This window comes from Schistocerca cancellata, chromosome 3 (genome assembly GCF_023864275.1).
Source record: "Schistocerca cancellata isolate TAMUIC-IGC-003103 chromosome 3, iqSchCanc2.1, whole genome shotgun sequence".
In the NCBI taxonomy this organism is placed as follows: Eukaryota; Metazoa; Arthropoda; class Insecta; order Orthoptera; family Acrididae; genus Schistocerca; species Schistocerca cancellata.
Window position 1 is genome coordinate 870,421,564 of NC_064628.1, and position 144,179 is coordinate 870,565,742.

The following is a 144,179-nucleotide window of genomic DNA, read 5'->3' on the forward strand; positions in this document are numbered from 1 at the left end:
GTTGTAGAGCTATTGGAAATTAATGAAGAACTGGGTAAGTCAAACCTTTTTGTGCACAGAAATATAGTATGCGTCAGTGATGTGGAAGGAGATTTTATGATTCCAGTTAGTCTTGATAATTTTAGCAAGAACGAAGTAAGTCTGTCAAATGGTTGACTAACAGATAATTTGGATGTTTTGGAAAAATATGACTTTGATAGGTCAAGTGAGGACCTCTGCTGCAAGGAAACCATCAATGAATCTGCATTCCTTGTCAAACTGAGACATTTACAGGGAAATGATAGAAAAGCAATGGAAGCTTTATTAGTTTTGTTTGTGGATTTGTTTAATCTGATTGGTCCATTAACAAGCAACACTACCCACACAACACTGAATACCAGCAGGAAATAATGGTCCAGTGTACAAGAACCCATATCAAGTTCCACAATGTATGCAACCGATAGTGGAATAATTTATCAACCAGCAGCTAGCTAACAGCATTACTGAGTATAGACATAGCTGTTGGGGAGGCACCCTTAATTTTGGTCCAAAAAAGTCACTAGATGGCACTAAAAATTACACATTTTGCTGTGACTATTGATACCTCAATGCACAAATGATCACCGATGCATAGCTGATATCAAACATAACAGAGACTCTCGAAAATTTGGATCTGTCTAACTATTTATCCACAATGGATTTAAACAATGGAGATCACCAAATAGAGCACCATAGGATCAACCAAAGACAGCTTTTTCCATCCCAGGGTTTTTTTCCAATATCATTGAATGCCATTTGGACTCTAGAATACTTCTACCACCTTTCATAGATTATTGGATGGTGTACTTAGGGGACTGAACCAAAACAATGTTTGACCTATCTGGCTGACATAATAGTGTTTTCAAAGGACATGGATGAGCATGAACGATGGTTGGAAGAGGTACTCAAGACTGAGAACAACACAACTAATGCTAAGCATTGATACGGATCCAGTTTTGATATTCCCCAATTTTGAAAAAGAATTTATTCTGTTTTTTTTTTTATGCAAGCAATACAATACTGGAGGTTTTCCTACAACAGATTACAGATGGAAAAGAGTATCCCATAGTGTACACATCCCAACAGTTGAACAAAGCATAGCAAAATTATACCATGACTGAGAAGGCGGTGGTAGCAGTAATCTACAGTATGATGGACTTCTGCTATTATTTACATAGGCAGAAGTTTAGGTCATGATGGATCACACTGCTCTCAAATGGTAATTAGGACTTAAGGACCCTTACAGCAGGTTAACAACGTGGGAACTCTGTTTTAGTGAATTTCATTACGAGGTAATACAGACGCCAGGAAGAAGGCATGCTAACAATGACAGTTTGAATAGAAAAACTGCAATTCTACAAATGCTGTGCAGAAGCGTTGCTGAATGGTGAAAGGCTCAAGTTGCTGATGCTAACAATCAACAATTCAAGTTGCTACCTCAGTTTGTGACACATAATGGCTTGCCATGCAGAACAACAAAGTGTGGATTACAAGTGGTAGTACCTGTAGCTTTCTGTAATGAAGTCTTGGCACAAGCACATGATTGTATGTTGTCAGGCCATGGTGGGGGAAGAGAATTGATAGATGAATTGCCAAAAAAATTTGGTTGAGGACTAGAACATGAGATGTCTAGTAATTTGTCAGGAACAGTATACCCAGGGTGCAACGAGCTGATCTTAGCCAACAACTGATTCTGTGGTGTCTACTGGAAGCATCTAAATCTTTTGAAATGCTTGGAGTGGACATTTTAGGTTCATTGAAAAGACCATCAGGAAATATACAGGGTGTTACAAAAAGGTACGGCCAAACTTTCAGGAAACATTCCTCACACACAAATAAAGAAAAGATGTTATGTGGACATGTGTCCGGAAATGCTTAATTTCCATGTTAGAGCTCATTTTAGTTTCATCAGTATGTACTGCACTTCCTCGATTCACCACCAGTTGGCCCAATTGAAGGAAGGTAATGTTGACTTCGGTGCTTGTGTTGACATGCGACTCATTGCTCTACAGTACTAGCATCAAGCATATCAGTACGTAGCATCAACAGGTTAGTGCTCATCACGAACGTGGTTTTGCAGTCAGCACAATGTTTACAAATGCGGAGTTGGCAGATGCCCATTTGATGTATGGATTAGCACGGGGCAATAGCCGTGGTGCGGTACGTTTGTATCGAGACAGATTTCCAGAACAAAGGTGTCCCGACAGGAAGACGTTCGAAGCAATTGATCGGCGTCTTAGGGAGCACGGAACATTCCAGGCTATGACTCGCGACTGGGGAAGACCTAGAACGGCGAGGACACCTGCAATGGACAAGGCAATTCTTTGTGCAGTTGACAATAACCCTAATGTCAGCGTCAGAGAAGTTGCTGCTGTACAAGGTAACGTTGACCACGTCACTGTATGGAGAGTGCTACGGGAGAACCAGTTGTTTCTGTACCATGTACAGCGTGTGCAGGCACTATCAGCAGCTGATTGGCCTCCACGGGTACACTTCTGTGAATGGTTCATCCAGCAATGTGGCAATCCTCATTTCAGTGCAAATGTTCTCTTTACGGATGAGGCTTCATTCCAACGTGATCAAATTGTAAATTTTCACAATCAATTTGTGTGGGCTGACGAGAATCCGCATGCAATTGTGCAATCATGTCATCAACACATATTTTCTGTGAACGTTTGGGCAGGCATTGTTGGTGATGTCTTGATTGGGCCCCATGTTCTTCCACCTACACTCAATGGAGCATGTTATCATGATTTCATACGGGATACTCTACCTGTGCTGCTAGAACATGTGCCTTTACAAGTACGACGCAACATGTGGTTCATGCACGATGGAGCTCCTGCACATTTCAGTCAAAGTGTTCGTACGCTTCTCAACAACAGATTTGGTGACCGATGGATTGGTAGAGGTGGACCAATTCTATGGCCTCCACACTCTCCTGACCTCAACCCTCTTGACTTTCATTTATGGGGCCATTTGAAAGCTCTTGTCTACGCAACCCCGGTGCCAAATGTAGAGACTCTTCGTGCTCGTATTGTGGACGGCTGTGATACAATACGCCATTCTCCAGGGCTGCATCAGTGCATCAGGGATTCCATGCGATGGAGGGTGGATGCATGTATCCTCGCTAATGGAGGAGATTTTGAACATTTCCTGTAACAAAGTGTTTGAAGTCATGCTGGTACATTCTGTTACTGTGTGTTTCCATTCCATGATTAATGTGATTTGAATAGAAGTAATAAAATGAGCTCTAACATGGAAAGTAAGCGTTTCTGGACACATGTCCACATAACATATTTTCTTTATTTGTGTGTGAGGAATGTTTCCTGAAAGTTTGGCCGTACCTTTTTGTAACACCCTGTATATTGACTATAATTTACTTCTCAAGTTACACAGTAATGGTTGCAATTCCTGACCAAAAAGCAAGTACAGTTGCTCAAGTATTAGTAAATAACTGGTTGCTTACATTTGCCATTCCAGACACTTTAATTACAGCCAGGGTACAAGTTTCATGTCTGATCTTAAGAAGCAACTGTGTCGGGTGCTTCAAATTCTCAAACTACAAACATCCCCCACCCCTACCCCCGCTGCCACTCTCAAGCCAATGGGAGAACACGGAGTTCATCGCACAATTTCAAAGATGCTGAGCAACTACATTAGCAATAATCATGAAAACTGTAATGTATATCTAAATTTTGTAAATGCTATGTACAATTCTGCAGTCCATACGGCTACTGGTCTTTCACCACATAAGGTAATATATGGGTGAAAAATATCTTCATCTTTCAGAGTGATTCAACTGAAGCTTGGATCCAACTTTGAATCAGTACAAAAGTTTGCCACAAAATTATGAGACATTTGGCAACAAGTGAACTGTGCAAATACAGCCCTAGAATGACAAGTTCAGATAGGACAACACGTAAGGAAGTTACCACCTTACGAGGCTGGCCAATGAGCGTTAGTAACGAACCCATACACACCAAAAGGCAAAACAAAAACGTTCCTGACCCAATACCATGGACAAAGAAATGGTGGAAATGCCATCACCTGTCAGTGTTAAAATACAGGTACCAACGAAGACTTTGATTATTCATGTGAGACGTATTAAGTCATGTAAGAGTGCTGTTGATGCATTACCACAGATACCAGCAGCATCTGCAGTACAAAATGTGAAGCCTTTTGGAACAAAGAAGAAACAGACAACTGCAAGCCCACTCCTGTGTGGCAGCGAGTACTTCAGTCGGACCTGGGTCGAGACTCTCGAGTGCACATCTTCGACATCCATGAGAGCACTTTGGAGACTGATACGCAGAGCTGGAGGCCACCACATTCTGCAGCTGAGCGTGATGTAGCAGCCACCACCTACAGCATCGCTGTTCTGGCAACACTGCAAGATGATTGCAAGTTGGCCTTCCGCTGCTGACAAGGTGCTATTCAGCCGGCTCGGCTGTGGGGTGGGGTTTTGGAGGACTAGTCTGTATTACTGCCTAATAAATGTTTTATTGGCAACAATATTTTCTTGGCAGTCTCGAGTGTGACTAGGATCCCACCACCGCATACTGCTCAGCTCTCTCCTGTCGACTGCAGGAATCTGGACCAAACCCCAATAACATTTTTTTCCCATATGAGGTCTTTTCGAGGCCTATGAATATCTTTGTTTCCTCAATTCTTGTACGCAATTCTAATCTTTTAAATTTAAGAATTTTATGTTATACTACATTAATAGGTTCCTTTTAGGATTTTAACCCTTTTATATCTGAATTTTTTCTGGAGGAAGGAAAATTTTTCTTTATGTGGTAATGCTCCTAGGTGATTTCATCATGATTTCAGATGCAAGATTTATACAGAAATATGTACCTGTTTTCAAAGCATACTTTGTACACTTGGCTTCATTTCATGGATTAAAATAACTAATTACAAAATATTCTCCACTGCAATTAACAGTAAAATGATAATTCAATAATTACCTTGCAAAATAACAATAACAGTACTCAGTTATACAGTGGAATATACTGAACCAACCACATCCATGTATTCTGGTTATCACACTCTGCTGTGCATTGCTACACTGATATTTTCATAGTGATGCCCAACAGCTACACATGATGAAAAGGTTGAACATTCACAAATGTATACATCAGGTTACCACTGGGAAAAATGCCTCTGTTGGGGCTAAGACACAGTAAAAGTTAATCCACACAATTGTAGCCAGGGGATCTGAAAACTAAAATAGCCTAAAATACAAGTTTACGTCAAAATAAGCTGTTTAGTTGATATAAAATAAATAAGTTTGTGTTTGATTAGTCATGAAATGCCTAAGTACAATTTATTTGCAACTACTAACTCAGGAAAAGAACTAGTTTTAACCCAAAGGTCCACAGTGTAGTTATTAGTCTATATGGCTAACTGTTGCTTCCCACCACACAGGCGAAACCCACTAGTACCAAAGCTCTAGCGTGCGCGCGCGCGCACACACACACACACACACACACACACACACACCACACACACACACACACACACACACAGGTAGTACGAAGGAATAATTATGACAACATGAGAACTCATTTCACATGTTGATATTCAAGCAAGGAAGTTAAATGTGTGGGGGATAAAAAAAACACTAATTACCAGCATTTCAAGGAAACACCCCTACAGCCATACTGTTAAAATCTGACTGGATGCTTAAAGCTGCATTGATTAATCAAATAACCTTACAATAACTAGAAGAAAAATACCTGAAAAAACTACTTATGAGACTGGGACTGGCAGTATAACAAAATTATGTTAACTCCATAGTTATATTGGCACCACATTGACAGTAACACCTATAGATAGTAAATTTTTGCATGAAAGATAATGTGAAATCAGCAATTTTGGAACATAGCCCAAAATTGGCATCTTTTACAAAACGACATGTAAGTTGGCAGTGTGAAGTACTAATGATAAAGTGTGTTCTGTATGTGAGAGCATTAGTTTACTAATATTCGTAACTGAATTTTCTTTTTTTTAAAAACAAAGGCTTAAGTATGCATATAATGTTAAAATGACACTTCATTTTCTGCATAAAGAACTATGGCTGTAGATGTGATGTCAAATTAAAATTCACTACTTACAATGAACTCCACTCAAGCAACAGTTTTAATTACCAGATTCCACAATTACTTCTATTCCATGTTAAACAAGTTTGAAGATAGTTTCATTATCAATGGAAAAAGTATTTTTTATGGACGAAACCAGCAAGCGTTTGGGGATATTAAAGAACAAATACTTCAGCCATATGTGGAGGAAATGCTGAAATACACTGGATTGCACCTTCAAACTAGGCTAAGTCTTATGACCACAGATCCAAGCAAGTGTGTGTTCACAGTCCTAGATTCTCCATTCAACCATAATAATGATTAACTCTGTTTCCAGAATGAAATTTTCACTCTGCAGTGGAGTGCACACTGTTATGAAACTTTCTGGCAGATTAAAACCGTGTGCCAGACTGAGACTCGATCTTGGGACCTTCACCTTTCTAAGTCAAAGTGCCCTACCAACTGAGCAACCCAAACATGACTCTCACAGCTTTACTTCTGCCAGTACCTTGTCTCCTACTTTCCAAACTTCACAGAAGCCCTCCTATGTAACGTGCAAGATTAGCACTTCTGGAAAAAAGGATACTGTGGAGGCATGGATTAGCAACAGCCTGGGGGATGCTTCCAGAATGAAATTTTCACTCTGCAGTGGAGTGTGCACTGATATGATACTTCTCAGTAGAGAACTTGCCCGCAAAAAAAAAAAAAAAAAAAAAAAAAAAAAAAAAAAAAAAAAAAAAAAAAAAAAAAAAAAATAGTCTCTAGATCCGAGATGCAGTCTTAATCAACCAGGAAGTTTCATAACATCTGTAAATACTGACGTGGCAAAGAGGGTCTTTTATGTTCCTGGAATGAAAGAAAACAAAAATATGGAACATCCTGTACTTTACAAAAGACCTGTCATAAACTAACATCAATAATGACAAAAAATAACACAAAAGTTGGCAGGAAATAATAGAAAAATGGCAAAAAATATAATCGAAACTGACAAAAACAAACCTGTCTCCCATGGTAACATATAGGTCATAATCATCATCATCATCATCATTTAAGACTGATTATGCCTTTCAGCGTTCAGTCTGGAGCATAGCCCCCCTTATACAGTTCCTCCATGATCCCCTATTCAGTGCTAACATTGGTGCCTCTTCTGATGTTAAACCTATTACTTCAAAATCATTCTTAACCGAATCCAGGTACCTTCTCCTCAGTCTGCCCCGACTCCTCCTACCCTCTACTGCTGAATCCATGAGTCTCTTGGGTAACCTTGCTTCTCCCATGCGTGTAACATGACCCCACCATCTAAGCCTGTTCGCCCTGACTGCTACATCTATAGAGTTCATTCCCAGTTTTTCTTTGATTTCCTCCTTGTGGACACCCTCCTGCCATTGTTCCCATCTACTAGTATCTGCAATCATCCTAGCTACTTTCATATCCGTAACCTCAATCTTGTTGATAAGGTAACCTGAATCCACCCAGCTTTCGCTCCCATACAACAAAGTTGGTCGAAAGATTGAACGGTGTACAGATAACTTAAGTCTTGGTACTGACTTCCTTCTTGCAGAAGAGAGTAGATCGTAGCTGAGCGCTCACTGCATTAGCTTTGCTACACCTCGCTTCCAGTTCTTTCACTATGTTGCCATCCTGTGAGAATATGCATCCTAAGTACTTGAAACCGTCCACCTGTTCTAACTTTGTTCCTCCTATTTGGCACTCAATCCGTTTATATTTCCTTCCCACTGACATTATTTTCGTTTTGGAGATGCTAATCTTCATACCATAGTCCTTACATTTCTGATCTAGCTCTGAAATATTACTTTGAAAACTTTCAATCGAATCTGCCATCACAACTAAGTCATCCGCATATGCAAGACTGCTTATTTTGTGTTCACATATCTTAATCTCACCCAGCCAGCCCATTGTTTTCAACATATGATCCATAAATAATATGAACAACAGTGGAGACAGGTTGCAGCCTTGTCTTACCCCTGAAACTACTCTGAACCATGAACTCAATTTACTGTCAACTCTAACTGCTGCCTGACTATCCATGTAAAGACCTTTAATTGCTTGCAAAAGTTTGCCTCCTATTCCATAATCTTGTAGAACAGACAATAACTTCCTCCTAGGAACCCGGTCATATGCCTTTTCTAGATCTATAAAGCATAGATACAATTCCCTGTTCCACTCATAACACTTCTCCATTATTTGCCGTAAGCTGAAGATCTGGTCCTGACAACCTCTAAGAGGCCTAAACCCACACTGATTTTCATCTAATTGGTCCTCAACTAATACTCGCACTTTCCTTTCAACAATACCTGAGAAGATTTTACCCACAACGCTGATTAAAGAGATACCTCTGTAGTTGTTACAATCTTTTCTGTTTCCATGTTTAAAGATTGGTGTGATTACTGCTTTTGTCCAGTCTGATGGAACCTGTCCCGACTCCCAGGCCATTTCAATTATCCTGTGTAGCCATTTAAGACCTGACATTCCACTGTATTTAATGAGTTCCGACTTAATTTCATCCACCCCAGCCGCTTTATTGCACTGCAATCTATTGACCATTTTTTCCACTTCCTCAAATGTGATCCTATTTCCATCATCATTCCTATACCATTCTGCCTCGGAATCTGAAACATTACTGACTGCATTTTCACCTACATTGAGCAACTCTTCAAAATATTCCCTCCATCTGCCCAAGGCATCCACAGGATTCACCAGCAGTTTTCCTGACCTGTCCAAAATACTTGTCATTTCCTTCTTACTTCCCTTTCGAAGACTGCTAATTACACTCCAGAATGGTTTTCCAGCAGCTTGACCCATAGTCTCCAACCTGTTTTCAAAGTCTTCCCACGATTTCTTCTTGGATGCTGCAATTATCTGTTTGGCTTTGTTTCTTTCTTCTTCGTCCGCCCGTCATGGAGTATGCAGCCGCACCCCTGGCTGGTCTGGCGAAGAGCCAGACAGACAGACTCTACAGAACCGAAAGAAGACTACTTCGCAGCATCACCAAACTCCCCCCCCCCCCCCCCCCCCCAGACACCGAGCAACGACGTGTATGACATCACAAACATAGAACCGTTACAAACTCAACTAACGAAACTACGCGCCAACTACGGCAAACACATACTGACGAAACGACCAGACATGGAAGACTTGCTGACCTCTCAAATCCGGGAAAGGAGGCGCCCTAAGTTCAAATACATCCAACCAGCATGAACAGTGGCACAAAATACGACATCCCATTTCCCCGACCTCGCTCCCACCATGACCCCACTCGTAAGCGGCACCCACTGTCCCCCCCCACCTCGACGCCAGGATGTAGGCAACGGCCCTACACACACACACACACACACACACACACACACACACACACACACACACATACGCACACACACCACAACGAAACGATCACATACACAAACAAGCAATAGCAATAAAACGAAAACCTGAATAGACACACTCCCCTCCTCAATATATGTCTTCTTCTTAATTATATGACTCTCATAGTTATATGACCCTCTTAAATTTACAAGTTTTTTTTCTTAAATTTATATGTTTCTTTCTAACCATATGTATTTCTTCAACTAATATGCTTTTGCTAAACTTACTATGTTTTTGTTGAACTTATATTTTTTCTATCATTATGTTTTTGTTAAACTCATAATTTTTTTTTCTTCTTATACCCTAATTTATTCATTTATCTAAATTTATATGTTTCTTTCTAATCTATATGTTTTCCTACAACTTATATGTCTTTGCTAAACTTATTATGTTTTTGTTTAACTTACATATTTTTTTCTTTATCATTATGTTTTTGTTAAACTTATATATATTTTTTTCTTATACCCTAATTTATTCATTTATCTCTTTTTAAACACTTAACTATATGTCTCCTAAAAGAACTTTATAAATATCTCCTGAATATCAAAATAGTACAAACCATGTATTGTTCATAAATAATAATGTAAAATCCATATTATACCAGAATAATAATGCTTGGCACAATTGCAAGCAAATGTAACTCTAAAAAGCAAAAATTGTATTAAACACCATCGGCCGAAAAAGAGCAAATAGCAAGCTCTAAAAACGCCCGCCCTCCCCATAAGGGAGGGAATGAAATGTTCTCTGTCTACGTGGGTTCTGGTATGGAGGGGGGGGAAAAAAAAAAAAAAAAAAAACTTCAACATAACTTTCTCTGTCTACGTGGGTTCTGGTATGTAGCCATTTTTGATACGCCTTCTTTTTCCTTTTACAGGCTGCCTTGACTGTATCATTCCACCAAGCTGTTTGCTTCATCCTACTTTTACACACTACTGTTCCAAGACATTCTTTAGCCACTTCTAGTACTGTACCTTGTCCATTCCTTTTCCAATGACTGTAATTGACTACATTCAACTAACTGGTACCTTTCTGAGATCGCTGTTATGTACTTGTGCCTGATTTCCTTATCCTGAAGTTTCTCCACTCTTATCCTCCTACATATGGACCTGACCTCCTGCACTTTCGGCCTCACAATCCCAATTTCCCTGCAGATTAAATAATGATCAGTGTCATCAAACAATCACCTGAATACACGTGTGTCCCTCACAGCCTTCCTGAATTCCTGATCTGTTATTATATAGTCAATGACAGATCTGGTTCCCCTGCCTTCCCAAGTATACCGGTGAATGTTCTTATGTTTAAAAAAGGAGTTTGTGATTACTAAGCCCATACTGGCACAGAAATCCAAGAGTTGTTTCCCGTTCCTGTTGGCCTCCATATCCTCTCCAAATTTACCCATAACCTTTTCATACCCTTCTGTTCGATTTCCAATCCTGGCATTAAAATCATCCACGAGCAGAACACTGTCCTTGTCCTTTACTCTAACAACTACATCACTGAGTGCCTCATAAAAACTATCCATCTTATCTTGATCTGTCCCTTCACAATGCGAATATACTGACACAATCCTACCGTAATTTTCTTGCTAGACACTGTCAAATCTATCCACATCAGTCGTTCGTTTACATACCTTATTGCAACTACGCTGGGTTCCATTTCTTTCCTGATGTAAAGCCCTACACCCCATTGTGCTATACCTGCTTTGACTCCTGACAGGTAGACCTTGTATTCTCCCACTTCCTCTTCTTTCTCACCCCTTACCCGAATGTCACTAACAGCTAAAACGTCCAGCCCCATCGTACTTGTAGCCTCTGCCAGCTCCACCTTCTTCCCAGAGTAGCCCCCATTGATATTAGTAGCTCCCCATCTCATTACCCTTTGTTTGCCAAGTCATATCTTAGGAGTCCCTGGTTTGTCAGTTAGAGGTGGGACTCCGTCACCTCCAAAGGTCCGAGGCATTTTGCTCTGATTGTTGCCAGCATAACATATAGGTTGCTTTAATAATTTTATGTTACTTAATTTATCATTTAGATGGAAACTGGTAGTGAATAAAGTTCTGTTCTTAGATTTAAATGTTTACGAACTGTGGGGCACCAACTACACAAATCTAATGTATCTCATGCAATACTGTCCCACTCCTTCAAAAACTGCGTTACTACAGTAATGTAAAATAAAATGCACTACATGAAGCAGGCAAAAAGGAAAACAAACGCCTCAAAAATGAGATAGACAGGAAGTGCAAAAAGGCTAAGCAGGGATGGCTAGAGGACAAATGTAAAACGATGTAGAGGCTTATCTCACCAGGGGTAAGATAGATACTGCCTACAGGAAAATTAAAGAGATCTTTGGAGAAAAGAGAACCACTTGTATGAATATCAAGAGCTCAGATGGAAACCCAGTTCTAAGCAATGAAGGGAAAGCAGAAAGGTGGAAGGAGTATATAGAGGGTCTATACAAGGGCGATGTACTTGAGGACAATATTATGGAAATGGAAGAGGATATAGATTAAGATAAATGGGAGATATGATACTGTGTGAAGAGTTTGACAGAGCACTGAAAGACCTGAGTCGAAACAAGGCCCCGGGAGTAGACAATATTCCATTAGAACTACTGACAGCCTTGGGAGAGTCAGTCCTAACAAAACTCTACCATCTGGTGAGCAAGATATACGAGACAGGTGAAATACCCTCAGACCTCAAGAAGAATAGAATAATTCCAATTCCAAAGAAAGCAAGTGTTGACAGATGTGAAAATTACCGAACTATCAGTTTAATACGTCACAGCTGCAAAATACTAATGTGAATTCTTTACAGACGAATGGAAAAACTAGTAGAACCTGACCTCGGGTAAGACCAATTTGGATTCCGTAGAAATATTGGAACACATGAGGCAATACTGACCTTACGACTTATCTTAGAAGAAAGATTAAGGAAAGGCAAACCTACATTTCTAGCATTTGTAGACTTAGAGAAAGCTACTCTCTTTCAAATTCTAAAGGTGGCAGGGCTAAAATACAGGGAGCAAAAGGCTATTTACAATTTGTACAGAAACCAGATGGCAGTCATAAGAGTCGAGGGGTATGAAAGGAAAGCAGTGGTTGGGAAGGGAGTGAGACAGGGTTGTAGCTCCCCCCGATGTTATTCAATCTGTATATTGAGCAAGAAACAAAAGAAAAATTCAGAATAGGTATTAAAATCCATGGAGAAGAAATAAAAACTTTGAGGTTCGCCGATGACATTGTAATTTTATCAGAGACAGCAAAGGACTTGGAAGAGCAGTTGAACGGAATGGGCAGTGTCTTGAAAGGAGGATATAAGATGAACATCAACAAAAACGCAACGAGGATAATGGAATGTAGTCGAATTAAGCCAGGTGATGCTGAGGGAATTAGATTAGGAAATGAAACACTTAAAGTAGTAAAGGAGTTTTGCTATTTGGGGAGCAAAATAACTGATGATGGTCGAAGTAGAGAAGATATAAAATGTAGACTGGCAATGGCAAGGAAAGCGTTTCTGAAGAAGAGAAATTTGTTAACATCGAGTATAGATTTAAGTGTCAGGAAGTCGTTTCTGAAAGTATTTGTATGGAGTGTAGCCATGTATGGAAGTGAAACATGGACGATAAATAGTTAGGACAAGAAGAGAGTAGAAGCTTTCAAAATGTGGTGCTACAGAAGAATGCTGAAGATTAGATGGGTAGATCACATAACTAATGATGAAGTATTGAATAGAATTGGGGAGAAGAGGAGTTTGTTGCACAACTTGACCAGAAGAAGGGATCGGTTGGTAGGACATGTTCTGAGGCATCAATGGATCACAAATTTAGCATTGGAGGGCAGCGTGGAGGGTAAAAATCGCAGAGGGAGACCAAGAGACAAATACACTAAGCAGATTCAGAAGGATGTAGGGTGCAGTAAGTACTGGGAGATGAAGAAGCTTGCACAGGATAGGGTAGCATGGAGAGCTGCATCAAACCAGTCTCAGGACTGAAGACCACAACAACAACAACATGATATCTTTAAAAAGCACGATCACCAGTTTGGGCATCCTAAAAGCTGTTGAAGAAGCTGTCGATTCAGCTGGCTTAAACTGGGAACGTTTGGTGTCAGTGACAACAGACTGAGCACCTACAATGAAAGGGGAACAAATGGGATTTGTTGGATTACTAAGAAAAAAGCTACAGCGTGCAGAAGAATCATTGTACAGCATCCACTGCATTTTGCACCAAGAAGTACTCTGTGCAAAAGCAGCAAAACTGGGGCACGTCATCAAGTCAGTATTCGGGCAGTTAATTATTTGAGGTCCCACTGGCTTACACATAGACAGTTTCACACATATTTAGCTGAAATTGGGGAAGAGTAAGGTGACATACCATACCACAGTGAAGGCCGCTGGCTTAGCCGCGGTAATGTACTCAAAAGATTTTTTGAGCTGAGAATACCAATAAATCAGTTTTTTAAGGACAAAGGAAGGTACGATCCCAAGTTAGAAGATCCAGAGTGGGTTGCCGACCTTGCATTTTTAGTGGATGTTACCAGACACATGAATGCATTGAACACAAGTTTGCAAGGAGAAAAATCAGCTAATTTGTGAAATGTGTTCCAGACATTAAACGTATTGTAAACTACACCTGTGATAATTAAATAAAACGTACTGTGTATAGGTAATAGGTAGTCTTTCAAACCATGATTTCTTTTAAACACTCCTACTAACCTTATTCCTTCATTGAATAAAGCAAGCTAGGAAACAAAATGCATTGCAGAGGAAGGAGCGGAGAGATGGTATGGTGGGGAGAGGAGAAAAATGGGTGGTCATTTTGCCCGTGTGTGCAGGCAGAACACCTGTTAACTGCACATGAGCAAGTGCCCGCCCCTGGTTTAAATTAATATACATAGTGTTGCTACAAGAAAAGCAAACATTAATAAGCTTTAAGAGACTCTAAGCTTTCACACATAATGTTGATCGTTATTTATGCGAGTTACTCTTTAAGATACATCACACAAATGTGCCAGTGAAATTTTTAATAACAACATAAGATCATCTTGGCTTGAAATTCTTCTAATGGTCGACCTCAAAGAGTTGATTTTTAAATTAGAATCAAATGCTCTGTGATTTAAGAAATTCATCATACACTCTCGCACATAGTTCATCTTGCATGAAAGGAAATTTACTTTGAAAGTAACACTTTTCAAACCATCATTCCCAATATTGTACCACGACCTGTTAGAAATGGGTTCGTTTCAGTAGTTGCTAGATAGCAGTAGATAACAGGTGTCACCATGCCTGCGCAGCTACGATGATGCAGGAAGCCCATATGTTCGTACATGTAAAACATTAAAAGATCTTACATTATGTCACAAAAGAAACAAGACATCAGAGGACACTCCAAGAGCACCGGAACAATACTAAAATGCATGATTCATCTTAAAGTGCACACTCATATGTCCAGGTTCGGTTGTAAATTTTCTTGGAGTACCAGTACTGTATTATCTCATGTTTGGTTATTTATTATGGCATAATGCCATACACTCTAGAAGATGAAAACATGCTCTTGAAATGCAGTGAACAGTTTAAACTAGCCAATAGTGTGGAGTTAAATGCTTCGTTTCAAAAAAATGGACTGCCCTTCGGGAAAGGTTAATCAAAGCCAAATTTCTTTAGCAAACCGACAAAAATAACTTCATTATTCTGCAAGGCGATTAATGCTTGACTGTCAGAAAGGTGGAAATAAAATAAAATCTGAAACTAATAACTTATTTTAGTCTTCCGTAATTATGTGTATTTTCATTCACTTGATAGCTTCCGGCTACAGAAATCCGTCTTGTTTTCATTTAACGTGAGAGCAATAAACGAACAGGAAACAGCAAAATCACTAAACATAAACATGGGTCACGTGGAGACTATCCACCTCCCCACTACAACTCAGACTGCTCCGTGCTGTGCAGTTTGAGGCGTCTTGTCATGGTCCACGTGGTTCCCTCTGTCGGAGGTTCAAGTCCTCCCTCAGGCATAAGTGTGTGTGTTGTCCTTAGCGTAAGTTAGTTTAAGTTAAATTAAGTAGTGCATAAACTTAGGGACCGATGACCTCAACAGTTTGGTCCCATAAGACCTTACCACAAATTCCCAAAATTTACTGTTTTGTGTATCAGTCCCAGATCTACGATATTTTCGAAGCAGGGCAATGCTACATAGTGGCGCCCCCTCCCCCCTCTCCCTCCAGCGTTTGAGTTAGGATGCCAAAAATTAAACTGACTTTTCAAAAAATGTTCATTTTGTAGCACACATCTTTCTGAAGGGTCTCATACATAAAACATATGTCTACGAGGAAATGTAAGCCATGTTATTTGGTCTTAAGTGTTCCAAAGTGCAGTGCTACACCTCTTCATACAGCATTCTTCTATCGTACGTCGCTGTATTTCACTCAGTGGAATTCAAATGTCTTTATTTTGTAATGGATGCCATCAAACTATACTTAGGGCAGTGGAAATTAAAATGTCCCATGGTGCCTCTCCTGTTCCCAGTCGGCCACATAAAACCAGTAAAGACAAGAGACAAATGGTCATGGCGCAGTGGTTAGCACACTGGACTCGTATTTGGAAGGACAACCGTTCAATCCTGTGTCCAGTTATCTTGATTTAGGTTTTCCGCGATTTCCCTAAATCGCTTCAGGCAAATGCTGGGATGGTTCCTTTGAAAGGGCACAGCCGACTTCATTGCCTAATCCGATGACCTTGTTGTTAGGTCTCTTCCACCAAATCAACCAACAAGAGACAAACAAGACAGTGCTCGTTTCTTCAATCTGTAAGTCCTAGCATTTCTTTCTTTCTAAACTATGGCTTATCATGACGTGCTTCCCTTTCTGCGAAAGAATCTACTACCTCATCAAAGCTCGTCAAACGTTTTGCTATATGAAAAAACAAAATGTCGTTGCCTAATACTGAAAGAGCTGTTAATACAATTAGTACCCCAGACTGGTGTGGTTTCTCGAGCTGATTACCTGTATTTTGTCAGTGTCTGCTAGATAAAACAAAATAGGCCTGTCCAATATTGCAGCTATTGTAATTCACAGCAAATAAACGAGGCTGTTTTGGAACAAATGGTCATATAATTCACGAAGTACCAAAATCAAATGCCAAAGTCTACTACAAGCAAAAAGCTTTATGTTAGGAAACAGTTTCACATTTCATTCATAGGCACCAGCTTCTCATACACGAGATCGAAAAGTAGTGGTATGAAATTTTTGTATAAATTTGGAACTGTCATATTCTTCCATAATTTGTGTGATATCCCATTTCTTCTCCTTCCTCGTTCTAACAATCAATCTTGTTGTCAGTAATTCTGTAACTATTCCTGCCAGTGTCAAAATTTATTCTCCGGTTAACTTCACTAACCCTGCCACAATCACCGGATTAGTTATCCCGCACTTATTCTCCGGTTAAGCTGCGCTTTCCTAGCTGTGGGAATTTCATGCAGCGTGCTGCATAAAACATGTGCGAGACCCCGCTGCTCACTCGCACAATGCAAACGTACGAGACCGTTTTCCTCAGTTGCAGACAACGCAGCGGGCTCCACCTGCGAGAAACACTTGTGTACTTAGGGAGGAGTCTGTCCCGCACGTCGCAGCAATTTACTTGGCTGGAGGAGCGGGGGTAGTCGAACTGGGCACCAGCGAGATGACAGCTTTACTGTTTCTCTCGCGTGCACAGGCAACAACAGACAATTTTTAACAGGGTAATTATAGAAACAATCACCAGAAATGACAGCTGACCGCTTCTCTGCCTCAGAGAACGTGTAACTTACCGAACTGGTCTCTAAAAAGCAAATTTTGTGGAATATGGCTGACGCTGAGTGGAAAAATCAAATGAAAAAAAAACCTTAATTTGGTCAGGATCGGAAAAAAAAATGAATAAAACTATTCGCAAGTGGGACTCCACACACCATTAGGTGGCTTGTGGAGTATGGTGTAGATGTCTTTTATTATGTCCAATGTAATACATTTTGCCACTCGGTTACAGGAATTACTTTTCAGTTTGTCTTCAAGTAAGGAAAGAAAATAATGAAACTGGTTGAGTGTGAAATTGTGTCATAAACTTCTCTGCATTGTCAAGCAAATTATTTTGTAACTAAAATTTTATATGCTCCTTCTTCACGATGCAAGAACATTCGCCTCACTACATTGCGCTTCCTGAGTAATCTTTCCAATAACATACTGTCCTCCTCCTCTTCCCTGTACTTTCGTAGTGTCAAAATTAACAGTTTTTAGCTCTAGCAGTGCACTGCATGTTTAGCCTTCACTGTCTCCGCTGCTACTGTCGCGGTGCACTGCCCTGGGCCTAGCAGAAGGCACCTTGCAGTGTGCAGAAAATAGCGTTGCACCAACGAACCTGCTCTCATCTAGGAGAAACTGTAGCACCCACCGACTTCCAACAAACTGTAAAAATTATTTTAAACCTTTCCGAAACTTTTTCTCGCTTTCACCCGCCCACACAAAAATTGTAATGGGAAAAAGTTTGTCGCTTACAACATTTTGGACATTGATTTGGTAAAAGTTCTGCGTCAAATGTTACATTTGAATTTATTACTTCACTATTACCGACTCTATTGGCAAGAACTTCTGCAGACATTATCGACACATACTACTGAAGGCAACTATACAGTTATGTTGTTGTACGACACTTAGATTAGGAGATACGGCATGATAAATATCGAGTAGTGTGAAAAATCAACTTTTCTTAAATCTTAAACATTTATCTATTTCAATAGCACAAAATTTTCATTGAGCTGAAAAAGAAAAAGGTGTCAGGAGGTAGTTCTTATATCACTCTGTCAGGTGCAGTTGCCAAATTCTAAAAAAAGAAAAAGGAGTTCTATTTTTTAGGTTCTGACGCACAATGCGCCTAGGAAAACGTTTCACGCAGCACCCTGCAACACGCATCGCATGGCAGAAGACAGAAGCGTATTCCGCAGAATTCTGTGACAAATTCCCGCAGCTAGGAAAACGTAGCTTTAGGCGTTATTGCGTCTTAATACAACGCGTTTTCGCGCTACTCCCACAATAGAACTTATGCGCCTGCTAGACGGGGACTGTTCTACTGGTCCTTAATAGTGTAGCGGTCTGGCCAAAAACTTCGTCAAAATTTCATTTTCTTGGATACACCGAGAAGATAACATGTAATCTTTCTCACCTGTTAGTTGTTTATTTCCACTCCGGTAGTCTGGATCACTAGTAATTATGCTGACCATTCGCAAACCTAGTCAACCACATATATGAAGAGCGATTGGCATTCACCCATTCGGCTTTATTCCGGTCAGCTCATATAGCCCTGTCCCCTTTTGTTTGCAGGAAAGTTTATTGCTAGATGCGACTAGGATTCTCCTGGCAGAGACATCATGTACAGTACGCATGCATTCAAAAATCAACTTACGACGCATTCAGAAATAAACTTAGAATGTGTTCAAACACCAAGAGGGATGTGTTTCAAAATCACATGAATAATCAATAGATCAACGTGCACTTTTGTGTAAAAAGGTTTTTTCCCCAAGAATAAATTGCCACCTGCACATTTGTCCCTGCCACATAGATCTAGGCCTGTTGTGCATGTGTGAACCTGGCAGCTTGGGCGTGCCAGTAAAATTTTTCAAGGTAGCATCTGGCTGCATGCTGCTACTGCTTATACAGCTAACAGCCACACTTGTGTAGTCAGAAGTGGAAGAAGGTACTATGCATACGCGTCTCAACTGCGCACGCACACGAGTTCGCTCGCAACTGCTCGAACAAATCTAATGTAAACAATTGCGACGTGTCACGCTTATCAGATCCAATTTGTTGTTCTGAAGCAATGCATAGTCTTCCTAAAGCCATTGAGACATTTTGCTGTTGGCAGACACGTGTATGAACACTGTGTTTTGTCCTTGTATATGGCGTATTTCCTTTGCAACTTAAGTTTTATTTTCGTTTTTTTTTTTTTTCTCCTCTCGCTCATGTTTTACTGCTGCAGTATTATTCTGCAGTACCAGGATACAGTAATATCCTTTGTTAGGATATTGGTTCTTACCAGTCAAAATTACAAAAATATAACTGAAAACTAAAACAATGAAAAATTTCTGGAATTGTAAAAGATTCTCGGGTTTTTCCCGGATCTCCCAGGTCGTATACACCCTGTTAAAGAATTTCCTGAACTATTTTCAGAAGGAATGGGAAAAGCTAATAACTTTATAGCGCATGTTACATTGAAAGACAATGCACGGCCTAAGTTTTTCCGGGCCTGCTCCGTTCCAAATTGCTCTAGGAGACAAAGTAGCCAGTGAATTGAAAGATAATGGGGTAATTGGTCCCATTCAAGCAAGTCAATGGGCAAGTTCCCCCTTTTTGTTGCCCAAGCCTTCTGGTTGCATTCCCATTTGTGTTGACTTCAAGTCTACAGTCAACCCATAGACAGTAGTTGACACTTATCCGTTACCTAACCCTGAGGAACTCATGGACAGACTTGGTGCAGGTAGTTACTTTTCTAAGGTAGATGTGCTTGCAAATTCCATTGGATGAGGAATCACAGAAAGTGCTTGTTGTAAGTACAAACTTAGGATTTGCCCTTCGGCAGTGCTTCCACACCCACCATTTTTCAACATTACTTGGAACAGCTGACTGCAAAAGTGCCATTTTACTCAAACCACCTTGATGATATTGTCGTCTCAGGTCTTACACTAGAGGAACACATTGCCAATTTGCATACTCTTTTTTTTTGAATGTTGTCACAAGTAGCACTCACGTGTTGTCTCGAACAAGTGTGACTTTTTTTCAAACTGAACTACAGTACTTAGGTCATGTGATAAACAAGGTGTGCACCCCCTCCAATCTCATTTGCTTGCAATCCGTGATCTGCCTGTTTCTCGCAATGTGTCAGAACTGCAGTAAATACTAGGCAAGATGACATATTATATTTGGTTCATACCAAAGGCCACTCAGATCGATGCTCCATTGCACCACTTGTGCAGCAAAAATGTACCTATTGTGTGGACTGAAGACTGTCAAGACACTCTTCAGGAACTCAAAAATGTTTTGCTTAGTGACATATGTTTAGGGCATTTTGACCCTGCCAAGCCAGTAGTTTTGCAAGTCAACATTTCCTCCTACGGAATCAGTGCTGTGTTTTTGCACAGAATTGGTGCCCAAGACAGACTCACTGCTTTTGCCTCAAAGTCATTAACCCTCTAACGGTAAGGTTGGGGTTGGATCCAACCCCAGCGAGTCTGATTTGTTTACAACTCCCCATTCACTTTTCTGGGATCACTGTGGTTCCAGCTACCCTACCAGCCAGTCGTCCCAAGAACACCGAGGAGGCCACGTCAGTCTGGTAAGTGACCTGCAGCTACCCTCTCTATCCGAAACCTACATTACCCGCACTCGGGTTGGATCCGACCGCACCTTACTGTTTATGTCACACTTATTAGTTTCCTTTGTGGGAAGGATTCAACCCCATATTGATGTTTATATTACATCTAAGTTTTGCTTTCTCTTCTAGTATCTTACTAAAATGGCACATCAACTCCTTAGAACACCTGAGGAGATATACAACGAGTTTCTCCAACAGGAGGCTGAGTCAGAGGATGGCGACAATATCATTGTAGAAAACTGTTCAGAAACTGAGGATGATGTGTTATCTAATACTGATGACGAGGATGATGTATTTCATTGTGCGGCAGGAGCAGTCGAGTTTGATAATTCTCAGTCAGATGTAGATGATGAGAGAAATTTTGAGCTAGGCAAAGACTTATTAGCGACAATATGGACCAACAAGCCCATCCATTCAAAATTTTCTAGGGGACCAGCGTCAAATATTATTACTCATCTCCCTGGTCCACGTGGGGAAGCAAGGGGGGGTCACTAGTGAATTGGAAATTTTTTCTATTTATAGATTCGAAATTATAGAAAAAAATTGTTTTGTACACAAATCTTGAAATCGAGAAATCTAGGCAAAAGTACAGTACGGTCCAGTGGTTTCATTCACCAACAGAGAGCGTTGAAATAAAAGGGTTGATGGGCCTTCTCTTCATGAGTGGTGTCCTAAGACATTCTATGCTCAGTGTAGATGAGATGTTCTTAGCAACCTATGGACCTCCGGTATTCCGTTGCACTATGTGGAAGAAAAGGTTTGCATTTCTTCTAGAAAACCTCCGCTTCGATGATAAAGCCACCAGAGGCCAGAAAAATCAACGACAAATTTGCGGCAGAAGTGTGGGACATGTTTGAATCTAACAGTGAAAAAAAATTACAGTCCATCTGAATATGTCACAGTAGATGAGACTCTACTGAGTTTTCATGGTGCCTGTCCATTCAAAACGTATATCCCATCGAAACCCAACAAATATGGGTTGAAAATAATGTCACTATGTGACGCAAGGACATTCTATTTTTTGCGTGGCATTCCATACACTGGCAAGGACAACAGATTAAAGAGGAGACCTGGAGATTTGCCTTTACCTGCCCAGTATGTTTTGCACCTTATGGAAACTATCAGGGGTTCTAATAGAAACATTACAGCGAACAATTGGTTCTCCTCACTGGAGGTGACTGACACCCTCCTCCAAAAGAAACTCACATTTGTAGGTACATTGAGGAGGAACAAACCGCAAATACCACCAGCAATGCTGCTTTCCGTTCCAGTAGGCTCTTCAACATTTATGTATCAGGACGACAAAAGTTTGGTGTCATTTGTTGTTGTTGTGGTCTTCAGTCCTGAGACTGGTTTGATGCAGCTCTCCATGCTACTCTATCCTGTGCAAGCTTCTTCATCTCCCAGTACCTACTGCAACCTACATCCTTCTGAATCTGCTTAGTGTATTCATCTCTTGGTCACCCCCTACGATTTTTACCCTCCACGCTGCCCTCCAATACTAAATTGGTGATGCCTTGATGCCTCAGAACATGTCCTACCAACCAATCCCTTCTTCTGGTCAAGTTGTGCCACAAACTTCTCTTCACCCCAATCCTATTCAATACTTCCTCATTAGTTATGTGATCTACCCATCTAATCTTCAGCATTCTTCTGTAGCACCACATTTCGAAAGCTTCTATTCTCTTCTTGTCCAAACTATTTACCGTCCATGTTTCACTTCCATACATGGCTACACTCCATACAAATACTTTCAGAAATGACTTCCTGACACTTAAATCTATACTCGATGTTAACAAATTTCTCTTCTTCAAAAACGCTTTCTTGCCATTTCCAGTCTACATTTTATATCCTCTCTACTTCGACCATCATCAGTTATTTTGCTCCCCAAATAGCAAAACTCCTTTACTACTTTAAGTGTCTCATTTCCTAATCTAATACCCTCAACATCACCCGATTTAATTCGACTACATTCCGTTATCCTCGTTTTGCTTTTGTTGATGTTCATCTTATATCCTCCTTTCAAGACACTGTCCATTCCGTTCAACTGCTCTTCCAAGTCCTTTGCTGTCTCTGACAGAATTACAATGTCATCGGCGAACCTCAAAGTTTTTATTTCTTCTCCATGGATTTTAATACCTACTCCGAATTTTTCTTTTGTTTCCTTTACTGCTTGCTCAATATACAGATTGAATAACATCGGGGAGAGGCTACAACCCTGTCTCACTCCCTTCCCAACCACTGCTTCCCTTTCATGCCCCTTGATTATTATAACTGCCATCTGGTTTCTGTACAAATTGTAAATAGCCTTTCGCTCCCTGTATTTTACCCCTGCCACCTTCAGAATTTGAAAGAGATTATTCCAGTCAACATTGTCAAAAGCTTTCTCTAAGTCTACAAATGCTAGAAACGTAGGTTTGCCTTTCCTTAATCTTTCTTCTGAGATAAGTCGTAAGGTCAGTATTGCCCCACGTGTTCCAGTATTTCTACGGAATCCAAACTGATCTTCCCCGAGGTCGGCTTCTACTAGTTTTTCCATTCGTCTGCAAAGAATTCGTGTTAGTATTTTGCAGCTGTGGCTTATTAAACTGATTGTTCGGTAATTTTCACATCTGTCAACACCTGCTTTCTTTGGGATTGGAATTATTATATTCTCCTTGAAGTCTGAGGGTATTTCGCCTGTTTCATACATCTTGCTCACCAGATGGTAGAGTTTTGTCAGGACTGGCTCTCCCAAGGCCGTCAGTAGTTACAATGGAATGTTGTCTACTCCGGGGGCCTTGTTTCGACTCAGGTCTTTCAGTGCTCTGTCAAACTCTTCACGCAGTATCATATCTCCCATTTCATCTTCATCTACATCCTCTTTCATTTCCATAATATTGTCCTCAAGTACATCGCCCTTGTATAGACCCTCTATATACTCCTTCCACCTTTCTGCTTTCCCTTCTTTGCTTAGAACTGGGTTTCCATCTGAGCTCTTGATGTTCATGCAAGTGGTTCTCTTATCTCCAAAGGTCTCTTTAATTTTCCTGTAGGCAGTATCTATCTTACCCCTAGTGAGATAAGCCTCTACATCCTTACATTTGTCCTCTAGCCATCCCTGCTTAGCCATTTTGCACTTCCTGTCTATCTCATTTTTGAGACGTTTGTATTCCTCTTTGCCTGCTTCATTTACTGCATTTTTATATTTTCTCCTTTCATCAATTAAGTTCAGTATTTCTTCTGTTACCCAAGGATTTTCACTAGCCCTCGTCTTTTTACCGACTTGATCCTCTGCTGCCTTCACTACTTCATCCCTCAGAGCTACCCATTCTTCTTCTACTGTATTTCTTTCCCCCATTCCTGTCATTGATCCCTTATGCTCTCCCTGAAACTCTGTACAACCTCTGGTTCTTTCAGTTTATCCAGGTCCCATCTCCTTAAATTCCCACCTTTTTGCAGTTTCTTCAGTTTTAATCTACAGGTCATAACCAATAGATTGTGGTCAGAGTCCACATCTGCCCCTGGAAATGTCTTACAATTTAAAACCTGGTTCCTAAATCTCTGTCTATCTCTTGGTGTCATTTACCCCAAAGAAAAATAAAAAAGTTTTACTGATATCGTCTATGCAGTTCTCTGGAGAGATAAATGAAAAATCAAATAAGCCTGAAATTGTAGAGTTCTACAATTTAACTAAAGGAGGGGTCAATGTATTAGATATGCTTTGCCACAGCAGGACCACAAAAAGAAAATCGAGATGGCCCATGCGGCACTTTTATGCTATTTTAGACATCGCTGCTATAAATAGTTTTAACATTTACAAAAGCAATCGCTGAATGGACAGCTTTTCAAATGACACGAGAATATCATTTCTCAAAAATCTTGCACTCTCTTTGACAAAACCTCTTATGGAAAAGAGGTTGAATAACACACATCTTCACCGTGAGCTCCGTTCGTCTACTGGAAAACTTTTAGAAAAAGAACCAATCGAATTAGACAAGCCTATCCAAGCACAGCCACTAAAGAAAATAAGATAGGAAGGGGAATGCTGTTTGTAGTAAGTGTAATCGTTCCATATGTGGGGAGCATAAAGTTATTATGCCCTGGCTGTAAAGAAACTGAGATGTGATAAATTGTGCCGAACATGTATTTTCAGGGCTGTATGTGATCGTTTCCAGGATAACATTACACATTTATTATTTGTTCCTATTACATTATGCGTACAAAGACATTTATTATAGAAATATGGAAATGTCGTGTGGCTAGGGCCTCCCGTCGGGTAGACCGTTCGCCTGGTGCAGGTCTTTCGATTTGACACCACTTCGGCGACCTGCGCGTCGATGGGGATGAAATGATGATGATTAGGACAACACAACACCCAGTCCCTGAGCGGAGAAAATCTCCGACCCAGCCGGGAATCGAACCCGGGCCCTTAGGATTGACAGTCTGTCACGCTGACCACTCAGCTACCGGGGCGGACATTTATTATAGAGAACTTTATATTTCGAAACTGCTGCTGACATATTTTCTACAATTAGTAAGAGATGTTTCTCATTTAGATCCTATCTTTAGAATTCTTAAAGCACTCAAGTTCCTAGTTGTTGACTGAATTTATTGATTTTTACTATATTTTCAATAATTTTATAGAGAATATTTCTATTAAGGTATTTTTTTGTAAACAAGTTGCTATTTTTTTCCAAAGTACTTTATATTCTTACTTATTGATTATAAAAATAAAAAAACTTGTTATAACAAATATTATGTGTGTTTAATTGATAATAAAACTTTTTCCCATTATTCATTTTTTATTTTACCCCGAAAAATCGATATTTGGAGGGTGGGGTCTGATCCAACCCCACCTTACCGTTTATGTCAGGAAACTTCACCTTACTGTTTGAGCGTCAATTCAAACTCAATGCAATTATTCTGAAATAGAAAAAGAAGCTCTCGCTACTATGTATGGTGTGACCAAATTACATCACTATTTGTGTGGCCGCAAGTTCTTTTTAGTGACATATCACAAGCCTTTGTAGTTCCTGCTTCATCTGTTGACGCCGGTTTCTACATGCACTGCTCAAAAATTGCAACATCGCGCTTTGTTGTTTTCACAGTATCAGTATGAAATTGTTTACAGATCTTTCGCAAAACATGCCAATGTAGACACCCTGTCTCATCTTCCGATTGGCCTAGTCTCTTGATTTTGATATATCTGTCGCACCTTGTTGCCATGTCGATGCGCAGGACTCTGAATTGCTGGAATCTTGTCCCATGCACTACAGAAAAATTGCAGACCACAGAAGCAGACCCAGAACTCAAGATTTTGTTGCATTACAGTTGCATGTATTGGCCTCGTTCATTGAACAGTATCCAGAACTCAGATGTGCACCAATATTTTGCATGTCGATGTAACCTTTCGTTTCAATAGGGTGTGATTCTAGTTCAAAATGATACTTGACAAATGCTTATGCTTATTCCCAAAGTGTTGCAATTGCTCCACCAAAGACATTGGGGAATTTTTCACACTAAACAGTTAGCACAACGGCAATGTGCTTGGCAGGGCACGAATGCCCTTATTGAACAGATGACATCACAGTGTCATGCATGCATGGACAACCTATCAGCTCCTCCACAGACATTCACAGCCTGGCCTAAGACCCAATCCCCATGGCAATGAGTGCACATAGACTTTACACAACCATTATGGAACACTCGTTGGCTCATAGTGTAGATTCTTTTAGCAAGTTCCCATTTGCGGTGCCTATGGCTTCTACCAAATCACGTAGAACCATTCAAGCATTCGCCTCCATATTTTCCATAGAAGGTTTGCCAGCAGTACTTGTCTCGAACAACAGACCTCAGTTCACTTCACAACAAAATGGCATTCATCACCTAACAAGTGCTTCATTTCACCCCCAGTCCAACGGAGAAGCAGAATCTTTCATGCGCACTTTTAAACAGCAGATGGCCAAGCTTCACACAACCCACACATGGGAACAGGCACTGCAACTCTTCCTCATCTCCAGTGCTTCCATCCACGAGACGGACCATCACCGGCAGAGCTTCTGCATGGCTGCCGCCATAGGACGCTGCTTCACTTGTTCCACCCACCACAGCATCTGGTGCCACCGATGGCCTCCAAGTATCTCTTTGCGCAACACGATCTTGTTCTTTCTAGGATTTATGGCAACCATAGGAGCTGGGGTTGATGATGATGATGTTTGGTTTGTGGGGCGCTCAACTGCGTGGTTATCAGCGCCCGTACAATTACCCAATCTTTGCTCAGTCCAATTTCGCCACTTTCCTGGATGATGATGAAGACAACACAAACACCCAGTCATCTCGAGGCAGGTGAAAATCCCTGACCCCGCCGGGAATCGAACCCGGGACCCCGTGCTCGGGAAGCGAGAACGCTACCGCGAGACCACGAGCGGCGGACATAGGAGCTGGGAAAGAGGTGTGCTCCATAGACACATTGGCTCTTTTATGGACTTGATTGTAGGTCCCGATGGTTTGCATCGCTGCCACCAAAACCAAATTGGTGTGTATAATTTGCCCTGTGATTCTGCTGCTTTTGTTCCCTCAAGATTCACAGGATCGCGGGACCACATAGCCTTCGCAGCCACCAGAGCACCCCACAAGGAGCAGACGGATGATGTGTCCTCACCCCCAACGTCCCCACTCGTGGGCCCAATGGCCATGGACCCGTCATCAGCCCAGGACATGCCTTCAGGCCTGGACGTGTGCCCAGGCAGCAGTTTCCCCCAAGCCAGATAGCGGGGTAAGGTCGGGAGTACACCTCCCCCCCTAGTCAAGGATTCCGGCTCGTCTCTACATCCAGCATCCTGCCTCCCTCCTCGTTGTCATTCGCAACCTATCCTCCCTACATGACAATGGTGTGCTGGCGTAAGCTGTTGCCAGCACTACAGTTGGCAAAGGTGACTGTGTGAAGATCAATTAGTAGGTGCACGCCTATCACAAGGGGCCAGACACACACACACACACAGTTTATTCGCAAAGTGGGTTTAGTTTGTCACAGGCTACAACAGTACATAGCCACCAGATTAGTGACTATAGCGGAACTAGTTTACATCAGTCAAAACTGTGCTTTACATCAGTCTGCAAGATGACTATTACTAATGAGCTTGTAGCACAACACATGGACTCTATTCGAGTTGAGTAAAGTTTCCAGTTCATGTAAATAAAGAACCTTATTAATGCATGTGTGCTATAAAAAGTGGATACCTGCCACCCATAACAACATCCTCTCCCTTACTTCCTTTTGGTACAAGACTCTCTGCCTTTAATGTTGTATGGCAGCTCTGTTTTAGTCACATTTCCTGATAATATTAAATAGCCATCTATCAGAAAAATGTTGGAAGTTATTGCCATTGTGACATTATCAGTGTTTATGTCATTTCGTATATAAATTGACATTGCTCAAATTAAAATACACGATTCTGCAGTACAAGCAAATTACTTCCTTTGGTTTCATTAATATAGCTAGAGCACTACTGTTTTGACAGTTCTTGACATACAAGAGTGCATAGAATTACGAAAATAAAAAATACACTAAAAACCAATTAGAAGTGCTAGCTTTGGTACACAGACTTATTTTGATTGGGGTATGGTAGTCCAGAAACGAGGATCCAAACACAAATGAATTTAAGATGATAATATGTGAGATCACTGTTAAAAGGGTCCACATTAATGTGTCTTTTCCCTTAGAATTGTTAACTGCTTCATTTTCTAGTATTCTGAGCACATTATATCGCCTTTTACGTATACTACCAATAAAATTATCCAGAATGACTGTGTAACACAATTATTCTGATGATCACTATAAACTATCGTCAATTAATTCAATCTACAATGACCAAAGAAAAAAGAATCAGTTTATCAACTTCCTCGATTCAAGAATATATTGCAACAATGAAGGCATGGCAGTCATAGATAGAAACACATTAGAAAAATTGTAAGTAACTAACATGGTGTGTGAAATAACTCCCTACTTTACTTGGGTAGCAAAGTAAATATGGTTACAAACATGTGAATGCTGATCTTTCTAACTATTGAAACGCCTCAGCTGTATCCAACTACACAAGAGAACTAATGACATTAACAAGCTCTAAATGTGACATTATTCATTCTTTTTCCCATAATCATCAATAGTTACACCAGAATGACGTTACCTCTAGATCAAAGTGCAATTTTTGGTAACTATTATACCAACAGGGACATTGATATCTGATGCGTAGCCACTTTTATTTTGACACATCAAGTGATACAGGAAAAACTTCTTTCTTCAGTACGCATTAGGCCAATATGTTACCTTAACTCAAAAAGGCATGGAGTAAATCACATAAAGCAGTGCTGCAGATACAGGAATGACTAAGAAAACATAACAGACAAGGAAAGGCCATCAATTAACAATTGGCTGAGAGAGCATGCAAACTGGAGGTAAATCAAATAGTGGAGTCAAGTTTGACATCAATTTTCATTAGAAATTAGAGTTGCATTTAGTACAAAGAATCAGTGACAATTCTCTAGTGTAAAAAAAAAAAAAAAAAAAAAAAAAAAAACAGGGAAAGAGGAAAATATAGATGGGCAGGGTAGTGGTTGACTGAGAGGAATAATGAGTCTACAAATATAATTTTGACTGTGCATTTCCGAACCTTGACATTTATTTCAAGAGCGGAACAATTTGCTTCACAATATTGACTGAACATCAGAATCTGAAAAATATACAACGAAGCCAGGAGGAAAGAGACTCCCACAAAATTAATTCAGCCACATACAGTAAATACAGAAAATTGCTTAATTACAAGTAATATAATGAACATGATTGTTAATCATTGCATACCAACTGATACAGTTATAAAAACACATTGTACCAGACCATAAAACAGAACAAATCTTTATGAAAGCTAATTGGTACTTTAGGCCTATCCACTTTTGCTTTAAGGGAAGCAACAATGATAAATAAATGAGACAAAATGAGTATGAACACCTAATGAAGAAACAGTCTTGAATTACTTATATCTGAGCATTGTGAAAAACACACGCCTACGTTGGACAAACTCAGACAATAATTTTATTTATTATTTCATGGTGCAGAGCGGTCTGGTTGAATTAAGTGCAATTTGCAAACAAAATATGTGCAGGATTACAAACTACTGAAATAAAGTAATGAAAAAGTTACATATAAAACAGTGTAAATAATACACCACAAAGAAAAATAAGCTGACAATCAGCTTTAAGGACAAGCAAAAAAACTGTTCTTAATTAGAAAGAGGGATACATACAGAGAGAAATAAAGGCAACCTTTTAGTTAACCTTCCTTTCTGACACCAACAGAGCTAACAGTTATCGCACACTTTATTAGATGTGTATCATTTTATCAGATACAATTACCATATCCAATAGAAATATCAAGTTGTTATAATATACTGTTAAAAATAATTATACTAAACACCCTTCTGAACTCTGGAAGTGCTACTGTGTTTTGCCTTCAAACCTGAAAGCTGCTTTAGTTAAGACAACTTGCAGGAATCTTACATGATCAAACAAGTTTACATTCAATCATGCACAATAACATTTAAGAACACGTCTTGGAGAGAACCGTCCTCTGTAGTTCGACGTGGCACTGGAGAGCTATGATCACTAATATTAACGGCGTCCAACCTTTTGCCAATTTCCATCATCTCCATCTTCAACTCCAATGGGTGGAGGCTGTTGTTCACCAGGACGGGCTACAAGAAATTTGAGGACTATGAATTTATGGACAAAGTACTACTTAAAAAAAATGCATTTCAATTCTATATGAAATTATCAATACAATCTTTGTAAATAATTAGTAATTTTTTGTCTCCTTTATACCCAAATCTTCCAGTCCAGTTTGTGTAAATTACCACTCTCATTTGTTACTAGCATCCACATAATTCCCCTATTGCCTTGACCACCACAATTATGTTTTTGATGACCTTTCACCTCATTTTACATGTCTAAATAAGAAGCAGATATGGTGGCAAAATTCAAAGAATATGAAGTCTCAACACAAAGCATCCATGGAAGTAGTCCCTTCAGCAAAACTAAACCCAGAACAAGTTTGTAACATGTAGATATAAACTGCTGTTAAACAACTAAAAATTGAGGATGAAATAACAATCTATATAATTCATAAAGATGTGCCTGAAATGCAGTAAAAATCTTGAAGCAGGTAATGGATGGAAATGATTTTTTCAAGTCACATAGATAAAAAGATGTCAAAAAACAACAACAGCTATCACAGTCTAGGGAATATTACTGACTGCCGTAGTGAAAGACAATTAAATCATGATGAACACAGGGATACTTTTAACACATTTATTGCAGTTTTGAGATTTAAGGAATGACGGAGACACACGGAGAGCTATCATAAATTAATCTTATTTTTCCGAGCTCAAACTTACGTCAAAATTCCTTTTATCTAGAACATAAGACTGACAGATTTACACTCACGTCTGTTTTCACGTAGTGGATCACCTCTTCTATCAGGACCAGCTGGCGCACGACGGCCATCTGGCGTGGCAGAAGTTGGCCCACTCCTCAGGTCATTGTCCTTGCTACCACCCGACCGCCAGTCACTCATTGGCATTGTATCTTTCCGAGGGCCAGCAGACAGAGGAAGAGGTCGCCTGAAATAATGTAAAACAATTGTTTAGTAGAAATACTGTGTGTGAACTTTGTCTGTGGGAAGTACTTTTATACCCCTGCTGTTGTCTCATTTTCAGTTGTCTTAAAATTAAACGAGAAATGAGATGCAGGTGTAATTTGTCTTCTCTCTGTGGTTGTTGAACTGAGCACATGCAGAGAGGCGCAGTCATGTTTCTGTAACAGCTTTGTTAAAGTAAATAGTGAATTTTAAAATAGTCTGGTGCTGACTATGTCAATTAATAACCTAGTCAATGATTTACAGAAGAATGCAAAGAAAAAGTTATTCTAAAAGGAAAAAGGATTTCTGTCGCCTGTCAGTGTACATTACATGAAAATAAATGAATGACGTATCTTGTATTGATTATAATTCATGTTACAGAAAGATACATGTAGTTGTTTATAACCATAAAGTTTAGAGCATAATAATTGTGGTAAGATATCTTTGGTCATGAAGTAGAGAAACCGATAAAGCTTCATTTACACACCACAGAGAGATACTATTTATTTAACGAATATTTAATAAAGGTGTAATATATAGTAACACTACAAATTGCAAACCAAAACGCTGCTACCTTGCTGCCGAGCGACGATCATCATCATTGGCCTCCGGTTCAACAGGTCGCTGAGCTGCCCTCCAGCTTCCAGTAGCCTGGAGAAATTGAACACAAATAACAATATGTGCTAAATATTTGCAGCTTCATAGAAACTGAAATCTACTTTAACGTCTATGTAACACGTTTCTTTCATTAAATAGAACCACTTTACGTCTATCACTACATGGAGTAAAACACTGAAACGAGTTATATAATTCCTACAGAAAAAACTTAAATTCCATTTTTAAAATTTATCTACTGACACATTACAGTAGGGAGTAATGCAGGAATAGAACTTATTAGGGAGAGGGGCTGGAGCAACAAAATTTCATTTGAAACCTCCAAAGCAGCTAAATGTTCAAACCAGCACCTAAAAAGCACCACAAGTCTCTTTGGTAGATGTAATACTGTTTTGATTTGTTTTTAATTGCTTCAAGAGAATTTTAGTACTCCTTCATAACTTTAAAATACAGCACGAATTCTTTGAACGATGGAGATCTAAATTTTCTATGGTAGATAGAACTGATGGAAATCAAATTGCTTGACTATTTTCTAGCAGGGGAACATTATACAGAAGACAAGTGAACTAATCGTTACGTTCACTTTTAGTGCACAGCTTCCACAAAAGTATATGCATAGCAGCATATAGCAGCGCTGCAGATCTTTGTCCTATTGACAGCTGACTATCTTCGGACAGATGGGGGTGTGGGGCGGAAAAGCACCCCTCAAAATATCATACTTCATTTTTTCAGAAATCTACATAAAACTTTGCCTAATATTTTAATGTAAAATAAGAAATCTACGTAGATTTTAGATGAAAAGCTAATAAAAACAGTATATATATGTTGATCACAAAATTCAGAGCGTGAAGCAAAAGTAATGACGAAGATCGTCAAGAAAAGTAATGACTGCGTGCCACTCCCAGTGCTGATCCCCCACCACCACAATTGAAAACTTGCTAGTTAGCTCCTTCCCACACCTCTGTAAGCTGAGTTTTGCTGGCAAATGGTCAATCCTCTTCGGTCTGGGACCTTCCGAAATAGTGACACCCATTGAAAAACCCACCATATGTGAGCACACAGCACACAAAATGTTTGGCAAATTGAAATTTATAAACAAACAAAGAATGTTTATGGTGATAGTGCAATGAACGAGTCTTCAGTGAGGAGATGGTGCATTATGTTTTATCAGAGAAGAATCAGTGCGCACAATGAACATTGGAATTTAAGGCCCAGTCATTATGAATGACTTGAAAGCAAATGTTGACAACAAAATTCAGGAAAAGTGGCGTTTTACTTTAAGCACATCACACGAGACTTTCCACAAATTTCACGACTGCTTGTACACAAAATAATGACACTGCATCTTGGCTACAAAAAATGTGTGCATGGTGAGTGCCTAAGATTCTGAAAGTTGATAGTAAGATATGGCAATGTTAGTGATGAATATCTCAACAACATCGTAATGGGAATGAAACTTATGTTTCTTACAGAACTACGGACGGCAAACATCAGTCTATGGAGCAGCATCTTTCAAACTCCCTCATAACAATCAGAAATCTCAACATTAGAAAAACGATGGCAACAGTTATCTGGGACTGAAAGGTTTTGATCCACGCGGAGTTCATGCCAAGAGGAGAAACAATGAATTCAAAGGCCTATTGTGAAACTCTCTAACTACTTTGGCATGCCATCCAACACGAGAAACGTGGAACATTGTCAGAAATGCGCGTTTGATTTATAGTGATGTACAGCTTTATGTACCACCATGAATATAGTGATGACAAAAAAAGGAGGAGGGGGGAGGCTAGGAGGGGGGGAGGTTGCCTGGTTTAAAAGGGTGGGGGGAGGGGGGGGGGTTGGTTGGTTTAAAAGGGTGGGGGGGAGGGAAGGGACCAAACTGTGAGGTCATTGGTCCCCCATTCCCAGTAGAACAAGTACGCAAGGGAAAGAAGAAAACAAAGAAGACATATGGCACAACTGGAGTAAGGAAGAACCAGAAGAATGATAGGAGGACAACAAACACTACAATGGACAAAACAAGACAAGAAAACCACAGAAAGATGCAAGAAACAGGGAGAGGAGATTAAAAACAAGAAAGCAGATTACCATGGCTGGCTGACGGTGAGATTAAAAAAAGAAGCCAGCCACACTGCAACACACAAAAAACCTCCACCTTTAAGCTCTAGGGTGGAGGACACAGAGGGACAAAGGACATGCACTAAAACTCAGATCAAATGATAAAACCCACCATCACAAATAAAATATAAAACTAAACCTACTGTTGAGGCATTGTCACCCAACACCAAAGGTAGGGTGCTGGGAAAGTTAAAAAGTCTGCCACAGAGCAGCTAAAAGTGGGCAGTCCAGCAAGAGGTGGACAACCATCATTTGGAAGCCACAGCGACACTGAGGTGGGTCCTCACGATATAGGAGGTAACCATGTGAGAGTCACATTTGGCGAATGCGGATTCCCTGCGAGAAGCCTGAAGGGAAGACTTCCACACATAGACAGTCCCCTTAATGACATACAGTTTGTTGTGCATACTGTTATGCCCCTCCATCTCCCAAAGTTGAAAAACCTTGTGGCGTAAGACAGAACGCAGGTCAGTTTCACAACTGCCCATCTCCAGGAGCAGTTTCCACGTAGCACGTTTGGCCAGCCAGTCAGCATGTTCATTGCCTGGAATTCTGCCACGTCCTGGAGTCCACACAAACACCACTGAATGACTGGACCATTCCAGGGCAGAGATGGACTCCTGGATGTTCGCTAACAAAGGATGGCGAGGGTAGCACTGGTCAATAGCTTGTAAGCTGCTCAGGGAGTCAGAACAGAGGAGATACAACTCAACAGAACAGGAACGGATGTATTTAAGTGCACGTGATATGGCCATAAGCTCTGCAGTGAATACACTGCAGCCAGCAGGCAAGGAACGCTCTTCAATATGGCCTCTGTGGATATAGGCAAAGCCAACATTACCATCAGCCATCGAGCCGTCAGTGTAAACAACTTCAGAGCCCTGGAACACATCAAAAATTGAGAGGAAGCGACAGCAGAGAGCGGTGGAGTTAATGGAGTCCTTAGGGTCATGCAAAAGGTCCAGACGAAGCTTCGGCCGAGGTGTACACCAAGGAGGTGTACGTGAATGGACTTCAAGTAGAGGTGGTACAGGGAAGGAGTCCAGTTCAGAGAGAAGGGATCACACGCGAACTGCAATTGTGAGTCCTGACCTGGGCCGCCGATGCGGGAGATGAACTGCCGCGGGTGGGAAGAGGAGACAGTAATACGGATGTGCAGGAGAACTACGAGTGTGTACAACATAACTGGTGAGCAGTTGTGTGCATTGGATCCGCAATGGAGGGACTCCGGCTTCCAGCAGGACATGTTATCGGACTTGTTCTAGAAGCTCCTGTTGCTAGGTGAATGCCACAGAGGTGCACGGGGTTGAGGAAATGCAATGACGAGGGCGCCGCCTAACCGATACCGGACTCCCATAGTCAAGGTGGGATTGAACAAGGGCTCTGAAGATCTGCAGCAGCGTAGAGCGATCTGCAACCCAGTTGGTGTTGCTCAGGCAGCAGAGGGCACTGAGGGGCTGCCAGCAGTCCTGCTTAAGCTGACAAAGGTGAGGTAGCCAAGTCAATCGGGTGTCAAAAACCAGTCCTAAGATTCAATACATCTACGTTACAGTGGGTGGATCATCATGAAGATAAAGTTCAGGTTCCAGATGAATGGTACGATGCTGACAGAAGCGCATGACACACAACTTTGCGGCTCAAAACTGGAAGCTGTGGGCTAGAGCCCATGACTGCACCTTGTGAATGGCTCCCTGTAGGCACCACTCAGCAACACCAGTACTGGGAAGAGCAGAACGAAATGCTTAAGTCATCCACATACATAGAAGGGGAGACCAAAGGCCCTACAGCTGCTGCTTGGCCGTTAATGGCCATTAAAAATAGAGATACACACAATACGGAGCCCTACAGAACACCATTCTCCTGAATACGGGGGGAACTATGGCACCAACTTGGACATGGAAAGTACAGAGCGACAGAAAATTTTGGTTAAAAATCTGGAGTGGGCCCAGAGACCCCACTCATACAATGTGGCAGGGATACGATGTCGAAAGGTCGTGTGGTATGCTTTACGTAAGTAAAAAAAAGACGGCAATCAGATGTTGGCGTCTGGAAAAGGTTGTTTGGATGGCAGACTCAACGGACACAAGATTATCTGTGGTAGAGTGACCCCTGACGGAAGCCGCCCTGACATGGAACCAGTAGGCCACGTGACTGCAGGGTCCAACCCAACCACCAACACACCATACTTTACAGCAGATTACAGAGAACATTGGTGAAGCTGATGGGCCGATAGCTATCCACATCAAGAGGATTTTTACTGGGTTTTAGCAATGGAATGATGGTGCTCTCCCACAACTGCAATGGGAAGATGCCATCACACCAGATCTGGTTGAAGATGATGAGGAGATATCGCTTGCAGTCAGATGAGAGATGTTTAATCATCTGACTGTGGAACCAATCCGGCCCAGGAGCTCTGTCAGGGCAATGTGCAAGGATGCTGAGGAGCTCCCACTATATAAATGCAGCGTTAGACGGTTCACTGTGGCTTGTAGTGAACAAGAGGACTTTCCTTTCTATCCGCTGTCTGAGGGTGCGAAAGGCTGGAGGGGTAGTTCTCCGATGCAGAGGCTCTAGCATAGTGCTCGGCAATCGCGTTTGCGTCAGTAGAGAGCACGCCATTGATGTTAACGCCAGGGACAGCGGATGGGGTCTGGTACCCGGGACAGCAGATGGGGTCTGGTACCCAAAAAGACATCTGATCTTCGTCCATACTTGGGGAGGTGACACATGACACCCAATGGTCGACGTGTGCCTCTCCCAACACTCCCGTTTCCGTCGTTTTATAAGCAGGTGAACACAGATACGGAGCTGCTTAAAGGCTATTAGGTGCTCTAGTGACTGGTGCCGCTTATGTTGCTGTAGAGCTTGCCGACCACCAAGGGACTGTCTTTCACTGGAGTCACCCTAAAGAATGAGGGATCGCACTTTCCGCCACAGAAATTATCGTTGTAGTGACCTGCTCAATCACAACATTGATGACACCACGTGGGGGAGATTCAACAGTGACAGCATAGGTGCAGGCTACCCAGTCTGCCTCGTTTAAAGCCCATCTGGGTAGGTGTCTGAGGGCACGATGCTGCGGGAGTGACAGGAAGATGGGGAAGTGGTCACTACCACACAGGTCGTCATGTGCTCTCCAGTGGATAGATGGGAGGAGTCCTGGGCTGCAAATTAATAAATCAATGGCCGAGTAACTACCATGAGCCACACTGAAATGTGTGGCGGCCCCAGTATTTAAGAGGCAGAGGTTGAACTGGGACAGCAAATTTCCGACATCTCTGCCACAGCCAGCAAGCATGGTGCTACCCCACAAGGGGTTATGGGCATTAAAATCTCCCGAAAGTAGGAAAGGTTTAGGGAGTTGATCAATCAGTGCAGCCAATATGTTCAGGGGTACCGCACCATCTGGAGGGAGATATATGTTATTTCCTGCATAGTCCATATCCTGACAGCCACAGCTTCGAGAGGAGTTTGAAGGGGCATAGGTTCACTACATACTGAGTTCAGGACAAATGCAAACTCCACGTGACAAACTATTATATTCACTACGGTTCTTGTAATATACCTGTAGCTGTGAAGGGCAGGGGTCCGCATTGCCGGGAGCCATGTTTCCTGGAGAGCGATGCAGAAAGCAGGTCTTCGGGGTCTTCTTTTTGGATTTCTCTCACTGATCCTTGGGTTTCTCTGGCTGGGAGGGCTTCACTGATTCGGTCACTGGGACTGACGATGATAGTGAAGCCCTACGACCAGCTGCATTTGGGCATTTCAGCCAGCGGTGGGCGTCATCTTTCCCACTAGCAGAAACCTGGGAAGGGGGTGAACCAAGGGACACCTCCTAGCAGAGGAGCCAAAGAAGACTTAAGCTTCTCCGGATGAGAAGTGGGGACTGGTGTCCCCGATGGTTGGGGGGACAGTGCTCCCGAGGTCGGTGATGCGGGAGCAACAGGGAGGGAAGCGTCTCCCACCAGCAAGGGGGCAGGTGTAGTCTTCCCGCTCTGAGAGCTGACTAGAACTCGCGGAACTGATGGGGCTACTACTGTTCTCGTAGTGGCAGTTATAGCCACAGGATGTAGGCGCTCAAATTTCCTCTTGGCCATTCGATCCAGGGTCTTGTATTCCATGATTTTCCTTTCTCGCTGTAAAATCTTGCAGTCTGGTGAGCAAGGAGAATGATGCTCTCTGCAGTTGACATAGATGGGAGGCAGGACACATGGAGTATTGGGTTGGGATGGACGTCCACAATCTCGACATGTGATGCTGGAAGTACAGCGGGAAGATATAATGGCCGAACTTCCAGAACTTAAAGCACTGAATTGGGGGAGGGATATATGGCTTGACATCACAGCGGTAGACCAATCACCCTGACCTTCTCAGGTAATGTGTCGCACTCGACGGCCAAGATGAAGGCACCGGTGACATCCTGGTTATCCCTCAGACACCGATGGACGCACCAGATGAAATGAACTCCTCGTCGCTCTAAGTTGACACGTAGCTCATCGTGAAACTGCAAAATGAGGTCCCTGTGTAATATAATAACCTGGACCATATTTAAGATCTTATGAGGCACGATGGTAATGGAAACATCCCCCAGCTTGTCACAAGTGAGTAATGACCGTGGCTGGGCAGAGGATGCAGTTTTTATCAAGAATGACCCTGAGCGCATTTTGGACAAGCCCTCCAGGAAGCCCTCCACCTCCCCAAACCTGTCCTCTAAATGCTCTACAAAAAACTGAGGCTTCGTCGAGACAAAGGAGTCGCCATCAGCTCTCGTACATATGAGGTACTGGGGCGAATAAGGTTCGCTGCCATCCTTAGCCTGGCATTCCCTCCATGGTGTGGCCAGGGAGGCGAACAATTTAGGATCATACTTCCTTGCAATGTACTTAGAATTGGAACACTTAGAGACTGCTGGCATTTGATCACCAGCAAGTGAGGACATGGTAAGCTTCATCGTACGTATCCACCCTGATGCCACCCACTCTGACCAGGGGCCCTCCCCACGGGCGCCACCCAGCTGCAGCAAAGGCTACCTGGCAGGATGGCAATTGCCGGGAGTCCCAATGCCCCAGGGTGACGGGCATGTACTCCTCGGCATACGTGGGGAGTTAACAGCGCAGGCATCAGCAGAGCGATCCCTGCGTAGTCAGGGGGCTACAACCAACAGGGTACATGGTGGCCCCACCGCAATGGACTGGCTACCGTGCTGGATATGAGATGCAAAGAATTCCATGGTCCTCATTGGCACAGAAAACAACACTGCATAGGGGGTGGAGGAAAACCAGGAAGGTATCCTCACTCAAGAGATGGAGGATGAGAGGGACTCCAATGCCATGACGAGAAAGTGGGCAAAAGATTTCAATGCACGAAGGACACGATGCATCATGTAAGGTGCCCTTCCGCAAATGGCTCACTCTTCGGGAAAATTTTGAGAAATGGAGATCAAACCCTACAGGAGACAATCACATAAAGGCCAAAAGGTGAGAGACTCCTTTTAGTCGCCTCTTACGAAAGGCAGGAATACCTCGGACCCATTCTAACCCCCTGGGTAGAAATGGCGGAGAGGGGGAACGGTGGAGAGGGGAGGGAGCATACTGCTACGTAAGGAGTTGATGACGGTGATTATTTTTCACAATTTTTAAGAAAACTTACTTCAGACTTTTACTGTCAAAACAAAGTATTAGGTATAAGAATGGGATGAGAGAAAATTGAGCATGTATGCAGAAAGGGCATTTGTTTTTTGACTTTTGTCACTTAGGTGGAACAAAAGAGAAACTGGTAATGGTATAAAGTCCTGTGGAATTTACATAGACGTCAAGTGGTAAATTCAAGTTTGTTTTCTTTTTAATATTTATTGTTGATAGTTTTGTATTTCACAGCTAATACTGCACAACATAATTAGCAACGCCTAACTTTTTTCAATATTTTTAGTGGAGAACTGGTAGTCACAGATGGAAATCATCTTTTCTTATTGCACTGGAAAGTCTGTGAAGCTAAGAATAACAGCGCTTCAATATTTTGTAGGTAGCTCAATCTCTGTCACCCACAACCCATATAGTCTTCCATTTTGGGTACTTCAAAATCACTTTTTCACTAATTAATCTTCCGTAAATTGTTTTCTGGTCCATTGTTTCTATATTTTGTTATATTTTTAGAGAACTCAGTAAGATTATATCTTTTCACTAATATAAAAATATGTTGTCTTGTTCAGGTAAGATCATTCATAAATTTAAATCAATACCAATGAAAAATGGCCAATGCATTCACAAAAATTATCTAAGCACTCAGGAAAGATTGTGTAGCAAGCCATCCTTCAAAGACCTTAATTGAAAATCAGGTGTTCACAACTAGGGATTCCATTTCTTCACATTACATGGAGGGGAAAGAAAATAATTGGTTTCTTTTATTTTTAAATGAGACTAAGATATTTTCTCGTGGCAACACAGTAATATGGAATGGAAATTAACAGTAGAATGCAATCACCTGCAATTGTGTAGCTACTTACAGGACTTATTCATTCCTCCTAGCAAATGTCCACTTGTATACATAGAGAGGTACACTTGTCAAGACATACACAAACTAAATCATGATTCGATCAAAATCAATCCTAATTGCTCTGGAAAATAGGGTCAATTTTTTCATCGCTTTCTCATGTTATAATGTTGGTGGATGAGTAGTTTAACGCACTGAAGTATAAAATATTCAAACACAATAATCAAAAGTTTCGTAATTGGTCACTCAAATGAGATTACTTCATTATTCGATGTATTTATCTACTATTATCAAAGATGAAGCAAAAACTGTGTAACCCACAGTTTACTGTGAAACAGGAGGAATAATTTTTTGCTGAGATACATGGATTTATTAAGATAATATACAGGGTGTATACGTGGACAAGGAAAAAAAATTCCTGGATATTCCGTTTAAAAAATATACTTTTTCCCGGGCAAAAATAGACTTTATCCACGCTAAGTGACATTAGGTTTTCTGTAGATTTTTCCTTTGGAACTGTACAACTTGTCACTGCTTTGAAAGGTTAACGTTTTATACACTAGCATAGAACTCGCTGGAAAAAAAGAAACAGGGGAGAGAAGTTTTGGAGAGACTTTTGATGGGGGGGCAGTGGGGGGGGGGGGGGGGGGGGGGGGAGTTTTGGAAAGACCTTTGACGTGTAGCAATACATATGCTGCATATTCTAGTATTATGAAAGCATACATTCGAATTGCACCAAACACAGCACGTTAGTTTCTGGAGCGTTGAAATCGAGATTGCAATGTCCTTTTGTAAGCCAATCATCTCATGCCACGTGATCTTGCCAGCCGATGACAGCAGATATTCAGAGCATAGGACACGTGATGCAGTCAGCCAATATCAAGATCACTGTTACATAGCGCGAACACACAAAGAAGAAAAGTTAATGGTTTACATTAATATACATAGTATAGCCACAAGAAAAGCTAAGCTTTCACATACACACAAATGTGCCAGTAAATTTAAAATAATGACATAAATGTCTGGTTTTCTAGGCTCGAAATTCTTGTAAGTGACTGGTCCTCAAAGTGTTCAATTTTAAACGCTCTGTGATTCAAGAAATTCATCCCACTTTCTCACACATAATTCATCTTGCGTAAAAAGAAATTTACTTTGAAAGTAACACTTTTCGAACTACCGTTCGCAATACTATCCAGAGTCTGTTAGAAATGGATTCGATTTAGCAGTTGCCAGAGCGCGCCAGAAAACAGGCCTTACTGTGCATGGGCAGCTACAACGGTGTAGGAAGCCCGAATGTTCGTATGTCTGAAGCACTATGAGAGCTTACATTACGCCATAAAAGAAACAGGACATCAGAGGATACTCTGAAAGTATTGGCATTTTGTAACCACACTAAAATCCATAATTCGGCTGGAAGTGCACATTGGTTTTTCCAGATTCACAATGAAATAGGTCCCATCTGATATTAAGCTTTTCAGCGTGGTTTCTGGGATATAAATTTTCTTGCAGTACAACTTCATTGTTCTGCAAGGCGATTAATGCTCGACTGCTAATAATTTGGGAATAAAATAAAATCAGAAAACAAACTAATAATATATTTTTGCCCTACATAATTATGTGAATGTATTATAATTTACTCGATAGCTCCCGGGCACAGAAATCCGTTTTGTTTTCATTTGACATGGGAGATGTAAACTAAGAGGAAATAGCGAAATCACTTAACGCAAACAGGGGTCAGGTGGAGACTAACCCCCTCCCCACTCCAACTCAGAGAACTCTGAGCATGCGCGAATCTGGCAGCTGTGGCACGCGAGAAAAATTTTTCTCATTTGCATTTGGCTGCTTTCTGCTACTGCCGATACAGCTAACAGCCACACTTCAAGCAGCGGGAGAAGGAACTGTTCATACACGAGTCAAATGCGCATGCGCATGAGCCCGCTGGCAACTGGTCAAACGAACCAAATGTAAACAGTTGTGATGTCACACTAACAGAAAACAGTTTATTGTTACAAAGTATTAAATAGTCTTCGCCCTAAGGCCTTTGACATATTTTTGCTATTTGCAGACTCTTGTGCGTGTACTGTGTTTTTTTGTTGTAAATGGTGCATTTCCTTTGCCAATAAAGTTTTATTTTTTCCCCCTCTTGTTTATATTTTATTGGGCAGTTTCATTCTCCAGTAGCAGGATACAGTAACATTCTTTGCTAGAGAATCAATTCTTACGAGTCAAAATTACAAAAATTTAACTGAAAGCTAAAACAATGAAAAATTCCTGGAATTCTGAAAAATTCCCGGATTTTTCCCGTTTTCTCCCGGATGAAAAAGTTCCCGGGTTTTTCCCAGATTTCCTGGTTGACCCGGGCCGTAGACACCCTGAATACATGATATATAATAAATATAAAAGGGCATAGACATCTGGTGTGTTGCATGCTGCATGTGCACTGTAAATATGTTACTTCAGACTGATAATGTATTTTGTCTTCATATGACTTGTAGAGAATATTGGTGGAGGCAGCAGCAGTGATAGTTATTGCTATGCATACATTTATAATGCAATTACATATTTAAACCCAAACAACAGCGAAAGATGCAGGCCAATTCTTAACTGTAAATGCATGTGTCCAACTAACACAAGAAAAATGTTTTTAAATCAGTAAATGATACACAGTGTGGCACATAATTAAAGAAATTATTATTGATGCCATCGGTGAAAATGTTTGTGCTGCAGAGAGGATACAATGACTGGTGTAGTGGTAAAAGTGTCTGTGAATCTTTTTCTCTAAACAACCTCCCATCAAAATTGAGTCTACTGTTAGAGCAGCAGAACTTTGCCAATTTATGTGAATGAGAAATGCGGGACATTAGTAAATTCAGCAAGGCATGCTCAAAACTTCTGGGTACAGCGCAGTGTATCTGAGAAGTATAAAATCTCTTAACAGCAGAATGGAAAGAAATAGCATTCTCTCTGAACTTCAGAAGCCATCTCTACCTGCTGGCCAAATTTGGCATGTGGCTACACAATAGATAAACTGCAACAACTGTAAAGCACCTATTATCCACATGTTGCAATGGAAGTTAAGCGTGATGAATTAAAACTTTTGAAACACTGCAAATGTGATCAATGAAGACTGACAGCCAATACATTACTGATCTGCCAATTTTTAACATATTAAGTTTCATTCAATAGAATAACCCGTCGTTTACTACACACCACGTCTTGATTGCTGCATTGTCACATCTCTTACTGGCTGCATCTGACACATTTATCATTCCCCAGTTTTAATTTAGTTCTGGGCTTTGGACAGGTACTAAGGCAGTTAAATATTTAAATACCTTACTTACACTATTTACTGGAGTCTATAATAACACTACAGTCTCACAACAAAATGCAAAAACACAGATTGGATAGAAACAAGAATGTACATTGACATGTCCTAGCAACCTACAGATCGTATTGAAATACTGCTGTAAGCAGGACATCAAACTGACAACAAAATCATGTACTGTACATCTACATTTGTCAGATTTACAGTAAATAAAGTTTGGGTGGTCTGCCAAAAGTGCTTACATAAAACTAGAAACACTGATGTTTTTCACAAGGAATAAGGCGCCCTGAGGATCCAGCAGTTGCTCTGCAGTTAAATGTGATTTCCAAATGTATTTTGCAACAGCTAAATGACAAATACGTGTAAGTCTCAAAATTATTACAGCAGACAAATGCGCCACAGGCACTGAACAGCATGACATGGTTCAATAACTGTCGCAATCCACTGCCGTCAAAGATTACTAACGACTGAATAGTAAAGACAGTACATTAATACAAAACCAGTTGCCTTCAATTTATTGTAAAGAAATAAGACACTTATTGAATAATAACTTCAGAAATGAATGTAACTTAATTTATATAAAACTAGTGTTTATAAAGGCATAATGTAACACTCAAAATCTTTTGGTATTGGCTATGTCCCATTTGTAAGACCACCACATGGCTATTGGCAAGAACCTTAAAAATCCACATTTGTGGTAGACGCAAATTCTGTCTGAAAATGCAAAGCTGCAAAACTGTGTAATCCATGCTATTTTGTGGCATTTGTATCCAGATGAATTATTTTACCATATATACTATGAAATTGCTTTCACATCGCCTAATTTGCAAATAGAGCTATTTTTGGTTCTAGTGTCATGCTCAGTTTGTTGTTGGTGCTATCTGTAGCGTTGTCAAATATGGATAACACGGGTACATCCCCCACAAAAGCTCAAAATCAATATTTAGCATATTTTGTAAAATTATCGAATTGAGTAAAAAAAGAAAATCTCTAGAAACACCTTAACTCAGAGTATTCCGTTCACCAATGGGAAAATGCTGCCCTTGACAACAGAGTCAAACAAGAAAACAAGCAAAGAGTATTTCAGGAGAAAACTGTTGACATTTTTGCAAATGCAAACATTCCACAATGATAAAGCTTCCCAGTGACCCCCCCCCCCCCCCCTTTTTACAGTAAATTTTAAAGCACTCACTCATAATTCGTGATCACGCATGCAGTGTTACAACCTTTGAATTTTTACGTCTAATCAATAAAAAAAAAAAAGAGCTTAGCTGTAATTTTGACAAAAAAAGATGCTACATTTAATTTTCCCTAGCTACTGGTCTCTGTACATAGCTTATACATGACTTCCATTCCAGATAGCTTCACTTTTGTGATCTAGGACTTAAGGTGTAATACTGTTACTTATGTAAGTATCAATACCTATGGAATTAGTACAGATACCAAGTATTCAATAATTTCCTAACACCATACAGAAATATTGAGGGTAGTGATATTGGAAATCTTGGGGAGGAGAACCTTTCACTATTAGTTTAGTGACAAAATCAATGGGTCAATCCATATGAAGTGGTCCAGTGATGGTTACTTGACCATTTTTTAATATTTTAATTTTTAATGTGTGGGTGCCCTATATTTGAGAAGTTCAAAATTTTTTTAAAATAATTTATCTTGCACCTTTACCGGATGGTGGCCATTTTTATTTGTAGACACGCAATGATTTTTCAGTCTTGAGACATTAGCGAAAATTTGAATATCCCATGATTGCTTTTAGAAAAGTGTCCTCCATAACATTGTCTATTACACAAAATACCCTAAATTCAAAAATAACCAGTCAAACTGATCTCCAAAGTTTGGTATCCAAATTTTCAAAAATCCACTTTTTAGGCCCAAAAATAACAAACAAGAAGTGATTTATGAGAGTCTATTTTTTCCTATATTTAGATACCATACACTACTAGCCTCATATAGAGCAAGAACACTTACAAATGTTTCCTTAATTTTTTTATGAATTTTTGAAGTTTTTCATTTTTCGTGAAATTTTGGGTTAGTTATCTCAGGTGGGACTGAAAATAAAAATGATTTTTGCATAGTTTGTACACCTATATGATAGTAATGTACTGTAAAAATTTCAACATTGATACCTGACTGAACAAAGATATGAATTTTTGAAAAGGAGGAAATAATTCACATTGCTCTACAACTGTTTGTGTAATAAATGCCCTGGTAAAGAAAATATTATTGAATTGTTTCACGAATATGGTGAGGAAATGCCAGACAGTATTACCTTCAAACAGTGGGTCACAACTGACAGGGCAGAAATGATAACAGCGGTTAAATCTAAGGTACTCAGTACTTGGAATCTTTAATTGATAACTTACAAAAACTCAAAAGTCATCACTATGTTTCTAAAACCCAAAGTAAGTTTCTGAAGGACAATAAAGCACAACTTCAAGAAACTGAATGCATAGTGTTAGCAGATTTTGCAGAACATTTTACATTTGTGATTCAGGATGCAATACAAGAGTACCACTGGGTTAATGACCAAGCAATAGTGCATCCATTTAGGCAGGTTAGTTGGTTCTGCAAAATCCTCCCCACTCCCCCAAGAGTGTCTTTCCGCTGTCCACCTAACCTTCGTAACCTCTTGGTTCATTCCTATGAAATCTCCAAACCACCTTCCCTACTCTCTGGCTCCTACCCTTGTGACCACCCCCTGTGTAAAACCTGTCCCATGCACCCTCCCACCACCACCTACTCCAGTCCTGTAACCCGGAAGGTGTACACGATCAAAGGCAGAGCCACATGTGAAAGCACCCACATGATTTACCAACTAACCTGCCTACACTGTGAAGCTTTCTATGTGGGAATGACCAGCAACAAACTGTCCATTCGCATGAATGGACACAGGCAGACAGTGTTTGTTGGTAATGAGGATCACCCTGTGGCTAAACATGCCTTGGTGCACGGCCAGCACATCTTGGCACAGTGTTACACCGTCCGGGTTATCTGGACACTTCCAACAACACCAACCTATCAGAATTCTGGAGATAGAACTTGCCCTTCAATACATCCTCTCTTCCCGTTACCCACCAGGCCTCAACCTCCGCTAATTTCAAGTTGCTGCTGCTCATACATGACCTGTCATTCAACAACATCTTTGCCTCTGTACTTGCGCCTGGACTGACATCTCGGCCCAACTCTTTGCCTTTACATATGTCTGCTAGTGTCTGTATATGTGCGGATGGATGTGTGTGTGTGTGTGTGTGTGTGTGTGTGTGTGTATACCTGTCCTTTTCTCCCCCTAAGGTAAGTCTTTCTGCTCCCGGGATTGGAATGACTCCTTACCCTCTCCCTTAAAACCCACATCCTTTCGTCTTTCCCTCTCCTTCCCTCTTTCCTGATGAAGCAACCTTAGGTTGCGAAAGCTTGATTTTGTGTATGTGCGCTTGTGTTCGTTTGTGTGTCTATCAACAAACCAACGCTTTCGTTTGGTAAGTTACATCATCTTTGTTTTTAAATATATTTTGTAATTTATTACATACTTTTGAAACATATGTACAGCCAAAGTGCAGTCCTCCAAGTAGTCGCTTAGAATGCAAATGGAAGAACTGCATCTTCATCTTTCTCCTTTTCAAAGTAGAGAATAAATGGATGCGCTGTTGCCTGGTCATTGACCCAGTGGTACTCTTGTATTGCATCCTGAATCACAAATGTAAAATGTTCTGCGAAATCTGCTAACACTATGCATTCAGTTTCTTGAAGTTGTGCTTTATTGTCCTTCAGAAACTTACTTTGGGTTTTAGAAACATAGTGATGACTTTTGAGTTTTTGTAAGTTATCAATTAAAGATTCCAAGTACTGAGTACCTTAGATTTAACCACTGTTATCATTTCTGCCCTGTCAGTTGTGACCCACTGTTTGAAGGTAATACTGTCTGGCATTTCCTCACCATATTCGTGAAACAATTCAATAATATTTTCTTTACCAGGGTATTTATTACACAAACAGTTGTAGAGCAATGTGAATTATTTCCTCCTTTTCAAAAATTCATATCTTTGTTCAGTCAGATATCAATGTTGAAATTTTTACAGTACATTACTATCATATAGGTGTACAAACTATGCAAAAATCATTTTTATTTTCAGTCCCACCTGAGATAACTAACCCAAAATTTCACGAAAAATGAAAAATTTCAAAAATTCATAAAAAATTAAGGAAACATTTGTAAGTGTTCTTGCTCTATATGAGGCTAGTAGTGTATGGTATCTAAATATAGGAAAAAATAGACTCTCATAAATCACTTCTTGTTTGTTATTTTTGGGCCTAAAAAGTGGATTTTTGAAAATTTGGATACCAAACTTTGGAGATCAGTTTGACTGGTTATTTTTGAATTTAGGGTATTTTGTGTAATAGACAATGTTATGGAGGACACTTTTCTAAAAGCAATCATGGGATATTCAAATTTTCGCTAATGTCTCAAGACTGAAAAATCATTGCGCGTCTACAAATAAAAATGGCCACCATCCGGTAAAGGTGCAAGATAAATTATTTTAAAAAAATTTTGAACTTCTCAAATATAGGGCACCCACACATTAAAAATTAAAATATTAAAAAATGGTCAAGTAACCATCACTGGACCACTTCATATGGATTGACCCATTGATTTTGTCACTAAACTAATAGTGAAAGGTTCTTCTCCCAAAGATTTCCAATATCACTACCCTCAATATTTCTGTATGGTGTTAGGAAATTATTGAATACTTGGTATCTGTACTAATTCCATAGGTATTGATACTTACATAAGTAACAGTATTACACCTTAAGTCCTAGATCACAAAAGTGAAGCTATCTGGAATGGAAGTCATGTATAAGCTATGTACAGAGACCAGTAGCTAGGGAAAATTAAATGTAGCATCTTTTTTTGTCAAAATTACAGCTAAGCTCTTTTTTTTTTATTGATTAGACGTAAAAATTCAAAGGTTGTAACACTGCATGCGTGATCACGAATTATGAGTGAGTGCTTTAAAATTTACTGTAAAAAGGGGGGGGGGGTCACTGGGAAGCTTTATCATTGTGGAATGTTTGCATTTGCAAAAATGTCAACAGTTTTCTCCTGAAATACTCTTTGCTTGTTTTCTTGTTTGACTCTGTTGTCAAGGGCAGCATTTTCCCATTGGTGAACGGAATACTCTGAGTTAAGGTGTTTCTAGAGATTTTCTTTTTTTACTCAATTCGATAATTTTACAAAATATGCTAAATATTGATTTTGAGCTTTTGTGGGGGATGTACCCGTGTTATCCATATTTGACAACGCTACAGATAGCACCAACAACAAACTGAGCATGACACTAGAACCAAAAATAGCTCTATTTGCAAATTAGGCGATGTGAAAGCAATTTCATAGTATATATGGTAAAATAATTCATCTGGATACAAATGCCACAAAATAGCATGGATTACACAGTTTTGCAGCTTTGCATTTTCAGACAGAATTTGCGTCTACCACAAATGTGGATTTTTAAGGTTCTTGCCAATAGCCATGTGGTGGTCTTACAAATGGGACATAGCCAATACCAAAAGATTTTGAGTGTTACATTATGCCTTTATAAACACTAGTTTTATATAAATTAAGTTACATTCATTTCTGAAGTTATTATTTTGTATTAATGTACTGTCTTTACTATTCAGTCGTTAGTAATCTTTGACGGCAGTGGATTGCAACAGTTATTGAACCATGTCATGCTGTTCAGTGCCTGTGGCGCATTTGTCTGCTGTAATAATTTTGAGACTTACACGTATTTGTCATTTAGCTGTTGCAAAATACATTTGGAAATCACATTTAACTGCAGAGAAACTGCTGGATCCTCAGGGCGCCTTATTCCTTGTGAAAAACATCAGTGTTTCTAGTTTTATGTAAGCACTTTTGGCAGACCACCCAAACTTTGTTTACTGTAAATCTGACAAATGTAGATGTACAGTACATGATTTTGTTGTCAGTTTGATGTCCTGCTTACAGCAGTATTTCAATACGATCTGTAGGTTGCTAGGACATGTCAATGTACATTCTTGTTTCTATCCAATCTGTGTTTTTGCATTTTGTTGAGAGACTGTAGTGTTGTTATAGACTCCAGTAAATAGTGTAAGTAAGGTATTTAAATATTTAACTGCCATAGTACCTGTCCAAAGCCCAGAACTAAATTAAAACTGGGGAATGATGAATGTGTCAGATGCAGCCAGTAAGAGATGTGACAATGCAGCAATCAAGACAGAAAGTATATAAAACCACCAAAAGAAAAATTAATAGCAAAAATAACGAAAATATGAAAAAAACTAATATTCATAACAACTCTGAGATGAAAGAGAGAGAATCTATCTATCAATCAACAGTGACTGGAGGGCTAATTTCACAAATACAGTACGCTGTCTGTCTCTTCAGGAAAATACTACTGCATCACAACTAGTAAGTTACTCACTCTTTAGATTTATTTCATGAAGTTATTAATATTTTAATATGCATACAAACATAAATTAATTTGCTACTGATGTCTTAAAATTGAAGTTTCAGATTCAAAATCGACTCATTGAGCTCTCTGAAGATGCAAGTAATTAACCCTGAAGTTCTGCAACAAAAATACTACAGCGTAATGACACATAGTAATCATTTAGTTTGTCCTAATTTAGAAGCTACTTAATGGTAAACTGCCAAAATCTGCTAAATTGTTAATAAAAGCAATATAACACTCACCATTGGTGTTCTTTCCAGCGGTCTATCACGTGATCGATCAAGTGCTGATCCTCTTTCTCCAAATCTATCTCTATCACTACTGAAGCGATCTCTATCACCACCAAATTTGTCACGTGCACTACCACCAAATCCATCACGATCTCTGTCAGGAAAGCGATCACTTTCACGCCCACGATCACCAAATATTTCATCTCTACTACGCCCACGATCAGGAAATCTTTCACTGTCACGGCTGCGGTCTCCAAAACGATCACTATCCCTTCCACGTTCTCCAAAACGTTCATCACGACTTCGATCAAAGCGGTCATCGGTGTCTCGTCCACGATCTCCGAAACGTTCCCCATCACGACTTCGGTCCCCGAAACGGTCACCGAAGCGCTCTCCATCCCTGCTGCCAAAGCGGTCTGGTCCATCTCTATTTTCAACAGGCTCTGCACGTCGCCAGCTGCTTCCTTCCATTTCTCCTCGCAGTCGTGCTAGAAAATAAACATAGTTTAAGAATTTCTTTTTAATAAACAAGCTTTTCACAACAGTAAATGTAATTTTTCTTTTTCTACAAAAAGTATCACCATTTTCATAAAACCTGAATCTAATGACAATACAAAACTGATATAACACCTGTCATCAGAAAATATACTAACCATACTAACTTTTGAAATTTAACAATGATAAATCACAACAAACCAGAACAAAAGTTTATCAAGTTACCACATGACATGTTAGGAAGAGAGCAAAAGAAAGCACACTTCTCAGCACTAACGTTTTTGATATTTCTGTGTCTACATTGTTTCACCTGGATAGTGATTTTCAATAACCCAAGGAATGAGTCTTGGTCTAAGGCAGTCAAAGCCCATTGCGAGCCACCATGTAGGTTTGTCTGACACTGCCAACCAAGCCAAAGCATAACTTGGGCCATAACATTGCATTCAAAGGACCGTGCACATGTATACCTCGGACTGTGATGTTTTACAAGGTGCAAGAGTCAACTATTAGTTGAAACCTGGACTGGTTTTGTATGAAAATAAGGTATGAATGTCATGCAACCAAACCCTGAGCAGGTGTTGTCAGTTTCTTTAATTACTTTGAGAGAAGCAGTAGTGAAGAACTAATAGCTGCTGTCATGACTAATTGAGCTATTGTATGCTGGAGTTGTGAGATTTGTGCATGTATATGTTAGACTTTGCTGTTTGCTACAATTATGCTACAAATGTGTGTCATTTGTTAGTGAGTAAGAAATTCTGGAAGCTCTAGAGGAAGAGTAGAATGAGTCTGGATCAGAAGGAGAAATATCTGAGTGGAGAAGTTTAAAGAAATTAGTGAACCACCCTACAAGAAAGGCACAATACTGGCTCAAGAAACTGTTCCTAGTGTGACTACCAGCAATAGGATTACAGAACAATACTTACCTAATTAAATTACTGCAACTGAGAAGATGAATCTTGGGTCTGTAAAATTTGTTCAGAGAAGCCAACTGGCAAAGCAAGCAGGAAAGAAACAAGTTGGTATTGCACTGATTGTAACAAACTTATCTGCATGCCAGACTGTATGACTTTTCCATACAAAACACAGTTACATGAGAAATTGGTTAAGGACTCACCTCACACTTTTCTGTAGATTAATTTTTGAAAAACATCAATTTGCAGACTCTTGAAGGTGAGAGCAAATTATCCTTCAAAAGTATTTCCAAAATTTCAAGAAAAAGTATTAAGTGATGAATGCAATGACGTATTTCAGCTCCCAACATATCACTGCTGTAGGGGCCGTGAAGGCGAGACTAATTACAGCACACACAGAAGCATTGATGCAGCCATTCTTCCCAAACTCAATATGCGTTTGGAACTGGAGGATACCCTAACATGCTGGTACTCCCAGCTGTGCATATCAAAGTGGTTTGCAGATATTGACATGTACTGCTTAAAAAAGGCTTCAGGTGAAGACTTATCCCACAGGCTATTGAAAATGTTTATCCAGTTGAAGCGGATATAGCAAATAGAAACATTTAAGCTAATTAAGACTAATTTTAATAACAAAATACACTAAGGTTGCTATGAATATTTTAGTATTTAAGTGCAATTCACAAAGTACTCTTAAGAAATGAAAGCATAAAAATAATAGTCTAAATGACATTATGTTGAGATTTAAAGAAATGTAAATAGTAAATAAAACCAATATGCGCCTGTTAACGTAAGGCCTTAGTTGGTATTGGAGATTTTTTCTGTAATAAGTAGCTATTTGAATAAAAAATGAAGAGTCGTTCTTTGCAGCCTTGTACTATGTAGTGTATCAAACAACAGACGACAATCCACAGATTTTATGAGTTATCTTGGCACTTCAGATACATTTCTAGCAAGACACTGCACATCACAATGAAAATAAAATCACAACAATCTTTCAGTGAAAAAATTGCAGACTTTCTTGCAGTTAGTTACAAACTATCCCCAAATGCTAAAAAGCAGTTTCTTTATATTCACTCTATAGAATCAAAAGAAGCATATCTTCTCTTTTTTCAACAAAGTCTGAAAGTATTTTATTAAAGAAGATATTGTAAGAAATGCCTTCTATGTGATAATTAATTGGGTATAATACTAGATAATATAACCTACAGGCCACAGAACTTTTAAAAATTGCTTTATCTGGAGAAGGTGGTGTCGTAATCAGGAACAGAAAAAGCAAGATGTACATCAGGTGGAATAATTGGTCTGTTATTTCTTCCAGGAAGATTTACTAATAGGATGTTCTGCATCAATTCAGATACTTACAAGACCTCCAGACTTCTGGTTTTGATGGAGTTGATGCTGCAGCTAAAGGCGTCCCACTACTGCCACCTTTACGCCAATCAGTAGGCATATCCCTCCTAGGTGGGCCATCACTGACATCATTAATTGGAGTAGAACTAACAGGTCGACGCCATGTTGAACGTTCAGCTTCCCTTTCCCTTTCCCTCTCTCTTTCACGGGCCCGCCAGTCCGCTTGTTGTTCCGCTTCACGTCTTTCAGCTTCAAGCTTTTTCCTCCTATTTGAATTTTTTTTTAATTACATTTATTCATTTAAGGAAACACTACATACAAACAATTAAGCCTACCAGTATGTGATGTTTTCAAATAAAACATACATTAATCTTATATAAAAATGTGCAGTCTATTGGAATTACCTTGGCACTAAAAAACTTTTAAGTTAAATAGATAAGTATAATCGAGTCAGTATAAGAAAATCCCTGACAGTTGCAGTGGTCTGGGCACGGCACCCCTGCGTGCCTTCCTCAAATGATCATGTTAACGCAATATTGTAAACGTCTCTATTGCAATGCCTCAGTGTTGTCACAGAACCATCGATGTCTACTGTTATCTCCTGCAGCCATTTGTGCTTCACAGCTGACAGCTAGCAATAGTGCTAATAGCTGCCGAGGATCTTCCTGCGCTCATTTAACTATGAGCTCTAACTATTTTTCAGCAGAAAGACGTCACACATAAGGTGAACATAATGGTTTAGCCTTGTTTACTAAGCTCATTCTTCTTTTTACATTTCTCGACTTTTTGATATTACTGTAGTCCTGTTGGAAGATCACAATAGTGGTACATTTGTGAAATTTAATCCGTGTTTCATGAGCTCAGTGACAGAATGCCTGACCCCTACAAATCAGAAGCTATGAGATTATTATTATTATTATTATTATTGTTGTTGTTGTTTCTTAAATAAAGGAATGGTGAAGAATGAAAAGGCAAATGATGTAATAAACATGGAATAAAAGTAGAACTTCGGATGATGGGTAAACTGCATATACACAAGTAAGCAAGCTGACAAGAAAAGTGTACAAAAGCATTGACAAAGTGTACTGCAGACTGTTCGAAGACGAATGATGGTCTCAGTTCCAATGTTATTCACCACCTTAAAAATGGTATTCACAGTGCGACACCACAAATAGAAGCCACAGTAATGTAATGTGTGGGGGAAAATGGTCATATAAATTGTTAAATCTTAAAATTAATTTCTAACACCACAGTGACTTCTTTTCAAGGGAAAACTTATGAAGTCAAAGCACTGAATAGTGATTCGTGCAATGAAAACATCCTAGATTCTTGCAACAATAAATGAATTGAAAATGCATTATTTTTTTTCCATCCTTATGTCAGAAACCATTCCATACAGGATAAGAGGCCAAATTAAAAATAACTAACTGGTACTGGCCGAAGCAATGTCAGCACATTAATTATAAATGCAGGTAATGAACTGAGGAACCCTATGTTCAGTCATTTTACAACTGTTTGATAAATTTTGGACAATTTTTGTTCCAGGCAGAAATGCCAGCATTAATGAATGTTTGATTAAATTTTGGAGGTAGATATCCAGATGTTCTGTATGACCCATCAAACACAGCCAGATATAGCACAAATATAAAGAAATCATCTTCACAAAATTGATACTATTATAATCTGGAAATAAACATCTGGAAAGGAGAAAGAAAATTATGATTTGCCTGTTAAATATGCAGTGAGTGAAAAGATTAGGCTCGAAGTGTGTGAGGCTCTGTTGCAGGAGTGTACAACTACTTACACTGACAATTGAAACAGTTCTTTCAACTTGCACAGAGAACTGCTAGATGGCAGTACTCATGCCTTCAGTACTGTAGGGCCCATGATATTTAAATGTGGTTCAGTGGAACTAGCATGATGTTTGGGAAATAACATTTGCATTAATCAATAATTTCTTTGATGTGTTGACATGTACAGCCAGTTCCTATCTTTATATCATGTTAAGAGAATATATCACAGGATTTAACAAAATAAAATTGTTACCCACAGAATATAACAATGCTGAGTGCAGGCATCATCTAACACATTTGAACCAGCATCAAAGAGGAAGAAGTCCACACAGTTCTAGCTTAATATGGCAGAGCAGCTCTTTAACAATGTGATTCTTCCATTGAAGCTATATGTGATACACAAGGGACAGGAAAGCAAAGCAGAAAATCCACTATGGTTTCATAGCAGCAACTGGGGACATTTTCCAACGAAAACATCTCTCACTGAGAAGACAAACCACTTCTTACAAACGATGCAAGGTCTACTACAATAAAGGGCTGTGGGTAGAAATCTGTTTTGCATACATGAAATGTGAAATTGCTCTTCAAGTAGACAAATGCTTCACAGTGTACACACACACACACACACACACACACACACACACACACACACACACTAAACTGTGTGGATGTTTATACTACTGCATAACAACAATGAAAGTCTAGATAGAGTGTCCAGGACGGAATAAAAATATGGAAAGGATAATTTGTTACCACACAGAGGAGACACTGAGTTGCAGACAAGCACAATGGAAAATACTGTTAAAAAAGGCCTTTTTTCGAAACACACACACACACACACACACACACACACACACACACACACACACACACCCTCTGTCTGTGTGCTGGGACAGCCATGCCCCACTGTTCGGAGGCACTGTGTGTGTGTGTGTGTGTGTGTGTGTGTGTGTGTGTGTGTGTGTGTGTGTGTGTGTGTGTGTTTTTGTATTAGAACTGCTCCTATGAAAAGAGAAAATAAAAAATAAAATATGGAGCAAATGTAAGGAAGCAAAATGAGTCGATGACACAAATGGGACTAACATTTAAACCATTCCAGAGCACTGCTGACTCAACATTGGATCCAGACGAGTGACGTATCTGCTATCTAAGAGCTTTCATTGTTAATTTATTAGTGTATTGATAATGTAGACTGCTAATATAAGTGTCAGTTCATTGGTGGTCAGGTAATAATAGGAATCTAACTGAAATGTTTCTATAAACTGGGAAGTTAAAATACACTTTACAAAATTAATATTTGCTCGTAAGTATAGTATCCAAAGTATAGGAGCAGACATAACAGCTCAACAGATTTCAGCATAAGAACACTTCACTACACACCAAGAGGTAAATAAATGTTCCCTGCTGATTCTGATGGTAGTTATCTCAAACTCTGAAAACAAGGATTTATCTAATAAATTTTATTTTTAATCTAACCTGGCTTCCTCCTCTTCTGCAAGCTTTTGTCTGCGTTTTTCCTCCTCCTCTTCCTTACGTCTTCTCTCTTCTTCTTCACGCTGCCGTTGCTCTTCTTCTTTCTTGCGTCTTTCTTCTTCTTCACGTTCACGCTCCCATTTCAGCCGTCTGTCTTCACGTCGTTTTGCTTTGCGCTCCTCTAGACGTTTCTTACGCTCTTCATCTAGCTTTTTCTCAAATTCCTTATATTTTTCCTACATTGAAAAAAAAAAATTTAAATTTTACAACAGAAAAAGGAGGAGGGGGGGGGGGGGGGGGGGGGAGAACAGCATTCTTCAAAGTAATTAGTTTTCCGGTTAAGACCTGCATACAAAACGTTCAACCACAGCATTTGCATCACTACAAAGAAGACCGAATTCATGTAAACAATACTCTTATGACATCAATTTCTAAGGCTATATAAAGTCTCATTCCAAATGGATAAATGAAGTAAGCTTTTATTTTAATAGCTGATCTGCTCACTAACAAATATGAGTATGGAAACTTTAATAAGTAGACAAGGTGAGCATACATTTCTAATTTATGAGTCACAATAAAACTGGAGACTACTATGAAACATCAAATTCAATATCATTGGAAACAAATGTTTTTTCTACACCACAGAATAAGAAAAATGCATAGTTGGAATAATTCTGCTCTCTCTTCAGTTTGTTCTATTAGTACCTACAGAATAATATAAATTCAATGGAGGTAGTTGACCATCAACTGGCATTTTTATAGAATGCATTAATATATACTAAGATGGTATCTGTTCCAAAAGAACAGATACCATCGGTGACCATGCAGCTCGTTAGAATGAAATTACAATGAAATGAACACCCTTAGCTGCTTACAGGCGTTGACATGTGTCAACGGGGACAGATGAAAATGTGTGCCCTGACTGGGACTCGAATGCATTAAGTCTCAAATCAAACCCTGCTTTAAATGGCTCATCAAAAATATATTTTCATAAAGAAATTGGAGCTTATAAAATTACAAGATGACAATACCTGTCCATTAATCATGTCCAGGAGCTGATATTTCAGTTGCACTAACAGACATTTAAATGTGAAACAACTATTTCTAGCTTTCGGAACTAGGTAATTCCTCAGGGAGAAAAGTTACAGAGTTTGGGAAGGAAGGATAGTTCACACTGACTGCAAGTTGAGAGGGACCCAACTGTTTTGAAGATGAATGGGGAGGTGCCAAAGAGAACATAAGGCCAAATGTAACACATTTGTAAACATGGTGTTAGCTTCAAGTCCAGGCATCATCACAGGACAGTTTCTGTTATCCTCTAAGATTTTAATTGCACTATTCATTTCATTTTTTATTTCTCTTCCCTTGAGTCCATCTTTATGTCTCTGTCCAATACTCTCTGGACTCAAGCAGGCGATGAGTGCACTATTGATGCTTCCTCTACTTCTTTTCATCCCCTTTCTCTCAACAAATGGTTCCCTCTCAACCTGGAGTCTCAGCATCTATCCTTTCCAAAACCTGTCCCCCTCTCCTTCACGAGAAAGGAGCTAACGATGTTAAATCTATTTTATTTTTTATTTTTAAATGTGTGTACTGAAGAGTGAAGATTTTCAGTGACTTATCTATAAAATGTTGACACAGAAATACTCGAAATCACAGACAATAAAAAAAGTGACAACAAGCAAGATCAAACAAAATGTTTAACATGCACTACATCAATTGAACACAAATTTTAACAGACACTATATTACTTAAAACGAAAGGATATATATGTTAGTTTCAGTACAATATTACAAAGTGTCCACAAACATAAACTTACAAGATATACAGTGCGACGTTCTGCTTTTAGTTTTTCAAGGAATGCATCACGGTCTGCATGCATTCTCTTGAGACGCTCACGATGCTGTACAGCTATTTCACGTTCTGCAATCAGCTGGTTGATACGTTCCTGTTCTTGTTCTTCCCATGTCTTACGGTCTTGGATCTGTATTAAATAATTTAATACATTAAATAGCAATAATTTAATACATTAAATACCATCAGTCATATCTAAAAGGAAACTTTAAGATACTTCAAATTAAATGACACAAAACTGATTTTCATTTAGATAACTATTCTAAAGTTCCCAAAATTTTGAAATTCTCTTTACAACCCCCCCCCCCCCCCCCCACACACACACACACACGCCTGTCCCTCTACTGGTCCCCTTCATTCTACACCAACAATAATTAAAAAACCATAACATACCTGCTTTTCCTTGAATGCTTTCTCAAACAGTGGTATTTCCTCAATTCGTTTAGCTCTTTCAAAATAGTCGACTTTCTTCTCCTGCGACTTCAATTTTTGCTGCATCTCTCTACGTTCTTTCATCAATTCTTCTGCTTCCCGTGCAGCTATTTGCTCTGCATCAAGTTTCTTTATATCCTGTAAAAATTGGGAAAATTAACTTTAGTTGTGAAAAAGTATAGTTTTAACAATACACAACATTCTTTAATATTTTGTCAATTTCCTGTTTGTCATTATGAATTAATCACTAAATTTGTTTACTAATAATAATAATAATAATAATAATTTTATAATGTGACAAAATATTTTCACAGAACAATGATTGTTCAAATAACTATGGGTAAAACTATAGAATAAGTAGTTTCTACAGCTACTCCCTCTCTTGCAATACAGTTATACTAATGCAAAAAATAATACTGGAAGCCTATCATAAACATAAAATGTGATTGAACTAACATCTTCATCAAGCTTCTTGAGTATTTTCTGGCCATGCGAAGTCTGGGATATTTGCTGCATCTTCTCTTTGAGGTTACGGTCACGTATCTGTTGTATTTCAGACTGCTGCCTTCGGCGTTCACGCTCTTCACGCTCCTGCTCCAGACGACGCTGTTCAGCTAAAGCTGCAGCTCGTGCTGCCTCTTCCTGCCGTCGCATTTCTTCCTCTTCACGAGCACTGTTAAGACGCTCCAGGTACTCTTTTCTGTCTTCAATGATCTTGTGGCGAGCAAGGATGCGCTGATGTTCCCTCACTCTTGTTTCCTCATAATGTTGCACTAATGCTTGGCGTACTTTCTCACGCTCCATCTGTACAGTAATAAAACAAAAATGACAGCAAAAATAATACAAAAGCACACTTTTGTAAATGAATATCACTGTATTACGTGCTGATGCTAGTCAAATTGCAAAAGCTTGAAACTGCCATGTCCGTCACAATTATCAACAAATATCAAGAATGTTGTTAGTTTGTCAAATGTGATAACCTCAATCTACCTAAATGTAAAATGCCCAATGAACACATGCGTAATTCTTTACATCAAATGAAGCATCTGTTAAAAGATTTTAGATTTTTTAACATTATAATAACCAACCAAATAAAGCAATTAAAACATGTCATACTAACCTTCTTGTGATGTGGGTTTATTGTGTTCATTGCACGATGTAAAACAGTTGCCATATTAACCAACTGATTTCTCACTTGCTCACTGGGCATATTTTGTAATGTTGGACCTTCAGGAATATCTTCACGCTGTGATTCCGAAAGATCCATACCAAAATGTACACACTGTTTTGCATGATCAATGCGTATCTGAAAAATACAATTACAAACTTATTTTACTGAACATATCTTCGATTCTTCAGTAACTTACTGAAAAGAATGAAATACAAACAACAAATGCAATCCTGTGTGTTTCCTCTTAGTTTTTACATAACCTTTTACCTTACATTAAGATCTATTTTTAAAGAACTCATTCATAATTAGCACCAACTATGTATTGTGGTATTTCAATTTGAAAGATTTTTTTTTGTTTTATTTCTTTCTGCCATTTTTTGGGATTTTTGGGGTAATTTTCTTTTTTCCTGAAAGGGGAGTCATTATTAATCTTGCACCCATTTCCCATTTGCTCTACAAAAAGAACAGTCTGTCTAAAGGCCAAAGTTAGTAATCCTTAACAATGTTACCAGTTACACATTTTATCATCTCCCCCCCCCCCCTCTCCCACCCCCTCTGGCTATTTACATAATCTGCATTAAAGAGAAAGATATTCTGAGGTCAATTATCGAAGGAATTATTAAACACAGCAGCCATGAAGTTTTCTCATTTTTCTTATGGAATTGTAGCTACCCTTTCCCTTTACACCTAAAATGGTCAGATTGGGAATAAAACCACTAATTTGCGTATGCTGCAATGACGAACAAAAAATCAGTAACTGTTAAAAGACTATTTGGAAGAACTATTGGACAAGAAAAGAAAAAAATATAATTTTAATTCTGATTGCATAACAAATTAGAGGAACAAACCTGCATGTCATTGTGACGAACACAGTCAACCAGTAGCCTCTCAAGGTGAAATGGTGACGCAAAACGTGCAAGTTCAAGAAGACGAGAGAACTCTATCGTCTGGTAAACTTGTGCTATTTGCCGCACAAGTCGTACGAGAGTTACATCTTGCAGTGCAGAAATATACTGGAATAGTGGAGAACTTTCATCTGCTTGCAATTCTTTTACAAGGGCTTCCACACGAGCACATAATTGGAGCGGATGAAACTCCACCTCTAGGTACATGTAAAGCTCTTGCAATTGTGGTGATGCCAGCCCAACCACGTTGAATCGAACCTACGAATGTAAGCACAAATTAAAGATTTTATATCTTCAGCAATTACAAAATCATTACTTAACTTTTGGATGAAAGGTGGTGATTCAATGTTTTAAGACCACAGAATCATAATTATATTAAGAACACACTAGCAAGGAAATGGGTTACACTGGTCTCCCAATTTTCTGAAAATTACTTCGTGGTCCAAAAATTACTTACTATATCCCTGAGTAGTGACTGGCGGGTAGGAGGCTGTGGCAATCCAAGAAGAATTGCCAGGCGTTGTGCCTTTTCCAATGGACTCTTATCCGTTTCAATAAAGCGGTCAAACTCAGGATGAGCTGATGGCAACGGAATTGCAAGTGTTGCCAGAAGCAAGCGACATGCCATTCTAGAATCATATATATATATATATCGTTTAATTATCTGCTTTAGATCTACTACAACCAAATTCACTTATCTAGATTTACATTTATCTTGATTCTAATTTTAGCTTTTGATGGCCAGGGCGGAACACTGATCAATGTATTTTGTAATGATGTGTACTGAGTGATGGAACTTTTATATTAACAATTAACATTTCTGTAGTCCTAAGAAGCAATTTCCTGTATTACAGATCTGAATATCACTTGTAAATAATTTGAAACTAGTAATCAACAAAATCACATTTGCCACCTTGACTATTAAGAGATTGTTTTGAATCCACAGCTTTAACACAACAGACTGCTTGTCTCCAAATACGATCATGGCAAATAATAAATAAGGTAACTTAAAAGAGTAGAGGCAATGTAACACTTCACGGGATCTCAGAGAGTTATGGGGTCAACAGACTATTCAGATATCCGCAGCAACTCAACTGTTCATCATTAATCCCATGAAGGTCAGTTTATCAAATTTTAAATTATGTCTGTGGACAAATAATATCTGATCAGTAATGAATGTGGCTGCCACTGTGTTGAAAGATGAGAAACTACATAACAGTTAAAATACTACCTTGTACTATAAATATAATTACCTCTGAAGATCCTCTGGTGTTATGTTTTTCTTCATTTCCTTGGACAGTTGGAAGAGCTTAAAATGAGCAGCAGCATGAAAGAGATGATTTCCAGCTTTCCAGAAAACCATGGCAAGTTTCTGATAATAATTTGCCATTGTCTTCGGTACAGGAGGCTTCTTCGATAAATTCATCAGGCCGTGAATATCCTCAATAGCTTTATAAGCCTCTTGCCTGCCAAATTAAAACCATTAACTTTCTAATATTAAAAGAAAAAAATTAACAGTTATTTGCATAATTCATTGACAACAATCTACAACTGTGCACCTCACTCAGGGGGGGAGAGACGGGGGGGAGAGAGAGACGGGGGGGGGGGGGGGGGAGAGACGGGGGGGGGGGAGAGACGGGGGGTGAGACGGGGGGGGAGAGACGGGGGGGGGAGAGACGGGGGGGAGAGACGGGGGGGGAGAGACGGGGGGGGAGAGACGGGGGGAGAGACGGGGGGGAGAGACGGGGGGGGAGAGACGGGGGGGGAGAGACGGGGGGGGAGAGACGGGGGGGGAGAGACGGGGGGGAGAGACGGGGGGGGAGAGACGGGGGGGGAGAGACGGGGGGGGGGAGAGACGGGGGGGAGAGACGGGGGGGAGAGACGGGGGGGAGAGACGGGGGGGAGAGACGGGGGGGAGAGACGGGGGGGAGAGACGGGGGGGAGAGACGGGGGGGAGAGACGGGGGGGAGAGACGGGGGGGAGAGACGGGGGGGAGAGACGGGGGGGAGAGACGGGGGGGAGAGACGGGGGGGAGAGACGGGGGGGAGAGGGGTTTGTCCAAAAATTTAATTTTTTTGTATTTTCTAAATGCTTTTTCTCACCACCTTTTCTATCTGATATAGAGATCTGTTCTCACATATACATTCATAAAGACCGAAATCAATATGGAGGGTCAGGTACAATAAAGTGGACTGCAATACATCATTAGTATCAACTCACTATACACAGTAAAACTTGTGTAATGAAATGCCTTTTTAATCCAACTCATTGAAAGGGATACACAAAAACTCACCACTGCATCATCACTGATAGACCATTTTCCCTTTTAGTACTGTAAGACTATTGCTTTTGAAAGCATGACTGTCAGTAAGAAATCGGACCCTTATGTAGACAAGATTCCAAGTAAGCAACTGCAACATGCAGGCAAGGCAAGAAGTGACTATGCAAGGTAGGGATGTCACATCTTCCCATGCCTACAAGCAACTACAGCCAACAGACTTTAAGGAATAAATTAATTCATTTGTTGAATACTTATATGAAATTTATAGCACACTATTTGTAAGAAACAATTTATGAGTTTACTACACATGAAGCATTTTTAAATTAAAAAAGTTGCAAAAATGACCTGATCAAAATGGCAGGACAGCTAGTAATGGATTTATTTATTTATCAGTATCTAAATTAACATTTGAGGTATCATACAAACCAGAGTTCCATTTGTATTGCTGAATCAAGCTGCACAAGGCGGGTATCAAGGTTGAGCTGCTGGGTCTCCGGTTTCTGAATACTGACATTTGCAGTCTGTGGAGGGAGCTTGCTGATATCTTCTAAGTGCTTGCGAAGCTTATCACAAAGCTTTCGAAACTCAGTCTTACGATTGTATTTCAAACAAAATGAGAAAGCCTGCAACAGACAGTATTACAACAATATGAGAAAGCATATAATCAGACAACATTACAGCAAATATCAATCTAATTTCGTGTGTGTGTGTGTGTGTGTGTGTGTGTGTGTGTACACCAATTACATCTTTATATTCTAAGCAGGTCTGTAACTGGGCCAAGAAAATTGCTACCCTCCCAGTGCAGCAGAGAACAACACGCTTGGACTCAATGGGTGCTTCACAGCCCAGGTCATCTGAATCCTTCCATCTTTTCTGAACTACACGGATGGGAGTTATCCTTGCAACACATTCTTTGGTCCCATAACCCTCCTGACCTCAATCTCTGCTGACCCACTGTTTCCACAATCTCCACCCAAGTTTCCCCTTCCTCTGTCCTGTCATCCTCTCCCAACCGTGCCTCCACGTCACCTACATCGTGTGTCACGCCTCACTGACTCTGGTACCCTTGTATCACATGCCTAGACCATGCACCTGCCATCTGTCCATCTCACATTCCTATCCAGCAAACCTGCTGCCTCTTTCCAAGTCCCCATCCCACTTCCTGCTTCTCACCCCCCCCCCTGCCCTAGCTACCTCATAATTGTCCACCAGCCAAAATGCAATCCTACTACAAATATTTACATCCTGCCAGAAAACTCCTTATCGTATTTATAAATGTCAAGATTTTATACATAAAGCTATGTAATATTTTAGATTGATTCCACTGGCAGATTTGGACTTAGCAATGGCTGTTCCACGACACACATTAACTAACAGGAACTACACTCTTAACTTTTTGAACCCAATTTGGCTCTCAGTAAAGCATAAGCTGCATCACCTTTGGGCTGATGACTTCTCACAGACTAGGATAACACAACCCACTCATAACATGCTTTGCACTGTGCAGGTGGCCACTCATTTGTCATTTGAGGGAGGTCGGGAATAATTTAAGGAGATTGGCAATGATTTATTAGTAACACTGAATAGTAAAATTTTCTTTTCCTTCTTTCATGTTAGAAGTTGTGTGTTGTTCAAAAAGGACTGCTCTCACGACTCGAGCTCCAGAAACAGCTCATATTGCTAGCCACACATAGTTCACATGGTGGGATACCGCTGGTGAGGCACTCTAGCAGGTTTTGGCAGCAGCAAGACACCAATAGGAAATGTGGAAAGAATGTCACATGGGGCACAGTGTGGATTCTGGAACAGGTTCTCTCCTCAAAGCTGTTGGAAGTCTTACAAGCTTTCAGGTGAACTCTTCTGTATTTATCATTTATAATTTCACGCTATCTCCAAAACAGTACTTCCATCATATTACAGAAGAGCCCTTTCAGTAACATTTATAATCGCAAGAATACTCTACCTCCGGAATTAATTTAAAAAAATGAATTCTGGATGTTATAACAGTTTAATTTGTAAAAACTATGAAAAGTGCTATTATTGAGACATCCAATGAAGCATAAACCATGATTTTGGGGTTAACTTTGGCTGCAGGAATCTCAAACATTCAAACACCATCTTGCTTGTGAGCACGAAAATTATTTAGCTGTTACAAAGCTTACATAATCTTCACTATTAATTCATCTATTTTTTTTTACTTTCAGACACTAGCTTTAGCAATTACCTTCACACTGCATTCATCTGGTGGTAAATGTCAAGGATTTTAGAGTTTGAATATTTTAACGTTCATTAATACAAGGGTCGTTTGCTAAGTCTGGTAAAAAAGTGAGAAAAAATGTTTTTTTTTTCATAAACAACTCATCTCACTTCTCAACATAGTCTTCTTTGAGGCAAAATATTCACTGACTGCAACTATCACTTCCTCATTTGATGATTTCTTCCCAGCAAACCAAAGTTTCAAGTTAGGAAACATCAAAAAGTCACTTGGGGGCTAAGTCTGATGAATAGGTTAGATGAGGAACCAATTCAAAACCCAATTCATGCACTTGTGCCACTAAATGCTAATGTGCAGAATGGTGTATTAACCTGGTGAAGCAGCACTTTTTCAACCTTGGTCTTTTTCCTGCCAATGCACTTTTCAAACAACCCAATAAAAAAGCCTGCTAGGGTCCAGTTATGGTTCTGCCTTTTTCCAAGTAAACTATGAGGATTATTTCTTTGGAGGAAAAAAAAAAAAAGGCAGTGAACATCACCACACCAGCTGAGAAAACTGCCTCTGCTTTCTTCAATGCACTTTTTTTGATTACCAAGTTGACTCTGGTGTGTAATGATGGATCCACGTTTCAACAGTCGCAAACTGGCGAAAAAAATCTTGTAGATTGCGATCACATATCGCCACACATTGTGCTGAAATGGTGTGCCAGATGAGCTTTTGGTCAACTATGAGCAACCACGGCACCCACTTCAAACACAGCTTCTTCATATCCAACACACTGTGCAAGATATAAGGAGTGTTCAAAGAGAAATGAACTGGAGGCATAATTACAGAAACCAGTATCTGTATGTTAGAGGTATTGACCATGACTGTGGAGACACTTGTCCCACTGTGACACAAAGCGGTGAATGGCTGTCTCATAAAATTCCCGGGGCTGCAATGTTAACCAGTTTCGCGAGTACTACTGGACGTCGTCGTCCGAGGTGAGTTGTTTGCTCCTATGCCGACATTCTTCTTTGACCAAGATGGCCCCCTTCTGATTCACTTCCTGCAGCACGGAACAACAGTGAATGCCCAGCATTACTCCCAAAACTAGAACACACTTCGCCAAGCGATCAAATCAAAACAACCATGCAATGTCACCCATGGGGTCATCCTGCTCCACGACAATGCAATGCCTCATACGGCCAACACAGCTGCGGCACTCCTGCAGAAATTCAAATGGGGAGGTTTTTGGCCACCCTCTATACAGTCCGGACCTCTCCCCCTGTGATTACGCCATTTTTGGTACCCTTAAAAAGGCTCTGGGGAGGGGGGGGGGGGGGGGGGGGCGAACGATTCACCTCAACCTGGACGACGTCCAGCTGTACGTGTGGAACTGGTTAACATCACAGCCCTGGGAATTTTACGAGACAGCCATTCACTGCCTTGTGTTGCAGTGGAACAAGTGTCTCAACAGCCAGGGTCAATACTTCTAATACACAGGTACCGATTTCTGTAATTATGCCTCCTGCTTGTTTCTTTTTGAATGCCCCTTATATTATGCACTCACTCAGTTGAGATGCCTGCAGTCTCAGCAATCAACCAAATTTTTACTTGCTGGTCTGGCATCGCCATGTCACGGATTTTGTCGACAGTTTCTTAAGTGGTGACCTCAACTGGACGGGCAGAGTACACTTCATCTTTGGTGCTTGTCCGATCACATTTAAATTGATTCATCCAAAAGTAAGTAGTCTATGGTTCACAGTCCATGTGAACTATTCTCCATTTTGAATCACAGCAGACGCACTGACCAATTCAGATTGCTGTCAGCAATAACATGTACCCCATACATTGCAGAAATTCTTTTTATGACCCTTGGAATAACCAAGCTTACCTACCCTGAAGGCACAACAAAAACGTTCCATTCAGTCATGGAAATTTACAAGACACCTTTGTATATTTAAAAAATGAGATTATATTAGTTTCATATTATAAGGTTCTAAAATAATGAAATCCACATAACATACTGTGTACACCTTAGCACCGCAGAATTGAACATAAATAACAGAAAACATCTTGGCAGCAATCATGTTTACAATCCACTGATCTTTAGATGTGGTGTAACTCCACCTGGCATTGCGAGTCTTAGCAAGTGGAAATCAGTGACTTGGTATTAATGACTGTAGATGGGTGGTGGGATAAACTATTTACTAGTGATTTTAACAACTGCTAACGTATCATAAGAGTTATTCAGACACATGAAAAAATATTTTTTTCCGTACTTATGGAATAGCTCCCTCTGATACTAGACCACAAACAACTTATATATAACTATTTCACATAGTGAATGAAGAACAATACCATGCGAGCAATATCGTGGTACAATGTCTCCACATGGGCATTTGTCCGAAGCAGTTCCAAACACTGACAGTATGATTCCCACAAGAACTTAACCCAAGGAGTCAGAATTGTCCGGTCACTGCGATCTTGGGCATCTTCTCCACTGACAGCACTGAAAAAGAAAGGAGTTGATCTAATAAACAGTTCTTCATTTAATCACAACATTTTCATTGAGTTTTGTTTCCAGTTCACATCATTCTCAAACCTAAATACTTATTAATTTATAATGAAACTTCTACCATTTCACACAATATACCTATCACAAAAATTGAAGCAATTACAAGTTGGAAATAACACACAAAAGTTGAGAGCAATCAAGTACTTACAAGGAAAGTTGCTGGAGGTGTGAGTGTGTGTGTGCGTGCCTGTGCGGGCGCACGCATTAAACGTCACTACAAGTTGCCAAAGATAATTGATACTACCTTGCCTAATGATACAGCCCAATGTTTGGCACTTATGGCCATGTGGTGCTTGTGTGAAATGTGCTACATCCTTTGCTCAGTGATACACCTTGTACATGTTACGTAGCTAGTCGCCACATTTCCTTAGCCACATGGTAAGCCACGTGCTTCTCGGCTTGTACACTGCGACACTGGACGCTTGCCGACATAAAACTGAGCCACGTGTGGAACGAGGGACATTCAATACTCTAGAGCTTGCAACTAAACAATTTATTTCTCCTACTGAGGTAAGGTAGAAGTGTTTTCAGTTTTAAGGTTTGTTCCAAGCTGGTACTATTGGAAATAGTGTACCCTTGTATTCCTCTCAGTAACCAAGTGGCCCAGGAAGTCATTTATTTATGTATCCACCCTGGATTACAGACATCAGACCTCTCTCACATCCTACCAGGAGATTTAGGTTATTTTCATTGCAACACACATCATAACAAGTCTTACACGTGATATAAAATCCAAGACTTTTAACAAACTATAACAAATGGTGGAAACAGTAGTACCTTAACATGAGGAAAAAAGTTTATATTTGTTCACAAAAGTAGAACAACTACTAGGTCACTTATAGTTTAACATGATATCAGCATCCTGGAGCAACTTCTGATGTACATTTTTTTCCATTTACTACATGTGGAATATTTGAAAGGCACGTGGCCAGTTGCCTCCCACGATTATGTGTCAGAAAAGGCTCAAGTTGCTACTCAAACCTGATGTGGCAAGCAGAGCAAGAATATTTTAGTCAATGAAATCACAAGCCATGCGAGATATGTACATATCTTGTAAACATTCATTTTAATGATTAGAAAAGTAAGAGGAGTCATACTACATTTAGCTTTGGCGATATTAACTATCAACTAACTGCAACAGTGCAGTAGCAATATCAATGAAAAAGAGAGAGATGAGAAATAAACATTATCTTCAACATCTACTGCATCTCTAGATGGCCAAGAAAATAACAATTCACAACTATAACATTCAACAATATCAGACATTAAAAATATTTTTATCCGCAGAGCAAGAAGAAAAATTATAAAACTATTTGATCCTTAACCAGATTTAAAAGAAGAAGAAGAAGAAGGCTTTTATGTTACAGATAACTGCTTGAGAATCAGACAACATGACTCAGGATTGGTAGGTACATGCCATAATCACTAGACACAGTAGTGTTGCAAATTATAGTACCTTCCCTGTAGTTACTACAGAAAAGGAAAATATAAGTCAACAAAAGATAAAAGGCTCAGGACAAAAATGTAGATATAGAAGTAACAAAGAGCAGTAACTGAATAGCAGAAGCATTGAGTCATCAACAGATACACACGAAATACAGTGAAAACTTGCTAGCTTTTGCAATAAATCCTATCTAGAGCTAACCGCACCCCCCCCCCCCCCCCCCCCCCCCCACACACACACACAGAGTCCCGGGACTGCATTCAGCAATGGACTAGGGTGAAGTGCGCACCGTGTTGGGTAAGATGAATTTCCCACTCTAGTCTTGTTGCAGGCTTATACTTGGCCATGAAAGCAGCCATGTCATATACCAACTCTGCTGCAATCACTGCACAGCTTTTTGTCAGTATGAGAGTGAACCAGCTGTCCATCAGACTGAATGCCATCACCAAACAGTGACCAAGGACAAAGTTGACTACAGAGTGGTGCAACATACAGCTGGGCACAACATATTCAACTTCAATGGCTATCTCATAACTCATGCCAGTCGGATCTAACCCTCCACCACCAGCTTTTTCTGAACCACACAAATGACAGCAACACATCCTTCTCTTCCATGACCCTCCCAGCCTCAGTCTCTGTAAACTCACTGCACCCAAACTCTCCACCCGTCCGCCGCTCGTGGTCTCGCGGTAGCGTTCTCGCTTCCCGAGCACGGGGTCCCGGGTTCGATTCCCGGCGGGGTCAGGGATTTTCACCTGCCTCGAGATGACTGGGTGTTTGTGTTGTCCTCATCATTTCATCATCATCCAGGAAAGTGGCAACATTGGACTGAGCAAAGATTGGGTAATTGTACGGGCGCTGATAACCACGCAGTTGAGCGTCCCACAAACCAAACATCATCATCATCTCAAACCCTCCACCCAACAGTTTTCCCCTTCCCCTGTCTTGTCACCCCATCCCAATCCACTTATCCACAGCACCTCCATAGTGAAACCCCCCCTAGTTCTGATACATGTGCATCACACACCTACCGTATTTACTCGAATCTAAGCTGCACTTTTTTTCCGGTTTTTGTAATCCAAAAAACTGTCTGTGGCTTGGAATCGCGTGCAAAGCAAGCAGAAGTTCTGAAAAATGTAGGTAGGTGCCGCCACAACTAACTTCTGCCGTCGAATTTATGTAACATTACACAGACATGCTTTGTAGGCACAAAGATAAATACTGGCGCCAAAACCTCTGAGTCGACCACTGCATTTTCATTTTCATACATTATCCAAAAAAGTAAATACAAATTCCGTATTGTTCATCTTCGAATGTAGCAGAATTTCGATATACTACGAAAATCCGACTGGCAAGATTGTTTGGGATGTTTGTCAATATGGCCAACTCTACGTTCTGAATTTTTTCCTACCTGTGAGAAGAGATGGTTGCTAATAGGAACCTGATGAAATGTGAATCACATGCAGTATTCTCTTCACCATAAGAATAATACGTATATAAACATTTTGCCATGTATTCTTTCGTGTTTGTTGCTATCTCATTTAAATCCTGTCTGCTTAATAAACTACGAAACTAGAGTGAGACAACAGCAAACGCGGAAGAATATATGTATTGTGTCATGTTTATATTCGTATTATTCTTATGCCTAATAGTGATACAGTCAGAAATGAAGCACGGCAACTGACTAGATGTTTAAAGCTGACTAATTTCTGTGCAAAATTTGATGTACTAAAGAAGCGGCCGCAAAGAGTTTCAAATGGAGAAAAATTTTCGCCTAACTCTCGTTCAGAACATGTTGTATCATACGCAGTCTTTTTTTTTATTTTTTTTTTTTATTGTAAGCGGCGGTAGCGCGCACAAAAGCAAGCCATGCCACGAGCGGTGACAGGCTGGGAACATGCACTATCAGAATGCGACAACCAATGCATGACATAGTACAGTAATGCATTTTCAGCTTAGAGTGACGTAAACACCTATAACAAAGAAAACGGCACTTATCAGATCAAAGCAAAATAAGCAATTGATTCAAACCAGACGAAGCACGTGAAAAAGGAAGGGTACCCGTATAAATAAGGACGGAGCGCCTGACGCATAGCAATGGCTACCTGGTAAAGCTTAACTGCTAAGCTTACGACTCGAACCAAACTACTGTAGCTGTATCGTCATTCATTCGACCTAAATTGTGTCTCATATTACAATGGACAAACTTTGTTTCGATTTGGAGGTGCGGCCTAAAACCTTTCTCTCCCCTTGAATTTCAAGTCTCAAATTTCAGGTGCGGCTTAGATTTGAGTAAATACGGTAGCCTGTGCATCTGCTACCCCATCCCCCAGGCATTCTTACCCAGCAAAACGACTGCCTCCTTCCACACCAATACCTACCCAACCTAACAAGTCTTCCTGCCTCTTACCTCTCTATCCTCCTATCCATCCCATCATAGTCGACCTGCTGAAATGCAAGCTCGTCACTTGAAAAAAGAGACAGCATTGGTCGTTTTTTCAAGTATACCTGTTATCTGGTCATAGTGCACAAGACAACATGGACTCGCCAATCAAGCTCGTCACTGTGTACATAGATGGCACAATGTAGGGGAACAAGGAGGGTGTGTGTGTGTGTGTGTGTGTGTGTGTGTGTGTGTGTGTGTAGGGGAAAAGGGGGGGGGGGGGCTCAACAAAGGATTTATCCCAAAAACCAGCAAGTTCTTTCTCTTTTGTGTGTGCCTGTCAACAATTCAATGCTAGTGGTATTCACCAAATGGTGTCCTTTACTCCTAAATTAATTACATTCTACCAGAACTGTGCTACTGAATTTAAATAAGTTTTAAATTAAAGGCTGTGATGAATTAACATAACATACTCAAATGCCAGAATATCAAAACAGGTAACAGTTGACAGCTCAAAAAGGACACAATAGAACATAAAAGAAATGAAACAGTGAAACAAAAACATTGACAAATGAAGTCATTAAAATGATTATATAGTTCTAAAATGGCTGAGATGCACTGAGAGCCTGAGAAATACAGATATAAATACAGCATGGGAAGGAGAGTGCTGTGCAAGAATAGAGAAGCAAAATGGCAACAAAATAATTATTCATATTTGAATATTTCATAATTAAGTAAAAAAAAAACAGGTGCTATGTTGAACACAATACTGACATATGTAACAGTACAATGGTTGTAGGCCTAAGTACTTAATGAGATATAAGAAAAGTGAAACATTTTATTGCCACCAATAATATGATGAAGTGGAGCTTTTGAAGTGATCTATAGCTGAAAAACAACATAACATATTGGTGTTTGCTGCATGCATTGATTACAAAGGAGCAGAAATGTGGAAAGGGAAATGAGGACATGAGTCTCTATGTTAGCACGAATGTTACCAACTGCACAATATGAAGATACTAAAAGCGAATATTATTCAAAGAATTCTGCACGGAAGAGGGTGTGATTTTCTAGCAGCAAAATAAGGATGGTAAACATTACAAAGATGATAACCTCTCGGTGTACAGGAGCAGGAATGGTTTTTAGCTACAAAACAGTTTTATATGGAAACCTAATGATGTTAACTGGAGCCAACTTAGTATAGATGTTTGTATACAAATGAAATTCAGTGGATATGGCCATTTAGTGGAGAGTCATAACTTGAAGGAGAAAAAGTTTGCCTGAGGCAACAAAGTGGCATGGAGATGGGTGTTCTGAGTCACAAGGGTAGGATAATTAAAAATACTTTTTCTGGTTTTACCTCACTGGGGAAGTCATACTTCTAATCATTATAAAGACACATTTATCCACGCAAAATAATAATTTCAGTGTGTTTCTGGTCTTATCTGGTTTTACATGCATGGGTGTCGCAAAACACAGTTACATTTAAAATCTACAGAGATGTTTATACCATAAGGGCATTTGGTCGGCAATTAGAAGCTCATTCAACAGTACAAACCATTGTGATGGAATGTATGACAGTTACCTTAACATGTTAGCCGCTCCCACAGTTTACAATCCCAATAAATGAAGTTGCATCATCGTCCTCATCTTCATTTCATTATGTAAAGTTTCCCATCACTGGCAGGGTCTTTCCCAAATGTTTCTTCCACTCCTTTAGCCATCTGTCTCTTAGCCTTCTCTTTGCATTTCTCTTTCCATCATCATCTGTTACCACTTTGTTTATCACAACAGTTATTGCTATCACAGACTGAAGTCGCCACAGAGCCCAATGTTATGGTTAGAATCAGACAAAAGAGTTTACATTAAACTGATGCCACCACAATTGTTTTTCACACTAATGCAGTAGCTGCTGCACATTACTGACTACTGTTTCGCAAATACATTACACATTTAAGGTGTACATCATCAGAATTCAATAGAACTGCTTCATATTGCTGCTACCAGATACTCCTTTACATTCAGCTCTCCCTCACTGGTTACTTACAAACAGCTATTGGCGCATATTCTTGCAATCACAGGGACTGGCACCAATTTTTCTCCACAAAACCACTTAAGAGCAAACATCTATTCTTCACTTACCCACTCTTGAAACACAAAAGGTAAATAACTTTTACTTGTTTATCACATTTGTTGAAGAGTCGTTAGTACCTAATTACATAACTGTAAATGACGGCACATAATGGCATATAAATTATATAGCCACGTAAATATGAGTGTCAATTCAAAGGTAGGGTTTCCCTATTTTTGAAAAAACAGAAAGCACTGGTTTTTTTCAGAGCCATTTACATTGATTTAATGCGTAAACATTAATATATTTCTCTATATAATAGCCGTTTCTATTCAGGCATTTTTGGAGACAGTGCTCCAACTGTTTTATCAACATGTTGCAAAACTCGCAAGCAATCCATTTGACTTCATCATCAGTTTGGAAGTGTAGCCCACCCAAATGTTTCTTGAATTTCAGGATTAAGTGGTAATCACTAGGGGCTGGGTCCAGACTGTATGAGAAAGGGTGGGGGAGAATGACGGTCCAGCCAAAACTTATCAGGAGGTCCCGAGTTTGATTACAGATGAAGGTTTGAGTGGTGTTATGAGGTAGCATCAATGCTTTGTTCAATTTTCCTCTATAGTGGCTCTGAATCACACATCAGAGTTCTCTTAGCACATCACAAACCTGTCTCAGCTTATCATCATTCCAGGAGATGAAGTCATTCAGTAATATCCCTTACAGTCCCAAAACACAATAGCTATCACTCGGCCAGCAGACTGCTTTTGTTTAAAAATTTTCAGCTTATGTGATTATGGGTGGAACCACGCTGTTGTTAAGTTTCGGGTGTGAAATGAAACAGCTACATTTTGGTGCCCATAACGACAAATTCCAACAATTATGTCCTCATCTCCAAATTGTTTGAGAAACTGTCTGACACAGTCAACACACTGCTGCTTGAGGTCTTCTGCAAGCATTTGTTGGATGCATCACATGCAAACCTTGTGATATGCCAACTTTTCAGACAAAATTCTCTCAACTAAGCTAGATACATCATTATTCTTCAATTTTCGAGCATTTTTCTCTCGACCTTTACAGTGGTCTCGTCTGAAATGAATGGTCTTCCACTCAAATCATAATTGTGGAAGTCCACGTGGCCGGTAATGCACACCCTACACCATCTGCAGACATGTTGAATGGCCACACACTTTTTGGCATAAACTTCACACAATTGACTATGTTTAAAAACCTGCTAACTGCACAGCTTCCCCACTCGGCAGTAGTGACAACAAAAATTCTCACTGCAGACGATTGCTAGGCGAATAGTGAATGGCGGAGAGAAGCAAGGAAGGTAGGGATGGAGAGAGGGGCCAGTTGCTGTGCACGGCACTGTTGCTGGGTTTTGCCAAACACCTCTCCTAGAGGATCTACCGCTTTGGGAACCCTACCCTACTTTTGAAACAACCCTCTTATTTTACAGGTGAATTTACATCTTAATACTTAGCATGAAAGTGGTCTATGGAACAGGCAGTTAATGACAAAAAATATTCATTTTGTGGCTACAGATTCACAAAGTAGTATTACCTTAGGAGTATGCTCTCCGGTGTAGCCAGCATATCAAGATCATCAATGTCTACCACAGCTTGTTGTGACTGCTCACGAGCTGATTCTGTTCTCTCCTCAGCTGTTCTCAAATATCCGCGAATCACATTCTCTAGTGAAGAAACATTTACCTGAAAAGAAAATATTACAGTAAGCACAAATTTACAGCACATCAATGAGGTCATTACAGCCAGAACACGAGCTCCGACTGCAGGACACTGCACGAAAGAAAAATTGGCAATGTCCTTTTCAGAGAAACCATCCCGGCATTCAAAGGGAAACTACAGAAAGCCTTCATCTACAAGGCTGAAAGGGGATTGGAACCCTGTTCCTCTCAGATGAGAGTCCAGTACTTTAGCCACTGCCCCACCTTTGTGGGTACAGAGGTGGCTTATGGGTTGCTATGCTAAAGAGTTTCATCAAAATTGTGAATAAGGAATGTACTCAGACTAGCTAGGACTGAGTACATTACAACTTCATGGAACTCACAAGAGATTGCAGAAATAAATATTACTCCTACAGTCCCAAGCAATAGTTATAAAACATAATATCATAGCTGTCCTCGTTACAATCATTATGCCAATAATTACAAACTGTGAAAAGGGTTAACAAAGCACGAAAACTTTTATGCACACTTTCACAGTTATCTTGGTGTAAGACATGCAAGAGAAGAACTAGAAAACTTAAGTCAATAACGTATTTGCAAACTAGATACTGCAGAAAATTATTCAAGCTAAAGATCAGCAGATACATCACAACAACTAAAACCATTGATATTGCTATTCTCTTTACATTTATTAACCCCACAACTGTTATTAAAGGTAAGTATAGAAAATTTAGAGCTAGTTATCACAACTGACGGCTTATTAAGGTGTTCTCTCTATGTAATGCCAGATATAAAAGAAGTGAGTAGAACATTGGCAAAAGGAAGTCTGTATGCGATTAGAATTAGAATCAAGCAAAATACACACTTCATCAATATACAAGGTGGGGCAGTGTATTAATTAATAAAAAGCCATTATGGAGCAAAATTATACATTGAAATCAGTAGGGTACAACTATAAATGAATTTTGTGAGGTGTCAAACAACAGGCCTTGCAAATTATGTACCTCATTGTTAATGCACTGCTGCAGCCAGTTTCTGAAGTTCCAAGTAACTTTTTAAAGCAATGATTTCAGAATGAGGCCTACTTCAAGGCATATTGCATGCTTCGAGATCCGAAGGGACCTGGGTTGACGTTTATACATCTCTCTCGAGGTAGCCCCATAAAAAAATAGTCACATGAAGTTAAACATGGTGAGCGGTGCAGACCATGGAATGGAATGTCACCATATGGGGAGATAAAGCAACCAGGGCAGATTTTCCTCAACACAGTAATAGAATTTCTAACAGTGATGATGTTTGGTTTGGTTTGTGGGGCGCTCAACTGCGTGGTTATCAGCGCCCGTACAATTTCCCAATCTCTGCTCAGTCCAATTTCGCCACTTTCCTGGATAATGATGAAATGATGAGGACAACACAAACACCCAGTCATCTCGAGGCAGGTGAAAATCCCTGATCCCGCCGGGAATCGAACCCGGGACCCCGTGCTCGGGAAGCGAGAACGCTACCGCGAGACCACGAGCGGCGGACAATTTCTAACAGTGTGCACCATGGCACCATCCTGCTGAAACGACATTAGTCCCAAATCCATCTGCTGAAATGGTGGTTCAAACAAATTGTTGGATTATGTTGACATAACACTCAGAATGGATGGTGACAGCATGGTCATTGTCATCAAAAAGTAAGACCCAATGATGTTTTGACTACTGATTGCACACCAAACTCATTTCCTCACCATGTAGAGTGCTCTTGTGAATTGCCCTAGGGTTCTCACCACTCCAATGATGCATATTCTGCTTGTTAACACACCCAAAAACATGGAAGTGCGATTCATCACACACACACACACACACACACACACACACACACACACAAACATGTGCATCTTGAGCAATGTTTGGAATCAACATTTCACAAGCCTGTAATCAATTTTGTCAGTATCATTGTGATAGTTCCTGAACAATGACCATCTTGTACGTGTTGAAGTGAAGGTCTTCGTGGAAAATCTGATGCACAGTACAATTAGAAAGTGCTAGGTGGATGCTTGCTTGAAAGCAGAATGGTTTGGAGATTGCCAAATCAACCTCCTAAAAGCATTTCAAGGGGGAATTTGATGACTAGTATGACGACGACGTTCGGTCTGTGAGGCACTCAACTGCGCAGTTATCGGTGCCTGTAAAAATTCCCAATCTTTACACAGTCCAATCTCTCTACTTTCACGAATGATGATGGAATGATGAGGACAACACAAACTCCCAGACCCAGGTGGAGAAAATCCCCAACACTGTCAGTAGTAAAACCTGTGATCAAGAAGCAACAACGCTAGTCACTACACCACAAACAAGAGACATGATGAGTATGCACTGCATGCTGTATTGAGACAATAGACTGGTTTTGGGGAAAAGGACATTTCGACAGCAAAAGCATATGGTTCATTCAACCAAGCCAGGTTTACAACTGCAATGGCAGTAAGGGAAAACTTCCGCTGCTATTGCATCGTTAGGGGCCATCTCAACCCTGCCAATACCTTCCCTCCCTTCACAACGTCATTTCGAAAGCAAGTGTACTTCCCTGCCCCACACTGTATTTGTGGATCATGTTCCTGTGAATCCCACGAAGGATTGCTAAGCACTGCTGTGAGACAATGGAAGTCGCACAGACTGATAAAGTACTACAGACACTGACGAAGTTTGACATCCCATTTTTTTTAGTGTTGAAAGCCAGACACATGACGTGGAATTTCAAATGAAATAGAATTAACCTTTTAAGTCAAAATAGTGTTATTTACCAATGGATAAAATAATGCAAACTATCTGAGACGCCGCTAAAGAGAAACAGTCTGTTGAATTGCTCATTTACTCACACAACTCTCTCTTGGCTTCATGAGACTAGGTGGGTTTCAACTGAGAATATAGCTTATGGGTTCCATAACAGTAAACTACACTGACTACTATAGTGGTAACCCCAATTGGGAAGTAGGTCTCAAACTGGGTACATTCTTCAGTAAATAAGGGTCTTTTTACACACGAGATGTTTCCTTTAACTATGGAATCTGCAAGAATAGTTTAACGTACAAGACTCAACAGAATTATAACGAATCCCAGCAGACTTTTACAAATAACAGTTTTGCGATGTAGAATCGGATCCTAAAGCACATTCAAATGTCACAATTTAGAGTTCTGCACAGAGAAAGCATGGCTATATTTTCATTTTTCCTATCTTGGGCCATAAAATTTGACAGTTCCTCCCTTTCAATATACTTTAACTTTGTTTGTTATCTACTTTAACTACTCCACATAATGGTTTATATCATTCCTAGCACACTTATTCATCTGACTCTTAAACCTATTACAGTAACTGTAGACTCTGACCACAGAACATGCTTGTTATAGTCTATGAACAAAACAGCCTCAATTATGTTTTTATTTAGCTGTAATTATTGGATTTGACCAAATTATCCCATCTCCAAATCAAAAACTAAAATAAAGGCTGATAATTAGCTATTACCAGTGTTGGCTGATGCACATCACTGGTTGTAAAGAGGTGCACCATTTTACATTGGTTGCAGCAACCATCATCTTGTATTTTGGTTTTAGGTATGGAGATGATTTAATTTGGATGAAACTACCAATTACAACATAACAACTGAGGTCAGAAATTATATTTGTTAAATAATGCAGGTAGATCACTTCTATCTCCTGTAACACTATGTCACCGTTCTGCAGGCTAGACTTAACCCTTTCTTGACCAGTGGGCTATCTGTATCCCACATACAAATTTCTTTCCCTGGGTTCACAAGGATATGAATGACAGATCTGTAATGTGGTGCAATCTAGTGTTGAAGGTATCAGCAGTTTGGAACCAACAGGCTTACTGTTTGGCACCTAGTACACAAGATATCGTTTAATCGTATCAGTTGCACATTAACTGTCTTATGTTTTGGCAGTTTTATGTACTTCTTTCCTGTCTGCAATTGATAAACTCAGTAAAGGTACTTGTGGTCTTTTTTACACTGTTTGCTACAAATGTACAGATTTGTGCACATATCCATAGAAAAAAATCTTTTAAATTCGTTTACAGATTTTGCCTTATAACCAATGTGTCTAGAGAATTTCTATGCGCCATTTGTTCATACTTGTGTCTACATTGTTACATTTATTTTTTTCATTCAGTTCTGTAATCTTATTTTTTTCTTTATTTGATATGAAATGGGAAAATTCGTGGTGTGCTTTTTCTGAAGAGTTCTCGACTTGTCCTCCTCTGTTTCTCCAAGTGAAGAGCTGCCTTACACCATTAAGGTGAAAAGAAAGCTGGTTACATTTTCCTCCACTGCTATTGATCAAACCAGTCTGTAGATGTGTACTCTGATATGGATGTTGGGTAGGATCTACCTGATTATGTACCACCAGTATTTTTCTTGTGATTGATATCATATCTTTGGATGGTGAACAGCTGACAAAACTGTAAGTGGCTTATTATCTTGCCATTTTACTGTTGATACACACCCTTCTATTTGGATGATGATGTGCATTGAGACACACTCAGAAAACAGTTTTCAGTGAGGAGCACAGGAAGCAATGCAGAACACGGAAGCAGGAGATATGGATTAATTTCATACGCAACTGCTATAAACAACTATGTATTCAGCTATGTTTTGAAAAAAATTCATACATTTGTTAAACTGTGAATAAATAAATTCGTTTCACATAATAATGGTACTTTCTTCTTTTTACAAATCCTAATCCCCAGTAAAAAAAATTATTTGAAGTGGGGCGTGTATGTCCTGCTGGATGCGAGGAGGAATTAATTTCTAGAACCATTAATTCCTCCTCGAGTACAGTGGGATTTGTGATGGCCCACTTAATTATAAAACTACACATAACAATCTAAATTTAGAAACAGGGCCTGACTCTGTATTTATTCCAAAAGTTATTTTTTTACAATATTATGAGAAATTTTAAATGCCAGCCCTTCCCTTCCATCACAATTATATTTTACCTTTTCTGCATTAGCTCTCTTTGCATTCAATTTTTTTACAGCTGTATTCACGAAAGTAAAGAGAACTTTCACAATGAGTAACAACTGATTTTCATGTGTGTATATGTTTTCGTAATTAAACACATTATATAATTTTCATACCAATGGCAGAATGGGACTGAAATACAGTAAATTCTGAGTTGTATTTCATTACCATACACATAAGTATATAAAAGCTATTAGAGAACACAACACTTACCGACTGGAACATGTTTCGGTACTGGAATAACCCTTCCTTTGCAATGTGCGATTTCTTCAGCTCGACACACAGGTCCAAATATTTGAACATGATTGGTTCCAGGACACTCTCGCTCCAATTGTATGCCCATTTTTTATTGCGAAAAACTTCATATAAAGTATCTAGCGCCCTTGCTGGCTTTCCCACTTCAATAAATTCTGTAAAAAAAGAGAATTTTACAATACTTTTTTACTAATATGAAGTTTTATGCATTATCAATATGGAGGGAACCTCAACTACACAGTGCGCAGAGACACTTAGGGAGAGTATTTTTCACCAAATGTGATAACACCACATGCAACACAAAAATTATTAACATAACTAATGTTCAGAAATAAATGTAATCTGAATCTATGTAAATTTCCCCATTCAGCACTGCACTTCTAAATGGGAAATTGATTCTTAGTCATCCTGCTGGGCATACTTCCAGGAAAGCTGCCCACCTCCTCCTCCCCTCCCCTCACCCCTTTTCAAAAACTACAACTGCTCACTCTTTACTTTGCCTACAGACAACTGCTGCCTTGTCTTTCCTGCAGTTGGGTTAACTTTCATGTACTAGAAAGTGGCTCAACTATTTTCACACACGAAACTGGTCAATAGGATTTGTGATGTTGAGTGTTTGGCTTTGAATGGCATATTAATTTTGGCAGCACATATTTGGAATTAAGTCACAGTGGCGACTAACCTGTAGTGTTGGTCAGGCCTAGGTTAGGCTTCAAGCCAATACATTTATTTTGGGGTGGGAACATCAACATGTAAGATATCAAAAGCAGTTAGTGACGAGTTCAAGTAGTGATTCAATAGAACCACACTGACAGCTCCTACGTTTCTGGCATCACTAGTCAAAGCTGACAGCTTGTATTGCTGACACATTTAGTGTCAAAGGAAGTGTCCGATTCCACCATCTGCTTTGACCCATAACGTAAGGGTGTTGAGGCATGTGACGTCATTACGACGCAAAGTTGGAGTTTGTTGTATTTGTAGATGTCTTCTTGTGATTGCCCCCCCCCCCCCCCATCTAATTTTTGAGGTGTTTTGGTTTTGTAGTTGTAGGTGGTGGTTTTTCATATCGATAGTTATGGTTGACCTATATAGGCCAAGGGAAATGACTGATTCCAATTTTCGTAGTTTTCTATGTAGATATTGGTGATTTGGTATCATCAGCTGGGGTCAAGGGAAATGCCTGATTTCAATTTTTGTAGTATTTGCTGTAGATGTTGGTGTTTTGGTATCGTCAGCAGCAGTTGTCCTATATAGATCAAGAGAAGTGTCCGATTCCTGTATATTTTGTAAGTTTTTTGTTCGTCATTTTGTGTTTTGGGATTGTGGTGTCTTTTTTTTTTACTGTTATATTTAGCTTGGCCCCTCCCTAAAACCCCCCAATTTCCAGCAGCTGCCTCTTTAGTTTGATTGTATTTTTGGAGGGATATGTTATTGTCTTACTTATATGTATTTTTGTGTTTGTTGCCGTGTGTATGTAGTTACATCATAGGCGCCATATTGGAGACGCTTAGAATAGCCACTTCTGCCATATTGATGACATCATGGGTCATAGCAGATGGGTGGAATCTGATACTTCCGTAATCCCCATATTGGTAACTTTTGAAATATATGACAAATGATGGATGTGAGCAATATATAACAAGAGTCAATATCTTATTTGATACTGAAGCAGCCTATTTTTTTCTTCTGCATAACGTACAGTCAGGACTTTTATCTCATTGATGATGAAACTGTTAGAGATGGCTCACTATACGGATTGAGGCAAGAAATCAATCATATGTCCTTATCGAGGGAACCAGTCTGGCATTTGTCTGAAATGATTTTGGAGAACCTGCAAAACCAAAATGGTCGAAATAGGATTCAAATAGGTGCCCTCCTAAAAGCAAGCTCTTTGTAACACTGCACAGATTTTTGTGGATACATGCCCCCTTCCCCTCACAACATATTCAATGATTTAGCACCAAAAATAAAAAACGTGAAGTTCAGTGCACACTGATGATATACACATGCTGATTTCTATTAACAACAGTAAATCACATAATCTTTAAGGAATCTAATTCCCATGTACAAAAGACCACCAAATTTCTGATTGCTTCATAAACAAATTAATGTGATGAATATCTGAAGTTAAGCGTACAAATGAGGGGGGGGGGGGGGGGGGGGAAGAGCTTTGAAATTGTGTTTAAACTTTGTTCGAAGTCACTAAGTGCTCTATCAAACACTGGATGTGTATAGTCTGGGTAATTTGCACTCTGTTTTACACAAATATTAGTTTTTCACTCATCTCAATGTTTGTGATATATTTCCTGAACTGTGTGTTGTACAATGATACAATTTTGCAGCTACATTCAAGAGTATATGTGGATATTGTCTGCAAAATGTGTTGCAAAAAGAGTAAGTTGTAAAAAAGTATTAAATTAAAATGTCATACTTGATGTGGAATTTTACTGGATGAACAGTGAAAATACAATAAATGAAACTTTTCCCCTGCTCAACAAGAAGTAAGATTCATAAAAATTTGCAAGTTTGTTGCAAGTCACCAAGTGCTCTCATTCTCAAATAGTGGATGAAATTAACCTACGGAAATTGTGTATAGTCAGTTATACTGCTCTAAGACATGTACATCAATTCTAATAATATTTTTTTGTAACTGTGTTAAACCTCATTTCAAATTCAATCAATAATTATACGAAATACTGGAAATCAAATTTTTGTTGCTCCCCTGGAAGCCATCAGATAAGCAGTTATACAGGTAGAGTAAATACACAAAAATTTCATCAAATACGTTGCTCAACAACAATGAAGGTCAGTACTTTTCTTACTTCAGCAACATCCTAAAAATGTAGGCTACTGTTCCTAAGACGGGATTTAATGCATATCTTGCATGTTATCAGTAAAAGTGACCCTTTAGTACGGGATCACTTTCAAAGCAAATATACATTAACATGTGTGAAATTTAAAGATTCTTTTCTTCTTCTCAAATATTTCACCTTCTTTCGTGATCTGGATAAATATTTGTTTCATTTAGTATTCCATTCTCAATATATATCCTACCTTTCGTATCAATTACGATATAGATAACTGGGCACTTGCCTATACTTTTTGCACACAGTAACAAGTCTATACATTAAACACTTACTTATAAATATTGTTCAATTTCGGAACGGTTTCTAGTAGGCTAACTGTACTTCCAAATGAGCCAGGAAGAATAATTAGACAACAAAAACAATAAAGCTGTAACCAAAACGAATCAGTAAAGAAGAAGAAAATGAAACTTGACTAATTTTAGGAAGGCATCCATGTGTTCAATCTTATTTTTAAGAATATAGCAAGAAAAACAATACTAAGGAATGAACATTCTCCGTAACTCTGCCTTGCTATAAATTTCTGCTCTTTAACTACACTGCCATCTCTAATGACCTCGATGTCAGTGGTATGTTAAACACTAATCTTCCTTCATTACACAGGCAATGGCAGGAATTAAAAACTTTCAAAACTCCTACTAGAAACGGACATTACTGTATCTGACAAGTTATGCAGTACATTTGAAATATACTTTAAAATTAAAAAAAAAAAAAAAAAAAAAAATGTACTAACAAGAAAGGTCATATGTGAACGTTCCCTGCCTTTAGCTAGAGACTGAAGTTTTTATGTTCCTGTGAAATCTGGGCATGAACAAATGGCCTACCAAACAAACATCCATTTTTTTTTTTTTTTTTTTTTTTAAGAAAAACTTCCACAATACCTTAAACCATACCGTCGAGATTCAAAGGAATTTGCAACTATTTACGGATCTGTGTTACATGATGAGGCACTGGAAGACAGTGATGTAGAGCGCAAATAGCTGAATTATTCTCTAAAAAATGACATTTTTGGGCGGTGCAATACCTATCTCATTCACACATTAGCATCATAAAAAAAAAAACTTCTTGTATTCGTGCCACTGAAAGTATGTCAGTTGTGTCTAAATCGGGTTGATCCCAATAAATTAGGCTGCCATCTATCCATAATATTATGCCATTTCTTCGAAATTTGCTGAAGCTCATCCATCTGCCGGAAAAATGCTCACAAAAGAGATAGACATATAACGCTCTCAGCGAAAAAAAGCGGTTCGAGTGGAGATATATCTAGTCACGAATACAAAAGAAAAATATAAATAACGAAGATTTATGTAGTTCGGAAGTGAGCGTTTTAATAAGAACGGTAGCATGCAATGTCAAATACTTGTTGACGACAGCTGTTCACTTCTTCCTATACTTCCATCCGCATCATTATAGAATTGAATGAATATTTAAACAAGGAATAAAACAAAGTCTTGAAATATTGTTCATTCTAAACATAATCAGCCGAAGAACTTAAAAGAAGGCATGCCATCCATATTGCGAAAAATTCACTTACCATTAGCTCGTTTAAGAGCGTTCTCAGGTCTTTGCACGTATCGTGCCATTTTCGAAGATTAGTAATCTTCTTTTTACATAGGAATTAACAAACTGTATTCGTAAAAACGTGCAATTTAAAGCAAAAACCCGTCATACACCACAACCCAACCACACGTTGACCTACACAGGAGAGGAAGGGAGCCAAAACCACGTGACGTCACGAAAGCGGTATTGGTATCTGTTTTGCAGTACTGTTTTCTAAAAAGGCTTGATTTGACTCTTATGGAAAATCGGAATATTATAATATACGCGAAAATTTGTATGTCTGTGCTTGAAAAATGACACCAAAACTACATGCACAACTATTACGTGTAATCATTAGCTATGTATCACACGAGTGGTTTGTCTTCGGGTAGGGAGTTCATGAACTTTAGATTTTCATATTTAATCAAAGAAGATAATGTGTTGAAGTAGAGTCGCACATCACCAGAGACGGGCGGAGACACCTCAGTTAACTATTCAGCGATCCGTCTGCAGTGTGCAGACAGATCATAGCGTGTGGGCAGTAGATATGCGTTATGTGCCGCTATGAGATGTGAGCAATCCTGGAAGTTGGTCTTGGAGGTTTCTGCAAATCTGTGGACGGAGATCATATCTACATAGACAAGTCGTGCAGTGGGGACCAACCGAATGTTACTACCATTTGTTTATTCGTAGAAGCAATGAAGAATTACCGTAGTTGATACAGGTACAAAGAGAAATACGTGAAAGAAGAAAAAGTTGGCATTGTATGAATACTTGGGGATGTGTGAACAAACATTTTCCAGCGCATAGTGGCACACAAGATACGTTGTGCAGAGTGCATTAAACTGTGGAATATACATGTTTCGTGTTTCTTGATGGGGAAACGTAATACAAATTGGTAGTCACATGTGTTAATATGTGTTCTGCGAATAAGGCATAAGTTTATTTTGTCCCTTAAATGGTCGTTACCTATCATTAACTGCACTAATCTGCATAAACGACAACACTATTTTGACATGCTGAGCCATACTGTGCTGTTTTGGTTGCATTTTGAATAAATGTTTTAAATGTATTATTATATTTCCAAAATGTGTAGGACTGTTGAGAAAACTATTTGGTCATCAGCAGCAGTAATTTCTTGGTATCCGTAAACATAAAATGAAAGAAACCCAACTGCTCGAAAAATGGCCTTTTTTCTGATGGTTGTGAATCTCAAAAAAGACTGGTAGAAGTTAAGCTTTTTTCCTTTTTATACACGTCTGATAGATCACACCTGCATAATTTGTGGTCAGTTTGTTTTAAACTGAAACATATTTCCCCTGGGGTACTATGTAACAAGGAGAGACAGTTTCACGTGTTGTTAAAAAGCAAAATGTTCTTGAAATATTCCACTCTTGGTTGGATAGGTTGTTTTGCAGAACAGAGATGAAAATACACACACACACAAACATGACGAAGAAAAATTCGCGCATTCGAAGTTTGTAGTGCGATTCCTCACATACCAGCAATACGAAAATGTCTGTCATAAAATTTCGCCCTACACATATCACCAGCAGCAAATGATAGTTAAATATTGGCAAACTGACAACACTGTAGTCACATGTACCGTAAATACCTCTAATAGCAGATACAAGTAATGCTGTGCAGTTGGTAGAATGGATAGCGTTTTCATTTAGCATGCAGGAGGTGGAGGGTTCGATTCTGGGTGGAGGCGTATTTGTTTCTAATTGCCAATTTCATTCTGCTATATAATAAGGTAGTATACACCATTTCTAAAGCCATATGTATCCAATATTTACATAATACAGCGTTTTTTAACGGCAAACAACAAAAGCATGGTCAGAAAAATCAGACATCTGAAGCAACTGACAAGTGTATTTCGAGATGCTATAGATGACTGCACAGATAAATAACTCAACAACTACTAGTCATTTATACTACATGCAGTATGTCCGCTCAGATATAACACATTAACAACCAATGACAAGAAACATTTCCATATCATTGATCACATGACGTTTGAAAAAAAAAAAAAAGTTGTCCTCAGATCAGATGCTCAAAGCATGTCCAGACGTGCGACACTCTGTATCATACAGCTCTGGACTCTACGCGACATGGCTGCATTCACAGTTACAAAATCAGCATGAATACATGCTATCTGTTCTTCCACAAGAAGAAATCCAAGCGAGTTAGGTCAGGTGAATGTAGAGGCTTTACAACTGGATCCCTCCATCTGAACCATCTCCCTGGAAATGTTCTGTCTAAATACCATCACATATTAATTCTGAAGTGTGCAGGCGCACAATCATATTGGAACCATAACCTCTGCTGAACATGAAGTTGGACAGCTTCCAATGTGTTAGCCAAATAGTTTGAGAGGAATGAATGATACCTTCATGCAGTCAACTGGTCTCCAAATATTCCGACCCAGACATTGATGCCACAGTGAACTTGATATCCCTGGTATATTCTGATACAGACGTTGATGCCAAAGTGAACTTGATATCCATTGTTGCCAGTAATGTGTGAGTTAACATCCAATAATGGGCATTATGTATGTTGAAGACACCCTTGTACGTGAACGATGTTTCATCGGACCATAGTACAATGCCTGTGAAGTCACTGTAGTACAGTGAGTATGTGGACAACCTTTGTCATGCAGTGGTGAAAGGCGAGAACCTGTCTCCCAAAGGCAAAACTTTACATGATGGAACATATTTTTATATGGATTACATCAACCAGGATATCTAGCATGAGCAGCAACACCAGCCTTGTTATCAGATGCACCAACGACCAGAAGCAGATCCACATATACATAGTTTGTGTATGACATACATCTGCAACATTGGTGCAGGATAACCCAAGAAGAAAATACGATATATGTGCAAATGTACATCGAGTCTGTTGTGGGCGCATTACTCCGCTAGCAACGATTTCCTGTCTGATGAATAGCTAATACAATATCAACACATCATTAGTTGTAGATGACTGTTCCATCTCACACACATTACCTGTCTTACAGCTTTTGCTCTGCATGATTCATCCCGACTCTATTAATTGTGAGATGTTCATGTTCGAACAGTTTCCCTAACGGTAATGGACTTGATGTTTCCACATTTCCATCGATGATGATGATAATAATAATAATAATAATAATAATAATAATACATGGAGACAATTATTAAACAGCATGTACTTATCAGTCTCAATGTTGAAAGGCATAATTAATGGTTCCATGATAATGATAAATAAAAATGAAGAGCACAAGGCAAAAATGATGATAGTCAATTTTTTCCCATTTTCAGGATAGGACAGGAATTTGTAGCTCAAATACGGCCGAATTTGTGGTGGGGTGTACACGGCAAGAATGCTGGCAGTTACTAAGTTATTTGCCATTTTATTTTTGTTGTGCACGGTAAAACCGATGAATGTCATCTGTGTTCACGGCACATATGATGAGAGTCATTTCATAAGGTTGGCAAAACCTGCTTGATCAGGAGTTCAACGTGCTGTCTTCACTCTTTTGTTTACTTTGTGTTTGTGATTAGAAAGTTGCCAAAGTTTATAGCTTGTGTTCTTGGTAGTTTCTGTGAAAATGAGTGAATTAAGTGAGTCAATTGTGGATGAAGATTGTGAAAAGTCAGTAAACCTAGCACAAAGAAGAGAAAATCCCATGGAAGGGTAAGAGATGTGATGAAAAAACTTAAAGTGTGTACTCACGAAACTGGGCCCGATTGCAGATGTAAAAGACTACAGTGTTTTGATAGAGTTTGTGAAGGTGAAAGAAAAAGATTAATTCCTCATTTTAGTAGTTTAGAATCTAATGATTCCACATACTTGGCTGGGCTTATCAATGTTGGGTAAATGAAATAAAGAATGCCAGAGTAAAGCCTTCGCCTTTCACTGTGATTGAAGCTGACGAAAACCTATTTAGAAAATAGACTGCTTTTTTGGAAAATCACTATCACAAGAAATACTCGTTTGCTACACGACCAATTTGTGAAATAAAATTTTCAAAAGACCATTGCAGGTTAGTTGAACACAGATCATCATACACTGGGTACTTTCTTATGTCACCGATCCTAACACAACACCAACTTACGAAGCTTTCAAGAGAGACAGAAGACCCTGGTGATAATATGTCCTCTTTACCACCAATTCTGCGTGAAGGTAAGAGAAAATGACTCAGCACTTTACCTTTGCTTTCACATATCAAAAGTACTTTGAAGAACTTCCTCATTGACAAAACTTAAGTTGTAAGAAACAATATTAAAATAAAATCTATATGGGCCTAATGTGTTAAAATCTAGAATATTATGAATTTTATAAAATAACCAGTAAACAGAATCTGTTTACAGGTTACAAGATCCAATGAAGAAGCACAGAAAGATAGCGGACTTTCATCGTTTTTACGAAGTTTTTATGACTACCATCACTTTTACCATATTTTTTGTGAACTTATTTAAGTTCTTACTTAATAAAGCACCTTAAAATTGAAAATTGTATTACATTTATTACCTAAACAAATAGATAAAGAACAATAAAAATACTGTTGTGATAATTATACGGTGAACGTTTATGATATACGAGAGACTAGAGCAGAAAATTCGCCGCCCTGAAAAGTTACAAGAAAGTGACTATCATCATTTTTGCCTTGTGCTCTTCAAATGGTAACTGAGTTTGAAATTACTTGCAAAGCATGTTGCTAGCCCTACAGGTGATGTAAGACCCTAACGAAATGCAATAGCCTGAACGTGGAAAGAATAATAGTTGGTACTAATCGAATGGACCATTGGGGGAAGACATACAAAAAACAGGTTTCGAGTCTAGTAGGTGCTTTAAAAGCTGACCAGTAAAAACGATTGTACTTCCCACAGTACATCAGTGCAAATGTTTTGTAGAAGAGCAGCTGTAATGGGTGTATGACGATTAAGACACCAGGTACTGTACCATGCAGACAACATTTAGCAAATAAAATCAGATACACCTCGACCCAGGATTGAAGCCTCAACATCCTGCATGATAATCCAAAATGCTATCTACTGCACCAACTGCGCAGAACTGCTGTTCTGTCCTGATGGAGGTAGATAACATACATGTAATTACAGTCTTGCCAGATTACCAATCTTTAATGTCCATTTTACTGGAGGAAATATCTGCAGGACCAAATTTTGTGAGAAACATTTTTGAGTTGCTAGTATGTGAGAAATCGAACTGCAAAATCCGAGTGTGCGAATTTTTCTCCATCCTATACATATATACAGTAAGTGTATGTGTTTGTGTGTGTGTGTGTGTGTGTGTGTGTGTGTGTGTGTGTGTGTGTGTGTGTGGGAGAGAGAGAGAGAGAGACAATTGACAGTAACCAAGAGGTTAAATATGTACCAATAGGAACATGAAATGATGATCTATGAATTATATGAAAGCTGGAAGGTATGACGATCTGTACTGAGTGAGATTTCACTATTTATCTTAAATATATTTTTTACACAAATCTTGTGCAGAACTCACAAGACTGGCATCCTCAAATGTTTCAAAGTAAAAATTCAGATGCCTTTTTGAAATTAATTTCAAGTTATTGTCTTTACCATTTGATTAACAGGTATAAAATGTTAGTACATAAGAGACCATCAAACTCCTTCATGTGTGTCACTGTCCACTTCCATTCATCCTGTTACATGATCTATGCTTCAGAAGATGACGCCAAGGAGATAAAATGAATGTTATGGAGGCAACTGTATTGTAAATTCATCCAATATTCAATGTATTGAGGGGGTGGGACGAGAAACGTGTCATACATATTTTTAATATTTGGGATACATTTGGCTTTGTAGTACATTTAACCAACGATGGAACATTTTTTTCAGTTCTACTTAGTCTACGATGTAGGGGGAGTATATACATTAAAGGCAGTTAAAATATGTGAAATTGTTACCAGTAAGCAATAGTGTGCTCTAGCCTACAGGAAGGAAGAAAATAAATATACAAAAACTGGAGAAAAAACGACAAAAGGCAGATGGTAAAATCGCTGATATGTGGCAAATTCAGTATTTTTGGGACAAATTCAAAAGCTCTGGCTTGCTACTAAGCCATTTTGGAATGTTATGATAAAGTTCCATAAAAAACCCAAAGATAGTGATGACTGTACCATATACCAAAACATGATTGCACTTGGTGTGTGCCACTTGTTGCAAAGAAGCAAACATACCTCTTCATTTTTCTCTTCAGAGATAGAGAGTCCACTTTATTGTAGGTGTCAAATGAAATTTCTATGATGTTTACAAAGTGTCTATACCAAATCCACAGCACACACAAAGAGAATCTGTTTGTTTAGCGATGTAGTGACATTCTAAATATACAAGGTGTTCTATAGACAAACTTATGGCGTCCCGAGATAACGTGATCAGGGTGGCTGTGTATGGTGACAACAGAAAATCTGCTCTGTGCATCTGAATGTCCACTCCAGAGACATTTTTAGTCTACATCTGGACCATGTGTAGCTGGATGCCATGGTCATGATACTGATAGTATTCAGGGGCAACATACTGCGAGCACTCAAACTGTAACAACCTTTTAGTTCATAAATTTTGCGTTATCGATAACTAAAGTTCTGTTATTTCCACCAGAAAACGACCATAGCTTCTAGCTTAGCTGCATATGGTCCAGATAATGTTCCTGTAATTCCTGTATTTGAGCCACAGTGGCTTGAAAACTATGTTACAGAAAATAAATCCTGTCAAAAATTTAAGAAATTTATATCAAAATAAATCGCTAAAATAAACAAATATTGAGGATTGTATTTCAGATCTCTCAACAAATTTTTTTCACTATATTCATTTGCTTTTTAATGTAATATATTTTCTTTTATTCTATTTGTTGGTACGCGGTTCATGCCCTGACCTGGCAGTGAAACATCTATCAGTATGAGGTGGCAGTCAGCATGTTAAATAAGTTGTTATAAATACAAGTGATTTGTAATTTTTGTGCTTGAGGAATGCTCAGGTCTCTCTAAATTTATTAGATTATGTGCACAAAGCAGTGTAGGTTTACAGGACGTGTAATTTGAGTCCCTCTCTCTCCCTCTCTCTCTCTCTCTCTCTCTCTCTCTCTCTCCCTCTCTCTCTTCCTATGTATATTGGACACAATCTCTCTACTGATCATGGCTGGTGAGGAAGAGAAATATAATATTGTGATGTTCAGTGAAAACAATATCGGTAAATGGAAATTTGCGATTGAGGTTCTTATAAGATTTTGTAAATGAGGTAGATCTGCTGGAATTTATTATAATGAAATATTCTTAAGTGACTAAGGAAAAATGGTATGGTAGAATTATGTTCAAAGAAAGATATAAAATTATTAACTTCGAAGAAACATGAGAACAAATGAAATTCTCAAATCATACAGAGAATTGAAGATAATCACCTGGGAATGCTAAAGACAAAATTATCTCCTTTGATCTATGGTTGTAGTTGTGTGATGGTTTCAAGTGAGGAGGAATGGTGAGTCAGTTGTTAATTCGGAAAATTTCGGTAATGGTGAAATTTGACTCACTAAATAACTTGTTTATTGATCATCTTCTGCAGTTAGAGAAATTAATTCGAGAGGTACAATCATCTGAAGCAAGAATAGAAGAAACTGATGTGTTCCATCTGTCGTGGACAATGCAGCCTGATTATGACAACCTAGTCGCAGCACTAGATACAGTAACTTTAGATTTCGTGAAGAGTCGAATTTTCGGTGGAAAGATGAAGAAGAAATATTTTGTCAAGAATGATCACATTAAGCCATCAGCAGTTTTCTTTGTCACAATCAGGACAGAAATCGAAGTATGATAGCATCATTAAATTTAATAACAGTGGTACTAATTGTTTGATTTTTCAGCGTTATACATCTACATCTACATTTATACTCCACAACTCACCCAACGGGGTGTGGCAGAGGGCACTTTAGTGCCACTGTCATTACCTCCCATTTCTGTTCCAGTCGCGTATGGTTCGCGGGAAGAACGACTGTCTGAAAGCCTCCGTGCGCGCTCGAATCTCTCTAATTTTACATTCGTGATCTCCTCAGGAGGTATAAGTAGGGGGAAGCAATATATTCGATACCTCATCCAGAAACGCACCCTCTCGAAACCTGGCGAGCAAGCTACATCGCGATGCAGAGCGCGTCTCTTGCAGAGTCTGCCATTTGAGTTTGCTAAACATCTCCGAAACGCTATCACGGTTACCAAATAACCCTGTGACGAAATGCGCCGCTCTTCTTTGGATCTTCTCTATCTCCTCTGTCAACCCGATCTGGTACGGATCCCACACTGATGAGCAATATTCAAGTATAGGTCGAATGAGTGTTTTGTAAGCCACCTCCTTTGTTGATGGACTACATATCCTAAGGACTCTCCCAATGAATCTCAACCTGGTACCCACCTTACCAACAATTAATTTTATATGATCATTCCACTTCAAATCGTTCCGCACGCATACTCCCAGATATTTTACAGAAGTAACTGCTACCAGTGTTTGTTCCGCTATCATATAATCATACAATAAAGGATCCTTCTTTCTATGTATTCGCGATACATTACATTTGTCTATGTTAAGGGTCAGTTGCCACTCCCTGCACCAAGTGCCTATCCACTGCAGATCTTCCTGCATTTCGCTACAATTTTCTAATGCTGCAACTTCTCTGTATACTACAGCATCATCCGCGAAAAGCAGCGTGGAACTTCCGACACTATCTACTAGGTCATTTATATATATTGTGAAAAGCAATGGTCCCATAACTCTCCCCTGTGGCACGCCAGAGGTTACTTTAACGTCTGTAGACGTCTCTCCATTGATAACAACATGCTGTGTTCTGTTTGCTAAAAACTTTTCAATCCAGCCACGCAGCTGGTCTGATATTCCGTTTGCTCTTACTTTGTTTATCAGGCAACAGTGCGGAACTGTATCGAACGCCTTCCGGAAGTCAACGAAAATAGCATCTACCTGGGAGCCTGTATCTAATATTTTCTGGGTCTCATGAACAAATAAAGCGAGTTGGGTCTCACACGATCGCTGTTTCCGGAATCCATGTTGATTGCTACAGAGTAGATTCTGGGTTTCCAAAAACGACATGATACTAGAGCAAAAAACATGTTCTAAAATTCTACAACAGATCGACGTCAGAGATATAGGTCTATAGTTTTGCGCATCTGCTCGACGACCCTTCTTGAAGACTGGAACTACCTGTGCTCCTTTCCAATCATTTGGAACCATCCGTTCCTCTAGAGACTTGCGGTACACGGTGTTAGAAGGGGGGCAAGTTCTTTCGCGTACTCTGCGTAGAATCGAATTCGTATCCCGTCAGGTCCAGTGGACTTTCCTCTGTTGAGTGATTCCAGTTGCTTTTCTATTCCTTGGACATTTATTTCGATGTCAGCCATTTTTTCGTTTGTGCGAGGATTTAGAGAAGGAATTGCAGTGCGGTCTTCCTCTGTGAAACACCTTTGGAAAAAGGTGTTTAGTATTTCAGCTTTACGAGTGTAATCCTCTGTTTCAATGCCATCATCATCCCGGAGTGTCTGGATATGCTGTTTCGAGCCACTTACTGATTTAACGTAAGACCAGAACTTCCTAGGATTTTCTGTCAAGTCGGTACATAGAATTTTACTTTCGAATTCACTGAACGCTTCACGCATAGCCCTCCTTACGCTAACTTTGACATCGTTTAGCTTCTGTTTGTCTGAGAGGTTTTGGCTGCGTTTAAACTTGCAGTGAAGCTCTCTTTGCTTTCGCAGTAGTTTCCTAACTTTGTTGTTGAACCACGGTGGGTTTTTCCCGTCCCTCACAGTTTTACTCGGCACGTACCTGTCTAAAACGAATTTTACGATTGCCTTAAACTTTTTCCATAAACTCTCAACAATGTCAGTGTCGGAACAGAAATTTTCGTTTTGATCCTTAAGGTAGTCTGAAATCTGCCTTCTATTACTCTTGCTAAACAGATAAACCTTCCTCCCTTTTTTTTATATTCCTATTAACTTTCATATTCAGGGATGCTGCAACGGCCTTATGATCACTGATTCCCTGTTCTGCACTTACAGAGTCGAAAAGTTCGGGTCTGTTTGTTATTAGTAGGTCCAAGATGTTATCTCCACGAGTCGGTTCTCTGTTTAATTGCTCGAGGTAATTTTCGGATAGTGCACTCAGTATAATGTCACTTGATGCTCTGTCCCTACCACCCATCCTAAACATCTGAGTGTCCTAGTCTATATCTGGTAAATTGAAATCTCCACCTAAGACTAAAACATGTTGAGAAAATTTATGTGAAATGTATTCCAAATTTTCTCTCAGTTGTTCTGCCACTGATGCTGCTGAGTCGGGAGGTGGGTAAAAGGAGCCAATTATTAACCTAGCTCGGTTGCTGAGTGTAACCTCCACCCATAATAGTTCACAGGAACTATCCGCTTCTACTTCACTACAGGACAAACTACTACTAACAGCGACAAATACACCACCACCGATTGCATGCAATCTATCCTTTCTAAACACCGTCTGTGCCTTTGTAAAAATTTCGGCAGAATTTATCTCTGGCTTCAGCCAGCTTTCGGTACCTACAACGATTTCAGCTTCGGTGCTTTCTATCAGCGCTCTAAGTTCCGGTACTTTACCAATGCAGCTTCGACAGTTTACAATTACAATACCGACTGCTGCTTGGTCCCCACATGTCCTGACTTTGCCCCACACCCTTTGAGGCTGTTGCCCTTTCTGTACTTGCCCGAGGCCATCTAACCTAAAAAACCGCCCAGTCGACGCCACACAACCTCTGCTATCCGTGTAGCCAATTGCTGCGTGTAGTGGACTCCTGACCTATCCAGCAGAACCCGAAACCCCACCACCCTATGGCGCAAGTCGAGGAATCTGCAGCCCACACAGTCGCAGAACTGTCTCAGCCTCTGATTCAGACCCTCCACTCGGCTCTGTACCAAAGGTCCGCAGTCAGTCCTGTCGACGATGCTGCAGATGGTGAGCTCTGCTTTCATCCCGCTAGCGAGAGTGGCAGTCTCACCAAATCAGATAGCCGCCGGAAGCCAGAGGTGATTTCCTCTGATCCATAGCGACACACATCATTGGTGCCAACATGAGCGACCACCTGCAGATGGGTGCACCCTGCACCCTTCATGGCATCTGGAAGGACCCTTTCCACATCTGTAATGACTCCCCCCGGTATGCACACAGAGTGCACATTGGTTTTATTTCCCACTCTTGCTGCCATATCCCTAAGGGGCCCCATTACGCACCTGACGTTGGAGCTCCCAACTACCAGTAAGCCCACCCTCTGCGACCGCCCGGATCTTGCAGACTGAGGGGCAACCTCTGGAAAAGGACAGGCAGCCATGTCGGGCCGAAGAGCAGTATCAGCCTGAGACAGAGCCTGAAACCGGTTCGTCAGACAAACTGGAGAGACCTTCCGTTCTGCCCTCTGGAATGTCTTTCGCCCCCTGCCACACCTCCAGACGACCTCCCACTCTACCACAGGTGAGGGATCAGCCTCAATGTGGGCTGTTTCCCGGGCAGCCACAGTCGTAGTCCGATCGGGGAATGCGTGGGACGAGCTGGCCGTCCCCGACAAACCCCCATCCGGACCCCCACAGTGACGCCCATTGGCAACTGTGGGGTGAAAGATCATAAAATGTCAGACTGACGAAAACAAAAACAAAAAAAAACTCAGCACAGAAACTAAAACACAATTCTGTAGGTGCAGCCTCTGATGATCAAGATGGAAAAGAGAATAATTACTGAATCATTCCACATAGTGATGAAAATTAGGATATGTCAACTGGAGTTAAATGGCATTTGGATTCCAGAGCTACAGACCATTTTATAAATAGTAATATACAGTTAAAACCGTGAAAAGATTATCAGTGCTAACTGATGTTGTCAAGTCTGAAACATTTCTATTAGCTAAATGTGTTGGTGAAACTGAACTTGTGTAAGTGCCGAGAAAATTACTGTTTTGAGTATAGATATACTTAGATTCCAGGTCTCAGCGATAACCTGCTGTCAGTAGGTAAACTAAAATCAAAAGGCATTAGAGTAGTTTTTGAGAACAGTAAAGCTATTAATAAAAAACAACATAAATCTTGCTGTTGTACAGAGAAATGAGGCAAACATGTACACACTAAATTTTATGCATAAGGAACTTCATTGTCATGAAACTTCGCCAACAGAGATGACTGAAGTGTGCTACATAAGGTTGGTTAACATGAGCCACGATAACACTCGTAAGTTGCTGATGCAAACTGATGGAATGAACCTCAAATCTAGCAAGTCAGACTATAATACTTGTCATACATGTTTTGAAGGGAAACCGACGTCACAGTCCCATAAAACACCAAGAGTAGAAACAACCAGACCACTAGAACTTAGTCATAGTGATGTAATTGGACCAATTACTTCAAGTTAATAAGTGATAATAAAATGTATGTTTTAATATTTACTGACGATTTTATGTTTTTTCTTGTGCATATTTTCTAGAAACAAAGTCAGATGTGCCAAAGTTATTCAAAATTTTTGAAGCAATGTCTACAGTTCAGTTTAATTTGGAAATGAGTCACCTTTGTTGTAGAACTGGATGAGAGTGTAATGACCTATTTCTGACAATCGATCCCTACAAGTGTACAGTGTTTCGTAAACATTCCGTGAAGTGTTAATTTACGTGGAGTGATATAGTTATTCTTTGACTTAGCTTTTGTTAGTTATTCCGTGCTGTTCGTGTCTACATAAATCATTCATGTGTGTAGTGTTAAGTTATTGCTAAATATATGTGGGAATAAAGGAATTGTTTTCTCCAACACCCACATTTGGTGACCCCGACGAACTACGTTAACATCCGCATCGGCTTCAGCGTTTAACGAAGTTCCGCAACGTTCACGTTTGTAACTTCCGCGCCATCCGCGTCGCGCTCGTTTCAGCACGATAATGACCGATTCGCCAGTCTAAATTCAACCTGAAGCCAGCAGTGCAATTAACAGTGTGACGATAAAACCTCCACCATTCTGGTTACACAATCCTCTATTGTCGTTTGCCCAGTTAGAAAGCTAGTTCGTCCTCGCACAAATATCGGCGGACGAAACTAAGTAATTGCAGCACTTACAGAAGATCTAACATCAGAAGTACAAGATATCCTAGCCGCACCACCGGATACCGATCGTTATGCATCCATTAACAACGCATTAATAACGCGTTTGTCACAATCAAGAGGCAAAACGGCTAGAGAAGCTACTGCGCACTGAAGAACTCGGAGATCGAACTCCATCACAACTCTTACGACGTTTGCGCTCACTGGCAAGTAACACTGTAACTGATGATGTGCTACGAAATATATGGTTGTCTCGGTTGCCGTCAGATACTCAAAAAATTCTCACGGTATGTGCAGGCGATTTAAACGCACTGGCACAAACGGCCGACAGGTTAATTGAAATGTATCCCACATCAAATATCTCAACATAAACGCCACAACAAGAAAATTCGCCCACAGTGACGCTAGTCTCCCTACAATCACAACTGGCAGAGTTGTCCGCACAGGTAGCTGCATTACAGACAACGCACAACCGCCAACGGCCACGCCGCCGACGGTCACGAAGTCGCAATCGATCACCATCACTACAGAACTTACGCTGGTACCACAAGACATTTGGTAATGATGCACGAAAGTGTACGCCACCTTGCAGGCGGAAACATGAAGCAGACACCGTAGCAGCGATAACTTCCAGTGCAAACACTCGCCGACTTTTTGTGACAGACCGCGAAACAAAACTACAGTTTCTCGTCGATACAGGCGCAGAAGTGTCCGTATATCCAGCAAACCGCCTATCACGGCGGAGCTGCGACGACTGTTATCTATTCGCCGCCAATGACTCCAAAATTAGAACATACGGTCGAGTAACATTATTCCGTAACTTGGGGCTACGCCGTGTGTTTGAATGGCAATTTACAGTGGCAGATATATCACAGCCTATTATCGGAGCAGATTTTTTTGTCCGTCTACGACTTACTGCCAGATCTGCGACGTCAGCGACTAATAGATTTGACTACTAGTCTGTATACAACAGCCCGCATCTCGTGGTCGTGCGGTAGCGTTCTCGCTTCCCACGCCCGGGTTCCCGGGTTCGATTCCCGGCGGGGTCAGGGATTTTCTCTGCCTCGTGATGGCTGGGTGTTATGTGCTGTCCTTAGGTTAGTTAGGTTTAAGTAGTTCTAAGTTCTAGGGGACTTATGACCACAGCAGTTGAGTCCCATAGTGCTCAGAGCCATTTTTTTGTATACAACAGGAAAAGTCCGTTGTATCACACCACTAGAGGTACACACAGTTACAGGCGACACACCATATATACGATTACTGAAAGGACACCCCGAGATCACACAGCAATCGCCTACTATCCCACCAGTCAAGCATACAACCGTTCACCACATTTTGACCACGCCAGGGCCGCCAACTCACGCTCGGCCTAGACGTTCAACGACCGAAAAGCTAAAAGTGGTAAAGCAGGAATTTCGCAGCATGCTGTCACAAGGTATCTGCAGAGTTTCTAGTAGCAGTTGAGCATCCCCAATTCACATCGTTCCTAAAAAGAAGAATGGATGGCCCCCCTGTGGTGACTATCGCCAACTCAATGCAAGGACCATTCCAGACCGGTACCCAGTCCCACATATAGAAGACTTTTCTGCAAATGTTCACGGTAAGACTACATTTTCTACCACTGATCTAGTTCGAGCTTACTATCAGATCCATATAGCTGCAGAAGACATTCCTAAAACAGCGGTGACAACTCCATTCGGTCTACTTGAATTCACCCAAATGCCATTCGAACTATGTAATGCCGCCCAGACCTTCCAACGTTTTATGGATGAGGTTACAAGAGATTTATATTTTTGCTATGTGTATATAGATGATTTATTGTTGATGTCTGCATCGGAAGAGGTGCACTTACAGCATTTGGCACAAGTGTTTGACCGCCTATGCACACATGGACTAGTAATTAATCCTTGCCAAGTGTGTTTTTGGTGAGAAAGGGGTCCACTTTCGCAATCATGCACTGATAACTGCACTATTGAATGAACTACTTAAAGGCGCACCTAAACCTAACCACAGTGAGCATTGGACTATCGAGACGGATACCGCGTTTCGCGCTATAAAAAAAGCTATAGCAGAGGCCGCACAATTAGCACACCCGGTCGCGCATGCTCCACTCGCTCTCATGGTCGATGCTTCGTCCACTGCCGCTGGTGCCGTACTTCAGCAACAAATTGATCAATTATGGTAGCCCATTGCATTATATAGTCATAAGTTGTCACCATCTCAGCAACGTTGGGCAACAAATGACCGTGAGCTGTACGCCGCTTATGCGGGAGTAAAAAATTTCAGACACGCATTAGAAGGGTGACAGTTCACGATTTACACAGATCGTAAACCGCTTACCTATGCGTTTAAGGTAAAGCCAGAGAAAGCATCGCCTAGGCAGCTGCGACACTTAGATTATATCAGCCAGATCACGACCAGCATTGTGTATGTGGAATGGAAGCTAAATGTTCCAGCTGATGCACTTTCTCGCATAGAAGCAGTGTCCACAGTATCAGATGATTGGTTCAAATGGCTCTGAGCACTATGGGACTTAACATCTGAGGTCATCAGTCCCCTAGAACTTAGAACTACTTAAACCTAACTAACCTAAGGACTTCACACACATCCATGCCCGAGGCAGGTTCGAACGTGCGACCGTAGCGGTCGTTCGGTTCCAGACTGTAGCGCCTAGAACCGCTCGGTCACGCCGGCCGTCCAGTAGCAGATGACATCGCACAGGTGGAAGCGGTGACAAAGGCCACTGATTACGACGCCCTCGCGCATGCGCAACAATGTGATACTGAGTTGCGTGATCTATTGCAACAAGAGAAAGGATTGAAGCTACAGCTCGTGACATTTCCTGAAGCAAGCATTGAATTGTACTGTGACGTAGCAAGAGGAAAGATACGTCCATTTGTGCCACAGTAATTCAGAACACAGGCAATTGCATTAATGCACAATCTGTCACACCCAGGAGTAAGAGCCACACTCAGATTGGTCAAACAAAAATTTGTATGGCCATGTATGCACACAGACTGTAAAACATTTTTGAAGCAATGCTTGGCGCGCCAGAGGAATAAAATCACACAGCACGTCAGGGCACCATTAGACACATTTCTTCCACCAAATCAGCGTTTTGACCATGTGCATGTTGACATCATCGGCCCACTCTCGACATCGGAAGGCTACAGTTATTGCCTCACGGTGATTGACAGATTTACTAGGTGGCCTGAGGCATTTACAATGAAGGACATCACTGCAGAAACTATAGCTCAAACATTTTTTCGCGGTTGGATTGCCCGGTTTGGAGTTCCACTGAGAATTACAACTGATCAAGGACTACAATTTGAAGCCTACGTTTTCAAAGCATTGGCTACGTTATTAGGTACAAAACGCATATGCACCACGGCATACCACCCCGCATCAATGGCATGGTTGAGCGTCATCGACAGTTAAAGGCAGCACTGAGATGTCACGCAACACTGAATTGGACAGAGACACTACCTATCGTACTTTTGGGTCTACGAACGTCATTCAAAAGTGATCTGAAAGCAACAACGTTACACCTACCTGGAGAATTTCTGCACAGCATGGCAGATGATACGATCACAGCCTCAGAATTCGTCACAAGATTAAGAGAGCATACGAGGTGCATTCAAGTTCTAAGGCCTCTGATTTTTTTTCTCTGCACTGGAAAGAGATAGAAACATGCGCATTGTTTTAAAATGAGTCCGCGTTCATTGTCAATACTTCCCAGACATGGCAGCACCGTACGGCAGATGGAATTTTACCGCCAGCGGCGAGAATGAGAACTGTTTTAAATACTTAAAATGGCGAAGTTTTCCTTACTTGAACAGCGTGCAATCATTCGTTTTCTGAATTTGCGTGGTGTGATACCAATTGAAATTCAACAACAGTTGAAGGAGACATGTGGTGATGGAGTTATGGATGTGTCGAAAGTGCGTTCGTGGGTGCGACAGTTTAATGAAGGCAGAAGAACATCGTGTGACAACAAACCGAAACATCCTCGGGTTCGCACAATCCAGTCTGACGACATGATCGAGAAAGTGGAGAGAATTGTTTTGGAGGATCGCCGAATGACTGTTGAACAGATCGCCTCCAGAGTTCTGCGCACACAGTCCTGCATGACGACCTGAAAATGCGAAAAGTGTCATCCAGGTGGGTGCCACGAATGCTGACGGAGGACCACATGGCTGCCCGTGTGGCATGTTGCCAAGCAATGTTGACGCGCAACGACAGCATGAATGGGACTTTCTTTTCGTCGGTTGTGACAATGGATGAGACTTGGATGCCATTTTTCAATCCAGAAACAAAGCGCCAGTCAGCTCAATGGAAGCACACAGATTAACCGCCACCAAAAAAATTTCGGGTAACCGCCAGTGCTGAAAAAATGATGGTGTCCATGTTCTGGGACAGCGAGGGCGTAATCCTTACCCATTGCGTTCCAAAGGGCACTACTGTAACAGGTAAAATGGAAATAGAAATGTCGTGTGGCTAGGGCCTCCCGTCGGGTAGACCGCTCGCCTGGTGCAGGTCTTTCGATTTGACGCCACTTCGGCGACCTGCGCGTCGATGGGGATGAAATGATGATGATTAGGACAACACAACACCCAGTCCCTGAGCGGAGAAAGGTGCATCCTACGAAAATGTTTTGAAGAACAAATTCCTTCCTGCACGGCAACAAGAACGTCTGGGAAGGGCTGCGCGTGTGCTGTTTCACCAAGACAACGCACCCGCACATCGAGCTAACGTTACGCGACAGTTTCTTCGTGATAACAACTTTGAAGTGATTCCTCATGCTCCCTACTCACCTGACCTGGCTCCTAGTGACTTTTGGCTTTTTCCAACAATGAAAGACACTCTCCGTGGCCGCACATTCACCAGCCATGCTGTTATTGCCTCAGCGATATTCCAGTGGTCAAAACAGACTCCAAAAGAAGCCTTCGCCGCTGCCATGGAATCATGGCGTCAGCGTTGTGAAAAATGTGTACATCTGCAGGGCGATCATGTCGAGAAGTAATGCCAGTTTCATCGATTTCGGGTGAGTAGTTAATTAGACAAAAAATCAGAGGCCTTAGAACTTGAATGCACCTCGTATATGCCAATTGAGACCAACAATGCCCAGAAACCAGCTTGGAAGACACTCGTTCGTTTTTGCGGAGCTAGACAAGTGCACGCATGTATTCTTACGCAATGATACTGTGCGTAAACCACTGCAGCCACCATATGACGGACCATATCTGGTAGTCAGTAGGGATACCAATACTTTCCGCATAATGATTAACGGTACACCCACCACAGTTGCAGTGGACCGTATCAAACCTGCATTTCTGGACGCAACAGACAGCACAGCTACCACTGAACACAAACCAGAGAAGACAGGAGAAGCTACAAGATGTATTCCTGTACCCCATGAACACCACAACGCTCAGCGAACACCAGTCACTGTAACACCAAGACCGACGTCAAGGACTACTACACCACTCCCTGAAGCAACCACTGACACACGTGACGCACCGCCCGGTTTCAAGAAGGAAGTAGTTTCAAGAGCTGGACGGTGTGTGAAATTTAATCTGCGGTATCGTTAGCATTAAAGGGGGGATTCATGTAGTGACCTATTTCTGACAATCGATCCCTACAAGTGTACAGTGCTTCATAAACATTCCGTGAAGTGTTAATTTACGTGCAGTGATATACACTCCTGGAAATTGAAATAAGAACACCGTGAATTCATTGTCCCAGGAAGGGGAAACTTTATTGACACATTCCTGGGGTCAGATACATCACATGATCACACTGACAGAACCACAGGCACATAGACACAGGCAACAGAGCATGCACAATGTCGGCACTAGTACAGTGTATATCCACCTTTCGCAGCAATGCAGGCTGCTATTCTCCCATGGAGACGATCGTAGAGATGCTGGATGTAGTCCTGTGGAACGGCTTGCCATGCCATTTCCACCTGGCGCCTCAGTTGGACCAGCGTTCGTGCTGGACGTGCAGACCGCGTGAGACGACGCTTCATCCAGTCCCAAACATGCTCAATGGGGGACAGATCCGGAGATCTTGCTGGCCAGGGTAGTTGACTTACACCTTCTAGAGCACGTTGGGTGGCACGGGATACATGCGGACGTGCATTGTCCTGTTGGAACAGCAAGTTCCCTTGCCGGTCTAGGAATGGTAGAAAGATGGGTTCGATGACGGTTTGGATGTACCATGCACTGTTCAGTGTCCCCTCGACGATCACCAGTGGTGTACGGCCAGTGTAGGAGATCACTCCCCACACCATGATGCCAGGTGTTGGCCCTGTGTGCCTCGGTCGTATGCAGTCCTGATTGTGGCGCTCACCTGCACGGCGCCAAACACGCATACGACCATCATTGGCACCAAGGCAGAAGCGACTCTCATCGCTGAAGACGACACGTCTCCATTCGTCCCTCCATTCACGCCTGTCGCGACACCACTGGAGGCGGGCTGCACGATGTTGGGGCGTGAGCGGAAGACGGCCTAACGGTGTGCGGGACCGTAGCCCAGCTTCATGGAGACGGTTGCGAATGGTCCTCGCCGATACCCCAGGAGCAACAGTGTCCCTAATTTGCTGGGAAATGGCGGTGCGGTCCCCTACGGCACTGCGTAGGATCCTACGGTCTTGGCGTGCATCCGTGCGTCGCTGCGGTCCGGTCCCAGGTCGACGGGCACGTGCACCTTCCGCCGACCACTGGCGACAACATCGATGTACTGTGGAGACTTCACGCCCCACGTGTTGAGCAATTCGGCAGTACGTCCACCCGGCCTCCCGCATGCCCACTATACGCCCTCGCTCAAAGTCCGTCAACTGCACATACGGTTCACGTCCACGCTGTCGCGGCATGCTACCAGTGTTAAAGTGCGATGGAGCTCCGTATGCCACGGCAAACTGGCTAACACTGACGGCGGCGGTGCACAAATGCTGCGCAGCTAGTGCCATTCGACGGCCAACACCGCGGTTCCTGGTGTGTCCACTGTGCCGTGCGTGTGATCATTGCTTGTACAGCCCTCTCGCAGTGTCCGGAGCAAGTATGGTGGGTCTGACACACCGGTGTCAATGTGTTCTTTTTTCCATTTCCAGGAGTGTAGTTATTCTTTGACTTAGCTTTTATTAGTTATTCTGTGCTGTTCATGTCTACACAATTCATTCATGTGTGTAGTGTTAAGTTATTGATAAATATATGTGGGAATAAAGGAACTGTTTTCTCCAACAGCCACAAGAGTATGTATCAAACGAGCTGAGGACTATCTGTGAAGACGTGGGCATTCAGATTGTGTTCACAATGTGATAAACACCACAGCAGAATGGAGTTTTTGAATGTGTAAATAGGACTATTTTTGATAAAATGTGTTGTATGCATCTAAAATGGCAAACTTGACAAGAGTTTGTGGACAGAAGCAGCGTTCATTGCAGTCTATATCATAAAAAGGAGTCTAACTACAGCCTGAGAGGAAAAGTTCCAATGGCTCAACTTGGAGCAGGTTAGGATTTTGGTTGTATACCCTTTTTAACAATTCCAATGGAACTTGTAGTTGGACAGTTTTATTCTCACTCACTTAAATGTATTTGTAATGGCTGATTCCCAAATGGATACAGATTTTGGATCCAGAGATGAAGAAAATATGTTCAGGAAATTTTAGAAGAAAAGAAATTCACTTTCGATAGGACAACTAGCGAACAATGTTTTCAAGAAGTAGAAGAAAACAGGGTAGAGGAATACAAGACAGATGAAATCAAGAAAGCAGGAAAGAAAACAGTAAATTCAAGACAATTGGTCAGGAAGATTGAAAAGGTACAAACTCTTCGATAAAGCGACGGGGAGTGAAGAATACCTGCATTATTAGTCAATACTGCAGTATTGGCCTTGCATGCTGCATCATTTGGTGATGAAATTCCTGAGTGTTATGAAGGTATACAAGGGCAAGGCGAACATGAATTGAGGGAAGTAATCAACGAAGAAATAAAGTAATTGTAACTTAATGAGACATAGCACTTGACTGAATGCTGCCCAGAAGAGAAACCAATTGATGGAAAACGAGTCTTCAGTATTAAACATAATGAAGATGGAGAAATTGAAAGATGTAAGGCGAGGCTTGTAATGAAACGTTGTGCTCAGAGGAAGTGTTATGATGAAGATGAAATGCACACTCCTGTTGCACAATTCTGCTGAGAACGCTGGTGGCAATAATCATTGAAGATGATCCATATATAGGATGACATTTATAGACATATATGAAATAAAATCGTCATAACTTCCTATTGGTTTGCAGTAGGACGTTCAAACTGTATGGTGGCCATGGGGCATGATGGGAATTAGTATGGTTTGGTTTAGCGACCAAGACCACTTACATTTGGATGGGTTGGTCAATAAGCAAAACTGGCACATTTGGGGAACAGAGAATCCGTATTTCTCGATCGGAAGTCTCTTCACCCTCAAAGGGTCACTGTGTGATGTGCAATGTCCAGTCATGGAACAATAGGTGCGATATTCCTTTATGGCATGGTTTCAGAAAATGATTTCATCCCCACTATCCAAAGTGACCCTGATTTCGACAAGATGTAGTTCATGCAAGATGGAGCTCGACCCCATAGAAGCAGGAGAAAGTTTGATGTCCTGGAGAACCGCATTCTGGGTCGTACCCAGAGGCCACTGGCATAGGTCTCGATTGGCTGCCATATTCTCCGGATCTGAACACATGTGACTCCTTTTTGTGGGGCTATATTAAAGACAAGGTGTACAGCAATAACCCCAAAACCATTGCTGAGCTGAAAAGAGCCATTCAGGTGGTCATTGACAGCATTGATGTTCTGACACTTTCAGCAGGTCATGCAGAATTTCGCTATTCGTCTATGCCACATGATCGACAATGATGGCAGGCATATTTAATATGTCATTACCTAAACCCAAATATCTGTGTTGAAGTTTACATGTTGAATAAAGTCTGTGCACCCCACGGTTTGTAACTAATTCGCGTTTTTTTCATATAGTTCAATAACTGTCACCCTGTACATGCCAAATGGATATCAAAAATGCTTTTCTGCATGGAGAACTACATGAAGATGTCTGCATGAAGACCCCTCAAGTGATACAGATCAAAAGAATCAAATCTTTGAATTAAAAACGTCATTGTATGGACTGAAACAGGTTCCTCATATGTAGAATCAACATTTGATAGTTTTATCAAAAGTATTGGACTCTGGCAGTCAAACATGGACACATACTTACATTTATGCAATTTGGAAGACATTAGAGTCCATCTTCTATTATATGAGGATGATGATATAATTGCTTCAAGTAGCTTTGATGAGATCCACTAAGATATAAAGGGCCTCGCAAAATCAATTTTCCATGCAAAATATGGGAGAAGTTACAAAATTTCTCGGCATTTATTTCAAAAGGTCGAATGATGGAATGATTATAAGTGAAGGTATATACTTACAAAAAATACTGAAATGTTAAACATGAACAGCTGTGACACAGTTAAGACACCAGGGCCGAACAAACACACAATGGAGAGCAAAGCAGAGCTGAATAACGATCAGGTATAAATAGGCAAATCCAAACCGTTTTGTCAATTGACAGCTTGTTTGATGTATGCTATGTTCACAAAAAAACTGGAACTGTGTACAGTAGTAAGTTATTTCAGCAGATACCAGGCGGAACCAACAAAGCACCATTGGAAGGGACTTTAATAAATATTAAGATTCATTAAATATTAATTAAAGAAATGCTAGATTTTGATTTGCGTTGTGGAAGAGGAGGAGTGTAGATGGCTTTCTACTCGTACTACACAAATGTACGTTTTTGGCAGTGGAGAAGATAGGAAGTCTATAATAGGATTTCTTTTGCAAATGCCTGAAAATACTGTTTAACGGTTTTGGCGACAAGAGAAGTGGTGCAAAACTGGATTGCGAAATTCACACTTCTCTTACTACAGCTGACTTACCTGAAATGTTTAGCCGATCCTGTTCTCTGGATATGTGGGCTGCATCGATCTCTATAACTTTTCTCCAAATAAATAATGCTAGTTAGAGGAACCAAAAAATTACAATCTCTCTCACTTGAAATAACTCGGTACTCTCATACTTCCAGTTTAACTCCGGTGTATTTTCCTTTCCACAAGTTTCATATAAGCATACAAATTCTTACAAGTTAGTTACACCGATACCCATTACATACAATTAAATGTAATCACAATTGCCTGGTTTTAACAACCAAATAATTTATAGACGTCCCACACATCTTGCTTCGTTCAGGGCTAAGACTTGAAGTAAGTTAAAAGTCTATAGTCAAATGTTCGTTTTTCTTTTTTTCCACAATCACATTCACTAACACAACAAAGAATAGTATTTAATTACTCTGTGTCCTTTCACACAGTGTCTGTGGCTCTTGTGGTAAACACTTGTCGGCAGCGTTTGACTGCCTTGCTTATCGTCTTCTCGTTACAAACTTCCAACCTGCACACAGAAACCAGCGGCGCAGTAGATACGTTTCCGCTGTCTTACTTGCTTTTTAAATATCTGGTGTTCGAGACGGTGGAAGGCCGAGTGTCTCTAGAACTTATATCAAAATTATCGAGTCACTACATATCCCTCCCCTTAGCTCAGACACTCGATATTTTATACATATTCATTAAGTACTTTAATATCTCACATAGCGCTAATTTATATTTTAATCAGTATACATTAAATTTCTGCTAGTAATCATGTACTTAATATCTAGCACTTCTTTTTGCATTTTGATAATAACTATGAATATTTCACCTAATGTTGGAGTTAGTACTTTTATATCTAGGTATCGTGCAGACAACATTCTTGATTTCCAGTCACAAACTCCTGGTGTCATAGACACTTATTTACTTCTCTCTTCATTCTAATTCTCTGTACTAGTTTTTCTTTAGTACATAATAGTTTCATTACCTACAGTAACTTGCAGTCTGGAGGAACTCTGGGCAAATGAAATTGTTCTTTCTGACATTCATAAACATAAAACATAATAATGCTAGTGGAATATAGAATTCAAATTTACCAGAATAATTCCAACAAAATGTGTGACTTCTGCCATGATACTGTCCTTTTCTGTTTAGGAACAGTACCTATACCTTCCATACGGGTTGACTCTATGAGTGCACTTCCTCCTTCTGTTTCAGTAGTTATGCCCCTCTTAATTCCTATTTTCCTATGGCACAGGTCAATCTCTTTCTTGGTGACCCTGTCTGCACAGTATAGGTCAGCCTTTCTCAGGTCTTCATATCTGCCCTTTATATCCATTAAATGCAGGGTGCGTCCCCGTAGACTATAATTAAATATCCTCTGGAAAAGAAAATCTATTTCACACTTATCACTCACTTCCTAAATCTTCACTTAATCCCCTAGAGTCCTTCACTATTCTTCCACTTCTATACTTCCAGTAGACACCACATTTATATACAGTATTCAATATATCGTAATTTACTTATGCTATACTTGTCCCACTATCCTACAAATCATCAGAACAGATTTTCGACTGACATTCGTGCATCGTTATCACAATTAGTTCCTCCCTGGCTTATGCTCATTAGTTCCTCCTTGTCTTATGCTCTCCTTAATTACTCACACTTCCTTCTTACGTATACTCGATGTAAAATTAGCATAGTTCTTCCATATATATATATATATATATATATATATATATATATATATATATATATATATATATATATATATATATATATATATATATAAACATGCATGTCCACTATAGAAAGGTCATAATAAACGATAATATGTGCATATTTCCCTAAAGTGTCCCTGTATAACCATGTGTCCATGTGTGCGATGTAGAAGCGTCACAGTAAACGACAATGTGAGCATCCTTCCCTGATGTATACATTCCTTTCCCCCTACAACACTCGATGGTTCTCCCCTTTTGATGTGCAAGATCATTGTTGCGTAATCTTATTTTTTGTGTGTATGCGTAAGTGTGTTTGTGTAGCCTGATTTTCGACCTACTTATATAAAATAAGTTGAAAGTTACTGGAAAGCATGGGAAATGAGGACTTCTGCTATAGAGGTATATAAATATGTAAAGAGGGAAAGATAGACAGGTACTCAAATGAGAAGTAAGAAAGGAAAAAGTAGAAATGTTTACTAAGATCGAAGAAGAGGAAGAAGCTAGCCCCAAAGACAGGAAAACCCCAGGATCCCTACCTTGCCAGAACTTGAGTGACAAGCTGGAGGAGGTATGGTGTTAATCGTCTCTAACAGAACGGACATTCTCACTGTTACATTTAAAGTCCCCAAAGAAAAATCTTAGCAACACCTACGGAACGGCAAATGGTGAAGAATCAGTCACACTTGTTTGCAAGGGTCGTTTGGGAGGTGTGGTGTGTGTACTGTGTTAGCCATGTTTGTACTTACACTGCCCACCCTTCCAATAACTAATATAAAGTGTCAAGTATACATTAAATCTCATAAAAGATAAAAAAAAAACATTCTGCATTACGTATAAAATTATGTATCATATTATCACAATTAGTTAATGATTCATACAAAATCATATTTTATATTAATCTAATATTCTCTGCAGTTTATTAATCTCCACCCCGGTTTGCATAGACCAACTGGATAAGAGATTACTTTTGCAGAATAGCTTGGGCAAAAGTAAGACTTAACTATTCGTGGATGGCGGGAGAGACTGGCTGGCTAGGAAAAAATAGACCTAATTATATGCAAATGGTGGGAGAGACTGCCTGGCTAGGCAAAAGTAATAGCTAACTATACATGGAGAGCATCGGCTGCTGTCGACATTACAATCGAGACCACCGCTGACTAGAGTGGAGCATGAAGGCGACTTAATAGAATCCTCTAACAACCGAGGACGACTTCTCCTAATGGTGGATGATAGGATAGTATAAGAAGTAGAGTGATAGCATAAGAAGTAGGGGGATAGTGTAAGATGTTGGAGGAATTTGGTGCAGGAAAATTTTATTGCAGAAGTATCACCGGAAACAACTAGGGATCAGATGGTCGTCAATCCGCCCATCAAACAGAATGTTAACGTCCCTGGGAGATATACAATTTTATATCCTTAACACTGTGTTTTCCTTTTTCTGATCCTATTATAGGATTTACTAAAAATAAGGCTTTGGGATGAATTACCGCTTGTACTCGGTAAGGTCCTTCATACTTCTGGAAAAATTTATGTGTCTCCTTCTTCAGGGTAGAGCTTTGAGGATGCTGTTTTATGAGAACTAGGTATCGACCTTGTACTGAGGTTCGATGGCCTTCTCATCATGTCCACTCACTCGTTGTTGTTCCTTGTCAACTAGATTATTTGAGGCTATGTCCTGTTTAAGTTGGTAATTGTCAGTAGGTTGTTCAGTCCAAATGAAACATTTAATAATAGGTTCCCCTATAAAAGGTTTGCCTACTGCTTATAAAGGTGTTGATCCAGTTGATAAATGTGGTAGTTCATTTAAAATAAGTTCAAAGTCTTTGATCTACATTGCCCGTCGTATGTTTTTCATGGCGAAGGGGCAGCATAATTTCCCAATCTCTTTCATTACTTGTTGACATGGATTTGACTATGGGTTATTGTTGGATATTAATACTTGACGAATATATTCTCATGCTAGAAATCTTTAAATTCATTACTGACAAATTGTGGCCATTATTGAAGAGAAATCGTTTTGATTTACCTACCTCGAGAAAGTATTGTTGCAGACAGTGTATCACGGTTGGTACATTTGCTAATAGGATCAACTTAACATACTTCGACCAACACTCTATGAGGACAAATATGTACGACACTCCTCCCTTTCCTTTCGGAAGGGGTCCAAAGAAATCCACTGCTGTAAGATCGTGTAATGTCTTAGGAATGACTGAAGACATTTTGTATTTAATATGAGTGTTACTCTCTTTCACCTTCTGACAGATTTCACAAGTCCTAATTAAAGATGCTACCTTATGTCCTAGCTTCTTAAAATAATAGAACTTATTCATATGAGCTATATATTTGTTTATCCTGAAATGTCCATATCCAGTATGAACATACCACCCAATCTCATTCTCCATTAACTTCGGGATGCATTAACACCAATGTTGGGATGTTATACTCTCTCTCCAAAACAAATTATTCCCTATAACCTTCCATTTTTCTCTGCTTGATTAGGTGGTACAGATAGCAAATATTTCTGTAAAGTAGTGTTCATGATGGATGTTTTCGGTTATTCTTCGAGCCATTTCTTGTAACCTGTTATGTGGATATCCTACTGTCAAAAAGTTAATTGCAAAAATCACGCCCGGCCCTTCCACACATTTTAACTCTTTCATGCCTACAGGTAACCTAGACAAAGTGTCAAGTACAATATTTTCAGAATCTTTTATATACTGTATTCTAATGTCATATTTTTGTAGGAACTACATTCACTGCATTAATCTACTATGTAATAACCGACTATTCATTAAAAAGATAGAGCTCGGTGATCCGTATATATATGTATTTCTGACCTCCATACTAGTGTTTGGAGTTTTGGATACCCCATACTATTGCTAATAGATCTTTTTCTGTGGCTGTATAGTTTAATTTATGTTTGTTGAGGCCCCCACTAGCAAATGCTACAGATCTGTGATTTGTACTTTGCAGACCCCATTCTCCTTGGTTAAGTTCTGGTGCTATACCATAGTTTGATGCATCTGTTAAAATTTTGAATGGCTCACCCATGATCAGATGGTGTAATATGGATGATTCGACCAGAGCTCTATTTATATTTTCAAACACATCATTGGCCTCTTGGTCCCAAAACTCACAGTATTTCCTTCCTTGCATATATCGTCTATAGTACCTGAACATTCCAATAAATCCCTTCAATTGTCTTATGTTTTTATTGGATGGACATTCCTTAGTGGCCTTTATACGTTCTGGATCTGGTCTGATTCCTTGCACTCCTACGCTATGCCCTAAAAAGTTAAGCTCTTGCCTCGCAAAATGCGATTTAGACAATTTTACTGTAATACCTTTTTCTTTAAATCTTTTCAAAGTTTTACTCAAGGTCAGGCAATGCTCTTCCCAGGTAGATGAGACTACTAGTATATCATCTACATATATTTTTAAGTTCTTTACCAATTCCCTTCCTAATGCTTCGTCCAGTGCACTTTTAAACACGGATACTGAGATATTTAGTCCGAACGGTAAAACATTAAAATGATACAATTTCCCATTAAATAGAAATGCTGTATATTTCTTTGATTCAGGATGTAACCGAATTTGCCAAAATCCAGCAGTCAGGTCCATTGTACTAAAGTACTGTGCTTTCTCAAATTTTGACAATAGTTCATTGATGTTAATGTGTCTTGTTAAAAGAAAGGAAAAATTCCTTGAGGTTTATACTTATGTGCTGCTCCATGACTCTGCTGTCAATACCTTTATTCTTGGCTTTTGTGTAACTTCTGTGTTTTTTTCCAGTAAATGTGATTTTTCGTATCCATGACGTAATTATAAAGTTAATAAAACGTTTCCTCGCCCCTAAAATTTTATTTTTCATCAGGTTATGGGCCCAGTACACGTGTAAAGGCAAACAACATAGTTTAAAATAGTTTAAAAAATTTCGAAAAGAGCCTATGTCTATAAAGAAACATGATTGCTAGCGGCGATTATAAGGTCAGCATTGATAAGCTTGAAGGACCTGAGGACTGGGCCAAATGGAAATGGCATATTTCTATGGTGCTGCGTTCATATGGACTAGAAGATATTATTAATGGTACGTGTGAACGTGTAGAGTTGCCACAAGATGCGACAAGTGAAAAAAAAAGAAGCTTATGTGGAATGGCACAAGGACGACGCAAAGGCAGCAAGTCTTATAGCAAGTGCGCTAAGTAAACCTGCAGAACTCGTCTTAACGTGCAAGAATGCTAAAGAAATCTGGGACAAATTACGCGCTCGATTTGAAGGTAGCAGTACTCAGCGTTTGAATATGTTGATTGAAACATTTTTCCGTGTTAAACGTGATGAAACGGAAGATATTAGTGCACATGTGGCCAAACTGCAAAAGTAATTTGTGGACCTGAACGATGAATTAGCAAAACATGAAGAAAAGTGGCGCTACAAATCATATCACTCCCAACAAACAGTATTTTGTTTCGTATAGTGAATTTGATGCTCCTCAAGTAATTTCATTGGGAAAACAAGATATCAAAATGTGTGCGTACAGTCAAGGAACAGTTTACATGCAAATTCGACGAAACAATAAATGGTACAATGCTAGAAAGGACAATGTTTTGTACGTCCCTGATGCAAGTGCTAATCTGTTCTCTGTGGGGGCCATTGCCTGCAGAGGCTACAGTACTAATTTTAGTTATAATAATGTCTGTGTTCGAAAAGAAGTCAATGGCAATATTGTTATGACAGGTTATGTGAAAAGTGGACTTTGTTGCCTTTAAAATAATATTTTTCATCGTCTGTCTCGTTCCATCTCTATATGCTTATTCAAAGTACACACATCCAGTACTAACTGCACATGTCCTGTAGCCTTTTTTATTACTACCAAGGTGTTATTCATGACGCTAGAGCTACGTTCTATTATGTTATTGACAATCATTTTGTCAATTTCTTCCTTAACTGCTTCTTTTAAACTTACTGGTATTGGATAAGGCTTACAGAAAAATGGAGTAGTATCTTTGATTTTAAATCTACGTACATAGTCACTAATACTACCTGGACGATCAGAAAATACCATTTTATATACCAGCAGAATTTTAGATAAATCTAATTTTTGGTCATTGGTTAATAATGCAGATTCGTTTACTTTGTTTTCTATGTCAGCGCCGTGTGATACGTGACTTACGTTATCAATCGCTGCTGACAATCATAGAGTAAATATCTCTGGAGTGAGCATTCACATGCGCAAAACAGATTTTGTATTGTCAACATCCATTGCCGGCCTGGTCACGTGATCTCGGGACGTCGTGTGTTTGTCCGTATAGCGCCCTGTATATTTAGAATGTCACTACATCCCTAGTACAGTCGGATTCTTTTCGTACGTGTCGTGGATTATTTAGAAATGTTGCGCAGACATTTTAACAGTATCTATTTGATACCGGGAATAAACCAGCTACGTAACTTTTAAGGGCAAGTGATATTACGTCCTGCTTCTTTGCGATAGGTGTCACAGTTCAGATGCACTCGATTTTTGATAGTTGTCGGTATGATACGGCACTTTATAGTATTACAGAGCCTGACGTACATTTTTGCAGTGATAGTCTTGCAAAACGACTTGACAGTACGCTAGTACTTTTGCAAGTGTCCGAAAAACACCGAATTTGCCACACATTAGCTAATTCGTCCTTTTTTCTGCTATTTCTGCGTATTTATTTTCTCGTTTTTGCGAGCTACAGCACAATTTTTCTTACTGGTAATACTTTGAAGTATTTATTTAACGCATTTTACGTACTTGCTCCCAGTTTATTAAATAAAGAGTAGACTGAGTAATCTATATACATAATCGACAAGTCACTGATAAATGCATGGAGGATAGTATTTGCTGAAACAACTAACCATTCCCTTTCCTGTTCCAATAGCAAATTTACGAGAGGAAGCGATTGTTTGTAAGCTTTTGTACGAACCGTAATGTCTATTATATAGTCATAAAATCGTAGAAAAATAGGTTTACAGAATCAAGCCTTAATTATAATGCGTCTCGAAATTTTTAAACATATACAGTGTCTCTTACTAATATGATAACTATAACTAGAGCTACATGGTATGTACCCAAGAAAAGTTACTATCCCTCCATTTACATATTTTTCTTTGCATCCGTAGCAACAACAGTAATTCACCGTCGCTAATACACTATCAACTAACGGTGAAATACAACAAAAACTCTTGATATTATAAACTTCAAACGCTGCAGAAAGCACACACGCACAGCGAAGTCCCGAAAACACGTGACAGTCCCAGTTTAATGTTGACAACATGCGCAGAACACAATGCTCACTCCAGAGATATTTACTCTTGGTGGCAATCTCGCTGTAGCAGCTAATCTCAGACACCGATTCTCAGTTGTTTGTTTACCAATATAGCTGTCTGTCACAAACTTTACACAATATTTTTAGTCACCTTTTCCAAAATAAAGAAAACTCTCTTCAAAATTCAATATGACGTTAAATTCTGATAGCCAGTCTGTGCCAAATAATACATCCCTATTGATATTTTCCACAACTAAAAGTGTCTGACAAAATGGGATATTCCCAATGTTGCAGTTCACCTGGGTCTCGTGTTTTACAACTTTGCTTTTTGTTTAGGTACCGACTATGTACACCCCTGGTACTGGTAATATCAGTAAGTGATATTTCGTTCGTAATGTGTTACAGAAAGTGCTAGAAATAAGTGACACTTCACTCCTGGAATCTATAAATATGTTAACTTCAGAATCCTCCACTTTTCCTATTATTATTGGTTGTGAATTAATGGTAGTTAAGCTTGGTTCTTCCAGTAACAACCATTCTTTGGTTGGTATTTTATGCATTAAATTAACATTCCTATTATAAGCCAGGCCACCTAATGTATTTATAAGACCTGGGCCCCAGCCCTGGATCCAGATCACACTAAGTTTTCCTCGTTATTGGTGATCACTGGTTGGTTACCAAATCGGGGTATTACATTACCATTTTGTCCTCTGTTACTACTTGGTACAAATTCTTGCGAAGTAATTGGATCTAAATTCGGGGAGGATGCTTCTTCTGGTAATCTCCATTACCCTTATTCTGGTTACACTGGTGTACTCTAGCTAAGTTGGCCTCATGTCTCTTAAAATTGCTATTACTATTATTACTACCTCTTCTGAAATTCTGATTTTTCATTTTGATGTGTGTTCTCATTTCGGTCTTTGTTTAAAGCATCAAATGCGTCTACAAAGGATAATAATTCTTCTACAGTTTTCACCCACTACGTAATATATAATTCCTTGCATGTATGGATATACGTCTTATTTAAAATTCGCACCAACCCTTCTTTCTCCATGGGCTTATCTAGGTACTTCGCTCTCGTTAAATGCCAGTCGAAATATCTTCCCATTGTACCCCACAAACTGTTGTAATACGCTGGGTCCCGCAGGTCGGATATTACTTTTTCCTGGGCTCTTGCTGACCATTACTTCTCCTTAAACTTTTTCTGGAAGTCCGCCCAAGACGAAAAATTCTCTATGTGCACTGTGCCACACTCTGAAGATGCTCCTAAAAGGTACTCCACCGCAAATTCAATCTTTTTTTTTAATCTTCCCAAGTCTTGGTCAAGGCTTGATTGAATCTTTGCAAAAAATGAGTAGGATGTACTTCCGCATCTGGCTTAAACTTAGGGAACTGTCTAGATAACCATGAATTTGCTCCCCATTGTAAATCTGTCATTACTTCACTAGTTAATACTACATTGGGAGAAGTCACTCTATTATCTACTTTGTGCTGCATAAGTTTGAATTCTTTCCACAGTTCATCTACATTTCTCTTGGTATTACTAAGTTCAGAAGATAAAGTTGGAGACACATTGTCAGAGGATACTCACACTGCCACTTTCCTGTCTATCATCTCTTCTACTTGTGCCTCCAGACTGCTTATATTTATTGTGTCTGATGTTGCTAGTTTCGCTTTAAAATTCCTTTCCACGTCATCAACGTGAGTGTTAATGCCTGCAGTTTGCGATTGGACTATAGGAATTAGCTTATCCTGTTTCTCGACACATTCCTTTAAAGTGTATAGGCTCTGGTTTCCCGCATCAAATGTAACATTACATATACTTTGAAATGATCCTAATTTTTCACTAAATTCAGATTCTATACTATTGCATTTATCTTCAACATCAAATTCTAGTTTGCTAGCTAAGTCCTGAAATTGGTTACTCTGTGTCTGACTAAAGTCAGTGAACGGTTGGTTTACATGGATAGTCAGGGAATTACTTAATTCATTCTTTAAATCTAATTACAAACTCTCCACTTTATCATTTAAGGCATTGAACTTAGCATTTAAAACCTCATCCTGGGCTTCTAGTTTTTCACTTAAAGTACCACTTAGTTCCTTTCTTATAGCAGCTGAATCTGCCTTCTGTTCATCTAATCTCTCATTTATCTGAGTATTTACTGAATCTAACTTAAGACTTAGTTCATGTTTTAAAGTAGCTGAATTTGCACTCCGCGCCTTTAATTTTTCACTTAAAGTTGCGATTTGAGCATTTGCAACTGCACTTTGGTCATCTAATCTAATATTTAGTTGTGTATCCACTGAGTCTAATTTAAGACATAGTGATTTAATTAAATTTGTTACTTCAGTCCACTGTGGCCTTTCTTTTGTCACTGTCATGGCCATGGCTGGTTCTGATGTTTCCTCTAAATGGTTCAAATGGCTCTGAGCACTGTGGAACTTAACATCTGAGGTCATCAGTCCCCTAGAAATTAGATCAACTTAAATCTAACTAACCTAAGGGCATCACACACATCCATGTCCCAGGCAGTATTCGAACCTGCGACCGTATCAGTCGCGCATTTCCGGACTGAAGCGCCTAGAACCACTCAGCCACAAAGGCTGGCGATGTTCCCTCAGTTTCTTGAGTATTTATCCATATTTTTCTTACTTTTATATCGAGTAATCATTAAAAAAATTCAGCTCTGAGTATAATAGCTATACTAACAGTCTATTATTAAACAGTTTCCTTAACTTCATACTCAATTAACTGTCTTTCGCTCATCCGGCATAGAGTTTTAGGCTCTGTCGGTGAGCAGGTGTGGAATCAGCGCCGGTGAACAGCACAGGCGCCAGCAGCATCAAAGGTTGGTTTCAGCGTCGGTGTTCGTGAACGGATTTTTAGTCACCACCGGTGAGCAGCAGCTGGCGTCAGTGGCGTTTGTTGCTGGTTGCAGGGTCCACGCCCCCGCGATGTGTGTGACGGCTTTTTACTCTCCACATTGGATCTTCGTCGTCGAATAGATCTCGTTGTAACTCTTCTTAGTCTAAACTGTTGAGATTTTCCTTGCGTCTTTTCTTGTATGATATTTACTAATTTTCACCCCTTTTTACCGTTTGTCCAGAATCCAACTCTGCAAAACAATTTCCCTACTTTGTTACTATTGGTTGCTCTAGCAACTCACAGTATCTTTTTATCTTGATTTCGTTTGAAAATTCCTCTTTCTTTGAGTCCTGATCACTTCGGTCGCCACGTTGTAAAGGTTTTGGCGACAAGAGAAGCGGTGCAAAACTGGATTGCGAACTTCTCACTTCTCTTATTACATTTGACTTACTTGAAACGTTTAGCCGATCCTCTTCTCTGGATATGCGGCTGTGTCGATCTCCATAACTTCTTCTCTGAAGAAATAATGCTGGTTAGAGGAACCAAAAGATTACTATCTCTCTCACTTGAAATAACTCGGTACTCTAATACTTCCAATTCAGCTCAGGTGTATTTTCCTTTCCACATGTTTCATATAAGCATACAAACTCTTGCAAGTCAGCTACACCGATACCCATTAAATACAATTAAATATAATCGCAACTGACTGGTTTTAAAAACAAATAATTTGTAGACGTCCCACACATCTTGCTTCGTTCAGAGCTAAGACATGAAGTAAGTTAAAAGTCTATAGTCAAGTGTTTTTTTTTCAACAATCACATTCACGAACACAACAAAGAATAGCATTTAATTACTCCGTGTCCTCTCACACAGCATCTGTGGCTTTTGTGGCAAACACTTGTCGGTGTCGTTCGACTGCCCCGTTTATCGTCTTCTCATTACACACTTCCGACCTGCACAGAGAAGCCGGCGGCGCAGTAGATACGTTTCCGATCTCTTACTTACTTGTAAGATATCAGGTGTTCGAGACGGTGGAAGGCCGAGTGTCTCTAGAATTTTCACCGAAATTCTCGAGTCACTGCTACTGTCTGTTGAATGAAAGTGTCAATGTTGGGTTTCCTTATCTTTTACTGAAGCTGAATATGTAGTCTTGGCCACAGCAGCAGCTGAATTTCTGTGGTTAGCTCAACTTTTGACAGACATACGTCTCAAGGTCAGTTACCCAGTAAGGATTCTTGAAGATGCAGTTTTTGAGATTCATTTACATGGAAGATGGGAGCACTGGGGTATGAAACAAATTTATATTAAATATAGTTTTGTCAGGGATTACAATTTGAAAAGGGTCCACAATCTGGAAACTCATAAGATATTCTAAATGTTATCAGAGCAGGTCGAGAGTTATTTGAATAGTGGAGGAGTGTCAGGGGTTGCAGTTTAAATCTCTGATAGTAATTTTTTAGAGTCTGCTTCTTTCCTTCTCGATGGCAGCTGTGTATTATATTACCTTTTTTATCCTGCTTGTTGATATGTGATTGCTACGTGATTCAATATCTTCTTGCTCATTCAGAAGCTGCTAAATGTAATTAAAAGTTCATTGAATAAAATGATATCATTACATATGACTTATAATTAGAGTGCCTGAGAAACGTCCACTCTCTAAATTTATCGGAAGTTAACGGAATAAAAACAGGGCAATATGTAGGTGTGTGGACATCCCATAGACACATATAAAGCCAACGAATTTTAGTAATAGGTTACACACTTAGTTAATCTCTTTGACACACAGAGACAGTGTGAGGATAGACTTTAGAACGTTGCAAGAGCTATGTTAGTGCTAAAATGAATCAAAGCAGTGGCATAACTAAGGTTTTTCCCCCTCCCACTCTGCAAATAAATTTTGGGGCTCTTGTTCACTAATACACCTTCAAAAAACAAATATAAAAACATTAGAATTCACATGCCATAAATCAGGTTAAAAGCCAAACAAACTCATCTATTGATGTACTCATTAATTTGTCCATCACGCCAATCATTTTTTCCATCTCTGAATAACCAACACAATACACATCACATTGGCTTTAAAGAAGGGAATTTCATTGCCTCAGCTTTCTGATCCGTTTGGAACAATTATAATAATAACCGCAGTTAAACGATCTTTTGCTATTAGTGTCTCTAGGGAAAGGACCCTGTAGCTTGTAGGACCTGCTACTTATAATTTTTAATTTCTTTCAATCAGTTTTCCTTGAAATAATCAGTGCTAAAGGGTGCATTTTTCTGATTATCTAGTAGATGAGAAGAACACCCTGTTTGTGGTGTATCGGCATCTATTGCTGATGGTCCATTTTCAAATTGCACATCAACAGATTTCACACCCAATTAATTTTTATAGCTGGTATCGTGTCCTCTACAAATATACAATATGTTACAAACTTCCCCTGTTTCGGTTTTGCAACTTTACTGACTTCCAGTTTCAACTTTTAAATTGTCAGAGTTTCTCCAACTTCAATTACATTACTAAGTTTAGCACATGTCTGTTCTGGACGTGTAGCTGATCGCTACAAGATTGTGTATGTCTTGATTGTCCTTTCAACTTCTTCATCTCATTAGGTATTAGCATTCTCTTTTGAGCAGCACTTAAATAAGACCTGTTTCTAGACATTGTGGTTTTAACTTAATGCAGACATTTAAGAGCAGGCCTTTTAAGAAAAACCAGCAGTATGTTTTACATTACTGCAAACACAGCTTAGAGGAAATAAGCTTTATTACTGATGTACATAGTTGTAATGTCCGAGTTACATTGTATTAGCAGTTTACTTGCATTGTAACACTACGTCCGTCAAAAGCATAAAAAACTTGAGGGATTGTTAGTAGGGTGAGCTTGTTGTTGTCAACATCAATTGAAGGACAAGTACACTGAAGGATGTAGCACAGCCTAGAATGTTATCTATATAATATCTATAAATGTTATCTATATAAATGACCTTGTGGATAACATCGGAAGTTCACTGCGGCTTTTTGTGGATGATGCTGTAGTATATCAAGAGGTTGTAACAATGGAAAATTGTAATGAAATGCAGAAGGATCTACAACGAATTGACACATGGTGCAGGGAATGGCAATTGAATCTCAATGCAGACAAGTGTAATAAGCTACAATATAGCAGGTCAGCAACTGGAAGCAGTCAATTCCATAAATTATCTGGGAGTAGGCATTAGGAGTGATTTAAAATGGAATGACCATATAAAATTAATCGTCGGTATAGCAGATGCCAGACTGAGATTCATTGGAAGAATCCTAAGGAAATGCAATCCTAAAACAAAGGAAGTAGGAGGCGAGATACTGGCAGAAGTAAAGCTGTGAGGACGGGGCGTGAGTCGTGCTTGGGTAGCTCAGATGGTAGAGCACTTGCCCGCAAAAGGCATAGGTCCCGAGTTCGAGTCTCGGTCTGGCACACAGTTTTAATCTGCCAGGAAGTTTCTTAACAAAGGAAGTAGGTTACAGTACACTTGTTCGCCCACTGCTTCAATACTGCTCACCGGTGTGGGATCTGTACCAGATAGGGTTGATAGAAGAGATAGAGAAGATCCAACGGAGAGCAGCGTGCTTCGTTACAGGATCATTTAGTAATCGCGAAAGTGTTACGAAGATGATAGATAAACTCAAGTGGAAGACTCTGCAAGAGAGACGCTCAGTATCTCGGTACGGGCTTTTGTTGAAGTTTCGAGAACATAGCTTCACCGAGGAGTCAAGCAGTATATTGCTCCCTCCTATGTATATCTTGCGAAGGGACCACAAGGATAAAATCAAAGAGATTAGAGCTCACACAGAGGCATACCGACAATCTTTCTTTCCACAAACAATACGAGACTGGAATAGAAGGGAGAACCGATAGAGGTACTCAAAGTACCCTTCGCCACACACCGTCACGTGGCTTGCGGAGTATGGATGTAGAAGTAGATGTAGATGTATCTCTTGTGCTATCCAATGCCTGTGAAAGAGGGTAAGTCATGAAGGGTTAATTCACTCACGAGTTCATATGTATTTAATGCACAAATAACTAACTAGAAATACACTTGGACAGTATGACATTTAATAAAGTGGCTCGACAGTGATTATGTAGTGCTTGCCTCGGCATGTAGGTACTCTGGCTAATTAGAGGTTATGGTTCTTTCTTTCTGTCGAGTAATCTTGATAACTGCTCTTGCTGCACTGTGTGAAGAGAAAACGCTACTCGGTGAGTTACCGCAAGGATGTCTTAGCGGGCCGCAGTCCTGGGAATACGGAAGTGCTAGAATGCAGATGCAGTGTCAGGATTAGTGCAGGAGCCGGTCACTGATTTCACATCATGGGTGTGGCTAGCAGAAGATCCATGCTGATGGGGAGTCAGTCAGCCTCTGAGGAACGTCCTGCCATTAATACACTATAGTGCATTATTCCCAGTGATTGCCGCAGCGCTTTTTTTTTTACCACTTTCAGTCCCAGACGCACAACAGCCCAACAGAAAGAACTTCTTCAGAATCTTCTGACGTTTCTCCTCAGAGGCTGAAATAGTCCCGCAATACACGCTGCCCGACACTGTGTTGCCAGTATACCTGTGTATTTTTGGATCTCTTTAGTTTCCCACACAAAGCAACTTTCTAGGTGTCATGATCGGAAATCAGACGGTGATATCAGAAGACGTACTGTGAGCGTCTGTAATATTTGGTGGCAAGTCACTCTGTTGGGGGAGTGATTCTGCCTGTTTCATGGAGGGGGCTGTGCATCGGAACATGTTTCTGTAATTGGCGCAGAGAGGACCTGCCGTGTGTCTATTGGTAGTGTGTCTATGTCGTGGTGCTCCACTTGGAGCGCATTTTGGGTGAGTAGTTTTTTTCGAGAGAATTTTTGGGGAGTTTGTATGGGGATGCCAATCAGAGGAGTTCGACTGAGGATGGCGTGGAGAGAGGATCGAAATTTACAGCAGTTACCCAGGATGCAGCGATCGCTGTGAGGTCCATCGTTCAAATGGGTCCAGGCACACGCTAGTCACACACTTGCCAATTTGCGTGGCGAGCATGGTACTACTCATGAGGGGCAGTTGTGTACGGTGAGGTATGTTGCAGCCTAGCATGTTGAGAATTTTCCAGTCGTTCTATTACACTGTGCAGCATGTACTTTCCACCTGCAGCAGCAGCCACTTAGTTAGTGCATGTAATATACACTTACAGCTAAATATAGATACAATAAGATAGAGTTACATTGATACTCAAAAATGGGAAGGTGTTGTGCATGCCAACATGGTCGACCTCATTGGCACTTATATGATTTTGATACACAGGTGTTTCAACTCAATATTGCTTTTTTGTTGTTGTGTTTAAATGTCAAGTTACGTCCATGATTTATTCAATAAATCCATTTCGATAACAAATAAAATTTCATTTTGTGTCAATTAGTATACGAATTTTAGTCTTTTTCTGTGAGATATTGGATGTTATTTATTGTTTTACCACAAGTTTCCGAACTTAAGATTCGGTGCTAGGGCCATACATTTATTTATTTGAGATAATATAATTCATTGTGCACATATTACAGTAGTGTTTTTTTTGGGGGGGGGGTTTCTGGGTTGAGGGTCATTCCAGGGCAGAGATTAATCACAGGTGATTACCATAGGACTGGGCATCTTATATATATTGGCAGACCACGTGACAGGATTGTTCACAAATCTAAACCTTCTGATTTGCCACAATATTAATTAATATTTTAAAAACATTAAAGATTTCGTTTTAGATCTGCAATAGTTGTAGTAAGAGGCCTTGTGCATCATAACTAATACGTGCATTTATTTCAGAATTCTTCCTCTGGTTTCGTGCAGTCTGTTCCATGTCTATTTGATATAACTGTGTCGGGATCGGCAATCGATTTCCGAAACGTTGATGCTGTGGTAAAAATACGAAAAGTTTCAGCAGTGGATTACGATGGGTTGGTCACGATACCTGAGTGCTGTTCCACAGAGCATTCATGTGCCTTGTCACCAGAATAGACTACCGGGGGAAATACTCAGAAGGGCACTGTCCATGTATTCTTTAAGCATTTAAAGGAGGCAGAAAGAAGCTAAGGCCTCAGAACATCTACATCATACTCTGCAAACCATCTAATGGTGTGCAACAGAGAGAATTTGTGGTACCGCTGGTCGTTCTCCCCTGCCCTTTTCCACTCACAAATGGCGCATGGGAAGAATGATTGTCAGTAAGCCTTTGTGTTGGATCTAGTTTTTCGAATGTTCTCATCTTGGTCATAAAAGAAACTAAGGACTTTGAAACGAGACTGACAGAAAAAAGTGGTAGAAAGAATCAGCAAAGATAATTTAAAGAAGTCATAGGAAGATTGACACAAGACATGAACAAAATCAAAGGAGAGATGATGCAAGTTAAGATGACGAAAGTTAAGATGATGTCAACTGAGGCGAAACAAGTAGCGAAACATGCAAAGCGATCTGACGGTGCTGCAAGTCAGACTAAGAAAGTTATAGCCATATTGCAAGAATGGGGTCAGAAAATAGTGAAAGAAACTCTGGAAGAAACATCAAACAACTCGGAGAGAGTAGACAAGATAGATACACAGCAAGCAGAAACACATAACAATGTTATAGAAACGAGAGGTCGAGTAGAGTAAGTGTAAGGTGAAATGAGAAAAAGATCCAAAGTGAATGACGCCCGACTGAAGCGTACGGACCAGGAAACAAGAAAGAGAGGATCGTAGCCCGATATAATAGAGCAGTTGCAAATGTAGGAAGGTCGATCTACATATACGTGTCTCCCTCAAGTCAGCGCACCACAAGCTGCGAACCGGTCGCACAATTGTGTATCACTCACTGTCAGACGATGTGACAGGCATGTCAGCTATGAAAACAATCCAAGATAATGTTGTAGCAACCCAGGTCACGAGGTTGCACACCACCTGGAGGAGACAAGAGCATCCGAAATGGGAGTGAGAACGAGTGCAAGAGAGGACATGGCATTCGACGACGAACACTTTATATCAGTGCACAACTTCTAAAATTAACGGGATAGTGGGCAAACACTACATCCAAAGGCTTGAATCACTCGATTTGTTAGTTCAATACCAGCATCCTGGCTACTGGAATATAACTTAGAATTTATTTGCAGATACAAGGAAGGGTCGGTAGCGGAGAAGATGGGAAGTATTGTGGCCAACGCCAAGTCACACAATGTGTTCCTAGCAGTTTTCCTCAACAGCTATTGGCTGTGTGAGATCCAGGATCGAATTAAACAAGAAATTATGATGTGTAGAGATTTGGAATCGTCAGGATTCAGAAGCCCAGTGAAACTTCTCGAGTCTTTGGTTAAGAAGAATAAGTTCCAGGACGCACTGTGTAGCGCAAGTGAAATTATCAGGTTTTGCTGTAAGAAGCTACCCATTAACCACCAAGAGGTAATCGCAGGCAGATGGGGAGAAAGTAGAAGCTTTCTAGTGTGTTCTCCATGAGTCACAGTTCGCACATGTGTCACATAATGCGAGAAAGAAAGGGAGAAAGATGAAGAAAACTTTCGCGAACCATCACACAGAAATAATGGCAGATAGAATGACAGGAATGGGCCACTGGGAGCATATAACCACGTCCGACCGCAGTCAGAGAGGACAAGCCACTTAAACAATTTTCACAGGAAAAACTACAATCGTCGATTTGAAGGCCACTGGTGAGAACCTGACAGGAGCAATCAAGTGGCAGAAATCGGAGAGGTTCAGCCACCAAATTCAACAAGGGAGTGATGCAATGATAGCCCTTCTTGTAATTGACAGAATGTAGTTGCAGGTAAGGATCACAATACACCCGTGACAGTAGTTGGGATGAGTGGAATCAACATTCTGGATTATGAAGATATAGCGCAGTGCCTATACTGGTTTACGTGTTATGATCTTTCAAGAGTATGAAGAAAATGGAAGCATGATAAATGAAAGATTTCTTTGGGTAGCCGAGTTTTAACTGAGTGTGGGAAGAACTATTCATTCACCGAGCTGGAGGCTCTGACTGTGGTCTGGGGGTTTCAGAAGTTTAGTTTGTTTTGTTTGGTAGAAAGATGACGACAGTCGTAGAACATAAAGCACTGAAGATCCAATTAACAGCAAAATTGACACATAAGACATTACTTAGCTAGGTACTTTACCTACTTGAGCTTACTATCACACACACACACACACACACACACACACACACACACACACACACACACAAAGCTCAAATTCATGTAGGTAAAGTATATATATATATATATATATATATATATATATATATATATATATATATATAATATATCAGCAAATACTAACCCCATAGCATATATCTTGTCAGATTGGTAGAGGATGTAAATGAAGAGATTGTGAGGAATCATTTCAGTTTATTTTATATGAATAAGGCCATGTTTGAAAATTATGTGACCATGAGTGTGGAAGAAATTGGTAAAGAGAAGGACAGGGATGCAGCAATTCTTGCTGTGGAAAGACTGAAGCAAAGTAGCGATTAGGCAGTTTTATCTGTTGCGCAAAGGAATTTTATTGCACTGGAGCTATGTGAAGATTCATCTTTGCACCTGTGTATAGCTAAAGATCTGCTCACCAAAGTTATCTGGTACACACATCTTAGTTATGGTCGTTTCAGACCCAGAAACTTTCTTAAAGCTCAGGACGCTTAGTTATTTTAATAATATGGAGAGAATAATTCAGAGATCTTTTCTGTTTGTAAATCCTGCCAGAAGGTGAATCATTCGATGAATAACACTACAAGTATCATTGTACACAAGAAACTAAAACAATTAGCCATGACTGACTTAATGGAACGTCTCCCATGCACACCCAGAGGATTCTGCTACATGATAGTAGTTGAGGAGCTAACATCTAAATTCGTCATTCTCATGCCACTGAAGGAGGCCACGGCTTTGACTGTGTCAAGAGTTTTACGCAAGGACTTCTTGCCACAAGTAGAATACGTGGATAACATGATTTCAGGGAATAATCCTCAATTTCGTTCAGAGAGACAGAAGGCTACATTGAAGAGGCACAGCACAGAACTTATGTACATAGCCTCACGTGAGCCGTCCTCGAAGAGCAGAGTGAATAATGAAAGAACTAGGGTATTTATGTAGAATATACTGTGCAAAGTAGCACACTGTGTTGGATATTTTCTTGAGATATTTCTGTGCTATTATGAATGAGGTGCCCCATAGTATCATGACGCTTCCACCAGTTACAGAACTAAGGAACCATTACCTGAGAGATCTTATCAGAGCAATATTAGGCTAAACCATGTTTACTTTAAGTGGTAATAACATAGCATGCTATGTTCTCTTTGGAGGTAGTGGTTGTAATTAAACATAAGGTACTTTGCGAGCATGTATAAACGCTGCTTCAAAGACAGTAGTTTGACCCAGTAGGATTATTTGCGTTTGTTAAGATATTGACTTACATTAACATGTCACACGCTAACTGTCACACTTAATGCATACTCTCTTTGAACTTGTGGCCACAGATTTACATGTAGTAATAAATATACGTTACATACGAGGATCATTTCAAAAGTTCTGTGCACTGTAAGATAAAACTGAAAAAAATGATTTATTTTACAAGATTATCAAGCTTTCTGTCGCTGTGAGTGCAGTATGTGGCCTTGCACTATCGTGCAAAATTAGGACTCCAGTACAAGCAGGTTAGGTCTTCTTTGACGAATCTTTGGTAGCAGAAACAGCTTGTATTATGCACCTGTTACAGATGCCGCCTGGACACTCTATTTGTAGCTACGACTCCACTCATATCATATGCAAAGATCATTATCAGTTTCACCTGAGAGGTGGAGTCTGTTACAGTTGATGGCATTCCACTTCTTCAGTTGTTCTCAGTTCTTACCCAACCTTCACAAAAACGAGCAAACCATTGTAATTCTGTGCTACAACCCATTTCACTATTTCCACAAACCTCTCTCAAAGCATTATAAATTTCTTTTGTGTCCTTTACTCATAGGTATTTGATTCTGATGTATGAACGCTGGTCACTACATATAATCCGACCGGACTCGATTTCAGCTTCCATCTAAAAACTGAATTACTCACACCACAGCAAGGCAAACTAGCAAACACATATAGGACCATCACCCTTAAAGTCTCTCTCAGAAATGACATGAATTTCTACATGATCATGCCACTATAATGGTAGCACATCCACAGTCCAGGACTTTTGAAATGATATTCATATAACACAGGAAATCTTTGTATAGTGACTTGTATCTATGTATATTATCAAATATGTTATTATTCACGTCGATTTTGTGTGTTGTCACCTTACCGTACTTCATGTGCCTCTTGTACAAAGTTTTGGACAATCACTGATTTGGCACATATGAGGCATATGGAGAGCTGATGACCAGCATTCTAATTGGGTTACATAACCGTCGGAGCAGCAGGAGACCCCTGGGGTGGGGGCTCGCCGACCTGGCTGGTTTCACAGAGGAATGACCAAATGATGGAGAACACCAAGACATGGCGACTGGGTGTTTGTAAACATAAAAGGCGGCAGATAGCCTGACATCTGGACGGGTGCTGATTCAATGCGCTACTCCAAGCTTCACTGGCAAGTAGGAAATACAAACGAGGTTTGACTCCTCTTTGACATTAGCTACCACTAATGGTCCTCTGGGGGAACATTTCCCAAGCGGCTCTCGCGTGTAATCAGTTTGAATAGACTCCCTATGGTGATCCAACTACTACATGGAATTTTGGGAATAAGTAATGATAATGGCGCGTAACAAACTTATTTTTACGTCTACATTTGATTATTAGTAGCACTGATAATCTCTTTGAGGTGATTGAACAGGGAACACTTAATTCTCTATGTTTGATATTGCCTATCAGGAGGACATTATTCATGTAAAACAATACCACAGCCTGAAATCGTTTCACAATAAAGAAACACACATGATAAACACTTGAACTTGTTTTAGGTTAATATACACTACAGAAATTGTAATAACTGAATTTAATGTTATTGAGCTTGCATTGTGCTGAAGGCACAATGTGTACTGTGGTGGCAGTAATTTCCTTGAACGCTTAATTAAAGAACAATATAGATCTGCTTGTCAATATAGTTACTGAAAACACTAATTGAGAATCATGTTGCTCGGATGGAACCGAGTACGGTAATTTTTGACTATGGAAATGTACTGAAAAGCCACCACATCGAGCTGAATAGTAATTAAGATGGCACAGTACCTGGCATCTTCCATCTGTTGCATGAAGTGGCGTCTGCTGGCAATTTCGGCGTTAATTCCGATTTTTTCTCTTGTAATATAGCTACGCCGATACTCAACCACCATAATTTTTCACTGATGTTGCAGCCCATAGATATCACTGGATATGGGGTAATAATGAGCTATTTCCTTTAAATAATTAATTACACTCAGGGAATGGAATTTAAACCACAAAATTATTATTGCCTCCAAACTTTACACACTGTAGAGAACTTGGTTTGACTATTACACAAATTGAATCACAAAATATAAATGTACTAGTCATGGCGTCGGTATAAAAACCACTGTTCATAATAATACTCTTGTAAGCAATTAACGCAATTAACACAACATTGCACTATACCATGCCATGTACCTCAGAGCGGGAAACCGTACTATTTTGCCGCTCACAGCCCATCTCCGTCGAAATACCGCGTCTTACAATCCTTAGTGTCCATTTAGCTTGTAGCCATACGATAAACAAAGTCCATATCTGTTTTCTGCTCACTTCTAAATGGTCTGTTAGCAACACTTTTACATCACTTAACACTTGTTCTGTCTCAGAGCTACGCCAACTTACTTCTACTGCCAATATTACGTGCCAGCCTGTACACTGTTCTCATTCTCAGGGATTCCCCCCACACCTAAACATTATTTTATATTATGCCAAGTTCTCTATTTACAATTAAACATAACATAGCATTACAATATTCAATTACAGTCATTTTCATATATTAAAGTAATATTACATTTACATTTTTACTACATGTAACAATATTATTTAGTTTAATTATTTTGTTATTTCGCTGTCAGAGTTCAGCACAAGCCAGACACTGTCTCCCGCATTGTGTTCTTTAATTTAGCTGCCACCAGGCGGAAGCACTTCTGCTTTGCCTTTGATTCTGGCCCACAGATGGCATAAGGGTCCACTTTCTCTACCGTTGCGCCTTGACTATGCCTGGCATTCACTAGACGGCACGTTGTCACATTACAAGTGACAACTTGCAATGCACTGTAATACCTTTTTAATTCTCGAATTCACATTACTCGACCATTTGGCCTCACTGTTGCCATACAGATTTTTACTGTGAAATCATCTATCAAATTTACCTCTTTTTCTTTTCCTCCTGAAAATGCCAATCTGCTGTTGTCCATAATCACAATATTGATCAACATTACCTGATCTTCAATCAGCCTGTTGATGGTAACAATGGACCAGTTGTGCTATTCCATTTTCCACCTCCACTTCCTCATAATAAAGCCACACACATCTCACTGTCTCCAGACAGTTGAGCAACAATACTGCTATGTAAAACCAGAGTCAAGGGTGCCCTCATTAACAACATCGTCTCCAAATAGCTTATGAGTCATGCAACCCCTGCTGTCCACCAGGTTCTCAGTATCATGTTCCTTTCTTCGCTGATTCTCTATAGAACCTCCTTATTCCTTACCTTACTAGTCTATCTAATTTTTAATATTCTTTTGCAGCACCACATTTCAAATGCTTCCATTCTCTTCTTTTCCGACTTTCCCACCGTCCATGCTTCACTATCATACAATACTGTGCTCCAAACACACATTCTTAGAAATTTCTTGCACAAATTAAGTCCTATGTATCATACTAGTAGACTTTTTGGTAAGGCATCGACTTTTTGCCAGTGTTAGTTTGCTTTTGATGTCCTCCTTGCTCTGGCCATCATGAGTTATTTTGCTGCTTAAGTAGCAGAATATCTTAATTCATCTACTTCCTGATCACCAAGTCTGATGTTAATCTTCTCACTATTCTCATTTCTGCCTTTTCTCATTAATTTTGTCTTTCTTCGATTTACTCTTAATTTATATTCTGTGCTCATTAGACTGTTCATTCTATTCAGTTGATTCTGTAATTCTTCTTCACTTTCACTGAGGATAGCAATGTCATTAGCACACCTTATCATTGATATCCTTTCACCTTGAATGTTAATTCCACTCTTGAACATGTCTTTTACTGCCATCACTGCTTCTTCAGTGTATGGATTGAACGGGAGGGGTGAAAGACTACAGCCCTGCCTTATACCATTTTTAATCTGAGCACTTCGTTCTTGGTCATTCACTCTTATTATTTCCTTTTGGCTCTTGCACATATTGTATATTGCTTGTCTCTCCCTATAGCGTACCCCTATTTGTCTCAGAATTTCGAACATTGTGCACCATTTGAAATTATCAAACGCTTTTTCCAGGTCAACAAATCCAATCAACGTCTTTTGATTTTCCTTGTCTCAGTTGTGTATAATACTATTTGTGATTATGTAGCAATTTGTCTTTATATGTCATTCTTCTTTCAATAAACACTAAGTAAGTTTTCATATTTGGTAACTCATCTGCACATGGTATATTTTTATGTTTACATTTTGTCCACACAGAATCTGCGTACAAGACACTTTTGTGATAAATTATTTTATATTCTTGTGGTTTCTGACTGGCCTTGGGGACCAAAGAATTAATAAGTTTCATAACTTGTCACTGTTGTCACACAATTAAAAAAATTCTTTTATTCTGTTGTCACAGTGTATTGTCAAACATGTAATACATATTTAGGTCTGTTGAAGATATTCAAAAATTTCATAACTTGTCACAATTGTCACACAGAATTATTCCTTTTTTGTTGATACAATGTATCTTCATACATATAACACATATCTCAGTCTGTTGTAGATTATTAACAAATTTCTTGACTTGACACTCTTGTCACATAATTAAAATTATTCTTTCGTTCTGTTGACACAATGTACCTTCACACGTGTAGCACTTGTTTTTGTCTGTTGAAGATTATTCACAAATTTCATACCTTGTCACTGTTGCCACACAGCTAAAATTACTCTTTTTTTTCTATTTAAAGAATGTGTCTTCATACATGTAACACATATGTTTGTCTGTTGAAGATTATTTGCAGATTTCATAACTTGTCACTGTTTCCACACTATTAAATTTATTCTTTTGACACAACGTACTATCACACATATAACTGATATTTCTGCTGCTTTAGATCATTCGCAAATTCCATATCTTGTCACTGTTGCCACACATTTAAAATTATTTTTATGTTTGTTCATTGTATATACCTTCACACATGTTACACATATTTTTGTCTGTTTCAGATTATCTGCGAATTTCATATCTTGTCACTGTTGCCATACAGTTAAAAGTATTATTTTTTCTGATAAAATGTAACTTCACACTTATAACACATATTTGTTGTGACAGTAATTTATTCGCATGTTCATTCTTGGCCCGCCACATTTTGGCTCCATTTTTTTTTCACGGTCACTTGTTCATTTGTGTTTTATTGCCACAGTCGGCAATGAGCGTTGTTTGGAATGATCCCCAAGAGGAATAGCATAACCAACTCGACCAGCAACCATCTATCCGTCGGTATAGGCCACTCAGAGCCGTGAAACGCGGCAAGGATGGAAAGAAAGCGTCGGCGGAGGTCCTCAGGGCCTCAGGAGGGATTGAGTCCTTTGGGCCCTGTGCCAAGTCCAGCCAAAGGCATGGGCGGGGCACACGCCATGAGGGTATATGTACATGGGCCCAGAAAAGAGATGGGAGAGGGAAAAACTCAAGCCCAGAGAAGACCCCGAACACGAACCGCCATCATTCACCCTGACCTGAACCGCCGATCTGGAAGATGGACGACAGAGTTGGGGAACAGCAGACAGTAATTTGGATGCCCGGGCAAGCTACAAACATGTGCAGCATAAGCGGCCAGTAAATGTAGGCGCTGGATCCGCAATGGAGGGACACCAGCCTCCACAAGTATGCTGTTTACAGGGCTTGCGTGGAAAGCTCCAGATAACGAGACGGGACTGAATCAACGCCTGATACAGTTGTAGAAGGGTAGACTGATCAGCACCCGAGCTGGTGTGACTCAAGCACCGAAGAGTGTTAAGATGGCACCATCACGTTTGTTTAAGCTGCCAAGCCAAGTCAACCGGGCATCAAAAAGCAAGCCCAAAAATCGGTGCATCTACTCTACAGCAAGAGGTTCACTGCCAAGATAAAGCCATGGCTCAGGGTGAACAGTGTGATACCAGTAGAAATGCATGATGTAAGTCTTGGTGGCTGAGAACTGGAAGCCGTGTGTGATGGCCCAAGACTGCACCCTGTGGATAGCGCCCTGTAGCTGCTGTTCAGCAACCACAATGCCAGTGGAGCTACAGTACAGGCAAAAAATCATCAGCATACAAAGAAGCCGATATGGACGTTCCCACAGCTGCAGTTAGCCCATTGATAGCAACTAATAAGAGGCAGACACTCAAGACAGAGCCTTGTGGGACCCCATTCTCCTGTACTTGGGAGGAACTATGGGAGGAACCAACTTGCATGTGGAAGGAACGAAGCAACAGAAAAGTTTGAATAAAAATCGGGAGTGGGCCCGAAGACCCCACCCATGAAGCGTGGTGAGCATGTGATGTCGCCATGTGGTAACGTATGCCTTCCACATGTCAAAAAAGATGGCAACCAAATGTTAACGGTGGGCAAATGCTGTATGGATGGCAGACTCCAGGCAAACCACATTATTGGTGGCAGAGCGGCCCTTATGGAATCCACCCTGAGACAGAGCCAGAAGGCCCCTAGACTCAAGTGGCCAACTCAACCTCCTGCTCACCATGTGTTTGAGCAACTTGCACAGAACGTTGGTGAGGCTAACGGGGCGGCAGCTGTCCACCTCCAGTGTGTTCTTGCCAGGCTTCAACACTGGTGCGGTAATTCTTTCCTGCCACTGAGACAGGTACTCACCCTCAACCCGGATACAGTTGAAAAGATCTATGAGGCGTCGCTGGCAGTTCACCAACAGATGTTTGAGTATCTGATAGTGGATGCGATCTGGCCTGGGAGCTGTATCAGGACAAGTGGCTAGGGCACTTTGGAATTCCCACTCACTGAATGGAGCATTGTACGATTCAGGGTGGCATGTGTGGAAGGTAAGGCTCTGATGTTCCAACCACTCTTTGAGGGAGTGGAATGCCATCGGGTAATTCATAGAAGCAGAACTCTGAGCATAATGCTCCACCGAGCGTTTTGCAATTGTGTTGGAGTTAGTACACACTGCTCCATTCAGGGAAAGCCCAGGTACGCTGCTGGGGGTCCAATAGCCATAGAGTCACCTAATCTTGGCCCAAACCTGCGATGGAAAGGTATGGAGGCCAATGGTAGAGACATACCTTTCCCAGCACTCCTGCTTGCATTGGCGAATAAGGCAGCCGGCTCAGGCACGGAGCCATTTAAAGGCGATGAGGTATTCCAATGATGGGTGCCGCTTATGACGTTGGAGGGCCCACCTGCGATCTCTAATCGCCTCAGCGATCTCGGGTGACCACCAAGGCACCGTCCACCACCGAGGGGACCCAGAAGAAGAGGGAATTGCAGATTCCGCAGCAGAAACGATGCTGATGGTGATAGTGTGAACCATTACATCAATAGCGTCATTAGGAAGAGGCTCAATAGTGGCAATGGAGGCAATCAAGTCCAAGTCAGCCTTATACATAGCCCACCTGGAGGGGCACACAGAAGAGTGACGCTGTGGCAGTGACAGAAAGATCAGAAAGTGGTCATACAGCACAAGACATCATGCACCCTCCATTGGACAGATGGTAGAAGGCTAGGGCGGCAGACAGAAAGAACGATAGCTGAGTACATGCCATGTGCCACACTGAAACGTGTGGAGGCACCATTATGTAAGAGGGAAGTTAGAGCTGTGCCAACACTTGCTCAACAACAGTGCCTTGACCTGTTGCCACGAAGCCACCCCACAAAGGGTTGTGGACGTTAAAATCGCCCAGTAACAGAAAAGGTGTCGGCTGTTGGTCTACCAGCACAACCAATACATGCTGTGGGACATCACCATCCGGTAGAAGATAGATACTGCAGACAGTAATAGCCTGAGGCGTCCACACCCGAACAGCGACAGCCTCTAAAGCTGTTTGAAGAGGTACACATTCGCTGTAAAGAGAGTTAAGGACGTAGATGCAAACGTCACCAGATACCCTCTCATATGCTGCCCAATTCTTATAATAACTATGATAGCCACGGAGGGCGGGGGTTCGTATCGCCAGAAACCAAGTTTCCTGGAGAGCAATGCAGAAGAAAGGATGAAGTCTGAGAAGTAGATGGAGCTCAGCAAGTTGGTGGAAAAAATGCCTGCAATTCCACAGGAGAATGACATTGTCCATGGCCGAACAAGGCGTGAAGGGACCAAGGAGGCAGATTACGCTTCTGGGTCACCTGCTGCCACCAACTGAGGATGTGTGCAATCGACATCCATTGTGTCTGAGGGTCCGGCGAAATCTAGGTCCTCAGCAGATGCCAGAATCTCCACCTCAGATGCAGAGCCTGTAGCGAGTGGTGGGGTGGGTGCCACTGTACGTTCCTTGGTCTTAGAGGTCTTTTTCTTGGACTTGTCTCACTGCTCCTTGGGTTTCACTGGATGGGAGGGCTTCACTGATTCAGTCACCATGATGGAGGAGGATGGTGAAGCTCTATGACCAGCTGCTTATGGGCACTTCAGCCACTGGTGGGTGTCATCTTTCCCACTGGTGGAAACCTGGGAAGGGAGGAATACAAGGGGCCCCTTGCAAGCGAGAAGAGCCAAAAAAGTTGGACGCTTCTCCGGCTTAGAAGTGGGGATAGATTTCCCAGATGGGAGGGGTGGAGTTGCTCCCGAAGTATGTGGTGCAGGAGCAACAGGGAGGGTAGTGCCCCGCACGAGCAAGGGGGCAGGTCTAGTCTTCTGGCTCTGAGAGGTGACTGTTATAGGTGGTGCTGATAGGGCTAGAACAGTGATAGCGGCAGCATAAGAGGAGGTCATATGAACAGGATAGAGGAGTTCAAACTTCCGCTTAGCCTCGGTGTAGTTCAATCGGTCCAGGGTCTTATATTCCATTATTTTCCGCTCTTCCTGTAAAATCCTGCAGTCTGGTGAGCAAGGTGAATGATGCTCTCCGCAGTTGACACAGATGGGAGGCGAGGCACATGGAGTATTGGGATGTGATGGGCATCCGCAATCTCGTTATGTGGGGCTGGAAGTACAGCGGGAAGACATATGGCCAAACTTCCGGCAATTTAAAGCACCGCATCAGGGGAGGGATATATGGCTTGACGACACAGCGGTAGACCATCACGTTGACCTTCTCAGGCAATATATCACCCTTGAAGGCCAAGATAAAGGCACTGGTGGCAACCTGATTATCCCTCGGACCTCAATGAACGCGCGGACGAAATGAACGCCTCGCAGCTCCAAACTGGCGTGCAGTACGTAAAAGAAGGTCCCTGTGGAATATAATACTCTGGACCATTTTTAAACTCTTATGGGGAGTGATGGTAACAGTAACATCCCCCAACTTGTCACAGACGAGTAATGCCCATGACTGGGCAGAGGATGCTGTTTTTATTAAGACTGGCCCAGAGCGCATTTTGGACAAGCCCTCCACCTCCCCAAACTTGTTTTCTAAATGCTCGACAAAGAACTGAAGTTTCATCATCGTGAAAGACTCCCTGTCAGCTCTTGTACGTACTAGGTACCGGGGTGAATAAGCTTCACTGCCAACCTTAGCCTTTTGATCCTCCCATGGTGTGGCCAGGGAGAGGAACGATTTGGGGTCATACGTGTTTGCATTAAATTGAGCCCTCGAACACTTAGAGACTGCTGGTGGCGAGCCACCAGCAAGATATGATGCACCACGCTTCATTGCGTGTCATCTGACCTGATGTCACCCACTCTGACCAAGGACCCTTCCCACGGGCACCAACCAGCAGCAGCAAGGACCACCTGGCAGGATGGCTATTGCCGAGAGTCCCAATGCGCCAGTGAGATAGTCATCTACTTCTTGGCATACGTGGGGAGTTAACGGCGCAGGCATCAGCAGAGCGATTCCCATGTTGTCAGGAGGCTACAACCAACAGGGTACATGGCGGCCCCACCACAACAGACTGGCTACAGTGCTGGATATCAGGCGCAAATAAGTACATGGTCGTCGTCGGCGCAGAAACTGACACTGCATAGTGCACAGCTTATCCTCACTCAAGAGATGGAGAATGGGCGGGAATGCAATGTGACGATGAGAAAGGGGGCTAAAGATCTCAATACACGATGGACACAATGCACCAAGTAAGGCGCCCTTCCCCAATTGGCTCGCTCTTCGGAATAACTTTGAAGGTCAAACCCGAGAGGGGACCATCACGTAAGTGCCGAAACGTCTGAGACTCCTTTTAGTCGCCTCTTACGACAGGCAGGAATACTGTGGGCCAATTCTAACCTTCGAACTCGCAAGTGGGGTTTGTAGAGTTGATTCCATATCTGCTGACCTTGAAAACGTTACACAAGGTGTCGTGATAGCGTTCAAAAGTCATCTTCACTGGCACTCGACGACATACTGCCATTATTTCTTGCAGAGTCGGATGAGACAGGCAAAAAGGTGGATGAGTGAGACAAGAAGAAAGACTTGAAAAATGTGTGGCGCACTTTAAAAATATTGAAGATCAATTTAAGAACACAGTTATCAGCATAAGAGACTAGAACAACAGTTTAGCGGTCATGTGCAAGAGTGTGCTGAACGGATGGACAAACTAGACAAAAAGATTGGGGAAGAAATCAGAAGACAGGGAGAAATGGGCGTTTGAGGATCAGGTTAGCTGTTGCAGGGATAAATTAAGCATGGCAACTCTAGGGGTGAAGAAACGACCGTTGAGTTACTTACGCAGGTTAACAACATTAAAGAATGAAAGGATGTAGTCATATGTTTCACAAGTTAGAAGCAGGTAGAAGAGTAGTCATCATGTGATAATGCTATTTCAGATGGATTACAGTTAGTCTAAAAGATTAAGGAGAAATTGAAATTCTGTTCCAATTCAAAGAAATTCAAGCCGACTTCAACTGCCGTAATCGTGAGGCGTTGGTGGAATTATTTAAGCAGATTCAGTGTAACAGTGGTTCGGTCAACAGTGCGTATATCAGAGAAACGTTAATGAGCGAAGAAAACAGGTCCAAAGAGGAACAAGTCTTTCAGGATTTAACTGAGAAGCTCTGTCGCACTCATAATGATCCGGTACCACCTCCAGTGAACATGTAATCATCGGCAACCATATGCATAAATTATCGGGACATGTACGAGTATGGAATACAAAAACTTTTCGTCTCAGTTCAGCATATGCATTGTTTCCAGACTGATCGAATAGTCTACATCCCAAAATTTGAACTGAACAGTTCTAAAAAGTTCTGCCCAGATCCTGGTGCAAAGGTTACCTCAATTTCACTTGCACACACTTACGCGAAAAAGTAGCTGCGACTATGCTCGTGATGGCGCCGAATTGCAAAACGTTTGAGAAATTTACAGACGCGTGTAAATATGCTTTTATGGTCATAGATCCCAAGTCATATTTGAGCATAATTTAAACAAAGTCATATTTAAAAGCCTAAGAATCCCATTTCTTAATATGTTGTAAATTGTTGAAGTATGTAATGTATCATATTATTATTATTATTATTTTCCTTTTCTCTCTTGTTCGTTTGTACCATAGATAAAATGGGCGTAGAAACAAAACAAGAAGAAATATGCTCTTCAATTTTTAATATTCATCTCTTCATCTCTATAACTGATAGCAGGCGGTCGTATGAAGAGTTCCGCTGCATTAATATTGTTCAAAAATGTGTATTCTCGTCGGATATTAAAGAAGTGTTCTGTTCATCATTCCGGGACGCACCGAGAATCCTGCCTTAACAGGAAAGAAACAAACAAGAGCAATTTGCGTGAGCAGTGGAGGGGTAATCGTCATAACCAGCTCTATGCACAATCACGGTAATGAGAAGTACGTAAATTTAAATGGTGAATGTTGATCTTAAATGTATTGAATATTGAAGGTCTGTTGATATTAGTGCCAGTTAAATTTCACTCAGGATATGTGTATCTTCCAATTTCTTTCAATTATTCTTAAAAATTCCCTTTTAATTATTTCAGCAGCAATCAGTTTTCCATTATATATTACATTTTACCCCCACCCCCACCCCCCAGTCACTATTCAAGTAACAAAGCCATCAACTGAACTGCTTTTCCAAATCTGTTTAGCTCCTCTTGCAAGGCTATGGAACCCAGAGTCGGCCTGTGGCAGGTTGTTGCTTATTTATTGTAGTGTACTGTTTGACTTTGCTTGGGAAATGTTTATTTTCAATTGAATACTAACTGTTGCCAGTCTAATTATGAAGATACGGGGCATGTAGAGTGAAAAACCTGAAAACTTTATGAATAATTATGCTTATGGTAACTTTATGAAAGTGCAATGAATTCCATATGACAATAATTAATTTCTAATATACTTAAAGATCAGAAAGGGCTTATGTTTGCACCATGTTGTGTATTTAAAGGTACATGTCCTCAGATGAGGGTTGTTAACCCTCAGGGGGCAATGCACTCTTTGCGTTGTCAGGTGCCTGACGAGCACCAGGAACCCGAGTCGTTCCTAGCACTACTTCCGTTTCTTTTCGTGCTGCCAACCTTCCTTTTCATCATTCAGAACTTTTACTATCTTCTTTCCTTCTTCTCTATCAGAGTGTATTGAATAGTGTGGCAATGATGTAAGATATTGTGTATTGTTTGTGGATAAGTAAATAAATAATTACATTGGATACACTAGAAAATGACCAAGAATAATGAAAGTATAGTGGATACTGTAAAGGAAAAATGAAATGGGAAAGTAATTGGAAAGAGAAATATAGATGAGAAAAGAATAGCTTACTGAAAAGAAAAGGTAAATGAATGCCATAATATAATTAAATGTAAATGTTTTTGAAAAAGAAAGTGGAAAATATGGTGTTGAAAAACTGTATATGTTTTTAAAACTGAGGAGATGAACCTGGCTAAGGTATGTGAAATAGGTGTGTGAGGTATGTGTCTAGTGCCACAAAAAGGTGGCAGAAACCACTTGCAATAGGATATGAAATTATTGTCCTGATCTTGATGTATGTAATGACCTAACTGTGTGTGGAAAAGCAATGACAAATGAGTAGTAAAAATACTTTATCCTAACTTGATCCTGAATATGACATTTAATTTTTTCTCGATTAATGTATATGTTACCTGATTGTGTCATTTGAAAAGAAATAGTTTTGTTACCAGTGTCTAATTGCTGTTTCAAAGTTGCAGGTTTTATGTTTTATACCATTAAAGCAAATTTTACCAAAGATGTGACATAATGATGAAAAAGCTTAAAGATGATGACAATAAACTGCTCAAAAATATGTTGTTGGGCAGCAAAACATGACAAAAGAATAAGAATGCTGTGGTCCTGAAGTTGAGGACTACAAAATATGCTATGTGAGCAGTAGCCAAAGGACTTGCCATTGTGGGGCAAGAAGTTGATAAGTGGTCACGAACTGCCAAACCTAGAGGATGGGGCAGTGTGTCAATTTAAAAATGTGTTTTTTTGTGTGTTCTTAATCTAAATTGTGTTTTGTGTCTAAATGTTATAGGTAAAGACTGCCAAACCAATAATGGGCAGAATGTGTAACATGGACTGCTAGTGCTGAGGCAAGCAGTGAACTAAGTTAGGTTTTTTGAGCAATATGTTATGAACTGACTATTCTTATTGTTGGAGTCAGTGAAAAGTTATTATAAAATGTATAAGGAATCTTATTCAAATGGATGTAGATGTTTATTTTGGACTGCCTTGTTTTAAAAATACAGCAGTGATGATTGAAAATAGGCTCTGAATTCTTAGTGTGTTTGTGTGCAACAAATATTTTGGACTGCTATTAACGAAGAGCAGCTATAAAGATAATTATTTTGAAAGAAAAAACCTTGCAAAGTTACTTTAGTATTTAAAGAGTCAGTTGGAAAAAGGTTCGTTTAGGTGTTTTGTGTAGATATTTGTGCATATCTGGACGCAAACTGATATTTTCAATATTTCATTAATTGCTGAACCTTGTAAAATGTACTGTGATCATGACTATACTTGTGTGTCTGAAACTTACATTCCTTTAAAAAATATTGAAAGCCATTTTTCTGCTTTGTTAAGTTAAATTGTTCTGTGCTATTGTATATGTGTTTAAATTTTTTTCGTATTATTAAAAGGCTTTACCTATTCTGCTTATATGTAGATGAGTTTGTGTACTGTTTGTCAGTTATTTGGACTGTATGTGTATGAAAAGAACATGCTTAGAGATATCTTGTGTAATGATGCAAAATTAGTTTCCTTAAACCAGTGTGAAAATGAAAATTTCTGTAAATGTCTTATTTTGAAAATATTTTGGAAGAATGGTATGAAGTTTCTTAGTGTATATACTGTATGTTTGTAATACACTCCTGGAAATGGAAAAAAGAACACATTGACACCGGTGTGTCAGACCCACCATACTTGCTCCGGACACTGCGAGAGGGCTGTACAAGCAATGATCACACGCACGGCACAGCGGACACAGCAGGAACCGCGGTGTTGGCCGTCGAATGGCGCTAGCTGCGCAGCATTTGTGCACCGCCGCCGTCAGTGTCAGCCAGTTTGCCGTGGCATACGGAGCTCCATCGCAGTCTTTAACACTGGTAGCATGCCGCGACAACGTGGATGTGAACCGTATGTGCAGTTGACGGACTTTGAGCGAGGGCGTATAGTGGGCGTGCGGGAGGCCGGGTGGACGTACCGCCGAATTGCTCAACACGTGGGGCGTGAGGTCTCCACAGTACATCGATGTTGTCGCCAGTGGTCGGCGGAAGGTGCACGTGCCCGTCGACCTGGGACTGGACCGCAGCGAGGCACGGATGCACGCCAAGACCGTAGGATCCTATGCAGTGCCGTAGGGGACCGCACCGCCACTTCCCAGCAAAATAGGGACACTTTTGCTCCTGGGGTATCGGCGAGGACCATTCGCAACCGTCTCCATGAAGCTGGGCTACGGTCCCGCACACCGTTAGGCCGTCTTCCGCTCACGCCCCAACATCGTGCAGCCCGCCTCCAGTGGTGTCGCGACAGGCGTGAATGGAGGGACGAATGGAGACGTGTCGTCTTCAGCGATGAGAGTCGCTTCTGCCTTGGTGCCAATGATGGTCGTATGCGTGTTTGGCGCCGTGCAGGTGAGCGCCACAATCAGCACTGCATACGACCGAGGCACACAGGGCCAACACCCGGCATCATGGTGTGGGGAGCGATCTCCTACACTGGCCGTACACCACTGGTGATCGTCGAGGGGACACTGAATAGTGCACGGTACATCCAAACCGTCATCGAACCCATCGTTCTACCATTCCTAGACCGGCAAGGGAACTTGCTGTTCCAACAGGATAATGCACGTCCGCATGTATCCCGTGCCACCCAACGTGCTCTAGAAGGTGTAAGTCAACTACCCTGGCCAGCAAGATCTCCGGATCTGTCCCCCATTGAGCATGTTTGGGACTGGATGAAGCG

The 144,179-nt window shown here is 40.3% G+C and overlaps 1 protein-coding gene across 1 annotated transcript; it reads right to left on the reverse strand.

Annotated features, from left to right (window-relative positions):
- Nucleotides 1-29,497: 29,497 nt before the first annotated feature.
- Nucleotides 29,498-85,917, reverse strand: LOC126175940 (eukaryotic translation initiation factor 3 subunit A). Its single transcript, XM_049923016.1, has 18 exons — nucleotides 85,522-85,917; nucleotides 81,082-81,278; nucleotides 75,725-75,873; nucleotides 68,047-68,197; nucleotides 63,915-64,111; nucleotides 62,461-62,673; nucleotides 61,665-61,836; nucleotides 61,151-61,465; nucleotides 60,252-60,437; nucleotides 59,588-59,935; nucleotides 59,093-59,269; nucleotides 58,665-58,829; nucleotides 56,849-57,081; nucleotides 53,592-53,845; nucleotides 50,833-51,308; nucleotides 32,115-32,191; nucleotides 31,348-31,523; nucleotides 29,498-30,599 (listed from the first exon to the last, which is right to left on the reverse strand). Exons 1-18 carry the CDS (start codon nucleotides 85,568-85,570, stop codon nucleotides 30,517-30,519), a joined length of 3,618 nt encoding a protein of 1,205 aa, XP_049778973.1. The 5' UTR covers nucleotides 85,571-85,917; the 3' UTR covers nucleotides 29,498-30,516.
- Between the last annotated feature and the right edge of the window lie 58,262 nt (nucleotides 85,918-144,179).

What these genes read in the sequence shown, in the direction of transcription:
- LOC126175940 (XM_049923016.1), bottom strand. Translation starts at nt 85,570, where the DNA reads ATGGCACGATACGTGCAAAGACCTGAGAACGCTCTTAAACGAGCTAAT. An exon ending in GCAATACAAATGGAACTCTG is followed by an intron (nt 62,674 to 63,914) that starts GTTTGTATGATA and finishes TTAATTTGGCAG; the next exon opens with GCAAGAGGCTTATAAAGCTA. An exon ending in TAAACCCACATCACAAGAAG is followed by an intron (nt 59,936 to 60,251) that starts GTTAGTATGACA and finishes ATTACTGTACAG; the next exon opens with ATGGAGCGTGAGAAAGTACG.